The sequence below is a fragment of the Lepidochelys kempii genome, chromosome 7, assembly GCF_965140285.1.
Source record: "Lepidochelys kempii isolate rLepKem1 chromosome 7, rLepKem1.hap1, whole genome shotgun sequence".
Lineage (NCBI taxonomy): Eukaryota > Metazoa > Chordata > Testudines > Cheloniidae > Lepidochelys > Lepidochelys kempii.
Genome location: NC_136386.1, coordinates 52,313,382 through 52,457,560, shown reverse-complemented (window position 1 = coordinate 52,457,560; position 144,179 = coordinate 52,313,382). Strand labels below are relative to the sequence as shown.

Genomic DNA, 144,179 nt, shown 5'->3' with positions numbered 1-144,179 from the left:
CTCCTTCCTCTCTTCCAAGTGCTTCAAAATGGATTCCCTGAGGACCTACTCCATGATTTTTGCCAGGGACTTTCCTGGGCACAGGGCAGGGAATGAGAGCAGCCAGGGTGGAACTGGGAGGCACTGCTTGGGGTGGGGGGGGCATGGGAAGGTCTCTCTTACCTTCCCTCCAAGCGGTGTCTTCCCTGAAAGCAGGGGCTGGGGCCTGGGAAGGGGAGTCCTGGCCAGGCTTGGGTCTCTGCACTGGGAGAGGCTCCTGGGGAGCGGCAGAACTGTTACTGCTCAAGATTCACCCACTCCTGGCTGGAGCCAGGGCTCCAGGGTCCCCAGCAGCTGGGGCTTGGGGAATCTTGTAAGGCGCATAGGTCCCCCACAGCACCCCAGCGTAACTGCAGCAAATGCGATTCCCTACCAGAACTGAGTGACCCCAGTGATCCTCCCAGAGCTGCATCCCAGCTACTCCTGCGTCCTAGTGGTCAAGGGATTGCACTGCAGCCCCCCTGCCCCAGACCCTGCCTCCTGGGGCCCCACATCCCATGGGCACAGGCAGCTTCCCTTAGTATTAAGGGGGCATCGTGCATAGAAGCCACCACGTCAATGAAGAAAGCATACATCCAGATCCCAGCCAGAGGGGAAAAGAGGTCTTCTATGGAGACTGGGGATTGTTCCATAGAGTCTCCAGTATCAACAGGGACACTGAGGTAATGGGTCCTTGTCCTAGAGACGCCGCCCAGAACTGGGAGCAGCAGGAGACACATTTCTCGGTGACACTGGCTCTGTGTGTGATTCCCTCTGGTGAGAGATTGGCACAGGGAGCAATTTGTCAGAGATGGTCTCTTGTCTCCACACCAGACTCCCTGGATACTAGACCTGGGCTGGAGCTACAAGTTCTGCTCCCCTAACTCAGGCCATGTAGCTGTCAGTGCTTTGCCACCAGATTCCTCTGGTTATTTGTAAGGCTGGATTAACCCACCACTGGGCTCTAAGCAAATCTCTCTCATGTCTGCCCCCCAGTCCAGTTTCCCTCTTTCCCTCTCCTGGCTGGCTCCCCCATGTGGGCACTGACAGCAGCAACCCCCCATGCCAAGTCTGGATGTAAATGGTGAAGCACTAACTGGTCTGGTTCTGGGACTGGAACTCTGCCCACTCAGGATAGGCCCCAGTGTCCCACCCCCACTATGACAGTGGGGGTTGGTGGGCCCTCTGGGGCCAAAATTGAATGAGTAGCATTGTGCCATGTGGGTCACAGCACCAATTTTGGCCTTGCGCCCCTTCCAAAATGGGGCATGGGCCAAGGACAAACCTGAGTAGACAGTGGGGCTGCCACATGTGAGATAAGGAAGGGAAAACTTAGTTTGAGGTGCATGCTGGGGCAGTCAAACTAGATGATCATGATGGTCCCTCTGCCCTTAAAGTCTATGAGTCTGAGACATGGGATGGTGACATTTGAGTTTTCACTGTTATTAAGCTTTGACATTTAGAATCTCGGTGTCTAATGACATGAAATAATGTATGTGGGGGTGAGAATTGTCTGACAACCCCCCAGAATTTTCCACAACTGTGAAAATTTAAATAGATTAAAACCCACTCAAAATCCATATTTATGGGCAATGGTGAAGATTTACATTGACAAAAAATTATAAAAACCCTCTTAAAAATAAACATCAATATTATCCATCAAAACTATTTAAAAAGTAACAATTGACTTTTACCAAGCCTATTCCTAGCTCAGTGGTTAGAGCTCTCCTGAGATATGTGAGACTTTTGTTCAGATTCTTCTCCCCATGAGAGAGAGAGGGGGAAATTGAATCCTGGTCTCCCACCTCCTGGTTGAGTACTTTAAATGTTATAAGTAGAACATATAGGGTACGCTGCCTATACCCTACTGAGAGCTCAAGGCATGACCCAATCAATTTAGGCACCCCCACACTTTCCCTTCTGAGGGCTCAGGGTGTAAGGCACCTATCCTTACCCAGTGAAAGAGCCTTACACAGTTGTGCGCAAAACATCTATTTATTAGCACCACACACAGAATACATATACCAAGCAAATCTCTTTTGCTCACCACTCTCAATATACAGACAAATTTCACCCAATGGCCAGTCAGGATTCATTCATCTGGGGGTTCCTAGCAATGCCTCTGCACATCATGGTCGTGCAGAGGGGTCAGAGTTCCAGCAGCTTGATGATGAACTGAAGTCCGGAAATGGTTCCCAGAGAGCTTTGTTTTTCATTTACATTATATAGGTAAAACTAGCTCCCTCCTTCAAATTTACTAAACCTATCACATTATCTCACACTCCTAAATCACAAAAATTGTAACCAATTACACACTGGCACCTATGTGTCCTCCTTCCTTCCCAAGGTCTTTACATTTTATCTTTATGCCCAAATTGTAACTAAGTTGTGACCTTTTCTGTTTATGCAGATAGTCAGCATAAAATGCTGGTCAGAGCTTACCTTACCATTTGTTGAGTCTCCTTCTGTATCCTCCCTAATTTCCCAGCGTCTTTACAGCCTCGGTGGTTATAACTCGTTAGGGACATTCCTGAGGTGGGGGTGCTTTATCAGCAGCAGAACATTCCTTTTTTCAATTTTAGTGATGAACTCCCTGAGTTTCATCCAAGGCTGGTTTAATGGGGGGAAAGGGGGCTGTCAGGATTCCTTCCCCACTCTGAACTGTAGGGTACAGATATGGGTACCCATATGAAAGACCCCCAAGCTTATTCTTACCAGCTTAGGTTAAAAACTTCCCCAGGGTACAAACTTTGCCTTGGTCTTGAACAGTCTGCTGCCACCACCAAGCGTGTTAAACAAAGAAGAGGGAAAGAGACCCCCAAGCCCTACACCCCCTTTCCTGGGGAAGGCTTGATGATAATCCTCACCAATTTGTACAGGTGAACACAGACCCAAACCCTTGGATCTTAAGAACAATGAAAAATCAATCAAGTTCTTAAAAGAAGGTAATTAAAGAAAAGGTAAAAGAATCACCTTTGTAACATCAGGATGGAAAATACTTTACAGGGTATTCAGATTCAAAACACAGAGGATCCCCCTCTGGGCAAAACCTTAAAGTTACAGAAAACAGGAATAAACCTCCCTCTTAACACAGGGAAAATTCACACAAAACAAAAGATAAACTAATCGGCCTTGCCTAGCTTACCTATACTGGTTGCAATATTGGAGACTTGGATTAGGATGGGTTGGAGAAGATGGATTTCTGACTGGCCTCTCTCAGTCCCAAGAGAGAACAAACACGTAAACAAAAAGTGCAAACAAAAGCCTTTCCCCCCCAAGATTTGAAAGTATCTTGTTCCCTTATTAGTCCTTTGGGTCAGGTGCCAGCCAGGTTAGCTGAGCTTCTTAACTCTTTACTGGTAACAGGATGTTGCCTCTGGCCAGGAGGGATTTTATAGCACTGTATACAGAAAGGTGGTTACCCTTCACTTTATATTTATGACAGGGGGTTTGATCAGGTCTCAGGCCTACACTTTGACCAGCACCCTGTCACACTCCCAAAAGAAGGAAAATAAATTAATCCATTTTCTTCTGAACTGGCTAAATCTACTGTGCTCAGTACTCTTTCCTTCCCTAAACCTCCTCGGGTGCTGGGTTCCACGGGATCAAATGTGCAGAGACCAGGAGGGATGGGTTTTGGAGAGGAAACTGGGGGATTGAGTGGTTGGGTCTGGTAGACGTGGGAAAAGGAGGGTACTGGGGAAATCAAATATTGGGGATCATGGGATAAGGGAGGAGAGTACAGGAGAGAGAAGTGCTGCCTCTTATCACTTACCCCCTTCTGTCCCTTTTCCCTGCCAATTCTGCATTCAGAAAGCACCACTGAGAGGGACTGATTTTCACAGGGTCTTCTGTGGGAGGTCTAAAGGCCTCTGGATCCCACCTCTGCCTCTACAGCATCAGCCTCTGAGGGTCTGTCTGTGGTGGGAAAAGTGACTGGGATTAGCTAGCAAATCTCCTCTGACCCTCCCCCACTTTTCCTAATCTAGACTGACCCCAAACATTTTATATATTCTGATCCTCCCATTAGCAGAGTGATTGCTAGAATCACTGAGTTCCCCCTTTGGGAAGAGAGTGTCTCGTTCCCACATAGTCTCACGTTGCTCCAGGTTAAGCCAAAAAACATTTATTTTTTGTACTTTGACTCCCTTAGAGACCAGAATTAAATAGATTCTAAAAGTGCTGGAGCACAGATAGTAAAACGAGGTGTTTGGGGTTCTGTGTTATTTGAGGGCGATGGAGTGAGATGGAGGGATTCCCTCCCCCCCCCACTCCACCGTCACACTCCACCCCAACACAGCAGCCTATGTCTGAGGCTTGGAGAGTTTATCATCTCCCCATTCTACCCCCTCCTCCCAGCATGGCACTTGCCACAATATTTCTTGCTGTCCATGCTTAGGAATCACACTTTGATTTCTTTGACCCTGACTCAGACTCCTGAGGGACAGAGATGACTTATGAGGAGAGGCTGAAGGCAGCAGGTTTAAAACAAATAAAAGGAAGTTCTTCTTCACACAGTCAACTTGTGGAACTCCTTGCCTGAGGAGGTTGTGAAGGCTAGGACTATAACAAGGTTTAAAAGAGAACTAGATAAATTCATGGAGGTTAAGTCCATTAATGGCTATTAGCCAGGATGGGTAAGGAATGGTGTCCCTAGCCTCTGTTTGTCAGAGGGTGGAGATGGATGGCAGGAGAGAGATCACTTGATCATTACCTGTTAGGTTCACTCCCTCTGGGGCACCTGACATTGGCCACTGCCAGCAGACAGGATACTGGGCTGGATGGACCTTTGGTCTGACCCAGTATGGAAATTCTTATGTTCTTAACTGGGGTTATTTAGTCTGCAGAAGAGAAGCATGAGGGCGGGATTTGACAGCAGCCTTCAGTTACCTGAAGTGGGGGTCCAAAGAGGATGGAGCTAGGCTGTTCTCGGTGGTGGCAGATGACAGAACAAGAAGCAATGGTCTCAAGTTGCAGTGGGGGGGCATAGGCTGGATATTAGGAAACACTATTTCACTAGGAGGGTGGTGAAGCACTGGAATGGGTTACCCTGGGAGGTGGTGGAAACCCTAATATTCTATTATTCTAAGATGAAAGTGTCCCAGATCTGGAGGGGGAATTAAATGAACCCCAAAGCTCTGTTTGAGCTTTCTGAATTTAAATCCCTATTTCCATCTATTGGTAAAATGGCTTCTAGACTTTTTCCAGCCAAGTCCAGAACATTTGGACATGGGCATATTTTGGCTTTGGTTTGTTTTTGTCTGTTTTTTTCTTTCTTGCATTATGACGCTGCTAAAACTTTTGTAAATGACACAACCAAGTAATGAGGACACTGAGAGAATTTCTCTCCTGCGTGAAGGAGTCTCTGATGTCCAATGTGGTGTTAGCTCCAACTGAAGCATTTTCCATTTTCCATGAGAGCACCAAATGAAGATACCCCACATTCAAGCTCTTTCTTCTGTGAATTATCCAGTGGGGAATAATGTATGAGTTCAGACTGAATTTTTCAGTTATTGAAGCTTTTCCCACAATCCAAGCATTTATGGGTTCTCTCTCTTGTGTGGACTGTCTAATGCAGAGGTGGGCAAACTACGGCCCACGGGCCACGTCCGGCCCGTGGGACCGTCCTGCCTGGCCCTAGAGCTCCCGGCCAGGGCGGCTAGCCCCCAGCCCCTCCCACACAGCCTCAGTTCGCCGTGCCGTCAGTGCTCTGGGAAGTGGGGCTGCAACCTCCTGCCGGGCAGCACGGGTGCAAGAGCCACCAGGTATAGTGTATTAAATTGTTCCCTGTAGGAATGTGCTACTTACGGAGCACCAGGACTGGCAGCCATAAATAGTACACTATAAGTAGCACATTCCTACAGGGAGCAATTTAATACACAACACCCAAGTAGGAAAAAAGCTGTGCCTCCCCAAACAGCCTGGCCCCTGCCCCCTATCCACTGCCTCCCACTTCCCGCTCCCCTCAGACCCATCCAACCCCCCCCCCCAACTTCCCTCTTGGGACTCCACCATCTATCCAATCTCCCCTGGCCCCTGACTGCCCCCTGGGACTCCGTGCCCCTTATCCAACCCCGCTGCTCCCCACGCTCTTACCATGCCACTCAGAGCACTGGGACTGGCAGCTGTAAGTAGCACATTCCTATGGGGAGCAATTTAATAAACTACACCTGCCCTCCATACAGTTTCAGAACCCCGATGTGGCCCTCCGGGCCAAAAAGTTACCCACCCCTGGTCTAATGTGAAGCAAGGTTTGATCTTCAAATGAAACTTTTTCCACTGTTGAGGTATTTATAGATTCCGTACCATGTCAATTCTCTGATGACCTGGGATTAAAGCTTTTTTCCCACCATCCAAGCATTTATGGGGTTTCTCTCTTGTGTGAATTGTCTGATGTCTAATGAGATGTGAGTTCTGACTGACACTTTTCCCACAGTGGATGCATTTTCACAGTTTCTCCCCCTTGTGGGTTCTCCCATGCTTAATAAGGTCTGTGCGCTGACTGAAGCTTTCGCACAGTCCAAACATTTACAGGGTTTCTCTCCCATGTGGGTTCTCCGATATACAATAAGGGTTGATGAGTCAGTGAAACTTTTCCCACACTGAAGGCATTTATATGGTCTGTGTCCAGTGTGGATTCTCTCATGGCTAATAAGGACTGAGCACTGACTGAAGCTTTTCCCGCTGTCCAAGCATTTATATGGTTTCTTTCCTTTGTGATTTGTCTGCTGGGATGTGGTTTCCTTGGGATCCTTGCCTCCATCCCAACATTCAATGGATTCATCCACTTTCTTTCTTAGGAAGCTTCCCAGCTTTCTCTCTGACCTGTGCCAATTACTCCTGATTTTTCTCTGTTCCAAGCACTGGGGAAAAATTCCCTTCAGCTCTTCTCAGAATGGTGCTATGCAATTCCACTTGCTCAGGACCTTGCTGCTGTGGATTCCCCTCCTTGTTCTCACTCACTGTCTCATTATCTACTGGGGGAGAGAGAGAGAATCGAGGCAGGAGTCATTGCCTAGGCTGGTGGAAAGGACAGAAAGGGGAATAGCGCAGAGGAAAAACACAACACAATAACTGTTAGAAGACTGAGAAATTGGATTCTGCCTCCACATCCCATCCTAATGCTCACAGGGAAGGTGCATCAGGGAGAAAACTCCTGAAAGCCATGAGCGATATCTGCCATGGTGACATGACACCTGTTGACCACAGCCTGACCTGGGTGGGATGAGGCAGAACTGAGGGTGCTCACACCACATTTTGGGGATTTTCAGTTTTTTCCGTCATTTGCCATATAGTTTGTGTCAGTGTCACTGACTCCTCACCTGTGCGGGTGCTTTTTGGGATCTTCCTTTCCTCAGAGGCCTGGAGATCCTGTGTGACAGATTTTTGCTACCAGTCTGCCTGGGGCCACAGTTGATCAGGCTGGGGCCACAGGATCTTTTTTTGGGGAGGAGATGACAAGGCACACCTAGTGTCTAAATTTTAAAGTTTTATTGATAAAATAATAAAATAACAGCAGAAAGCAATAATGCCCCAAGCCCTAACCTACTTTCATACTCGCCCACATACAATGCAGACTGGCCAAGTCTGAGTGTGAAGTCAAAAGAAGTGGTGGAGAAAGGTGGACGGGAGTGCTGTCCTGGGCCCAGTCCGTCCAAGGATCTGCTGTGCTCTCCAAATTGTTCCAGCTCTCAGGAGGGTTTTAAGTCCTGGGCTCCTTTGGGGGTGTTCCATTCCGCGCCCTCTGTTCCTAGTGCTCTTTGTGCCAGTCCAAACTGGCTTTCTGTGGTCTCCTTGACTTTCTCCAAAACACACCAGCTAGACTTTGTTGTGGCAACAAAAATGATTAGGGGACTGGAACACATGACTTATGAGGAGAGGCTGAGGGAACTGTGGATGTTTAGTCTGCGGAACAGAAGAATGAGGGGGGATTTGATAGCTGCTTTCAACTACCTAAAAGGGGGTTCCAAAGAGGATGGCTCTAGACTGTTTTCAGTGGTAGCAGATGACAGAACAAGGAGTAATTTAAGGAGTAATGATCTCAAGTTGCAGTGGGGGAGATTTAGGTTGGATATTAGGAAAAACTTTTTCACTAGGAGGGTGGTGAAACACTGGAATGCGTTACCTAGGGAAGTGGTGGAATCTCCTTCCTTAGATATTTTAAGGTCAGTCTTGACAAAGCCCTGGCTGGGATGATTTAGTTGGTGTTGGTCCTGCTTTGAGCAGGGGGTTGGACTAGATGACCTCCTGAGGTCCCTTCCAACCCTGATATTCTATGATTCTATTCTATGATTCTATGATTCCTCTGCGCTGGCCTTCACTTGCCTTGCTTGTTATGGGCTGGCTTTACAGGTCTGTGTCTGTTCAGTTGAATCTTCCTTTCTCACAATTGGTCTGTGGATTCCAGGCCCCCCTCTTTCTTGTCCGGCAGCAGAGAGTCAGATGTGTGCTGTGGCCTTGAGCTAGCTGGAGTTAGCATCTTATCTTTGGACTGAGCTTGCTAGTTGCACTCTTGAGTTAACCTGTTATCTGCTTTCTTCTTTCTTCTCCACCTCTCTCGGCCTCTCGTACTCCTGCAAAGGAATCTTCCGTTCCCCACTCACACATCTTTGACCCTCCCCAAAATGCTTTGCAATGGTAGCAACAGCATTAGCAATATACAATGCTGATCTGCTTTCCCAGGGGACTCCCTGAGGGAGGGGACCTTGCGGTGTAACACCAGGATCCACAGCTCTTCCCCTCCTTCCAGCCGGGAGGTCAGGTCAGGTTTTGGAATGGGGAGTACTGCTCAGGGGTGAAATCGGGCATGATCAGAGTGCACTGAGGATTGGTGGAGTATTTGTCACAATGGGCACATCTTGAGTTTAAACTGACCCAGATGGGAACAGGGTCACTGAGCCCCCTTGGGAGAGGCCAATGACTGGACAGGGGGAGTTGTCACACCCTCACTAGGAGTTTCCAGGATCTGTGGGCTCTGGGGGACTTGCTGAAGCACACACAGCTTTGGTGTTAAACCCCTGCCTATGTCTAAACCTCCAGAGCCCTCCTCACAGATGGCGCTAGTCCCATGAGGGGAGGCGCACAAAGATCCTGTGTGAGTGAGAATTAATGCAGATAGGATAATACACTGCTACACTGCCCTGGTGAAAGCTGGAGGGATGGGGATGAATTAGCATGTCCATTCGGTCCATGACTCCCCTATCCCATTGAACAATGTATGGAGGTGAACGGCTCTCACACTGGAGCTGTGGAAAATGAGACCCATTTCCCCTCTAATCTAACTGACCAGGGAAGAACCTGACCACATGCAGAAATGAAGGCCCTATGGCTTCAAATAGCTGAGGGGGCAGGAATCTTTACCCAGAGAGGTCACTGTCTCATAATTCTCCTGCATGATGTCCCTGTAGAGGGCTCTCTGACTGGGGTTCAGCAGAGCCTCCTGCCCCTCAGTGAAATACATAGCCACCTCCTCAAAGGTCACTGGCATCTGAACCGGGTGTTCCCCACTCAGTGACTGCTGCCCCAGCCACAATCCCACTATTCATGGGGGGAGGAAGCACAAAAATAGGACAGCTCTGGGAGGGCCAGAGGAACAGAATCCCATCCTGCTCTGTTCCAGGGAACAGAGAGAAGACGGAGGAGGGCAGGGTCTTCTCATGTACCACCCAACTAGTAGGCACAGGCTGATATGGGAAGCAGAGCTCTGCAAAAGGAAACAAGGACAGGAATCCCAGCACCTTCCCTTTGTATTTCACTGCAGTCTCTGCCTAGTGGGTTCAGGCTCCAGCAGTCTGGTCTGTTTTCCCAGCCCTGTCCAGGGGGGTTGTTTCCTCTTTCAGAAATGGGGGAATGTTCACCTCCCTCCTCAATGAGCCTGTTCATAAATCAGGCCCTCGGCATGTCCCAGCGGGTTAATCACACTCTGTCCCCCTCCATGCATCACCCTGTGTATTTCCTGCCCCTCCTCTTCTACAGCAACCTTCTCCGGCAGCTCCAACCAAAATCCTTTACCTGAGCTGGATCCACCACAGCCATTTCCCTTGCCCGTCCCCTAGGAAGATGGGATGATCTGGAGGAAAACGTGGTTGTTATTCTGTAGCCTGTCAGAGCGAGAAGGGCAATCGGGGAAGTTTCTGAATTAGCGTTAGTCCATTTCACACCCTGATTCCCTCCAGGCTCTTTCCCTGCAGACAGACACTCCAGAGTCCGCCATGCCGGGAAAACCCTCAGTGATGTTATTACAACACAGACCTGACCCCTCCCATCGGGACACTTTTATTGCTCCTCCTGCCTCTTCCAGTCTCCCCTCTCTCCCTTCTGCATGGAAGAACTGGTTACTGTCCTGCTATTCCTGTGAACATTTCCTCTCCAATAGCTACTGCCACTGCTAACAGGAGTGTGAGTCTGGGCCCTGGTCTACACTACAGGGTTAGGGCGAATTTAGCCCCGTTATGTCAATTTTATAATGAATGCGTCTACACAAGCAACCCCGTTCCGTTGACCTAAAGGGCTCTTAAAATCGACTTCTGTACTCGTCCCTGGCGAGGGGAGTAGCGCTAAAATTGACCTTGCTGGGTCGAATGTGGGATAGTGTGGATGCAAATCAATGTTATTGGCCTCCGGGAGTTATCCCAGAGTGCTCGAATGTGACTGCTCTGGACAGCACTTTGTACACAGGAAAAGCCCCGGGAACTTTTGAATTTCATTTCCTGTTTGGTCAGCGAGGCGAGCTCAGCAGCACAGCTGACCATGCAGTCCCCCCAGAATCACAAATGAGCTCCAGCATGGAGTGAACGGGAGACACTGGATCTGATTGCTGTATGGGGAGAAGAATCTGTGCAGGCAGAACTCCGATCAGAAAGAAGAAATGCTGATATATATGCCAAAATCTCACAGGGCATGTTGGAGAGAGGCTATAACAGGGACACGCAGCAGTGCCACGTGAAAGCCAAGGAGCTCAGGCAAGCCTACCAAAAGACAAAGGAGGCAAATGGTTGCTCTGGGTCAGAGCCACATACATGCCACTTCTATGATCAGCTGCATGGCATTCTAGGGGGGGGCCCTACCACTACCCCACCACTGTCCATGGAAGGGTAGTGGGGGGAGTCTCACACAACATGGAGGAGGATTTTGAGGAGGAGGAGGATGCGCAGCAGGCAAGTGGTGAATCCGTTCTCCCCGGCAGCCAGGACCTTTTCATCACCCTGGAGCCAACACCCTCCCAAGGCGGGATCCCCGACCTTGAAGGTGGAGAAGTCACCTCTGGTGAGTGCACATTTGTAACTACAGTACAGGAATTAAAAGCAATTGTGTTTAATGTTTGATTTGCCCTGAAGAATTGGGATGCATTTGCGGTCAGAACAGCTACTGGAAAAGTCTGTTAACGTGTTTGGGGATGGAGCGGGAATCCTCTAGGGACATCTCCATGAAGCTCTCCTGGAGGTACTCTGAAAGCCTTTGCAGAAGGTTTCTGGGGAGGGCTACTTTATTTCCTACTCCACGGTAGGACACTTTACCACGCTAAGCCAGTAGCAAGTAGTCTGGAATCATTGCAGCACAAAGCACGGCAGCGAATGGTCCTGGGTTTTGGTCACATTCAAGCAACATTCAGTCTTTATCTTTCTGTGTTAGCCTCAGTAGAGTGATATCATTCATGGTCACCTGCTTGAAATAGGGGATTTTTTGTAAGGGAACAATAAAAGGACCCCATTCATGCTGGGCTGTTTGCACTTGGCTAAAAGGGATCATCCCATAGCCACGTGGCGGGGGGGAAGGGGTGAAGGGATCATCCCAAATAGCCACGTGGAGGGGTGGGCGGAGGGGTGTGCTGCACATCCACCTGAAAACCGCAGCCCCTCCTTTTAAATGGCAAATCCAACCAGCATTGCTTGCTATGGGAAAGGAGGATGCTGCAGTTTGAAAACATTCCCACATGTTATGAAGGCATTAGAAGCCCAACCCACGTATCCCTTGGCTTACCATGGCTGCCTGGAAACCGAATTCTGTTGCCCAGCCATGTGTGATGTGTCACCATACTGGCAGGCGCTCAATATAAAAGGCAAAATGCGACCTTATACCTAAAGCACATGTGCTGTCTACTGTGAATTGCTTGATTCACTGTGAAAGAGTCTCCCTTTTGTTCTCAGAAATGTATCATCTTAAATTTTATTCTCCCTTTTTATCCCCCTGCAGGTGCAAATGTTTCTATGCTCCTCCTACCATCTCCGTCCCTGAGGTTATCGCAGATTAGAAGGCAAAAAAATGCACTCACAATGACATGTTTTCCAACCTCATGCAGTCCTCCTGCACTGATAGGGCACAGCTGAATGCATGGAGGCATTCAGTGGCAGAGTCCAGGAAAGCATTAAGTGAGCGCGATGAGAAGAGGCAGGGTGCAATGCTGAGGCTAATGGGGGCGTAAACGGACATGCTCAGGCATCTGGTGGAACTGCAGGAAAACCAACAAGAGCACAGACCGCTGCTGCATCCACTGTACAACTGCCTGCCCTCCTCCTCACCCAGATGCCCAAGAACACGGGGGGGGGGGGGGCTCTAGGCACCCAGCCACTCCACTCCAGAGGATGGCCCAAGCAACAGAAGGCTGTCATTCAAACAGTTTTGATTTGTAGTATGGCTACAATAAGCAATGTGCCTTTGTCCTTCCCTCCTCTCCCACCCCACCCAGGCTACCTTATCAGTTATCTCCCTTTTTTTTTTAATTAATAAAGATAGATGGCATGGTTAAAATGCCAACTGGAAATATCAAAATTCTCTTCTCCCTTTATTATACAAGTTCACTGCCCAGTACTGTATATGAACTTGGTAAAGTTGTTGCTAGTGTACTAGGCACTAGAAATTGATGTGAATATATTCCAGCTATTACAGAGCATAGATGCCAAGTTTCTAATCTGCTGGAGGGTGCTCCCCCCGGCTCTGTCCAGGCCTCGTCCCACTCCACCCATTCCCCCAATGCCCCATCCCCACCCTGCATCTTCCCTCCCGCTCTGCCCCATCTCTTCCCCGCAGAGTTCCGCCCCCTCCCTCGAGCACGCTGCACTCTCGCTCCTCCCTTCTTCCCCCCAACGCCTCCTGACACCATGAAACAGTTGCTACGCAGCAGGCAAGAGACAAGGGAAGGAGGGGGAGGTGCTGATTGGTGGGGCCCGGGGGCAGGCAGGAGGCACTGAGAGGAGGGAGAGGCATCCACCATTTTTTTCCTATGGGTTCTCCAGCCCTGGACCACCCACGCTGTCGGCACCCATGTTACAGATACATCCCAATCTAGTACATAGAATCATAGCATCATAGAATATTAGGGTTGGAAGAGACCTCAGGAGGTCATCTAGTCCAATCCCCTGCTCAGAGCAGGACCAACCCCAACTAAATCATCCCAGCCAAGGCTTTATCAAGCCAGGCCTTAAAAACTTCGAAGGATGGAGATTCCACCACCTCCCGAAGGAACCCATTCCAGTGCTTCACCACCCTCCTAGTGAAATAATGTTTCCTAATATCCAGCTTAGACCTCCCCCACTGCAACTTGAGACCATTGCTCATTGTTCTGTCATCTGCCACCACTGAGAACAGCTGAGATCCACACTCTTTGGAACCCCACTTCAGGTAGTTGAAGGCTGCTATCAAATCCCCCCTCACTCATCTCTTCTGCAGACTAAATAAGCCCAGCTCCCTCATCCTCTCCTCATAAGTCATGTGCCCCAGCCCCCGAATCATTTTTGTTGCTGTCCGCTGGACTCTCTCCAATTTGTCCACATTCTTTCTGTAGTGGGGGGCCCAAAACTGGAAACAATACTCCAGATGTGGCATCACCAGTGCTGAACAGAGGGGAATAATCACTTCCCTCGATCTGCTGGTAATGCTCCCACTAATGCAGCCCAATATGCCGTTAGCCTTGGCACACTGTTGACTCATATCCAGTTTTTCGTCCACTGTTATCCGCAGGTCCTTTTCTGCAGAACTGCCTCTTAGCCAGTCAGTCCCCAGCCTGTAGCAGTGCATGGGATTCTTCCATCCTAAGTGCAGGACTCTGCACTTGTCCTTGTTGAACCTCATCAGATTTCTTTTAGCCCAGTCCTCCAATTTGTCTAGGTTGCTCTGGACCTTCCAGCATATCTACCTCTCCCCCCAGCTTAGTGTAATCCACAAACTTTCTGAGTTGCAATCCATCCAATCACTGAGATCATTAATGAAGATGTTGAACAAAATTGGCCCCAGGACCGACCCCTGAGGCCCTCTGCTTGATACTGGCTGCCAACTAGACATCGAGCCATTGATCACTACCCATTAAGCCCGACGATCTAGCCATCTTTCTATCCATTCATCCAATCCATACTTTTTTAACTTGCTGGCAAGAATACTGTGGGAGTCCATATCAAAAGCTTTGCTAAAGTCAAGATATATCATACCCACAGCTTTCGCCATATCCACAGAGCCAGTTATCTCATCATAGAAGGCAGTCAGGTTGGTCAGGCATGACTTACCCTTGGTGAATCCATGTTGACTGTTCCTGATCACCTTCCTCTCCTCCAAGTGCTTCAAAATGGATTCCTTGAGGACCTGCTCCATGATTTTTCCAGGGACTGAGGTGAGGCTGACCAGTCAGTAGTTCCCCCAAATCTCCTTCTTCCCTTTTTTAAAGATGGGCACTCTGTTTGCCTTTTTCCAATTGTCAGGGACCTCTCCTGCTCATCACGGGTTTTCAAAGATAATGGCCAATAGCTCTGCAATCACATCAGCCAAATTCTCTCAGCACCCTAGGATGCATTAGATCTGGACCCATGGACTTGTGCATATCCAGCTTTTCTAAATAGCCTGTTCTTTCACCACAGAGGGCTGCTCAGCTCCTCCCCATACTGTGCTGCCCATTGCAGTAGTCTGGGAGCTGACCTTGTCTGTGAAGGCTGAGGCAAAAAAAACTTCAGCTATTTCCACATCATCTGTCAATAGGTTGTCTCCCCCATTCAGTAAGGGTCCCACACTTTCCCTGACCTTCTTGTTGTTGCTAACATATGTGTACAAACCCTTCTAAATATTATGGTACATACAGGCAGAGTTGAGCTACATAGGCATGGTTTTCTTTCAAGTCACAAAGAGTATTCATTAGCTAATCAGTATGTTTACATCTCATGCCACTGTAGCTCCATAAGCAGCTGTTGGCCAATGTCAGTCGACAAGATCACTGAGTGGTGTTTGGGTAAGTTTAGATTGTTCATGGCAGAAAGTGAAAGAGTTAAAAGTGCAAATGGATATCTGAAATTTTTTTAAAAAATCAGTGCCAGAAAATGACCCTGAATGTGATACAGAAATGGTTCTGGAGGAGCCACTTGCTGCTAAGAAAAGCAGAACATGGAAGAGAGAAAAACAAACTTTGCAGGATCAGTGGGAAACTCAGTTTCTTGTGTTTCTGAAGCCATCTGATTCCGTTTCTGAGCAAGTTGCAGTGTGCCCTCTGTGTAAGAAAGAAATTCATCAAATTAAAATTTACGTAACACAACATCACTATAGCACTCATGCAGGGGAAGTGGAACAGAATTCCCATGGTGAGTTTCAGAGGCAAAAACTGTTACGTGATGCAAAAAACGAACTCGAAAGACAACAGTGATGACTCAGAGATTTTTGGAATAAAGCAGATCAGATGATACTATTATCATTGTTATTACTTCTTTGGACTGATTTTTTTTGTCTATGTTTGTGAATGAGAAATAAATTTTGAATATATTTCCATATATGTTTTTTCATTATTATTTGGACATTTATTATGAAAAAGCATTTTTAAATTAATTCAGAATTGTTGTACAGACATCCACCTTTTACCACAAAAACAAAAGAAACAACAATAAAAAAGACAAGAATATGTGTAACCCTTCTGCCTGTTGGAATTGGCAGCAACAAGGGCCGAGTTCAATATCTAGGGGTTTCTCTTCAACAATACAACACAAAACCAGCTCGAACCTCCACCCAGTAACCTGGGACAATTACATACCACCCTTTGGACACCTCTAAGAGGCAATACTTCCCCTCTCGCAAGCACTGAGTCTGAATGTAGAAAAGAAACTTTTAATAAAAAGAGGGAAGTAACTCGGCATTAATTTGGGAAAACACCACAAACAGGGTTCATAACATAAATGATGAGCAAAAGACCCACTTCCAGGTAAGTTGGGTAGTGTCCTTTTTCCTCAGGTTCTTAAGGCCAGCAACCAAAAGTACTTTTAACATGCCCATCCCTTCTCTGCACCCCACTCACAGTTGTTGTCCTTGGTCACTGCAGACTCAGAGTCCAGAATGGCATCTGCAGAGTTCACCTCCCACCCTGGGTGGAGCGGGGTTGGGGAGCGGGGGGGGGGAAGGCAACCCTTTACTCGCTTCACTGCCCAGGCACTCACTTGCCGCTACCCTTTTCCAGCTGCCCTGCTCAGCACTCCACTCCTCTTCACCAGCCAATCAGAGCTCCACTCCTCTTCACCACCTGCCTTGCTAGCCAAGCACTGCACTATGCCTCCCTGCTGGCCAGTTACTGCCAATGTCAACTGTTAGTGAGGGAGCCTCACTGCTGGTGCACAATGGGCAGTCTCTTATATTAGACACACTTCCCAAAGCAGGTCTAACACTGAGACTTAGGTAACACTGATGGGTCAGCTCTGTGGTAAGTAACAAGACTCTCAGTTGAGTCTAAATTAGCTCTGTTATTACACATTGGAAAAAGGACCAAACAGTATCTAAAACCCACACCTCCAAATACCTATTCCCTACCTTTCCTGCCTCACTGGGCTTGTCTCCTGCCTAGTGAGTGTTGTTTAGTTGAAAGTGAGTCCCTCAATTGAGATATGCCAAGTACAGTTCTGCTGCCCTTGATTCACACAACAAGAATAACAACACTTTATTACTCCTTCCCCAATAACAAGGAGACTGGGGATCCAGCACCAGCTAAAAGTGATCATTTGGGCAAGCAATCCCAACATGCTGAGCCCCTAGGCAGGGTGGGCGTGACCATGCAAATGAGATCAGCTCCTGAAGTCCTCTTCCACTGCTCATCACTAGACATCAGGGGAGAGCTCATTCAAACTCTGATTACACATGCAAAACATTTTATTTGTGTTTCTATTGTGTTTACATTCAGTAAAGAATAGAGACATCACATTACATTACTTTTACATTATAATAATGTACTTTTGTACATTATTTTTATTATTACGTCTGCAAAAAAAACCCACCCCATAAATAAATGACAATGATTTGGACACGTATATGTGCATATTTATTGGTTTTCCCGAAAGGTAATTAAATATTTTAAGAAAAATTGTCAGAGTGGCCACCAACAAGAGCTGGTGGCTGCATTCTGAGGCCACCAAAATATTTGTTGTTAGAACCGCTGCACTAGGCCATGCTCCTTCCCCAGCAGCACCTTGCCCTGATGAAGTAAGGACATTAGGAGGGAAAGACTCCGTGGTAAGGATCCCAGACCCAGCAGGAAGATGAGGTTTCCCATGGGATTCTGAATTCCCATGTTGCTCCACGAGGGATTAAAATCTGATGCCGGCCTGCACTAGAGGAGATCACTGCAAGACATCTTGAGTCACACATAAAAGGGCTCCAGACAGCACAGGTCCATGCCAAAGACATGAGGGATTAGACTGGATTGCAGCAAAACTAACCTCTGGACAGTGCTGACCTGTGTAAATGTGAACTGTTCTAGTGTGTATGTGGGCAAGGACCAGCCAACGTGGATCTATTAGTCCTACCATGCAGCCTTTGGAAGCTCCCCAAATTCACTGCTCCTGGAAGCTTTGCTAGGAACTGTGGGGTAGCTACACAGAGGCATTGCCACTGAAAGAGTTTAGGACAGCACATGGTCAAACCTTAATCATTCCGAACACAAATCAGCACCTCTAATGGAGTTTTCCCCAGGGTTTAATCCAGTTCAGAAAACTACCTAAGGCTAAAGTTCAATGGGAGATGGACCCCTTTGAGATTCCCAGCCCATATTTCCAGGCCTGGTGGCTTCAGGGATTTGTATCACTTTGTAAATTAAACTTTCACAAAAATAGGTTAATTGATTCCCCACTCTCACCCTTAAATCAAACCACTCAAATCATTTCTGTTTCTTCAGGAAAAGATCTAGGCCTATTTGACGATGTGATGAAGTGGGAGATTTTCTTGTTTTTTTTCCTTGTTGTTTTAAATGGTTTGCATGTTGAGGGGGTGGGACTCAGTTTCCCTGAGTATTACTGGTTTAACAAGCTGATGGGAGAGGGAGTTTGTTATTACAGAGGACTTGGGACCCCAGCCAATGGCTGGAAGAATGGATACCCCAGCGACTGGTGACCTGGTGACCAAGAGGCCCAGCTCAGGAATCATAGCCAGTTCTGGCCAGCGGGAGGGCAATGGACTGTGGAGAGAGGACCTCGGTGACCTGATCAGCCTGTTTGTTGGGAACAAAGGACAGCTGGGAGGAAAGGAGGCCCAGGCGACCCTTTTTGTCTGGACAGAAGACAAAGGAGAGAGGGGCTTGGGCGCCGGTGATATCGGATGGCCATCTGGAAAGCACAGGGTCTCTGGACTGGAGAGAGAGAGCAGGCAGAGCCCACCTGGATGCAGGGGAGACTTAGATGGACTGTGCTGAAGGAGGCCAGGCCTGAGGGCCCTGAGAGTTTTCTATGCTGTGTTCAGATGCTCAATAAACTCTCCTGTTTTACGCTGGCTGAGAGTCGCTCTGGCCTAGAGAACAGGGTTGCATTATTCCCTCTGGGAGTGGAAGCCCCGGGGGTCCAAAGCGAGTGGACTCCCTGAGGGGACCCACGGCAAGAAACAGGTGTGCTAAAGGCTCAGAGAGGTGCTGTTCTAGGAGGCGGAGGGGCTTACCCCCCCAAGAGAGAGTGGACCCCCAAGAAGGGCTGTCAGACTGAAGGGGGTTCCCCCCAGGGACTGTAGGGGGCCAAGAGTGGGCACGACCTGTGAGTCCGTGACAACATGGTAGCAGAGGATGGCTCGTGGATGTACCCTGTAGACAGTTGGCTACGAGTGCAGGTGCTTTGCAGTGAGTGGCTGCCAGCGATAAAATGAGGGGATTGAAGGAACCAACATAGAAATGGCCTATAAGCAGCTCCATAAGAGGGAGGGAGGGAGGGAAGGCTGTGTGTCAGGAGGCTCACTAAGTAGCAGCTGATGGCTCAGCTTGTAGAGAATGACCAGTCTGAGGAACAGGCGGCAGATCCCAGGGGGGCTCCCAGGATGCCCAGAGAGCCGGGGAGTAACCATGGGGGCAGTCTGTGAAGCAGCTGGGAGTCTATCAGACCCGACTCCCAAGTCAGCAGTGGGGGCCCCCAGTCAGGTTTCTCCTTGGAGGAGTTGCAGAGACTGGAGCTGGAGCTGAAAGCGAAGGAGCTGGAGAACAGTGAAAGCACAAATTGGAGTTGGAAGAGAGGCAGTTCAAGAGGGCCTGCCGTGGGGGTGAGTGGGGAAGGGCCCCGAGATGCCCGTTCTGTGGGGAATCTAGACACCAAACTGCTGCCCCAGTTTAAGGAGGGGGGAGGGATTTTGATGCCTACCTCACAGCCTTTGAGAAGGCTTGTGATCTGAACCAGATTGATACCACAGACAGACTCTGCTGTCTAATCCCCCTGCTGGGTCCCAAGGCCATAGAGCAGGGGTGGGCAAACTTTTTGGCCTGAGGGCCACATCTGGGTGGGGAAATTGCATGCAGGGCTATGAAAGTAAGGCTGGAGCAGGAGGTTGGGGTGCAGGAGGGAGTGTGAGTGTGGGAGGGGGTGCGGTGTGCAGGAAGGGGCTCAGGGCAAGGGGTTGGGGTGCAGGAGGAGTGCAGGGTGCAGCAGGGGGCTCAGGGCAGGGGGTGCAGTGCAGGAGGGGTGCGGTAGAGGGCTCAGAGCAGGGGGTTGGGGTGCAGGACAGGTTCAGGGTGTGGGCTGTGGCCTGGTGCTGCTTACCTGGAGCAGCTCTGGGGTGGCAGCAGAGCGCAGCAGGGCTAAGGTGTGCTCCCTGCCTGCCCTGGCCCAGTGCCACTCCCGGAAGCGGCCGGCACTGTGTCCCTGTGGCCCCTGGGGGAGGGGGAGGGCAGAGGGCTTCACGCGCTGCCCTCGCCTGCAACTACATAAGAACATAAGAATGGCCATACTGGGTCAGACCGAAGGTCCATCCAGCCCAGTATCCTGTCTACTGACAGTGGCCAATGTCAGGTGCCCCAGAGGGAGTGAACATAACAGGTAAGCTAGTGATCTCTCTCCTGCCATCCAGCTCCACCCTCTGACAAACAGAGGCTAGGGACACCATTCCTTACCCATCCTGGCTAATAGCCATTAATGGACTTAAACTCCATGAATTTATCCAGTTCTCTTTTAAACCCTGTTATAGTCCTAGCCTTCACAACCTCCTCAGGCAAGGAGTTCCACAGGTTGCCTGTGCTCTGAGTGAAGAACTTCCTTTTATTTGTTTTAAACCTGCTACCCATTAATTTCATTTGGTGGCCCCTAGTTCTTATATTATGTACCTAGTACCTCCCCTGAAGCTCCCATTGGCTGCGGTTCCCCGTTCCCAGGGAGCTGTGGGGTGAGCTGTGGGGGGCGATGCCTATAGGCGAGGGCAGCATGTGGAGCCTTCGCCCCCCCACCACCCCTAGGGGCCACAAGGACATGGTGCTGGCTGCTTCCGGGAGTGGCGCGGGGCACGTGGCGCCACGGGGGTGTCAATCCCATGGGCTGGATCCAAAACCCTGACGGGCCGGATCTGGCCTGCGATCTGTAGTTTGCCCACCCCTGCCATAGAGGCATTCACCCAAATGGATGGTATTGAGATGGGGGACTATGACCTGGTCAAACAGGGTTTGCTGCTGAAGTTTGAACTGATCCCCGAGGTGTACAGGAAACGATTCTGGGGTATACGCAAGACCTCAGGTCATCTACAAGGAGGTCACCAGCCTTCTGGGGGAATATCTCCGTAAGTGGGGGAAGGGTGCAGGGGCCACTACTGTCAAGGACGTGTATCACCTGGTGGGGTTGGAGCAGCTGTATGACATCTGCCCTCCAGACCTTATGATGTGGTTAGTGGACCCGAAGCCTAAAGATCTGCCCCGTGCGGGGGCACTGGCAGATGAGTTTGTGGACAGCAGATCGGGGGAAGGAGGGAGACCCACACTGGGGACTCAGAAGGACTCAGAGATCTCTCAAAGGTGGGACTCCAAGGAAGCCCAACTCAGGGGTTCCTGTGAAGGCCGGGGTGGAACCTAAAATGCAATTACTGTAGCCAAAAAGGACACAAGGTGGCACAATGCCTGAAGATGAAGGAAATGGCAGCCAAGCAGAACCTGCAGAGTATCAACTGGGTAGGAGCCCACCCTGAGGAGCCACCAACAGTCCATAGGGGTTCAGTTGACCCAGCTGTGCCAGCGGGAGGGGACCGCCAGACCAGGCCAGCAGGGAAAGGTGGAGCTCCAGGTCCAGAGCACCAGTACTCAATCCACCAGGTGAGCGTGTGACAGACCATTGAGGTGGTGGGGCGGGGGAAGGAGCGTCCAGGGGTTCTGGAACATGGGCGCAGAGGTGACACTGATGCGGCCTGAGGTGGTGGACCCAGACCAGCTAGTGCCCAGTGCATACATGACCCTGAGGGGAATGTTTGGGCCACCCGTCAAGGTGCCTGTAGTGAGGACACACCTGAAATAGGGGGCTAAAGAGGGACCCAAAGAGGTTGGGATGCACGACCACCCATTTACCAAGGTGCTAATGGGTAATGACTTGGAGGACTGGCCAGATGGCACTCAGAGCACCCTGGTCCTTACCCGGAGCCAGAGCCAGTGGGAGATGTGGGACCTCCTGAAGTGGGGGGGACCAAAGCACCGAGGGTAGGGCTGGACAGGACTGGGTCGGAGCCTCTGTCCCAAGGTGGGAAAACTGAGGCACCACCAACCAGGGCTGTACCCTCAAACTTAGCAGCTGAATTCCAGCTCCTTAGAGAAGCTGAGAGTCCTTGCTGCCCACAGCGGTACAAGATCCCAGGAGAGAGATCTCAGCCAGGAGAGATTCCTGTGGGAGAAGGGATTCCTGTACCGGGAAAGGGCTGGTTCGGGGCAAACTGAACCATGGAAAGTCAGGAGGCAGTTGGTGATTCACCAGAGGTACTGCCACAGACTGTTGTACTCGGCCCTTGATTTTCCCTCTTCAGGGCATCAGGGCATCCGGCGCACCAGGCAGAGGTTGCTGCAGAACTTTTACTGATCCGGGGTCTTTGATGGAAGAAAGGTAAGTAGCAGAATACGGACCCTGGACTTCAGGAAAGCAGACTTCGACTCCCTCAGGGAACTGATGGGTAGGATCCCCTGGGGGAATAACATGAGGGGGAAAGGAGTCCAGGAGAGCTGGCTGTATTTGAAGGAATCCCTATTGAGGTTACAGGGACAAACCATCCTGATGTGTAGAAAGAATAGTAAATATGGCAGGAGACCAGCTTGGCTTAACGGTGAAATCCTTGCGGATCTTAAACATAAAAAAGAAGCTTACAAGAAGTGGAAGATTGGACAGATGACCAGGGAAGAGTATAAAAATGTTGTTCGGGCATGTAGGAATGAAATCAGGAGGGCCAAATCACACCTGGAGCTGCAGTTAGCAAGAGATGTTAAGAGTAACAAGAAGGGTTTTTTCAGGTATGCTGGCAACAAGAAGAAAGCCAAGGAAAGTGTGGGCCCCTTACTGAATGAGGGAGGCAACCTAGTGACAGAGGATGTGGAAAAAGCTAATGTACTCAATGCTTTCTTTGCCTCTGTCTTCACGAACAAGATCAGCTCCCAGACTGCTGCGCTGGGCAACACAACATGGGGAGTAGGTGGCCAGCCCACTGTGGAGAAAGACGTAGTTAGGGACTATTTAGAAAAGCTGGACGTGCACAAGTCCATGGGGCCGGATGCGTTGCATCCGAGAGTGCTAAAGGAATTGGCGGCTGTGATTGCAGAGCCATTGGCCATTATCTTTGAAAACTCGTGGCGAACGGGGGAAGTCCTGGATGACTGGAAAAAGGCTAATGTAGTGCCAATCTTTAAAAAAGGGAAGAAGGAGGATCCTGGGAACTACAGGCCAGTCAGCCTCACCTCAGTCCCTGGAAAAATCATGGAGCAGGTCCTCAAGGAATCTATCCTGAAGCACTTACATGAGAGGAAAGTTATCAGGAACAGTCAGCATGGATTCACCAAGGGAAGGTCATGCCTGACTAATCTAATTGCCTTCTATGATGAGATTACTGGTTCTGTGGATGGAGGGAAAGCAGTGGATGTATTGTTTCTTGACTTTAGCAAAGCTTTTGACATGGTCTCCCACAGTATTCTTGTTAGCAAGTTAAAGAAGTATGGGCTGGATGAATGCACTATAAGGTGGGTAGAAAGTTGGCTAGATTGTCGGGCTCAACGGGTAGTGATCAATGGCTCCATGTCTAGTTTGCAGCCGGTATCAAGTGGAGTGCCCCAAGGGTCGGTCCTGGGGCCGGTTTTGTTCAATATCTTCATAAATGATCTGGAGGATGGTTTGGATTGCACTCTCAGCAAATTTGCAGATGATACTAAACTAGGAGGAGTGGTAGATACGGTGGCAGGTAGGGATCGGATACAGAGGGACCTAGACAAATTGGAGGATTGGGCCAAAAGAAATCTGATGAGGTTCAACAAGGACAAGTGCAGGGTCCTGCACTTAGGACAGAAGAATCCAATGCACCGCTACAGACTAGGGACCGAATGGCTCGGCAGCAGTTCTGCGGAAAAGGACCTAGGGGTTACAGTGGATGAGAAGTTGGATATGAGTCAACAGTGTGCCCTTGTTGCCAAGAAGGCCAATGGCATTTTGGGATGTATAAGTAGGGGCATTGCCAGCAGATCAAGGGACGTGATCGTTCCCCTCTATTCGGCACTGGTGAGACCTCATCTGGAGTACTGTGTCCAGTTTTGGGCCCCACACTACAAGAAGGATGTGGAAAAATTGGAAAGAGTCCAGCAGAGGGCAACAAAAATGATTAGGGGACTGGAACACATGACTTATGAGGAGAGGCTGAGGGAACTGGGGATGTTTAGTCTACGGAAGAGAAGAATGAGGGGGGATTTGATAGATGCTTTCAACTACCTGAAAGAGGGTTCCAAAGAGGATGGATCTAGACTGTTCTCAGTGGTAGCAGATGACAGAACAAGGAGTAATGGTATCAAGTTGCGGTGGGGGAGATTTAGGTTGGATATTAGGAAAAACTTTTTCACTAGGAGGGTGGTGAAACACTGGAATGTGTTACCTAGGGAGGTGGTGGAATCTCCTTCCTTAGAAGTTTTTAAGGTCAGGCTAGACAAAGCCCTGGCTGGGATGATTTAATTGGGGATCGGTCCTGCTTTGAGCAGGGGGTTGGACTAGATGACCTCCTGAGGTCCCTTCCAACCCTGATATTCTATGATTCTATGATTCCATTTGCCTTCGCTGTTTGGTTTGGAGGGAGATGGAGGAGGAAAGTTTTCTTGTTTCTCTTCTCAGGGGTGCTGTCCAGTCTGAAATACTGGGCTAAGGAAGAAGAAAGAGCTTGAGATGTGCTGCTGATGGGTAACTTGAGCAATTTATTGAACCCAAACTGAGTGCAGCAGGGGAGGTAGCTCCGGATGTGCATTTCCCCTCTGTCTATCTCCAGGATCATAAGATCTCAGTTATACAAAAATCTTTGATGTATTTATCCTTGCACCAGCTGTGTGAGATAAGGAAGTGCTATCACCCCTTTGTACAGAGGAGGACTGAGATACAGAGTGATTTGCACAAGGGAACACAAGTCTGGCAGAACAGAAAATATAACCCTGGTCTCCAGTCTCAGGTTCGACCCCTAACCATCCACTAATCCTTCCTCTGAAGTTATAGCTCCTTCTTACGCAGTTCTAGCCCTTCTGCTTGACTGAGCTTATGTAGTTCTGTTGGGGAAGAGGCGACGTTAAATGCACGGGAAGCTTGATGGGGTAGACCTCAGCAGCACTGTGGAGCTATGAAAATTTACACCGAGGATCTGCCCAGAACTGTCTTACCAGAGATAAATAAATAAACAAAATGTAGAACAGAGAGCACTTTAAATTTAGGATCTTTCCCACCACAATGATAATGGGTCTGTAGTTGTTCTCAACCTATTTACCATTGTGGGACACATATGCAGCTCTGTGTGTGTTAGGTGGGCCACATCCACACAATATATATGCTACCTCTACATATACAAAAACAATAAGGTTTAGTATTTGTTACATTCTTTTCTGAATCCAGTTAATTCTTTTTGCAACAGTTATACTTTTGGCTTTCATAAGAAGTTCCACAGGTTGATTGTGCGTTCTGTGAAGAAGTATTCCTTTTGTTTGTTTTAAACCAGTTGTCTATTTATTTTATTTGGTGACCCCCGGGTTCTTGTGTTATGTGGAAAACAGCCGAGATCCATACTCTTTGGAACCCCACTTCAGGTAATTGAAGGCTACTATCAAATCCCTCTTCTCTTCTGCAGACTAAATAATCCCAGTTCCCTCAGCCTCTCCTTGTAAGTCATGTGCCCCAGCCCCCTGATCATTTTCATTGCCCTCTGCTGGACTCTCTCCAATTTGTCCACATCCCTTCTGTAGTGGGGGGATCAAAACTGGACACAATACTTCAGGTGTGCCCTCACCAGTGCTGAATATAGGGGAATAGTCACTTCCCTCAATCTGCTGGTAATGCGCCTACTAATGCAGCCCAATATACCTTTAACCTTCTTGGCAACAAGGGCACACTGCTGACTCATATCCAGTTTTTCATCCACTGTTATCCCCAGGTCCTTTTCTGCAGAACTGCTGCTTAGCCAGTCGGTCCCCAGCCTGGAGCGGTACATGGGATTCTTCCTTCCTAAGTGCAGGACTCTGCACTTGTCCTTGTTGAACCTCATCAGATTTCTTTTGGCCCAATCCTCCAATTTGTCTAGGTCACTCTGGACCATAACCCTACCCTCCAGTGTATCTACCTCTCCCCACAGCTTAGTGTCATCTGCGAACTTGCTGAGGGTGCAATTAATCCCATCATCCAGATCATTAATAAAGATATTGAACAAAACCAGCCCCAGGACCGACCCCTGGGGCCCTCCTCTTGATACTGGCTGCCAACTAGACATCAAGCCGTTGATCACTAACCATTGAGCCTGACAATCTAGCCAGTTTTCTATCCACCTTATCGTCCATTCATCCAGCCCATATTTTTTTAACTTGCTGGCAAGAATACTGTGGGAGACTGTATCAAAAACTTTGCTAAAGTCAAGGTATATCACATCTACCGCTTTCCCTATATCCACAGAGCCAGTTATCTCATCATAGAAGGCAATCAGGTTGGTGAAGCATGACTTGCCCTTGGTGAATCCATGTTGACTATTCCTGATCACCGTCCTCTCCTCCAAGTGCTTCAAAATTGATTCCTTGATGACCTGCTACATGATTCTGATGGGGACTGAGGTGAGGCTGACTGGTCTGTTCTCTTTTTTCCCCTTTTTTAAAGATGGGCACTATATTTGCCTTTTTCCAATCGTCTGTGACCTCCCCCGATCACCACAAATTTTCAAACATAATGGCCAATGGCTCTGCAATCACATCAGCCAACTTCCTCAGCACCCTTGGATGCATTAGATCTGGATCCATGGACTTGTGCATGTCTAGCTTTTCTAAATAGTCCTTAACCTGTTCTTTCACCACTGAGGGCGGCTCACCTACTCCCTATGCTGTGTTGTAAATTATACCAACTGGATCACTCTTGTCCACATGCTTGTTGACACCCTCAAAGAATTAGATTGGTGAGGCATGATTTCCCTTTCCAACCAGTTTGTCTGGTTCCAAATTTAGGCTTACCTCCAGTCATCTGGTACATACCATAGTGAATAGTTCTGTAATTTTGTATTTGAGTTCCTTCAGAACTCATCTGATCCTGGTGACTTATTACCGTTTAATTTAACACCTCAGTCTGGGGCAGTTCCTTAGATTGTCACCTAAAAAGAATGGCTTGGGTGTGAGGCTCTCCCCCACATCCACTGCACTGAAGCCCATCTCCCCCTATTCCCTCCACTCCTCTGCACCCTAATCATCTTCTCCCTGGAAGCATTCACATTTTAATTTTCTGAAATAACCTGAGCACCTTCTGAATTTTCTTCTGTATTCAGATTACATTTCTCCAACATAAAAAGTCCCTTTGGACAGAGACAGATTGTGGCAACAGGCCAACAACTCATTTCCAGATTTCTGCCTAGAATGGGTTCGCAATTTACAATGCCTGGGTGTTGTTCTGGTTTAATGGCCACAGCACGTTCCTTGAGCCAGGCAGGTCACAGCAAAGCAGGGTGGCTAGCAACCCTCTTGGGTACTCTGCACATGTGCAGTGTAATCCATTCAGTGCATGAGCATTAGGCTCCAGCCAGTCTAGAGAGTTTAACTCTTTATTGACTAGAACATTTAAAATGTTGCTCCTCCTAAGACAGAGGTCCCCAAACTAGGGGGGCATGGAGAAATGTTCGGGGAGTGCGGCGGGCCTGGGTCAGCCCCCACAGGGGGTTGGGAGGAGCACCACCCAACCCCGCAGCACCCCCAGCTCTGCTCCGACCCCAGTTGCAGCCCCATCTCCTGGCCCCATCCCCAGCCTCAGTGTGGCTCCACACCCGGCCATGGACCCAGCTGCTGACCCCCACCGCGGCCGGCTGCAGCTCCGTTCCCACCTGTGCCCCCAGTCGCAGCCAATAGACACGGTCCATTCCCAGTCCCAGCCCCAGCCCTGCTCCTGACCCCAGACCCACCCTCAGCTGTGGCCGCAGCCTCAGCCCCCTTACTCCTGCCCACACATTTTACCCCCTCAGGAACCACAGCCCGGCTCTGAGCCCCAGCTCAGGGGACAGCTGGGCAGAGGAGAGCAGACAGGATTAAGGGGAAGGCACAACCATCAAAAGTTTGGGGCCACTGTCCTAAGAGGTAATGGGTGTCAGGCACTGGGGGGGAAATATTCTAGTGAGATCCTTTGGGGTCTGATCAGAGCCATGACTTGATTCCCCAAGTGTACACAAAAATTTGTCAGAAAATCCATCAATTTTAAGAAAAATGTTTGGGGGGGGCTATATTTTAGGAACCCCTTTGTCAAATGACCCGTAATTTGGCCATTAACCCTATTCCTTGCTCCCACGAGGCACAGCAAATTACAAGGCAATCCAAGTATCTGAGCAGATTTGAGAGCACCAAGAAATGTCATCCTTAAAACAGAAAGGGCTTCTCAATTTTAACTACAGTGGAACTGGTGCTACCCCAGAATTTGCCAGCTCTCTGGCTGGCCTGAGGTTTCTCTTTTGCACAGCCTGTCTGCACTGAAGGCAGGAGACATCTGTATTCGATCCCTCTCAACAGGGGGAGATGCAGGCTAGACAGAAATTGTGCCCACACAGTCTAGACTCTAGAGTGACAGGTTCTGATGTCGCAAGTAGCTTCACTCTGGAGACTTTTCCTAGGCTGCCCTGAGGCACTGGCTCCCTTTGGACAGTGGAATAGGGTAAATCTCACTTTCCTGTGCTCAGAGATACGCCCCACCTGCGCAGCAACTGGGAGTTTCCCTTCCTGAAACTGATTCATGGTGTTTGCTGAGATGCTAGGAACCCATTCGGAGAGTCACAGCCCTGGAGTCTTGTGAAAATGTAGCATTGCCAACCTGCACGAGTCAGCCCCCGCCCCCCCTCCCAAATGAAATTAACCCCAAAATCTTGTGTGTTTTTTTAAAGATTATATCAGGGTTTTGGTCTCTTTAGATGTCTGGACTCCCCCCCGCCAGTGTGTGTGAGACAATTAGCTGCCCCCTCACCCATATCTACTGAGTGAAGGATTTCTGCCACACTGCACAAGCTCTCATCCCCTCATCTGCCCTGACCTCAGTCCAGAAATTAATCTGCCTCCCCAACCCTCAAATCAATCCACGCCCCCACAGCCCCCGCATCAGTTCTGCCCCCCAGATCTGACTGACCCTTCAATCCTGCCCAGCCCCCCACATCCATCCCCCACTCCCCCAGACCCCACATCAGTTCCACTCTCATACCCTCCCCCCAGCTTCACCTCTGCTCCTCCGGCAGCTCCTGAGGCTCTTCATGTCCCTCTCTCCCCTTCCAGGCCGGGTGGTGCGGGGAAAAGCAGAGGAGATGAGCTGGCTGCTACTCACAGGAAGGAGGAGGAGGAGACAGCGCTGAGCTCGCTACCCTCGCATGGAATCAGAGAATCCGCTTCCCATCACGATTTGCTATTTTGCTGTTACTGAGCAGGCTGGAGGGACTGGAACATGCTCAGCCCCATTTGCTGAAGTCATTGCCCTCACTTACATCCCAATCACCTCCCTGCATTCAAAGGGGGCAAGTCGTTGGTGGGTGGAATTTGTGCAGGGGCCCAATAGGGTTGCCAGGTATCTGGTTTTCCACCAGAACTCACGGTCAAAAAGGGACCCTGGTGGCTCTGGTCGGCACCGTTGACAGGGCGGTTAAAAGTCCAGTTGGCGGCACAGCAGGGTGCTGGGTCTAAGGCAGGCTCCCTGCCTGCCCTGGCTCCGCACTGCTCCCAGAAGCGGCCGCCAGGTCCCTGCAGCCCCCAAGTGCTAGGGCGGCCAGAGACTGGGAAGCTCCCGGCGCTACCCCCGCCCAGAGTACCGGCTCCACAGCTCCCATTGGCAGGGAACCTCAACGAATGGGAGCTGGGGGGGCAGTGCCTGTGGGCGCGAAGGCACCGCGCACTACCGCCTGGCTGCACATGCACCTAGAGGCCGCAGGGACCTCATGGCCACTTCCTCAGAGCCACAGTAAGCACCACTGGGACCTTGCACATACACCACTGCACTCAATCCCCTGGGCCAGCCTGGAGTCCCCTCCTGCACTCCAAACCCCTCACCCCAGCTCCACCCCCGAGCCAGAGCCCTCACCCCCCAGCATCCCAACCCCCTGGGTCAGCCCAGAGCCCCCTCCTGCATCCCAAACACCTCATCCCCTGCCCTACCGCCAGCTGGAGCCCTCACCCCCTGACACACGCTAACCCCTGCCCCAGCCCAGAGTCCCCTCCCACACCCCAAACCCCTCATCCCCGGTACGACTCCAGAGCCCACCCCCCAACCGGAGCCCACCCCCCACACACACCCTAACCCCTGCCCCAGCCCCGAGTCCCCTCCTGCACCCCAAACACCTCACCCCCAGCCCTACCCCCAGCTGGAGTCCTCATCCCCCACACCCCCTGCCCCCGCCCGGAGCTCCCTCCTGCACCCCAAACCACTCAACCTCTGGCCCACCCCAGAGCCTGCATCCCCAGCCCAGAACCATACCCCCTCCGCACCCCAACCTCCTGCCCCAGCCCAGTGAAAATGAGTAAGGGTGGGGAAGAGTGAGCGATGGAAGGGGCGGGGCCTCAGAGAAGGGGTTGGGCAGGGGTGTTCGGTTTTGTGTGATTAGAAAATTGGCAACACTAGAGCCAAAGTGTGTCCAGAGGAGGGTAAAACAGGGGAAGGAGATGAACAGATGGAGAAAATTGGAACAGAGTGCAGGAGCTGGAGTTCAGAAAAGGGGAGATGCGCTTCCAGACAGTGGGAGAGGGGGAAACCCCAGGACAGGGAGAGGCAGTTGGGATAAAAGTTACCATAAATGGGGTGAGCCATCTGCTGTGGTTGCCAAAATAGGGTGTGGGTGGCTTTGTGTTCCTGGCTTGTCCATCTCAGCACCCCCACTCCCAGCACCCCACGCCTACCTTCAGCAGCTTCTCTGTCTGCAGTGATGGATTGAGCTCCCAATGACTTGATTCAGGGAGATATTTCACACAGACACACACACTCTGCCATAAAACAGATACTTTTTGTGTGAGTTTCTGTTGCTTCAAAGAATTCCTGCTCTGTTTCCGTAGGTGTCAAACTTCTGCACAGGGCCTCACAGCAGCTCACCAAATGCCTTATTTTGTCCCAGATTGCCTGTTTTGGACTCCCTTTCCTGTCATCCACTGGAAATGCAGTTTCACTCCTTTTAATTTCTTTTAAAAATACAATTTTTAATACGATGTTTGCTACCATACAAAGAAGAGGGCAATGTGATAGCTACTCTCAGGATATTGCAGGCTAAATCCAGCTGGGATTTCTCTGTTCATTTATCCATCCATCTGTAATATACGTTTTTCTCTCCATCCTCTGTCTATAACATGGCTAGGAGTTATAGTCAGTCCAAATCCGTACAGGGTCTATTTCTGTAGAACATAGAGGCTCTTCCTCTATGTTTTATGGGCTAGATTCTGCTCTCCTACATCAGAGCAAATCTGGAATAAGGAGGATAAACTTCAGATATGGATTTACTTCAGATTTACAACATTGTAAATGAGAGTAAAACTTGATTTTTTCAGCAAATCTCCTCAGCAGTGGTGGTCAGCATGCTGTCTACAGAATTATCTAGCAGAGAGAGCAGTGTATGTGGGGTGAGAACTTTTGGGTTTGATTCCTGGTTCTGCTACTGTGTATGGAGAGCAAGTTGCTTACCTCAGTTTCCCCATCTTTAAAACACCCTGACTACTGGACTATAGCATGTTTTGGACCGTACAATGATTTGTGCTTGTTCTCTGACCCAATTAATGGTTAATTATTTAAATGAAGTGGAATGGCTTCTTAAAGAGATATTGAGAGACACCCCTGTGAGAGTATCCTACAGGTCAGTGCACACTCCTAAGGCCTGGGAGCTCCTGTTAAATCCTGTCTCTGTGTCAGTTGGAGGCCAGATTCTCAGGTGGGGTAAATTAGCCTAGACCCATTGAAGTCAATGAAGCTTTGCTAATTTAAGTCCAGCCCAAAATTACTATTTAAGCCCATGTTGTTAGATACAGTACACAGTTACAGCTGTGTAGCAAGAACTGGCTATTTACTGCATAATTTGCTTTCCCAGACCTTGATATGCCTTAGCAGCTAGGGCTGTGACCTAATCACTTAAATAGGAAGCCATAGAAAACAAAGTCACAGCCCTGGAGTGGGTGTGTGAGTGTCTCAAGCTTTTTCACCCTTGAGCTCCCATCTTTTAGGCCTTGTCCATGCTGGAGATAGAGTGTGTTTTTTACAATGTGTAGCCCAAGGTCCAGTGTGCTTCAACAGCGGCCCTGGGAACTACAATTTGTGGACTACAAACTGCAGCATGTGGCAAAAGAAAAGGAGTACTTGTGGCACCTTAGAGACTAACAAATTTATTTGAGTATAAGCTTTCGTGAGCCTCACTTCATCTCACCTCACTTCATCGGATGCATTCAGTGGAAAATACAGTGGGGAGATTTATATACGTATATTTTCCACTGAATGCATCCGATAAAGTGAGCTGTAGCTCACGAAAGCTTATGCTCAAATAAATTGGTTAGTCTCTAAGGTGCCACAAGTACTCCTTTTCTTTTTGCAAATACAGACTAACACGGCTGCTACTCTCCCAACATGCTGCATGTTTCAGAATGGGAGATCTTCCTGGTTCCTGCCAGGATGTACTCTCTACCCCCCAGCAGGAGGTCGTAGCACTGACTGAGCTGGGAGCAGGTAGCAGGCAAGCAGAGAGGAGGCTGGTGGACTGTAATCCTGTTCTATGTTCTTTACAGAATAAAGCCTTGTTCTGGTCTGAGGTGAACGTACACTGACACACAATGCAGAGCATACAGAGGAGCCTCAGGCTCAGTTTCCCAAAGTTGTGTAAAAAGTCACAACGCAGGCTTTCCCTATCTTGAACAACCTCCTACTGAGCCACTGAACAGGAAGGGGGGGCTACAATTTTTTAGTTATTGGTGCCTTGACTCAGATAGGGGAAATTTAATTTTTTGCACAGTAGGGAAGCTGCCACACAAGAGAACCAGAACAGCATTGATTAACAGTTTGGAGCCCAGGGGGGTTGGCCTGACCCTGATTTGGTGTCAGTGAGAATAGAGACCCCCAATGAGTATTGTAGCCAGGAAACTCCTGCTACTAAGGGTGAAGCTATTGGTTGGGCTGGGGGGGGAGGGGAAATCTTGGGGAGGAACATAGTAATGCCATACCTCCCTGCACAGCACCAAATCCGTGGGGTTCCTGTGTTCAGTTGTGGTGCAGATTGCAGGGTAGACACAGAGGACTGGATAAAAGATATATAGTACCTGCTAGCAGCCACTGGCATTCCTGAGCCTTTGAAGTTCCCCACCCTTGTCAGATACCTGGGGGGGATGGGATGTTAATTAGTTCTTAACCTGCCACCTCAGGAGCAGTTTCCAACCTGAGCTATTGAAGAGCTTAGAGCAGAGTACAGTGACTGCCATTTATCACTCGGACCCCATGGCAGACTTTTATGAGAGATGCCAATGCTCTAGAGCATGGGTGGGCAAACGTGTTGGCCCAAGGGCCACATCTGGGAATAGAAATTGAATGGTGGGCCATGAAGGCTTGCAAAATTGGGGTTGGGGTGTGGGAGGGGGTGAGGGCTTTGGTTGGGGGTGTGGGCTCTGTGGTGGGGCCAGAAATGAGGAGTTCAGGGCATAGGTGCCGACTTCTGCTCCCGCCGGTGGGTGCTCTACCCCCCTCTGTCCCCGTCCCGACTCCACCCCTGCCCAGCTCCCTCCCGCCCCCATTACAACCCCTTCCCCAAAGTCCCCGACCCAACTCCGGCCCCTCCCTGCCCCTATTCTGACTCCTTCCCCAAATCCCCGCCCTAGCCCCGCCTCTTTCCCGCCTCCTCCCCAGAGCGCGCCATGTTCCCGCTCCTCCCCCTCCCTCCAATCACACCGCCAAACAGCTGTTTGGTGGCGGCAAGGCAGGAAGCACTGGGAGGTAGGCAGAGGAGCAGGGATGAAGTGCGCTCAGGGAAGGAGGTGGAGGAGGAGGTGGGGTGCAGGGGGGGATCTTGGCTACCGGTGGGTGCAGAGCACCCACTAATTTTTCCCCCTGGGTGCTCCAGCCCCGGAGCACCTATGGAGTCACCACCTATGGTTCAGGGTGTGGGAGGGGGCTCCAGGCTGCGGGGGGGGGGTGTTGAGGGCTCCGGCTGGGTGTGTGGGCTCTGGGGTAGGGCTGGGGATGAGACATTTGGGGTGCTCCAGGCTGGGATCGAGGGGTTCGGAGTGCAGGAGGGGGATCAGGGCAGGGGCATGGGGAGAGGCGCAGGGGTGCAGGCTCTGGGCAGCGCTTACCTCAAGCAGCTCCCAGAAGCAGCAGCATGTCCCTTCTCCGGCTCCTACATGAAGGCATGGCCAGGAGGCTCTGCATGCTGCCCTGTCTGCAGGCACCGCTCCTGCAGCTCGAATTGGCTGAGGTTCCTGGCCAATGGGACCTTCAGGAGCAGTGTTTGGGGTGGCGGCAGCATGCAGAGTGGAGCTCCCTGGCTGCCCCTACACATAGGAGCCAGAGGGGGGCTATACTACTGCTTCTGGGAGCTGTGTGGAGTGGCCCCCAACCCTGCGCCCCAGCTGGAGCACCAGGGCGGGTCAAGCCCACACCCCACTCCACAGCGGAAGCTCAAGGGTGAGCTCTAGAGAGACAGCTTCATCCTGTGCCATCGAGTTAGAGGCCCTACTGCGGGTAGTAGAGGAGAAGCTCTGAGGGGGCCATCCTTTCCCTGATAGGGATTATAAGTTGACACATCAGTTCATGCGGGGCATCAGGGAGTGAGAAGTGCAGGACAGGTTGGCACTTATGCAGCCTCGCTACATGACATGCTGACAGCTACAAGGAGAACTGCATCAGCTGGCCTAGGAGAGGAACATAAAGGGTAGAATGGAACCCCAAACATCACAGGGGTCCAATAATCATCATAATGAACATAGAGGGTAGAATGGAATTGCCAGCCCAGAGGATAAACCACATTTGCAGTTACACCTAGCTTACCACAAGACTCCCCAACACACGCCCTTCTGAGGGAAACAAGGAGTCAGGTCCTGCCTCCCACTGTTTGAAGGGATCCTGCGAGAGAAATCTGTTCCACACATGGAACTGCATAAATCCTGGCAGCTGTGCAGGGGTGGGGGATGACTAATGAGGAAAAGCAAAGAGAAGGAATTCCTCAAAGGTAGGAACAACAATAAGAGATTGGAAGGGGGAAAGAGAGGGCACTTGATGAACGAGGGTGCAAGGAATTTTCCTCCAGGCACAGGGTAGGGGACATGAAGCTGACAATTGGGGAAGGAGGAGTGATGGGAGAGGACAGAGAAGCTAATAGGAAGGGAGGTTCTAACCTATCTCCCAAGGGTGATGTATGTATGAGGCCCCATGGTGTAAGGGTCTCTAAACGTAGGGTAAAGCACATAGGTTCCGACTTCTGCTCGGACCTGCGAGTGCTCGACCCCGCTCTGTCCCCGGCCCCGCCCCGACTCCACTCCCGCCTCGCCCCCTCCCACCCTGCCCCACCACCATTCCAACCCCTTCCCCAAAGTCCCACCTCAACTGCGCTCCCTCCCTTCCCCTATTCCGACTCCTTCCCCAAATCCCCACCCCGGCCCCGCCTCCTACCCTGAGCGTGCCACATTCCTGCTTCTCCCCCCTCTCTCCCAGAGCTGCGAATCCTCCTTGTAACAACTCAAAATAATGCTAATTAAATACCTTAAATACCTCGTGATTGACAGCTCTGGTGTGACACAGCAAGGTCCATAGACTTCTATGGGAACTTATCGTTATAAAAGAAGGGTGTATTGCTATGGGACTCTGGGTTCGTTCTGCATCAACACCAGAGCTTCGAATGCATTTGACAGAGCCCCAGCTCCCCTCCCTTGTGTGCAGTGTCAGCTGGCCACTGGATCTGACTGAGCAACACTAAGGACTGGTAACTATAAGATCCAACTGCAGAACCTTTCGAGGTGTGTGTGTGTGTGTGTGAATGAAAACACGTGCTGATTTCAATGTTTAAATTGTACTCTCAATAAAGGCAGCATATTGCCTTATCCCCTTTTTAAAAGATTCCATATGCTTCTTATAAGCCAGTGGTTCCCAAACTTGTTCCGCCACTTGTGCAGGGAAAGCCCCTGGTGGGCCAGGCCGGTTTGTTTACCTGCCATATCGGCAGGGGCTTTCCCTGCACAAGCAGCGGAACAAGTTTGGGAGCCACTGTTATAAGCATAAAGAAAAGGAGTACTTGTGGCACCTTAGAGAATACAGACTAACACGGCTGCTACTCTGAAACCTGTTATAAGCATAACATCTCCAGCTCTTAACAAGATGGGCCGCTTGCCAGTGTATCTCAAGGATGGCCTCTCTTGGCCAGAGATCATTTACTAAGAGGCTACGTACCAGACTGGTGACTTCCCTTTCAGGCAGGCTGGGAATTGGTTCCCCCACTGGTGCTAAATCCTGCCAACTGGAACAGATGACATTTGTCTCTAACAACATGGGGATTCCCTAGCAGTACTTTGTCCCAGGCACCACAAGGGCAGGGACTCCCTTGTAGGATTGGCCAAGAAAAGATACATCTAATTTGATTGTTCCTTGATGGGAGACTCCTTGGCCACTGGCTCCCTCTATTAGGATAACTACAGGCATGGGATGCAACTTGCTCAGAGTAGGGTGGTTTCTCCAGAAATCCTCTGTGATGGTTGTGACCTGAGACCCTGAATCAATTACAGCCTTGCACAGGATACCATTCACTTCCACAATTTCCTCATTCAAGGGCTCCACCAGGCCGGGATGCCAGGTTGCAACTGGTAGAGAATGCTGGGAAGCTGTGAACACTAATGCTACTGGAGGACTTTTCACCATCTCTACTCCCTTCACCTGCCCCTCAGTGCCAGGCTTTAAAGGGGCAGTTTAAAGAAGAGGGAGCCTCACCTTGCCCTGGCCCCATGAAGTGATGCTGAAGGGGTTGGTGGCAGCCCGGGCTATGTGGCCTTCTTGTGCACAACGGTGGCATATGAAACGGCCTCTGGCACCATGAACACTAACATCAGGGGAATCTTGACCTTTCCCCATCTGGAATTTTGAGGTGTCATCCTTACTGCTGCACCCTGCTGCAGTACTTGTGCCTCCAGTTGTCCCATTCTCTCATGGCTCTGTCTCTGGAGGACAGTCAATTCTTGGACTAGCCCAGTTAGGCCCTTTACTGCCTCCAGCATCACATGATCTGGGGTACTGCTGGGTGGAGGCACCTTGGGATCAACCTGCACAGCACCATCTGCCAGGGCAGCTTGTTTCATGCTGTTTATCCTCTGGGCTGGCAATTCCATTCTACCCTCTATGTTCATTATGATGATTATTGGACCCCTGTGATGTTTGGGGTGGGCGTGGCTATGGGTTCGGAGGAATGCTGGGGGAGGTGTAAGGATAAGGCCTTTGTTTGCAGCCATATTGTAAGGCCTAAAGCCTAAGGCCTTTGTCTTCAGATTAAAAAGAGCAGCCAAGCATCAGCCATTAACTGAGAAGCAGGAAGTCACATCCTCACATTCCATCTAAATTACATTAAAACAATATAATATCAGGCTGTTAAGGAGGAGACCCCGTCCTAATGGCGCCCACTATCACCAGATAAAGAAACAGATCTTAAGATGTGTGGTGTTTAGATGTTGCTTGTAATTATTAGAATTGGGAGCACTGGCTGTTGGGAGTCTGAAAGGACAGGAAACAGGAAGGAGGGGGGAGGAGTTGAAGAGGCTGAGGAAGAGCTACTGAGGGTGCAGCAGCAGCTTGGAAAAGAGATTTCCACTTTAAAAAATAAAGTCCTGTTGAAGTTTGTTAGCACCTTGCCTGGCTACTACAACATTTTGGCGACGAGGGTAGGATCTTCTGCCTCTGAACCCACCTGCAGCCTTTCTACAAAGCCCAGGTGAGCCTCCAATTGCTTTTACTGCCTGGATCCATATGTTTGAGACTTATCTGCTTGCAATCAGTGCTACAGAGATTTCTGAAGTAAGAAAGCATGCTCTGCTAATCCACTGCCTTGGAGCAGAAGGGCAGCATATATTTTACACTTTTCCCCTTGCAGATGATAAACATGAGACTGCACTCACTGCCTTAAAGAACTTTTTTGTACCAAAAGTGAATGTAGTAGCTAATCGCTACAGATTTTGCCAGCGTGAGCAGAAACCAGGGGAGACTATAATGCAGTATATTGCTTCCCTGAGGAGTCTGATTGTAATTTGTGACTTTGGGAATATGGCAGATGAGATGATTAGAGACCAGCTCATTGAGAAAACAACCATGCTTCGTGTAAGAGAATGTTTACTTCTAGAACCACAACTTATACTTGAAGAAGCAATAACCATTGCTACCCAGATTGAGTCAGCTACAACTGAAGCCAAAATAATGAGCATGGATACAGGAGGAACAGTCCAGGCTGTGACTCCTTTACAGAAAAGTTCACTATCACTGCAGACAAACAATTACAAGAGGAAAACTAATGAAAAACCACCAAATCAGCAAATTCAAAATACAGAAAAAGCATGCTTTCGCTGTGGATCCCCACAACACCTTGCAAGCTACACAGGATGTCCGGCAAAAGTAGTTCAATGCAATCATTGCAAAAAGATTAGGCATTTTGCTAAAGTATGTTGCAGGAGCCAGTTCATCTGTATTGGTAGCCAATACAGAGCCCTATGTATTGGGAAAGGGTGTGTGTACTTAAATTGACCAGGTTAGTTACACCCTGAGCCCTACGAATTGGGTAGGGGTGGCCCTGAGCCCTACAGATTGGGTAAGGGTAGGTGCTTTTCACCTGGAGCCCTATGAATTGGGAAAAGGTGGGGGTGCCTAAATTAACCGGGTTACTCCTGAGCCCTACAAACTGGAAAAAGGTGGGGTGCCCTAATGTGTGCAGGTAACAGAGTTTGCTCAGGACCAGGCCTGGGTGTTTTGCCAATCAAGGCAGAAAAAAGTTTTCAACGCTCTCCTCGGAGCTGGGGTGACCAGATAGCAGAGGTGTGGGGGGTAATAGGGTCCTATAGAAGTCAAAGCCCGTAATATTGGGACAGTCCTGATGAAATCAGGACATCTGGTCACCCTACTCAGCAGCTGTGGTGGGAAAAAAAACCCAGCTGAGCAGCAAAGCAGTATGTTGCCACCACCTCCCCAGAAATTGGTGCCCAGGGTGACCACTTTGTTCACCTGCCCTAAAACTGACCTAGGGAAGCCTGGAGGTGATTGGGGTTTGGTGGAGTCTCCCTCATTGTTCTGCTCCCTGTTAGCCTCCCCCAATCAGCCCCTATAGAGTGGGTCTGCCCCCTCCAGCACCTCAACCCTCTAAGTTCAGTCTCTGGCCCAAGCCTAACCCCACATTTCAACTTCTGCTTTCCCAAGAGCCCCTCCTGTCCCCATTAACCCCTCATTCTCTCCCCAAGAGCCCCTGCTGCCCCCACTCAACAGCTCTTGTCCCTTTTAGCTTGTGCCTGCTCCTTCCAGTCTATGGGACGCTGACACCAACACCCCCACCTTGTGTAAACTGTCCTCTCAGAGTAGGTTTATTGTGTTATAGTTTGAAATACATCCAAGGGGCACCCTATCCCCAAACCACTGACCAAGAATTAGCAATGGTCCATCACAGCGGTGGTATAATTTACTCAGCAGGCGAGAACTGGGGGTGGGGGTGGTACACTGTGATAAAAGATTGTTTAATGGTAGGCAAGATAATGGAACTGGTTGTAAAAAAGAATAATATAACAGGGATTTTATTTAAACCGGAACAAAGAGAACTGGATTCCACCTACCTAAAATAACATTTTAACCGTTCTGCCAGGTGAAGCCAGCAGCAACCAGGGCCAGGTTCAATATCTAGGGGTTCCTCTTCAACAATACAACACAAAACCGGCCCAAGCCCCCACCCAGTAACCTGGGAAAATTACACACTACCCCTGGGTGCCAATGACAGGCAATACTTCCCCACTCGCAAACACAGAGTCTGAGTGTAGAAAATAAACTTTTAATGAAAGGAGGGAAGTCAACCGACATTAATTAGGGAAAATGCCACAAGCAGCATTCATAAACATAGAACTGTGAGCAGGACACTCATCCCAGAGTGCATGGGGCAGTGCTTTCTGCCTGATGTTCTTGAGTTCTACAACCAAAAGTTCCTTTTCTGTGCCCCTCTCTGCTCCCTCACAGTGGGTTGTTCTGGGTCAATGAGGACCCAGAGTTCAGACGTGCATCTGTGTGAGTTCACCTCCCACCCAGGGAAGAAGGCACCTTGCTTGCTCTGCCATCTGAGTGATTGCCCTGGCTGGCCACTCCTGCCAGCTCGCCACTCAGGTTCCCACCGGCTGCCGCTCCTGCCTGTCAGTCACCTTCTGCTACCACCTGCTTCTCTGCTGTGACCTCTGCAGGTCAGTCTGTTTGTGACTTTTAACTCTTAATAGACTGGGCAGAATCACCAGTGCACATAACAATCTATGAAGCAAGAGACTTAGGCCTTGTCTACATAGGCAGGATGCATTGGTTTAACTTAAATCTGTTTTTAAACTAGTGCAAAAAGTTTTGGGTGAACACTTGTATTCGAGTTCAAGGCTGGCTTATGTTGGTTTAATTATACCAACAGGAATGTGGAGGCATCTGTTATTCACAGAAGAGGCACAGCTCAGGCAATGGCAGGACATGCTTCCCCAGCAGAAACACACACACCAGGGTGCCTCATTTCTGATCTGGAGGGATTCCCGCTGGAGGTGAGTGAAAGTTCAGTCACAATTGCCAATTCAGTCCTTGGCCTCTCTGTTGACAGCGCCAATAAAAGAACAAACTAAGGCCATTTGTGATGGTGCTTTTTGTGATGTAGACACCTGTCTAGTGGGAAATGGGCTGAGATATCTCCCAACACCACTCTAGCTTATGCCACATAAACCAGTGCACAACCACCACATGGTGTAACATGGGTACCAGCCTAGAATAGATGAGATCTGGTGACTTAAAAGAGACAGACTGTATATCCTATTACCGATCTATACAGCCATGCAGTTCCACATCTCTCCAATAGTATGAGGGAGGGGCGTTTGGTACATTCTATCTCTGGGTATTTCAGGAGAATCAGGAGTCCATATTTCAGGGTGGTGCTGGTTGTGCCAGATCCTGCCAGGAATAAATCTAGCGTGCTTCTCACCAAACTATCAGTGTTAAATTCCAACTGGACATTTTGTTTCTCCTACAGAAAGGTTTGGAACAGTTGACTGAAAAGCATCGGAATTTATTCACACAGACCAAATAAGTCTCCCCTTACACACAATGTGTGGCTTTATATCAATCCCACAGCACCAGGCCTTGGGGCTGCCGATTGCAATAGCATTACTGCAGGGCTTTGGAGAATATTTTGCTCTTTGTAAAGAAGGGAGAATTGGACTATTATAGCAAAAAGATTTGTTTTCATTTGTCTTTCTAATTGTTAAGACTCAGCTGTGCAGTAGGTCCTTGTTTCCTAGATTCATATATTCCAAGGCCAGAAAGGACCATTGTGATCATCTAGTCTGACCTCCTGTGTAATACAAGAAATAGAATCCCCAAAATAATTCCTTTTGAACTAGAGCACGGCCTTTAAAAAATCTTTTAGAAAAACATGCAATCTTGATTTAAAAATTGCCAAGGAAGTAGAATACACCATGACTGCTGGTAAATTGTACCAATGGTTAACCATCCTCACTGAAAAATGTATGTCTTATTTCCAGTCTGAATTTGTCTAGATTCAATGTCCAGCCACTGGATCTTGTTATGCCTTTGTCTGCTAAATTGAAGAGCTCATTATCAAATATTTGTTTCCCTATGGTAGGTACTTATAAAATGTGGTTAAGTCTCCCCTTAACCTTCTCTTTGTTAAACTCAAATAGCTCAATCTGTTTAGTTTATCACTAGAAGGCAAGTTTTCTAATTCTTTAACCATTCTCATGACTTTTCTCTGAAACCTCAACAATATTTCAACATCCTTGAATTGTGGGCACCGAACTGGATGCAGTATTACAACCAGCAGTTGTACCAGTGCCAAATACAGAGGTAAAATAACTAGGGCTGTCAAACGATTAAAAAAAATAATCGTAATTAATCATGAAATGTAAAAAATTATTTTTATTACAAATATTTGCATTGTAAAAAAGATTTTAAAAAATCAATATACAAGTTGAAGCATGAAGGGGCATATAAATGTTTAACATATCTGGCATGTAAATACCTTGGAACGCCGGCTACCACAGTGCCAAGTTCTCACTTTCTCACATTCTCACGAATGCCTGTTCTCACTTTCGGGTGACATTGTAAATAAGAAGTGGGCAGTATTATCTCCCGTAAATGTAAACAAACTTGTTTGTCTTAGCAATTGGATGAACAAGAAGTAGGACTGAATGGACTTGTAGGCTCTAAAGTTTTACATTGTTTTGTTATGGAGTGCAGGTAGGTAAAAAAAATAATTCTACATTTGTAAGTTACACTTTCACGACAAAGATATTGCACAACAGCATTTGTATTAGGTGAATTGAAAAAATACTATTTCTTTTACCTTTTATGTTTTCTGCAAATATTTGTAATCAAAACTAATATAAAGTGAGCACTGTACACTTTGTATTCTGTGTTGTCAATGAAATCAATATAATTGAAAATGTAAAAAGAATAAAAAATATTTATAATAAATTTAAATTGGTATTCTATTATTGTTTAACAATGCAATTAAAACTGTGATTAATCATAATTTTTTTTATCTAGCTAATCTGTTTTGCATTGATCGCTTGAGTTAACCGCGATTAATTGACAGTCCTAAAAATAACATCTCTGCTCCTATTCAAGATCTCACTGTTTATGCATCCAAGCAGCGCATTAGTCCTTTTGGCCACAGCATCACACTGGGATCTTGTGTTTAGCTAATTACCTACCATGACTCCCAAGTCCTTTGCAGAGTGACTGCTTCCCAGAATAGAGTTTCCCACCTTGTAAGTAAGGCCAGCATTCTTTGTTCTTAGATGTATATATTTACATTGTGCCCAGCTTACCAAGAGATCCAGATCCCTCTGTATCAGTGGCCTCTCTTCTTCATTATTTGCCACCCCCACAATTTTTGGTTGTCTGCAAACTTCATCAGTGATGATTTTATGCTCTTTTCCAGATCATTGATAAAAATGTTAAATAGGGCTAAGAACAGATTCTTGCTAGAACCCACCAAAAACACACCTGTTTGATGATGATTCCCCATTTACAATTACATTTTGAGACCTACCCATTAGCCAGTTTTTAATCCATTTAATGTGTGTCATATTGATTTTTTCTCAGTCTAGTTTATTCAATTGCTTGATTTTTTTTACTTATGTATGCTATTTGTCTGGGAAGCAGCAGAATACGTACATTGTTTTTTACAAAAAGAAAAAAAGAAAATCAAACATTTAAAAACATTTTTAAAAAAGGAAGAAGATGGCTTAGTGTTGATTCTCCAGGAGAAGTGACTTCATCGAACGTTAATAATGAGAATACTTTAACCCAAACTCTAGTAAGCAAAAGGACTGCCACTCTCCCATACCTGTTCTATTTTGATAAGGAAAGCATTGATGAAATCTCAAGGGAATTGGGGTCCAGAGACTCTTTGTGCATCTTCACTGTCTCCAAAACAAAACTTGTGAATTCCTTCAAGTTTTTAAATCTCTTTTTGTGAGGCCCAGGTATGTAATCCATAAGAGTCGGGAAAAAAATCTACAGCTGTAATGATTGAAAGGAAATACACATTCTAGTTTATTTGGATACAACTTTGGTTTATCCGGGAAAAAAAAGTTAACTTCATAATGATTATTCAAGTTGCTTACTTCAATATGATATATTGATTACCTTATATGACAAGTTTATAATCCAACTTGGAACCCAAAACCCTTTGCAAACTATACCAAATCACAGGTTTCAGAATAGCAGCCATATTAGCCTGTATTCGCAAAAAGAAAAGGAGTACTTCTGGCACCTTAGAAACTAACAAATTTATTTGAGCATAAGCTTTCATGAGCTACAGCTCACTTCATCAGATGCATTCGGTGAAAAATACAGTGGGGAGATTTATATACACAGAGAACATGAAACAATGGGTGTTACCATACACACTGTAAGGAGAGTGATCACTTAAGATGAGCTAATACCAGCAGGAGAGCGGAGGGGGGGGAGAAAACCTTTTGTAATGATAATCAAGGTGGGCCATTTCCAGCAGTTGACAAGAACATGTGAGGAACAGTGGTGGTGGGAATAAACATGGGGAAATAGTTTTACTTTTTGTAATGACCCATCCTCTCCCAGTCTTTATTCAAGCCTAAGTTAATTGTATCCAGTTTGCAAATTAATTCCAATTCAGCAGTCTCTCCTTGGAGTCTGTTTTTGAAGTTTTTTTGTTGAAGAATTGTCACTTTTAGAACTAAATTTAGACCTGCTGAATTGGAATTAATTTGCAAACTGGATACAATTAACTTAGGCTTGAATAGACACTGGGAGTGGATGGGTCATTACACAAAGTAAAACTATTTCCCCATGTTTATTTCCCCTCCACCCCCACCCCCCACTGTTCCTCAGATGTTCTTGTCAACTGCTGGAAATGGCCCACCTTGATTATCATTACAAAAGGTTTTCTCCCCTCCCCCCCCCCACCCCGCTCTCCTGCTGGTATTAGCTCATCTTAAGTGATCACTCTCCTTACAGTGTGTATGGTAACACCCATTGTTTCATGTTCTCTGTGTATATAAATCTCCCCACTGTATTTTTCACTGAATGCATCCAATGAAGTGAGCTGTAGCTCACAAAAGTTTATGCTCAAATAAATTTGTTAGTCTCTAAGGTGCCACAAGTACTCCTTTTCTTTATACCAAATCACTCTCCAATATACATACTTTCTACACTAAAACTTTGGTGAGTTTGTTCACCAACTAACACAGTGGTTTTCAATCTGTGATCTTATGTTCTTATTGTCCGCAGACCATGTCTAACGGGTCCATGAAAGGTTGTCATTACCATAGAGCAGGGATTTCACCTGTGGTCCGCAGACCCTGGGAGTCCGCAGACTCTGTCTAAGATTTCCAAAGGGGTCTGCACCTCTATTTGAAATTTTGTAGGGGTCTGCAAATGAAAAAAGCTAAAATACTGAGCTAAAATACTCTGTATTATTTCCAAAATACAACTATCCTCAATACACAGATCCAGTTCTTGAAAAATCACACTCAAGTGCACAAACATTAACCCTGACCACAGATTTCTAGGCAGTAATAGCACATTATAGACTTTAAAAGGAAAAAAGCCCTTGTGCTAAGGTTGGAGTTCAGGGGTAAAATTCTCTCCTGATGAAACTCTACTGACTTCAGCTCAGTTATGCCAGCAATGGTTCTCAGGAAAGGGTGGGTGCGGTGGGTGGATGGGTGCTGGAAGTGAACAGGAGTTTGCTTTGGAGGTACGGAATGTGATCACATTCAGTTATCCCATTGTGAATATACTAAGGCATGTGAATTGCAATGGTTTGGAGGTTAATGTTTTAATTGGCAATTTCCTTTATTTTTACCAATTGTGTTGAAAGGGAATTTCCTTGAGCAAACTTAATTCTGATCTAATGAAGTGTTTTGTGTGAGAATTTAAATAATCCTGAGAAGCAAGCCTGAGGCTGGGTTTGGTTGAAGCTGCAGCCTAATGAGGAGAATAGGAACATGATGGGAATCTGAAACAACAACTGTCTGAGGAAAATGAACAGCCATTGGATTAAACCTCCCTGCCGTGAAATGGAGAAGAGTAGAATGATCTCTGCAATTCACCCTGCTGGGAGAGAGCAGAAGAGCTCATCATTTTCCTCTATCAGACCCATTAATGTCAAAAACGTCTTATCCTCGTGGTCAAACCGGTCCCTGAAGACAATGGAGCAGATGACGGAGACCGCATGGGTGAGGAAGAGGGTGAGATGAAAGGGCCGCTCGGGACCAAAACAAACACAGAGTCCAGTTTAAAAAAACATACGTGGCCTCAGCGTCACAGTCATTGGGGTTATGGGAAGTTCAGCGTCTCACAGCTCCAGCCCAAGATGGGGACTGTGGTGTGAGACAGGGCTTCCCCCACCCCCACTCTTATCTCTCCTACCTTAAGTTTAAAAAACCACCCAAACACACACACATCCCATTTTGCAGGGAATCAGTTTCACTCTGCCTCCTCGGCTGTTCTCTGCCAGACACGCTCTAGTCTGACCATCAGTCCCTGTCTGACCTGCTTGTCAGGCATGGGGCTGTTTTCATAGAAAGGATCCCACTCAGAATCAGATCCTGCTCAGAGAGTATTGCCTGAGCCATTGCTCTGCGTGGCTGTAGCGTCTTTTCAAGCTCTTATAATGCAGCACTTTCCCTTTTGATACTGCCAGCCTGGGCTGTGAGTAGTAAATACATTATTGTTGTGCTGCTGAAGGAGTACATGCTCCCAGCACAGCAGCCAAGTGGATGGGTCTGTTTTGCGTGTCTCTTCTTCAACACCAAATAGACCCCCACAACTGTCTGCTGAGCTTGAATTTCCCCCTTTCATCAGCAATATTTCAGCCTCCTTTTCACATTCTCCCTTCTGCACAAACATAAATAGCACACTGGTCTGCCATTCAGAGCAAACCAGTTGGTGCAATGTTAAGGAGACTTGTCTTCAAGAGTTCGCCCCACTGACCTGTACACCACATTACTCAGGGGGAAGAATGTTCAGAAACAGATTTAGTTCACCTTTCAGAAGGTTCAGTGGGTGCTTCCCCAGCACCAAACTCTAATCATGTCCTTTGATGCAGTCAGGATCATTTTTGTCACTCCTAACAGTAACAACTGCCCCATTGATTCATGGAGCAAAAATGGCAGCATCAATGTATCTGCCTCATATACATACACAGGGTTAATGAAGGATCTCCTGGCGTTCCCTCTTCACACAGACCATTCTTCCAGGCACAGACAGCTGAAAAGGTAGCCATTAATTTTGCACCAACACAGTTTTCTCTGTATAACCGAAACTGTTCCATGGAGTAGGTGAACCACGGTTGCTCAGATGAAAACCAGAAAACAATTACAAAATACATGAAGCTGATCCCCACCATGTGTATGTCTGAGCCTTTCCACCAGGAAATGGGCCTGTCATACATATAAAGGGAAGGATAAAACCCTTTAAAATCCCTCCTGGCCAGAGGAAAAATCCTCTTACCTGTAAAGGGTTAAGAAGCTAAAGGTAACCTCGCTGGCACCTGACCAAAATGACCAATGAGGAGACAAGATACTTTCAAAAGCTGGGAGGAGGGAGAAAAACAAAGGGTCTGTGTCTGTTTGTATGATGCTTTGGCTGGGGACAGAATAGGAATGGAGTCTTAGAACTTAGTAAGTAATCTAGCTAGGTATGTGTTAGATTATGATTTCTTTAAATGGCTGAGAAAATAGCTGTGATGAATAGAATGAATATTCCTGTCTGTGTGTCTTTTTTGTAACTTAAGGTTTTGCCTAGAGGGATTCTCTATGTTTTGAATCTAATTACCCTGTAAGGTATCTACCATCCTGATTTTACAGAGGTGATTCCTTTACTTCTTTTAAAAGTCTTCTTGTAAGAAAACTGAATGCTTTTTCATTGTTCTAAGATCCAAGGGTTTGGGTCTGTGGTCACCTATGCAAATTGGTGAGGATTTTTACCAAACCTTCTCCAGGAAGTGGGGTGCAAGGGTTGGGAGGATTTTGGGGGGAAAGACGTGTCCAAACTACGTTTCCCAGTAAACCCAGATAAAGTTTGGTGGTGGCAGTGGAAATCCAAGGGTAAAATAATTTTGTACCTTGAGGAAGTTTTATACTAAGCTGGTAAAAGTAAGCTTAGGAGGTTTTCATGCAGGTCCCCACATCTGTACCCTAGAGTTCAGAGTGGGGAAGGAAACTTGACAGGGTCTCCTCCTGGATCCACTCCTCAATGCTCTTCTTCTCCATCCCGAAATCCTTCAGGGTACTGACAGCAAATCAGTGGAGCTCCCGACTGCTTGAAATAATACTTGGGAAAAGGGAAGGAGAAGAGGAATAAAACTTAAATCAACTACTTTTGCCTAAGTATGGTTACATTGTAAGTACTCTGAAATTTAAACTACTTGCAGCTTAATGCAGAGAAAGGGAAGCTGGAATAACAGTATCCTATACCTTAACCTCATTGTACTTTCATTGCCATTACAATGAGTATGCAAACTAAGTTCACTGTAGTTCCATTGGTTATCATGCCAAATTGCACCAGCTTTAGTCTATAATAGAATGTGAGCTGTCATGTTAAGTGAGAAAACAGGCTGTTGGTATAGGAAAGTAGTTGTCTGAATGAGACTTTTTTCCCTTTTACTTCTGATTACAAAAATCTGAGTAAAGTACATGTTCTCACACATCATAAAACTAAGAAATACATTGGGACATAAATAGGTGGGTAAAGTTTGTATTGTTCTAATAAAAGAACTGTGTAATTGCATAGAATTTTCATTGTAACTAAGGTAACTAAAGGAAGGGATTTCCCCCCTCCCCCCATATGAATATTCTAGGTATAAGAACGATAGTGTAGTTAGTGCAAAGATATTGTGGCATATTCATCTATCAGAAAGATAACTCCAGTAGGGTTAACGTAACTGCAGAAGGTTCACAAACTCAATAGTTCTGTGAACTTTTCAAGCCCTTAGGATAGTTGGAATTTCATTGCAAATTCCACTGGGTTTGCCCACCACTTGATGCTCACAGAATCATAGAACCATAAGTTTAGAAGGGACCAAAAGGGTCATCTAGTCTAACTCCTGCCAAGATTCAGGATTCATTGTGTCTAAACCAGTGGTTCTCAAACTTCACATAGCATGCCTCTGAGTGTGACCCCCCCCCCCCCCGTATAAATTAAAAACATAGGTTTTTAATTTAATTCAATTTTAATTTAATTTCATTGTAATGGGGGCTCAGGCTGTCAGCCCCACCAGGCACAGACTGACAGCTTGCAACCCCCAGATAATAATCTCGCACCCCCTGCAGGCTCGTGACCCCTAATTTGAGAACCCCTGGTGTAAACCATCCAAGACAGATGGCTATCCAGCCTCCTTTTGAAAACCTCCATTGAAGGAGCTTCCACAACCTCCCTAGGCAGTTTGTTCCATTGTCCTACTGTTCTTACAGTTAGGAAGTTTTTCCTGAGATTTAATCTAAATCTGCTATGCTGTAGTTTGAACCCATTGCCTCTTGTTCTGCCCTCTGTGGTAAGAGAGAACAACTTTTCTCCATCTTTTTTATGGCAGCCTTTCAAGTATTTGAAGACAGCTATCACATCCCCCCTTAATTTCCTCTTTTCCAGACTAAACGTACCCAGTTCCTTCAGCCTTTGCTCACATGGATTGCATTCCATCCCTTTGATCATCTTTGTCAGTCACCTCTGGATCCTTTCCAGTTTCTCCAAATCCTTTCTATACATTGGTGACCAAAACTGGACACGGTACTCCAGCTGAGGCCTAGCCAGCACCATGCAGCACCACAGCCCAGTCTGAGCCTAAATATATTGTAAACACTGGATCATACTTTCCACTGAGCTGTCAAAGTATAACAAAAAAGGACCAACAAATTTTAACATTAGTCAATTAATTAGTTGGTTAATTAGTTAATTGAGAATATTAGTGGATTTCATAACAAAGGGATAAAGGAGGCTGTGTGCAGCTCTGCCAGTCCTAGTCAGGATTAGTACTGAGTAGCAACCTTGAATGCATTGTTTTCCCTTCAACATTTTGCATTTTGGATCTCATGGTTGGTCTTACTCTGTGAAGAGCAATAATGAAGCATAAAATCATAGATTTCAATGCCAGAAGGGACCACTGTGATCATTTAGTCTGACCTCCTATGTAACACAGACCAAAGAACTTTCCCAAAATAATTACTTCTTTTAAGAAAATATTCAATCTTGATTTAAAAATTGTCAGTGATGGAGAATCCACCATGACCCTTGGAAAGCTGTTCCCGTGGTTAATTTCCCTCACTGATAAAAAAAAATTATGCCTTAATTTCAATTTGAATTTGTCTAGATTCAACTTCCAGCTGCTGGCTCATTAGACCTTTCTCTGCTAGATTAAAGAGTCCATTATCAAATATTTGTTCCTCATGTATGTAGTTGTAGACTGTGATCAAGTCACCCCTTTACCTTATTTTTGTTAAGTTAACTAGACAGAGCTCCTTGGATCTATCACTATATGGCATGTTTGCTAATCCTTTAATCATTCTCGTGGCTCTTTTCTAAACTCTCTCCAATTTATCAACATCCTTCTTGAATTGGGGCACCAGAATTGGACATAGTATTCCAGCAGCAGTTACACCAGTGCCAAATACAGAGATAAAATAATCTCTTTATTCCTACTTGAGATTCCCTTGTTCATGTATCCAAGTATCACATTAGCCCTTTTGGCCACAATGTCATACTGGGAGCTCATGTTCAGCTGCTTATCCACAATGACTCCCAAAACTTTTTCAGAGTCACTGCTTCCCAGGATAAAGTCCCCCAGCCTGTAAGTATGGCCAACATTCTTTCTTCCTAGATGTATTAAATTTAGACGTATTAAAATGTTTATTGTTTGTGCCCAGCTTACTAAGTGATCCAGATGACTCTGTATCAGTGACCTGTCCTCTTTGTGATTTACAACTCCCCCAATTTTTATGTAATCTGCAAGATTTATTGTTAATAATCTAAATACTCTAATGCTGCAGAACAAATTTCTGCAACATCCCTGGTTTTTCAGTCCTTGAAATCATGAAACAAAAATGAATGTGAATAGATGAGAAGTTAATGTATATATTAGTATATACGTATATTATATCTGGAGCACCTCTGACACCTGTAGTTACAGTGTGCGTTTATGCTGAAAAATTATTTAGAATGGCACCTTTTACTCAATAACCCCACTCCCCGGGCATATTCAGTCAGATCTGCTGACTGTAATGACTAAGATAAATTGTTACTTCTTTTTGTCCATTTTTACCCAGCACAACCAAGACTGACTGAGCAATAGTCTGTTCCAACCTGCATATTATTAACAAAATTGTTTACTTTTAAATTGCAATGAGTGACACTTGAGCATACTTACCAATGGCAATGGGGTTACACAGATGTTATAAGGGCATAATTAGAAGATCACGAGGTTGTACAGAAGAAGCCTGTACCTTTACCTTGAGCATTACCTGACCTTTAAGTGGTGTATTATTTATTATTTGTATTGTGGTAGCATCTAGGAATCCCATTCATGGACCAGAGTCTACTGTGGTCGGCACGGTACAAAGAAAGATCAGAAAGATGGTCTCTGCCTCAAATGTTCTTATAATATCATTGCGGGGGGGGGGGGGGTATTGTTTTTGTCTAGGAAATGTAGCTGTTTGAACCAAGGGTCTCATAATAATAACACTTTGCAGTCACACAGTCATTAAACAGTGAGCTCATGCATTTCCCACTGTTTAATTAACCACAGTTCAGTTCTATTTTGAGACCTGACTATGAAAAAATGACTCCTCCTTACTCCACAGATCAGCCCCTTGGTGTATTTATTCATAGTCATATCAGCTGATTTAATGAAAGCATTACACTCTTACCTCCTCTATAGTTTGGGGCAAGTTCTCAGTATTCAGCTGCATCATGTTCCCTATGATGGGAAAAGCAACAGGATCAGGTGGCAGGTTTCAGGGTGGAAGAAGTGTTAGTCTGTATCAGCAGAAACAACGAGGAGTCCTTTATTTGGGCATAAGCTTTCATGGGCTAGAACCCACTTCATCAGATGCATGGAGTGGAAAATACAGTAGCAGGTATATATATACACAGTACATGAAAAGATGAGAGTTGCCTTACCAAGTGGAGGGGTCAGGACTAACGAGACAATTCAATTAATAGTAGAATACCAAGGGAGGAAAAATCACTTTTGTAGTGGTAAGAGGTTGGCCCATTTCAAACTTTTGACAAGAAGGTGTGAGTAACGGTAGGGGGAAATGAGTATGGGGAAATTAGTTTTTGTAATGATCCATCCACTCCCAGTTTTTATTCAGGCCTAATTTGATGGTGTCCAGCTGGCAGCTTCCCAGTTCCAGACATCTTTCTTCATGCTGAAAAGAAAAGAAGGCTAGAGATACAAATCACCAGGAAAATAGTTTCGGGTAGCTGTGTTAGTCTGTATCCACAAAAACAACAAGGAGTCCGGTGGCACCTTAAAGACTAACAGATTTATTTGGGCATAAGCTTTCGTGGGTAAAAAACCCCACTTCTTCAGATGCATGGAGGTATAAAATAGTTGTTGCTCCCAGAGGTTCCATTGCAGAATGTAGCAATTTTTCTGGGGTCTGACAGGGAATTGACTGGTGTTTCTGCAAAGGAGGCACAAGCCAACTAGCTAATAGGAGCTCTCATGTTGCCTTGGTAAACGAGATTAGCCCTTGACCAGCAAAGGAGACCTCACATACTGTACGGTGCAAAAGGGGGTGTATGCAATTAGCCAATAGCAGCTCTCAGGTCCTCTGGGTTAACAAGATTATTCATTAAGTAGCAAAGGATACCTAATATAACCAAACAAGAAATAAGCTTTTGAACTTTTATTTGTATAAGTACTGTTTTTTCCTCTCCAAACTTTTCCCCCTTATTTAACCAATCACTAAGGACAAAAGTAATCACGATATGAATCCATCTCATTCTGTCCAGACTTACATTCAATTATTATTAGAGTGGGTTGAAACTTGGAATTTCCATTCTGCAGGAAATTCCCATATATCAAAATGTCCGTTGTCCCAAATAAGAAGGAAAAGTCAAACTTTCCTGCAAAATGAAAATTCAAATATAATTTGTTTTGAAAATACAAATACTTTGTTCTGATAAGGTCGGAGCACTTCATTTCAACTTTATTATATACATTATTAATTATTATTATAATAGTCAAAATGATCAAGTTGCAACAAAGTGCTTTGACCTTATAATATCAGACACTTTGACCTTATCAGAACAAAACATTTTAATATTTTTTGTCAAAAAATTCAGTGTAATTGATATGTTCCCACACAAGTGCTCCATCTGAAAACTTTTAACCAGCTGGTATAGCTATGCCCACATAGGCCTGGTGGTGTAGACATTTAGATTGTAAATTCTTCTCGACCAGGCACCTAGCACAATGGGGCCCTGACCCATGACAGGTGCCTAGATACTACCAAAATAAGAAGAACTGACCTTGGGGATAACATATTGTCTGAACTGGGTGTTTCTCACTGCAGCACATCTAACGTTCACGGGGACAACAGAGAGGAACCTCGATCTCATGTAGCGTGAATGCAGGGTATCTGGCTTTGATTTGCTATGCAGGGAATTTGTGTTTGGCCAATCACATGGCCAACCTCTTAATGAATTTTCTCTGTCATTAAATGAATGACATTTAAGACAATTTGTAAAGAACATGCTTCCAAGCAAATTGCCCAATTTTTTGCCACTTTGTCTGTAAAATATCTGCTTAGGCAGATGCAGACAGGCAACAGTACAAACCTGACTAATTTTATGTTATAAAAGATACTATCTATGATACCTACAACAAAGTGCCAACAATGCAATTACGGGGCAGTGATATGACTCATGCCTGGCTATATTACACAGGGGCGGCGAGTTATATGGGCTCGTGGTGCCCATGCTCCAGCAATATTCAGGGCCCGGGGGCCTGGCTCCACCAATGTTTGGGGCCAGGTCTCTCTCTTGGCCCCACCTGCTACCCCCACGGGCCTCCCCCAAGCGTCCCTGCCTGCTCCCTGGGCAGCGGGCCCCCTGCAGCTCCATGCTGCGTTCTGCTGTGCCAGCTCCTGGCATCAACTGCTGCCACAGGGTCCTAGCACCCCCCAACCACTAGTGCCAGGGCAGGCTGACCCAGGCTGACCCTGATCCTGCCCTTCCACCTCAGATGGACCCTTCCTTTTTCTGGCAGGACCCTCCACCAGCACAGGGGGCCTCCCTGCCCGCAGTCACCACTCCTGCCCCACGCTGGGCAAGGGGCAGCTCCATCCCCCACCCTCAGTGAGGCTACAGTGAGGGGCAGCAGCACGGGAGGAGGCGCACATATGAGGGCAGAACACCCCCCATACCCACCACAGGTGAGGCAAGGGGGCTTCCTGGACCTGAGAAGGGCCCTAGGAGCAAATGCAGTGACAGTGGTGTGAGGTGAGTGTGCTGCCAGGGGGGAGAGGGAGAGGCCGGTGGGGGGAGGGCTGGGGAGAGTCCGCCTCTTTGGCCCTAGCCAGGGACAGCCTGCCTGCACCCCGAACTCCTAATCCCTAGCCCTGACCCACCCCAGAAACCACACCCCCAGCCAAAGCCCTCACCCCCCCCCACACACACCCGAACCTTCTGCCCCAGCCCTGAGCCCCCTCCTACACAGTAAACCCCTCATCCCTGGCCCCATCCCACAGCCCTCACTCCCGCACCCTAACCCTCTGCCCGAGCCCCTCCCACACCCCAAACCCTTCAAGTCCTCAGCCCCACCTCAGGGCCCTCACAATTTTACATTATTTTAAAATATATATATCAGCTTACAAGGCAGGTGTGCGTGTGTGGGAGGGGACTTGGACCTGTTCTGGGCACCACCAAAAATTATACAAACCTGCCGCCCCTGATTATTACAGAATAGAGCACAATGTGATGTCATTGCCCATGCACATAAACTGCTAAGCAAGAGAGTCGTGAAGCACCTTGCTCAAAGCCAAATATCAATGTGAGCTTGGAGGAAGCCCATGAGATGGGAATTTGCTGCAATTTGAATAGCTTACAGCGGGGATCTGTAACTCAAATCACCACAAGGGTCACATGAAGACTAGTATATTGGCCCGAGGGCTGCATCACTGAAAACTTTTCATACAATGATACAAAAGTATAGTCAAAAATGAAAAAAATGAAGAGTAATATAGTATGCTATTAAAAGTCAATGTATTAACTTTTTAAAAACTATAATGCGAAAAGTCAGTGCTAATTTTGACAGTCATTTAATTTTTGGCCACTTAGCTTGCAGTGCTTTGCCTCAACCAGAGCACCAATATTAGGATTCAGAGTGGTAGCCATGTTAGTCTGTATCAGCAAAAAGAATGAGGAGTACTTGTGGCACCTTAGAGACTAATAAATTTATTTGGGATATATATATGAACATGAAAAAATGGGGGTTGCCATACCAACTCTAACGAGACTAGTAAATTAAGGTGGGCTATTATCAGCAGGAGAAAAAAAACTTTTGTAGTGATAATCAGGGTGGCCCATTTCAAACAGTTGACAGGAAGGTGTGAGTAACAGTAGGGGAAAAATTAGCATGAGGAAATATTTTTTAGTCTGTAATGACCCATCCACTCCCAGTCTTTATTCAAGCCTAATTTAATGGCGTCCAGTTTGCAATTTAATTCCAGTTCTGCAGTTTCTCATTGGAGTCTGTGAAGATTTTTGTTGAATAATTGTGACTTTTAGGTCTGAAATTGAGTGTCCAAGGAGGTTAAAGTGTTCTGCGACTGGTTTTCGAATGTTATAATTCTTGATGTCTGATTTGTGTCCATTTATTCTTTTGCGTACAGACTGTCTGGTTTGGCCAAGGTACATGGCAGAGGGGCATTGCTGGCACATGATGACATATATCACATTGGTAGATGTGCAGGTGAATGAGCCCCTGATGGTGTGGCTGATGTGATTAGGTCCTATGATGGTGTCCACATTCCATACAAAAAACTAAAATAGGAGAATTTTAAGACTGCACAGTTAATCACACATGCCAAAACTGGGGTTACACACACAACTTTTTCTCTGGCCCTTTGAGACTATGTGTTATTTTGTAATCTTTTAATTACAGGGTCAAGTACTGTTTTTCATACAAGATATACCTTTTTTCTACACCCTTAAATTGTATAGCATCTCACAGTGATTTTTCAACTAACTTTTATTGCATTGTCACAGTAGCCCACTATATGCTTACTAGGAAAGGACTTGCCACTTAGCCACTCAAGTTTATGGTAAGTATGAGTGAGGGTGGGCAAATGTGTGTTGTGATGGGAAGCTGTGTTGATTTGTGCTTGAGTTATGTTGTGCTGGGAGATTTTGGTTGATTTGTGTTGGTGGCAAATAAGGGGTGTGTGCTGGGGTGAGGGGCTATCTGTATTTGGACTTGCTGGTTGTGTTGTTGTGTAGGTGGTTGTGCTGATATGTGAGGTGGCAGCTAGGCACAAAGGTGTGGCAGTTGGGCCAAGTAATCCACCATCTTTGAAGTCTCCCTCATACAACCAATGAAACTGTAGCATGCAAATTATCTATTGAGTAAGGGTGGTGATTGGTTGAGTTATCTCTGATATCACAATGGTCTAGTACTCCTGGCACAGCACAGATACACACCTTTCTGTAGTTGTACACCAATTGTCAAGTCAAAATAGCTGAGAACTTCAAAACTGGTTGGTAACAGACTGCAAAACCCCCACTCCACCCCTTCCATGAATCCCCGCCCCTGCCCCATCTCTTCCCACCCCTTCCCTGCCCCCATTCCAACCCCTTCCCCGAAGTCCCTGCCCCAACTCCGCCCCCTCCCTGCCCCTATTCCAACCCCTTCCCCAAATCCCCACCCCGGCCCCACCTCTTCTCTGCCTCCTCCCCTGAGCGTGCCACACCCCCGCTCCTCCCTCCTGGAAAGTCCTAAGCACCACCAAACAGCTGTTTGTTGGTGAGAAGCACTGGGAGGTAGGCAGAGGAGTGGGGATGCAGCATGCTGGGGGGTAGGAGGGGTGGGGGAGAAGGGGAGCTTGACTGCTGGTGGGTGCAGAACACCCACTAATTTTTCCCCGTGAGTGCTCCAGCCCCGGAGCACCCATGGAGTCGGTGCCTATGGCAGGCCTCAGGAAATAACTCTGCCGAGTGTTTGAGACCCCTGGCCTAAAGCATAGGCAGAGCTTTGAGTCAGACCTTTTCATGGTCCTGACACCTACAAGCTGATTAAATCCAAAGATGAAAGGACTTTGCCTTTATTTGAGGGGAAGATGCCCGCCTGCCAGCCCTGCAATGGGAAGGTACCTGTCATCTACAGAAGAGGAACAGCTCAGGTAGTGCCAGTGCAGGCTTCTCTTGCACAAACACACACATCCCTTCCCCCTGAACACTGCTCTGGGGATGATCCCTTGTGCCGTGCAATCCCCACAGCTCCACAACACTTACAATTAGCTGTGTGTGCCAGAGTGCCTGTGTGTGTTAACCTTCAGTCCCTGGGCATTTCAGCAGGATCAGGAGTCCATGTTTCAGGGTGGGGCTGGTTGTCCCTGTTCCCAAGAGGAGTAAGGCTAATGTGCTTCTTACCAAGTCACCGACATGAAACACCAGCTGGCTGTTCTGTGGAAATGCATGGGACAGCCTTGTGATTGTTGGCTTTAAACCTAGAGGAATTTATCCCCAAGAGCAAAAAAAAAGTCTTATTTTCTCAGCAATATGTAGCCCACTCTGACAGGGTGGCTTGCCCCTTGTGGACTAGATGTCTGGGGCCAGCCAACCCTGATTACTAAGGAAGCACACCTGAACAGGGTTCCCCCGGGTCCCACACAAAGAGCAACAGGAAGGGGTGGGGGGGTAGTTGAGAGAGATCAGAGACTACTAATAGTGAGTAGGCTCCAGCAGAGAGTCCTGGGGCTGAGACTGCAGGGAATTCCTGCAGAGAGCAGACTGGGGGCAGATGAGAAGCTCTGCAACTGTGTGTTTTGTTTTCTGTCAGTAAATTAGACCCTGGGAGAAGGGGCATTAACAGAGGGGAAAAGCCTGTGTGGAGTTTATCTCAGGAGCCCCTTGAAGGGGGAAATGGAACTGGTTTGCAGGGCTGCCCTGTGTTCGCTCAGGGATGCCATGGCATGGCAACTTGTTCAAACCCACCTAAATCTGGTGGATACTCTATCATTTCTGCAGTGCTTTGGAGCACTGCTCAGTGTCCCCATCCTTGTTTTTAAACAGGTGAAAATTGGAGCATGACTGTAACCAGGTTAGTTTTCATATTTTGCTGTAATTTTAACCTCACGCTGGGCAGCATGGTAATGTTTGGGCTACAAGCACTCCTTACTCTGTGTCTTGTATGCTATTTACCTGAAGCATTTAATGAAAATGAAAACTGAATGCTTACATATATATATTAGGGCTGTCAAGCGATTAAAAAAATAATTGCGATTAGTTGAGTGATTTAAAAAATTAATCGTGCAATTAATTGCACTGTTAAACAATAATAGAATACCATTTATTTAAATATTTTTGGATGTTTTCTACATTTTCAAATATATTGATTTTAATTACAACTCACTTTATTTTTGCAAGTATTTGCGCTGTAAAAAAACCAAAAGAAATAGTATTTTTCAATTCACCTAATACAAGTACTGTAGTGTAATCTCTTTAACATGAAAGTTGAACTTACAAATGTAGAATTATGTACAAAAAAATCTGCATTCAAAAATAAAGCACTGTAAAATTTTACAGCCTGCAAGTCCACTCAGTCCTACTTCTTATTCATCCAATTGCTCAGACAAACAAGTTTGTTTACATTTTCAGGAGATAATGCTGCCCGCTTCTTGTTTACAATGTCACCCAAAAGTGAGACCAGACATTGGCATGGCACTGTTGTAGCTGGCATTGCAAGATATTTAAGTGCCAGATGTGCTAAAGATTCATATGTCCCTTCATGCTTCAACCACCATTCCAGGGGATGTGCGTCCATGCTGATGTTGGGTTCTGCTCAATAACAATCCAAAGCAGTGCGGACTGATGCATGTTCATTTTCATTATCTGAGTCAGCAGCAGAAGGTTGATTTTCTTTTTTTTGTGGTTCGGGTTCTGTAGTTTCTCTTTTAAGACTTCTTTAAGACTTGCTCTTTTAAGACTTCTGATGGCATGCTCCACACCCCGATCAGATTTTGGAAGGCACTTCAGATTCTTAAACCTTGTGTCGAGTGCTGTATCCATCCTTAGAAATCTCACATTGGTACCTTCTTCGCATTTTGTCAAATCTGCAGTGAAAGTGTTCTTAAAATGAACATGTGCTAGGTCATAATCCAAGACTGCTATAATATGAAATATACAGCAGAATGCAGGTAAAACAGGGATGGGGACATACAATTCTTCCCCAAGGAGCTCAGTCACAAATTTAACTAATGCATTATTTATTTAACGAGCGTCATCAGCATGGAAGCATGTCCTCTGGAATGGTAGCCAAAGCATGAAGGGGCATATGAAATGTTTAGCATATCTGGCACATAAATACCTTTTAATGCCAGCTACAAAAGTGCCATGCAAATGCCTGTTCTCACTTTCAGATCATAGAATCATAGAATATCAGGGTTGGAAGGGACCTCAGGAGGTCATCTAGTCCAAACCCTGCTCAAAGCAGGACCAATCCCCAATTAAATCATCCCAGCCAGGGCTTTGTCAAGCCTGATCTTAAAAACTTCTAAGGAAGGAGATTCTACCACCTCCCTAGATAACGCATTCTAGTGTTTCACCACCCTCTTAGTGAAAAAGTTTTTCCTAATATCCAACCTAAACCTCACCCACTGCAACTTGAGACCATTACTCCTTGTCCTGTCCTCTTCTACCACTGAGAATAGTCTAGAACCATCCTCTCTGGAACCACCTCTCTGGTAGTTGAAAGCAGCTATCAAATCCCCCTTCATTCTTCTCTTCTGCAGACTAAACAATCCCAGTTCCCTCAGCCTCTCCTCATAAGTCATGTGTTCCAGACCCCTAATCATTTTTGTTGCCCTTCGCTGGACTCTCTCCAATTTATCCACATCCTTCTTGTAGTGTGAGGCCCAAAACTGGACACAGTACTCCAGATGAGGCCTCACCAATGTCAAATAGAGGGGGACGATCACGTCCCTCGATCTGCTCGCTATGCCTCTACTTATACATCCCAAAATCCCATTGGCCTTCTTGGCAACAAGGGCACACTGTTGACTCATATCCAGCTTCTCGTCCACTGTCACCCCTAGGTCCTTTTCCGCAGAACTGCTGCCTAGCCATTCGGTCCCTAGTCTGTAGCCGTGCATTGGGTTCTTCTGTCCTAAGTGCAGGACCCTGCACTTATCCTTATTGAACCTCATCAGATTTCTTTTGGCCCAATCCTCCAATTTGTCTAGGTCCCTCTGTATCCTATCCCTCCCCTCCAGCGTATCTATCACTCCTCCCAGTTTAGTATCATCTGCAAATTTGCTGAGAGTGCAATCCACACCATCCTCCAGATCATTTATGAAGATATTGAACAAAACCGGCCCCAGGACCGACCCCTGGGGCACTCCACTTGACACCGGCTGTCAACTAGACATGGAGCCATTGATCACTACCCGTTGAGCCCAACAATCTAGCCAGCTTTCTACCCACCTTATAGTGCATTCATCCAGCCCATACTTCCTTAACTTGCTGACAAGAATACTGTGGGAGACCGTGTCAAAAGCTTTGCTAAAGTCAAGAACCAATACATCCACTGCTTTCCCTTCATCCACAGAACCAGTAATCTCATCATAGAAGGCGATTAGATTAGTCAGGCATGACCTTCCCTTGGTGAATCCATGCTGACTGTTCCTGATCACTTTCCTCTCATGTAAGTGCTTCAGGATTGATTCTTTGAGGACCTGCTCCATGATTTTTCCAGGGACTGAGGTGAGGCTGACTGGCCTGTAGTTCCCAGGATCCTCCTTCTTCCCTTTTTTAAAGATTGGCACTACATTAGCCTTTTTCCAGTCATCCGGGACTTCCCCCGTTCGCCACGAGTTTTCAAAGATAATGGCCAATGGCTCTGCAATCACAGCCGCCAATTCCTTTAGCACTCTCGGATGCAACTCGTCCGGCCCCATGGACTTGTGCACGTCCAGCTTTTCTAAATAGTCCCTAACCACCTCTTTCTCCACAGAGGGCTGGCCATCTACTCCCCATGTTGTGATGCCCAGTGCAGCAGTCTGGGAGCTGACCTTGTTAGTGAAGACAGAGGCAAAAAAAGCATTGAGTACATTAGCTTTTTCCACATCCTCTGTCACTAGGTTGCCACCCTCATTCAGTAAGGGCCCACACTTTCCTTGGCTTTCTTCTTGTTGCCAACATACCTGAAGAAACCCTTCTTGTTACTCTTGACATCTCTTGCTAGCTGCAGCTCCAGGTGCGATTTGGCCTTCCTGATTTCTTTCCTACATGCCCGAGCAATATTTTTATACTCTTCCCTGGTCATATGTCCAACCTTCCACTTCTTGTAAGCTTCTTTTTTATGCTTAAGATCCGCTAGGATTTCACCGTTAAGAGAAGCTGGTCGCCTGCCATATTTACTATTCTTTCGACTCATCGGGATGGTTTGTCCCTGTAATCTCAACAGGGATTCCTTGAAATACATCCAGCTCTCCTGGACTCCTTTCCCCTTCATGTTAGTCCCCCAGGGGATCCTACCCATCCGTTCCCTGAGGGAGTCGAAGTCCGCTTTCCTGAAGTCCAGGGTCCGTATCCTGCTGCTTACTTTTCTTCCCTGTGTCAGGATCCTGAACTCAACCAACTCATGGTCACTGCCTCCCAGATTCCCATCCACTTTTGCTTCCCCCAATAATTCTTCCCAGTTTGTGAGCAGCAGGTCAAGAAAAGCTCCCCCCTAGTTGGCTCCTCTAGCACTTGCACCAGGAAATTGTTCCCTACGCTTTCCAAAAACTTCTTGGATTGTCTACGCACTGCTGTATTGCTCTCCCAGCAGATATGAGGAAAATTAAAGTCACCCATGAGAACCAGGGCATGCGATATAGTAGCTTCTGCGAGTTGTGTATGAATATGAGTATGTGTATGCATGTGTCACAAACAATGCAGCTGAAGCCTGCCACCTACCAGCAGTGACCCCAGCAAACGGCCCCTCCGGGCTGCTGCCTGCAGAGAGCCAGCAGGTGCCACTGGGCTGTGCCCGCCAAGGAGTAAGTAACCGAGGCAAAAACCACAGCCAGTCAGCCAGCCAGGTGGAGGGGGACAAGGGGCTGCACAGTGCCCTACCTGCCCTAGACCCTCCCTATTTCCTAGAAAGTCAGATATCAAGGATTGTTTAATCTCCCTTCCAGGCACATAAAAGGGTGCAGGGGGCACACCAATGGGTGACTAGTAGTAGGGAGAAGGCAGGGGTGAATGAAGGACAACTAGAACAGCCTTCATGAAATATAGAAGATACTTAGAGAAAGTTTTGTCAGTTTCAGTCTCTGCACTCTGCAGGACACTGACAAAACAAGAAGAGATCTGAAGTCGTGCCCCTATGTCCTAAGGATATTTCAGGTGTTTAATTCAATATATAAAGAGGGTGGAATGAAAACTATTATTTCTTTCAAAGGAGGCACAGTAATTTCCCTGACTATCCAGTTTTCCCCTCCTATCCCTTTGTGGTTTTGTCTATCGGGCTATTTGCTTTCCCTGTGAATCTTTCGTTGCTTTAGCAAAATTCCTTTGCCCAAAATAAACCCTGATCGTCATGACACATCTTCCCACCACGTTCTTTGTGGGTTTTTTTAAACAGTAACATTTCAAAGAGGATCTGCAAGCAGTTTGGGCATCACAACCATGATCCTCTGCTGGGGAGGGAATGGGATAGATTTGAACTTGGAAATGGTTCCCGATTTTGATTGTATTTTTTGTGTATTATACTATTGGAGATCCCCTCATCCAGGGGGCAGAAAAGAACTGCCCCTGCCTTCATCACACACACACCAACAACTGTGAGTGAAATTAACAAGGATGCCAGAAATGGCCCCTAATCCCACGGGCTGAACCGCGGAGGGAACAGCTGAGTTTAAACAGTCATTATGCAGGTGGAAGACGTCCTGGGCAGGCTTCTCCCTCAGCCAGTCCCCTTGCTCCCCACCACAAGCTAGAGGGGAGCCACTGCAGAGTGCCATGCACAGGAAGCACAGAACCTAGCTGCGGTCTGCAGCTGGGCCGGAGGAGGAGAGGGAGAGAAACAACAAACAAATGTGACAGTGCGTTTCCCCTTTCCAAGCTTTTATTAGCTATGAGTTTAAGCTGTTTGTTATGCAGCCAAAGGAGGTGAAAGTTTGCCAGTACTGAATATTCCACTTTCTTGCCGGTACGCTGCTGCACTTTCATCTCTGGATCTACTGAGTGTGTTCATCCTATTTGTATGTATGTATCATTCTTGTATCTGAAACTAGAAATATGAAGTATTACTCTGATGTCCTATCGTAATTATGCAAAGTGTGGGCAATTAATGGTGGCTTAGCATCTTGATGGCTCCCATTGACTAGGACAATTGGGTGTAAATGGTTTATTTACCTACAAGCCTTCTTGTGGACCTGAGGGCCAGCCTGTGGGTAATGAAGAATGAGGTCTTACAGTGACATGTGACAATGTCACCTCGTACTGGAATCCATCTTAAATCTGGTACTTTTCCATTTAGAAGGAGGGATGGGGACCCAGAGAGAGACAAAGGATTCCCGCCTTGTGCCAAAGCCATAAAATGGGGTGGAACAGAACAAAGGAGGCTGCAGTCATGAGAAATCCCCTACCTACCACCTGCGCTAGAACAAGAACTGTACTGGGGAGAGGACTGGGCCCAGACTAAGAAGGCACCTAGTCTGTGAAAGAAGCTTATTGAAACAACTCTGAGGGTGAGATTTACCTGTATTCAGTTTCTTAACATATTAGACTTAGACCTGCGTGCTTTTGCTTTATTTTACTTGGTGACTTACTTTGTTATGTCTGTTATTACTTGAAACCACTTAAATCCTACTTTTTATTCTTAATAAAATCACTTTTATTATTGAACCCAGAATAAGTGCTTAATACCTGGGGGAGCAAACAGCTGTGCATATCTCTCTATCAGTGTTATGGAGGGCGGACAATTTATGAGTTTACCTTGTATCAGCTTTATACAGAGTAAAACAGATTTATTTGGGGTTTGGATCCCATTGGGAACTGGGTGTCTGGGTGCTGGAGACAGGAGTACCTGCTGAGTGGTTTTCAGTTAAAACCTGCAGCTTTGGGGACGTGGTTCAGACCCTGGGTCTGTGTTGCAGCAGGATTGCATGTCTGGATCAACAAGACAGGGTTCTGGAGTCCCAAACTGACAGGGAAAACAGGCTCAGAGGTAGTTTCAGCATGTCAGGAGACAGTCCCTAGGGGGTCTCTGTGACCGAACCCATCAGACAAGCGAGATGATGTTTGTCCTAACTGTGATGTCCTGGAAGGCCATCCTCGAGGTGCAAGATCTCCCTGCAGCAGCGTCTCCACAGGTTTTCTTCAAGCTGCTTTTCCTATCAATGCTGTTCATCTGTGAGACCCTGAAAGCACTGAGGGTCTTCTTAGAGGCTGTTACCCGATGGGCATTCCATGGAGCAGCATCAGGTTTTTGTGGAATCGGCAAGAGAGCGATCATCTTCTCAGTCTCCCCTAGGGTCTCTGAAGCAGCATGAAGATTTTCTTTTGAAGTCGTGGCAGCAGATTCCATCTTCAAAGCGGTAGTCTTCCTCAAGATAGCAAGTCAAGTCTTCTAGAAGGTATACTTTCTGCCTCAGTAATTAAACTGATAAGAACAGATTTAAAATTTGTATTAAAACTAATGTTAAAAAAATTATATAATACATTGGTTGAGAAAAGAGTGTACATCTGAGTAGAGTGCTTAGATTATCCACAAATACAAAGTTTGTTTTTAAAAGTTTTATGATACATAGAGTACATAATCAGCTATAACTCAAATTTAGGTGAATAGATTTAACAATTCAGTTTACATAATAGAATCCGAATACTCGAGTACATCACTCATGAAAAGCTGTAGAAAGATTTGGTTGTGGAAAGCAAAATATATCAATGCATGGAGATTGTCCCTCAGTAATTGAGAATTAGGTTGGTTGTCCATTTAGAAAATATAATCCATGAGGAAAGTATTTGTTACTTTCCTGACTGCACTTCTCATCTGCACTCCAGCTCATTCCTCCTGGTATTGCCGATGTCTGGTGATATGTTCTATGTAGATGTCCCTCGACCCCCTGATGGTGTCTGACACCATGAGTCGCCGCATCAGCCAAGCGTAGTGTTGACCAATTCCACATTCTCTCAGCGCTCACTCATTACTGGGGTCCCATACACCTAAGACTCCGACGATCAGTGCGTGTCTGGACCTGGTAACAATGAGCTCTCAAGGTTTCGGCCAGAAGGGCATATTTCTCTACCTTTCGAGCTTGGGCATCGTGAAAGGCTGGGGTCCTGTTCTCAAACGGCACTGTGATGTCCACCATGATGATCTTCTTCCAGTCCTCATTGGTGATGATGATGTCCAGTCACAGTTGGTTGTTGGTTCTGGGGATGGTGGAGTTTACGGCAACCTTCCCCACAGGTGGCGGGATGGCTCTGGCCAGGCAATCTTGGATGGCATTGTGTCACAGCTGCCAAGCTCTCGAATGGGGCTTGCAGCTACACAGGACATGGGGTAGCGTCTTGTTGGCGTATCTGCACTTCCTGGATCACTAGTCCTGATTCCCGTGGCAGACGGCTCTGTTCAGTGGCACGCAGTTGAGCTGGGCCCTGTGGATGAACCTCCAGTCAGCAAATTGGGTGAAGCTGCCCTCGGGGAGGAAGTGGTTGCTGACATCACACTTGCACGTCACCTCAAATGCCTTGCCCTGGTCCAACTTCCTTTTCAGGTTTTCCACGTATTGGCAGCAGGTGGCATCCTTCAGGGTCCTCTCCAGCATGGGTCTAGCTCTTGGAGTGATGATAGTGTGATCTGTATTCTTCACCTGTGGCACCAGGTCTCCAAGCTCCTGGAGTTCATTGCACCACATCCAGTGGCAGCCACTCATGTAGTCCAGTCCAGTCGTGTAGCATTGCAGGCACGAGTCCAGAGTGAAGCAAAGTCTCCCGTCTCTTCCAAATTCACCTTCCAGCAAGCCGCTCAGGTAGGTGAGGACATATTGGTTGGAAGGGGTCCTGGTGATTCGCTTCTTGATGGCATCCTGCAGAGCACTCTCCGTGATGTTCCTCACCATGGCATCCGGGCACGTCAGAAGGTGGAAGGTGTGAGTGATCATGGTAACGTTGCACAGATCACCTGTTAGAGGGATGTTGGCGCCACCATGCATTTGCGAGATGTACACCAATACATTGCTGGCTCTCTGAGGAAGAAACATTCACTTCTTCACCAGCTGCCAGATGGTGCTGTCTGCCTTGTTCAGAGGTACCTTTGCCATGGCAGATAACCTTAGGATGAATGAGATACGGGGCATCAGGAAGGTATTCAAGGCATCAATCTTCTGCCACGGTGCCAGTAGAGAGGAGTCGCTCCTGGCCACATCTCATAGGATCTCCGTGATGGTATCCTCAGGTGTCTGCTGGACATGGAAACCCCTTGGCGTGCCAAGATGTTGGTATGCTTGCCCATCTTTGAGGAAAATCATGGGTTCACCCTGGATCTGAAATGGTTTCTCCTGGACCGAATCCCTTCTACTGCCATCGATATGCAGGGATGCACACTTCCTGGCATTGAAACGGAGTCCAATCCAATTGGCAGCCTGGCTGGTGATGTCAAGCATTTGTTGGAGCCTCTCAGGGTTGGCTGCAATCAGGACCAGATCGTCTGCATAGGCCAGGATATTCACTCTGTTGCCGTATAGCTCAAAACCGCCTATACCTCTGGAGATCGCTTGAATGGGCAGCTCCATGGCTAAGTTAAAAATGATTGGCTCAGGGTGCAGCTACGGATAGGAATTTCGGGTGTCTCTCCTTCCATGGAGCGGGTAGTGGTGGTGCAGCCTTCATACAGTTCCTGGACCACTTGGAGAAAGTTTTCAGGTATCCTGAACTCTCGCAGCATGTCAAAAATGTGCTGGTGGGGCATCGATCCAAAAGCATTAGCCAGGTCAAGCCATGCTATGGCAGTCTGAAGAACAAAGTTGTGTTCACAGCAGCCTTCGCATGACATGAAGCCTTTCTGGATGGAGCTGATGGATCCTCCGTTCACCAATCAGTCTGTGATCCTAGCCGCAAGGCAGCTGGCATACAGTTTATACATGATGGAACAGAGAGATGGGTCTCCAGTTGTTGGGGTCGTCTCACTCGCCTTTCTTGTAGACGAGCACTGTCATCAACTTCTTCCAGAAGCTGGCAGTATGGCGGAACCATTTGCATTTGTTGAAAATGGCAGTTAGTACCAGGCAACCAGGGTCTCATTTTTTCAGGAAGTTGTAATGAATGCCATCTTTTCCTGGGGCTGTGTTTTTGGTCTTTGTGAGTCTGGTCACTATTTCCTGTGATGTAAAGTCTTGTTCCAGGTCCTCTGCATAGTCAACCCGGGGTAAAGGATGAAGGCACTCTGGACACTTTGCGTCGTTCTGAGCTACATGGTCAAAAACCCCCTTAAAGTACAAGAATAGTCTCTTGGACAGGATTGCGCAGCAGGATGAGGGCCCCCTAAGGATCTCTCTCATAGCTTTAGGGTGGCTTGACTGCTAGAGCTCCGGAATGCTGCTGCTGGGTCACAGCGGCGACTGATGTTCTTCTCCTGGCTTCCCTCATGTTGTTGTGGGTCTGTCTGGATGCAGGAGCTCTGTGCGCAGTCGGTGTGTTCTCCTGAGTTCCCTACCTCCCAGATACAATTTCTGCAGACAGATCTTTAGTGAGTTTGTCTACAAGGCAGTCAAAGTCCTCGAAGGAGGCTGTCTTCACTAACTCCTCCATCCAAGCGGCTTGCCATGGTGTGGCGGCCCTCACCATGGGCTGTTGCTCTTCCGGCTGCTCAAATCTCCGCAGGCTCAAGATGGAAAACTGCTGTGGGATTAGCCTGTTGCTTTTTTCCCTCCTGGTGTTGAGAATTGCATTTGGCCGGATCTTCCAGAACAAGGGCAGCATCTTCCCTTATGGATTTTAGGGCAGCACTGGTCCTTTTAGGAAGGACAGTTTTAGAGGCAGCGGGTGGGTGGCCTGTGACGTAGTGCTAGCTCTTCCGACTACAGGATCCTGTGAAGTTACCTGTGGAGGGGTGCTGACCCTTCTGACGATAGCGTTGTGATGGACGTACTGCAAGGAAGCACCAAGCCGTCTGGAGATGGAGTTGCCTTGCATAAGCTGCAAGGGAGTGCTGATCCTCCTTTTGGCAGTATCCACCTTAGGGATTTTTGAGGAAGCACGTTCTCTTTCTTTTTCATGATGTGGCTCTATGGGAGTTGGCTGGGATGCAGTAGCCGGAGTGTTTGGGGAGTTGGAAGCCGGAGCTGGAGCAGGTAGTGTTTCTGCTTTCAGAGTAGAGATGGGGTGGCGGCAATATAGACTGGTAGAGCTGAACTCTTCCAGTTCAAGATGTCCTTTGAAGGTGACTTGATGAGACTTACACTTCTTCTGCATCTCGAAAGGCAGGTCACAGAGGGCACATCGAAAGGTGATCCGCTTGCTATGGATTCTCTTGAGGTGTCTGCTGAGATTGCCAATGTACTGAAATCCTCCGCCTGGATAGCAGAAGGGGCAGAGGAGCATGTCTGTAGGGAGGGGATACTGGAGATAGATGCAATCATTCTCCTTTCCTTCTCCCTCTGTTGGATTGGCTTCAGTCATATCAGCGGATTCACTAGATGGTTCTGGTTGCTCTGGGAGAGTAGTATGGAGAGGTTCGACTGGGCAGGCATCTAGTGAGATGTTGCAGTCCATCTGGGTGGTTTCTGAGGAGACGCTGGTCTTCCCAGTTGAGGTACCTTCCAGCACAGCAGGACAATGACCGGCATGAGGATCCTGGGCAGTGGAGGAGATGGGATAAGTTCTTGGGGCATCCTTGTCCTGAAGAGCAGGTGAGATGATGTTTGTCCTGGCTGTGATGTCCCGGAAGGCCGTCCTCGAGGTGCAAGATCTTCCTGCAGCAGTATCTCCACGGGTTTTCTTCAAGGAGATGCTGCTTTTTCAATCGATGCTGCTCATCTGCGATGTCCTGGAAGCGTTGAGGGTCTTCTTAGAGGCTGTTCCTGGATGGGCGTTCTGTGGAGCAGCAGCGGTCCAAGCGGCAGTTGAAGGTTTCTGTGGAATCGGCAAGGGAGCAATCATCTTTTCAGTCTGTCCTGGAGTCTCTGAAGCAGCATGAAGATTTTCTTTTGAAGCAGCAGCAGTAGAATCCATCTCCAAAGTGGTAGTCTTCCTCAAGATAGGGACACAGTGAGTCTTCTAGAATGTGTAGTTTCTGCCTCAGTAATTAAATTGATAAGAACAGATTTAAAAATTTTATTAAAGGTAATGTTTAAAATCAAAATTTACATTTGTTAAGAGGGAAGGTACTGGACACCTGGGGTCAGGCTTGAGTTATGAGAGATTACAAGTATCAGTTACAAGGTTCACAAGATACATACATAGTAAATAACCAGCATAGACCCAGATTGGGGTGTGGGAGTTTTTAAAGAGTCAGTGAATAAGTGATCTCAGGTATGCCACCCATTAAATATATTTAGAGTCCAAGTCAGGGTTGGTATAGTGAATAGGTACATGGGTGAGGTGCATCTCTTGGTTTGTCAGGGGAGGAAGTGAGTTATTTCCCTGACCGGCGGTCTTATTTACTCCTCCTAGTACTGACGGCGTCCCGTGATGTTCTCCGTGTAAATGTCTCTGGACCACCTGATGGTGTCGGACACCATGAGCCGTCTCATGAGCCGGGCATAGCGCTGACTGACTCTGCATGCTTTCAGCACTGGCTCATTGTGAGGGTCCCACACGCCCAAAACTCCCATGACCAGGGCGTGGATCTGGATTTCGTAGCCCTGGTTTCTTAGGGTGTCAGCCAGCGGGGTGTATTTCAACACCTTCTGAGCTCGGGCCTCATGGAAGGCCAGGGACCTGTTTTCAAATGGCACCGTGATGTCCACCATGAGGACCTTCTATTTTCCTCATCGGTCATGACGATGTCGGGTTGCAGTTGGCTGTCCGTTCCAGGGATGGTGGAGTCAATGGCGATCTTTCCCAGGGATGGCGAGATGTCTTTCACCAGCCAGTCCTGGATGGCACTGTGGCGGTGCCACCAGGCTCCGGAGTGGTGCTTACAACCACACGATTAATTTTTTTTAGCTAATCGCGTGAGTTAACTGGGATTAATTGACAGCCCTAGTATCAGGGTTTGTTTGCTTTGCTATCAGAATGAGCTGCTCTCCCAGCTTTCTCCCATGGGTAGCTCATTCTGACGGGTGGGATCGCTGCAAGGTGCTGGTTCTCAAACTTTTGTACTGGTGACCCCTGTCACATAGCAAGCCTCTGAGTGCAACCCCCCCCCTAAATTAAAAACACTTTTTTCTATATTTAACACCATTATAAATACTGGGGGCAAAGCAGGGTTTGGGGTGGAGGCTGACAGCTCATGCCCCCCCCCATGTAATAATTTTGCAACCCCCAGTTTGAGAACCCCTGCTGTAAGGTCTAACTCTGAAGTATGCTTACCCCTGACAGGCTTTTTAGAAGAATTTTATGATAAGATACAGTATAGATCAGGAGGGAGCAAACTTTTTGGCCCGAGGGCTGCATCGGGTTTCAGAAATTGTATGGAGGGCTGGTTAGGGGAGGGGGTCATGGCCCTCCCCCCCCGGACTCCTGCCTCATCCAACCCCCCCCCCCGTTCCCTGACGGACCCCCAGAGCACCCCATCCATACACCCCCGCTCCCTGTCCCCTGACCGCCCTGGACCTCCGCCCCAACTGCCCCATCCAACCCCCCTCTCCTTCCTGACTGCCCCCCTGGGACTCCTGCCCCATCCAATCACCCCTTCTCCCTGTCCCTTGACTGCCCCCGGAACCTCCGCCCCATCCAACCCCCCCCCCCTTCCTGACTGCCTCCCAGGACCCCTGCCCCTATTCAACCCCCTGTTCCCGCCCCAACCCCTATCCACATCCCCGCCCTCCGAGCACCCCTCCGAACTCCTCTGCCCTCTATCCAACCCCCCGTTCCCTGCCCCCTGCCCGCGCTGTCCGGAACACCAGTGGCCGGCGGCGCTAGAGCCGGCACCGCCGCGCAGCACAAAGCACAGGCCAGGATCTGCGGCTGCGCTGCCCCAGGAGCTCACAGCCCGCCGCCCAGAGCATTGCGCTGGGGGCGAAGTGAGGCTACCGGGAGTGGGGACAGCGCGGGAGGGGCAGGGGGCTAGCCTCCCCGGCCAGGAGCTCAGGGGCCGGGCCGGGCCGGATGTGGCCCGCGGGCCGTAGTTTGCCCACCTCTGGTATAGCGTATGACTGTATATTTCAACCTTAATTCACAACCGAGCATATACATTAATTTAAAGATAGGCACCTAGAGACGTAGTTTTATAGTTCATGGCTGCTTGCAGCTTAGACCCTCCTCCGTGGTCTCCTTAACGGTGCCCTTTTTCTTGTCTTGGGCCTCCAGCCGGAGAGAGCCCCCTGGCCCAGTCAGCGCTGCTACATCCGGGCTGGTGCTGAGGGCATAGGAAGGGGCTGCAGCAGCTGAGAGCAGGAGCCGGAGAGGACAAAGACAGCTCGATACTGCGTAGCTCTGCCCAGGACGCTGCTGCTTCCGTGTGATCTGGGAGCCTGGGCTAAGCCGCTGCTGCTTCCCCGGGTCGGGGACCTGCATTAAAGCCTCCTGTGCCCCAGCCTGGCGTTTCTCCAGCGGGAACTCGCCTCGGGCTCTGCCGACGCCAGCCCCTGAGCCGGAGACTCCAGCGGAGAGGCCTCGGGGACAGCGCTGGGAGTGGCAGGTGGGTGAGTGCCTGGCTCTGGGAGCTCGCGGCCCGGTAAGTGTTCGTGCCCCCGCGGGCAAGGTCGGAGCTGGGTTCGCCTCAGTGAAGCCACTGCCCTGGCTTTGCACCCAGCTCGGATCCGCAGGGCCCTTAAAGTGGGGCGGAGCGGGGCGGGGAAAGAGAGCGGGCCCCGCGGGGTGAGGGGAGAGGAAAATAAGCAGCGTTGAGGGGAAGGGGGAGAGAGGGCGCAACGGAGTGGACTGAGCTCTGGCCGCAGGCAGGCCGTGCCCGGGGAGAAGGGCAGGTGGTGGGGGAAGGGCTCCAGGCAGACCCCCTGCTCTCGCGCCTCTGACCTTTGGCCGATTTTGCCCCATTTTCTCTCTCCTCTTCAAACGTCCGTTTAAATTCTCATCCGAGTTGGGCCATATCCCCACCCATTTTATCTGCGGCCCTTTGCCCTCACTTAGGTGGGAAATTGTTGCCCTGAGTCATTCCCCGAATGGGAGTGGGGGTTGGTGGGTAGCGGTGGGAGAGCCTGAGACACGCTGCCTCAGGGGTGGGGAGAGGGTGGCCATTTTTTGCCATTAACAGGGCTTGGAAGGGACACAGCAATGGGAGGCAGGAGCAAGTTTCTCCACTGAAGTATCGGCTCCCAGCTGCTGCCCCTCCCCCTCATCCACCCAATGCACCTTCCCCTGTCTCTGCCCCCTCCCCAGGGCCAGGAGCCTGCCCGCTCCACATACATCTCCAAAGCAGCTTTGCAAAGGGCTCTCTGCTGCCCAGGTGAATGGTGGCGGGAAACTACTTTTTCTGTGAAAAGAAAAGGAGGACTTGTGGCACCTTAGAGACTAATAGATTTATTTGAGAATAAGCTTTCCTGAGCTACAGCTCACTTCATCGGATGCACTTTTTCTGTGGTTATTGAACTTCCATACACAGTCCTCTGAAACTTTCCCTCTAATTATTAAATATCCCCCAGAGCTTGGTGCTTTCCTCTTCTATTGTCAGATATTTTGTTTTTAACCCTTTTCCTTCCCAATTCTCAAGGACTGAGATAAAAAAGTACCCTAAACTCTGCCCCATTTTCTCTCTAATTCTCCATTGCTAATGTATTATGCTTGGAGATTATCCCTTGTTTCTAATTACAAAATGTTAACATAAAATCTCAGTTTTTGCCCTTTCTTCTCATTCTTGATTATTGATATAAAATCCCTTGAAATGTTTCCCCTGTTCTCTCTCTCTATCAAATATTGATAAGAAATTCACTCAGATTTTATCTCTATTATCAACTGTTGATATAAAAACCTCACATTCTCCTACTTTCCTCTCTAACTTATGAATATTGATCCAAAATTCCTCAGATTTCCACCCTTTCTCTTTAATTACTGAACACTGATATCAAATCTCAGAGTCAGCCATTTCCACTATTTGTCAATCAGGCTACGATTTAGTCACAGGTATTTTTAGTAAAAGTCTTGGACAGGTCTTGGGCTATACACACACATTAATGGGCCCCTGACCTGCCATGACTATTACTAAAAATACCTGTGACAAAATCTTAAGGAGGTTGCTGTTAGGCCTGGGGCTGCTGCTGGGTGGGGTGTCTGGAGGAGTGCTGGGGCTGCTGCTGGGAGACGGTCACCCTGGGGGAGGCATCCCAGGGGGCCGCTGCTGGGGGACAGTCACCCTGGGGGCTATTGCTGGTGGGGGCCAGGGCCAGCCATAGCACCTGCTGCCAGGGGCCACCGGCAGCAGCAGCTGCGCTGGCCATCCGGGGAAGTAGCTACTCCAGCCTCCTGGGCACCGCTGCTGGCAGCGGCTGCACCAGCCGCCTGGGCAAAGCTGCCGGGGGGGCTGCCTGGGGAAGTGCCTACTCCAGCCGCCTGGGGAATCGCCGCCGGCAGCAGCTGCACTGGCTACCTGGGGACCACTGCTCAGGTTGTCTTTGGGGCCAGCTCCACTGGCCGCTGCTCGGGTGGTCCCCAGGGCTACGTGCCTGGGGCCGTCTGAGCAGTGGCCAGTGCAGCTGGCTGCGGGGCTGCTGGATCGGCTGGCTGCAGAGCTGCTCCATGAGCAGCCAGTGTAGCTGTCCCCAGAGCCAGCTGACTGACTCTGTGACCAGAAGTATCCCCATCCCCCATGTGGGATTGCTTCCCCCAGCTCTGAGGTGCAGCCACCTCTGGGGTGGGTCAGTGGCCATTATTTTCCAGGGACAGGCCAAGGAAATGTCTTAAATATTTTGGCTCCTCCGTGCCATCCTTCTGTTAAGGAAGCATTACCCAGGGCTCCCAGCTGCATGTGTGAATGGCTGGCGGGCAGGGGCTGGTAACTTTCTATCCATTTACCAAACACTAATGTGAAATTACCACAGATTTTGCTTCTCTCCCTCTGTGAAAACTACAAGAACTTGTGGTTTTGGATGGAAAACTGTTGTTCAGAGTCCGATGCGGAGGGAGGAAGGTGGGAAAGGGGTTGCCCTGTGTCACAGGGCGCTCTGTTAGCTATGTGCTGTGCTGCACTGCCTGACCCATTTGGATTGTCTCTTGCAATATACACACAGGCTGTTTCTTTTCCCTATGGGGATCTTTAATCTTTATATTCCCAGCACTGCAGAACATAGTACCAGCATGTGCCAGGAGGAGCCTTCCACCCAGCCCACTCTATTACACCCCACTCTCACTGAGCTTCCTGGTACATCCTGTTCTTCCTAATTATATAGTCTTCCTTTTATTTTGCTAATCACCTCATTAGCCCAATCTTTGCCGCTATTTTAATGATCTCACTATAACAGGTTAATTGTCTCAGGGCAAGCCAGTAATTTTCTCTGTGAGGCAATTACCTGAAAGACAAGGGTACTATAGCTAGCCCTCCACAGGCCCCACACAGTGATCTGCCTAAAAGGGTTCTGGCCTCCTCCCTTCTGAGCTTTGTTTCTGGTCTCATTGAGACCAATATTAATCTAGAGTCACTGCAAGGAAGGACAAGGAGTAATTCCAGATTAACATGGAGGCAAATAAAATCTGCACCCTCCCTGTGGGCAGGGGCGGCAGGTTTGTATAATTTTTGGTGATGCCCAGAAAAGGTCCAAGTCCCCCCCCACGCGCGCACACACACCTGCTTGTAATATATATATATATTTTAAAATAATGTAAAAATGTGAGGGTTCTGGGGTGGGGCTGGTGATGAGAGGTTTGGGCTGTGGGAGGGGCTAGGGCAGATGGTTGGGATGCAGGGGGGAGGGCTCTGGCTGGGAATGAGTGGTTTGGGGGGGCTCAGGGCTAGGGCAGAGGGCAGGGATGTGGGGGGTGAGGGCTAGGGCAGAGGGTTGGGGTGCTGAGGGTGAGGGCTCTGGGGTGAGGCGGGGGATGAGGAGTTTGGGGTGCAGGCAGGCTGCCCCGAGGCTGGGGCAAGAGAGGAGGACTCCCCCTGCCAGCAGCAGCAAGCTCTGGGGGAGGGGCCCCCCTCTCCCACCCAGCAGCACGCTCACCTCACACCAGTGTTGCTGCACATGCACCTAGGGTCCCTCAGGTCCACGAAGCCCCCTAGCCTTCCCTGCAGTGGGTACTGGGGGGGTGGGTGGGCTGACATCACGTTTGGCCTCCTTCCCTCCTCACTGTAGCCTCACCAAGGGGTGGGAAATGGGCCCTTTCTCCAGCTTGGGGCAGGAGCCATGACTGCAGGCAGGGAGGCCCCCTCTGCTGGTGGAGGGTCCCACCGGAAAAGGGAAGGGTCAAGGCAGCCTGCCCTGGCACTAGTGGATGAGGGTCACTAGGACCCTGTGGCTGCAGTTGATGCCCGAAGTCAGCGGAGCAGAGGCAGGGTGGAGCGGCAGGGGGGAGGCGCATGGGAGCAGTGGGACACTTGGGGGTGGTGCACAGGGGCGGCAGGCAAGGCAAGGGGAGATACCCGGTCCCAAACATTGCCCTACTACTGGGGGCAACCCAAAGCCCTGACTACACCCCAAGAAAAACCCCAGACACCTTATCATCCCTCCACACCATTCTCCAGCAACCCACCTTGCCCCAGTGACCAGTCAGCTGGGTGATGTTTTTAATGTAACCAGCCGGGGCATGTAAAGGCCAACTGCCCCAAGAACCCCAATAGATTACAGTTCATTGCACCACAGTTACACCAGAGGTCCTCAGGCCCAGATGCCTCCCAGATACCCTCCGAGTGGAGGGAATCTGTGAGTGTGGGTAGGAAGAAGGTTACAGCATGGAGGGACAAGTATTCGCTATCCATGCTTCCTTAGTGGACCCCAATTTATTTGACCCAGAGGTCCAAGTGACAATTCAACCCTTCAAGTCAAACTCATTTGACTTGCTTACAGCCAAGTTGCTGGTCAGGAACATGGACTTTTGTAGTCTATGATGATTATCTCTTCCCCATGCTGTTGGGGGAAGACTTGGCCAACCATATAAAGCTAGCCAAGAGGGTGGGAATGGTCACCTGCAGCCAGGCTAAGCAAGCTGTGACACCTAGCTCTGTTCCGGAGACTTCTACCAGGACCCAGTCAGAGGTGATGGAACCGGACCCCAGGCCAACGTCTGCAACAGCAGTAGTGGATCCAGTCCCAGAGACCCAGACGGAGCCAGTCCCAGAACCGGAACTAGCGGAACAACCAGCACCAGACCCATTGCCAGCACTGAATCTAGTGCTTGCAACCCCAACACCAGAGGGCCCCACCGAATCTGCATCAGTAGCAACAGATAACCCTACACAAGAGGCTCAGCTGGAGCCTGAACCCCAACATAGTGCACCAGCGGAAAGTGGTTCACAGTCAACAGAAACAGCCCTGTCACCTGCATCGCTTCCAGAGGGACCAAGCCCAGGTCCACAATCCAATGAGGAACTGATGTCTCCAGCATCAAGGGAACAGTTCCAGACCGAACAGGAAGCAGATGAAAGCCTCCAGAGAGCTTGGACGGCGGCACTGAGCAACCCACTGCCTCTCAGCTCTTCTAATCAATCTAGGTTTGTTGTAGAAAGAGGGCTTTTATACAAGGAAACTCTTTTTGGTGGACACCAGGAAGACTGGCATCCTCAGAGACAGTTGGTAGTTCCAACTAAGTACTGGGTAAAGCTCTTGAGCTTAGCCCACGATCACCCTAGTGGCCATGCTGGGGTGAACAGGACCAAAGACCATTTGGGGGAGGTCATTCCACTGGGAGGGAATGGGCAAGGATGTTTCTACCTATGTCTGGTCTTGTGAGGTGTGCCCAAGAGTGGGAAAACCCCAAGACCAGGTCAAAGCCTCTCTCCAGCCACTCCCCATCATTGAGGTTCCATTTCAGTGAGTAGCTGTGGATCTTCTGGGTCCTTTTCCGAAAAAGACACCCAGAGGAAAGCAGTACATATAATGACTTTCATGGATTTTGCTACTAGATGGCCAGAAGTAGTAGCTCTAAGCAACACCAGGGCTAAAAGTGTGTGCCAGGCACTAACAGACATTTTTGCCATGGTAGGTTGGTCCTCCAACATCCTTGCAGATGCAGGAACTAATTTCCTGGCAGGAACCATGGAAAGCCTTTGGGAAGCTCATGGGATGAATCACTTGGCTGCCACCCCTTACTACCATCAAACAAATGGCCTGGTGGAGAAGTTTAATGGAACTCTGAGGGCCATGACATGTAAATTCATAAATGAGCACTCCAATGATTGGGACCTAGTGTTGCAGCAGTTGCTCTTTGCCTACAGAGCTGTACCACATCCCAGTTTACGGTTTTCACCATTTGAACTTGTATATGGCCATGAGGTTAAGGGGCCATTACAGTTGGTGAAGCAGCAATGGGAGGGTTTTACACCTTCTCCAGGAACTAACATTCTGGACTTTGTAACCAACCTATAAAACACCCTCCGAACCTCTCTAGCCCTTGCTAAAGAAAACCTAAAATATGCTCAAAAAGAGTAAAAAGCCTGATATGATAAACATGCCAGAGAGCGTTCCTTCAAAGTAGGGGACCAGGTCATGGTCTTAAAGGCGCTCCAGGCTCATAAAATGGAAGCATCGTGGGAAGGGCCATTCACAGTCCAACAGCGCCTGGGAGTTGTTAATTATCTCACAGCATTCCCCACCTCCAACCGAAAGCCTAAGGTGTACCATATTAATTCTTTAAAGCCCTTTTATTCCAGAGACTTAAAGGTTTGTCAGTTTACAGCCCAGGGAGGAGATGACGCTGAGTGGCCTGAAGGTGTCTACTACGAAGGGAAAAGTGCTGGTAATGTGGAAGAGGTGAACCTCTCCATGACCCTTGGGCGTATGCAGCGACAGCAGATCAAGGAGCTGTGCCCTAGCTACACGCCGATGTTCTCAGCCACCCCAGGACTGACTGAATGGGCATACCACTCCATTGATACAGGTAATGTTCACCCAATTAGAGCCCAACCTTACCGGGTGTCTCCTCAAGCTAAAACTGCTATAGAACGAGAGATCCAGGATATGCTACCGATGGGTGTAATCCGCCCCTCTGGCAGTGTGTGGGCATCTCCAGTGATTCTAGTTCCCAAACCAGATGGGGAGATACTTTTTTGCATGGACTACCGTAATCTAAATGCTGTAACTTGCCCCAACAACTATCCAATACCACGCACAGATGAACTATTGGAGAAACTGGGACGGGCCCAGTTCATCTCTACCTTGGACTTAACCAAGGGGTACTGGCAGGTACCGCTAGATGAATCTGCCAAGGAAAGGTCAGCCTTCATCACATATGTCGGGCTGTATGAATTTAATGTGCTCGCTTTTGGGCTGCGGAATGCACCTACCACCTTCCAAAAACTTGTAGATGGTCTCCTAGAAGGATTGGGAGAATATGCAGTTGCCTACCTTGACGATGTGGCCATATTTTCGGATTCCTGGGCAGAACACCTGGAACATCTACAAAAAGTCTTCGAGCGCATAAGGGAGGTAGGACTAACTGTTAAGGCTAAGAAGTGTCAAATAGGCCTAAACAGAGTGACTTACCTTGGACACCAGGTGGGTCAAGGAACTATCAACCCACTACAGGCCAAAGTGGATGCTATCCAAAAGTGGCCTGTCCCAAAGTCAAAGAAACAGGTCCAATCCTTCTTAGGCTTGGCCGGATATTACAAGCTTTTTGTACCGCAATACAGCCAAATCGCCACCCCACTGACAGACCTAACTAAAAAGAAATAGCCAAATGCAGTTCAGTAGACTGAAGAGTGTCAGAAGGCCTTTAACTAGCTTAAAGCGACACTCATGTCTGACCCTGTGCTAAGGGCCACAGACTTTGACAAACCGTTCCTAGTAACCACAGATGCGTCCCAGCATGGTGTGGGAGCAGTTTTAATGCAGGAGGGACCGAATCAAGAATTCCGTCCTGTCGTGTTTCTCAGCAAGAAGCTGTCTGAGAGGGAAAGCCACTGGTCAATCAGTGAAAAGGAATATTAAGCCATTGTCTGCACTCTGGAAAAGCTACGCCTATACGTTTGGGGACGGTGTTTCCACCTGCAAACCGACCATGCTGTGCTATGGTGGTCCTTTCCCTATTTTTTCTCTAAATCACTTGGTGGTGGCAGCATACTGTTCAAGAACAAGGCAAAGTTTGTACCTTGGAAAAGTTTTTAACCTAAGCTGGTAAAAATAAGCTTGGGGGTATTTCATGTGGGTCCCCACATCTGTACCCTAGAGTTCAGAGTGGGGAGGGAACCTTGAGAATCACCATCCTCTTTAAAGCAGAATAACAGGCTGATCTGGTCCTGCAATAGCCCAGGGGAGATGAGAGAAAGAGGGAGCAGCTGCCTCTGCCCCAGAGAGAAGGCCAACAGACAGGTGCTGGGCATCTGCTGACAAAGCTGACCAGCACCTCATGATTGTCTCTCACTCTCAGATGGAATATAAAGGTGAGCTCAGCTCTGTGGAGAGGGGGGCAGCCAAGGGAGAGGATACACTGTGATAATCAAAGTGGCTGGCCGATCAGCCAGCCCTGTGAAGACCCCTCCTCTCCTGGATCAGAAAGCTATGGGGGCCAGAGGGCCCCAGTCTAAGCCTCTGACCAGATTATTGTTGGTGTTTCTTTTTGTACACTTTTTTCCTTGGGGAAGACAATAAACAGCCATAACCTGGGTGTGAGTGACTGTCTATATCCAGTTGGTGACTAGAGCCACCAATGCAGAAGCAGCCACTTAGATATTTGAAGACTATTTCATCCCATTTCAGCTGTCTTTTCTCAAGACTAAACATGCCCAGTTAATTAACCTTTCCCCATAAGTCAGGTTTTCTAAAACTTTGAACATTTTTGTTGTTCTCCTTTGGACTCTCTCCAGTTTGTTCATAACATTTGTATGTGTGGCACCCATAATTGGACACAGTACTCTAGCTGAAGTCTCACCAGTGCTGAATGAACTGGGACATTACCTCTGGTGTCTTACACATGAGACTCCATCCAGTAGGCACACTACAGAATATTAGCCTTTTTTGCAACTTCATCACATTGACTCATTCAGTTTATGATCCATTATGACTTTCAAATCCTTTTCAGCAGGACTACTGTCTAGCCAGTTGTTATTACTTGATTTTTCCTTCCTAAAAGTAGTACTTTGCGTGAGTCTTTACTGAAATTCGTGTTGTTAATTTTAAAAAAATTCAATAATTTGTAAAGGTCATTTTGAATTGTAATCCCATCCTCTGAATTGCTTGCAACCCCTCCCAGCTTGGTGTCATCCACAAATTTTATAATAAGACTCACCACTCCCTTATCTAAGTCTTCAATGAAAATACTGAATAGTTCCACACCCAGGACAGATGCCTGTGGGGGACCCCACTAGATATGAACTTCTAATTTGGCAGCAAACCATTGATAATAACTCGAGTACGGTCTTTCAACTAGTTATGCACCCACCTTATAGTAATTTCACATTTCCCTCATTTTCTTCTAAGAATGTCACATGAGACTGTCAAAAGCCACTTGTGCATGGCAGAGTCTAGAACATCTGTCTACAAGGAGAGAGCCTGGGGGATGGAGGAGAACTTGATGTGAAATTAACTAAAGCTGGTTCTGGATCTCCCTAGTTGCCCTTCTTTGCCTGACAGGCTGCAGAGTAACATCTATGTTTTCCTCCAGATCGTCTCATCCTCCCATGGAACAGGGAAAAGAAATGGCTGCTGTCGAGCCAGTCCAGGTAGGGATTGTCAGGGAGATACTGGAGGAAGAGAGACAGTAAATATTTAGGAGGTGGGAAATTCTTGGGGGTTTGATGTAGAGGTTGCAGGGGCCAGGAAATTCCCCGGGTATAGAAAGGAATGGGGATAAGGTGTGACAAACCTGCTGGGACTAGTTTACCCTGGGCCTATATTCTAGAAACAGACCCATGGGGGCCAGGGGTGGAAATTACCTCTTTTGTGAAACAGGAAACAACCCCCTGGACAGGGCTGGGAAAACTTACCAGATTTCCAGTGCTGGAGCATGAACCTACCAGCCATAGGCTGTTAAAAGAGATGAAGTCAGCACCCACCAGTGAGGCTAAGGGGAGATGCCCCATCCCCCATATCCAGCTGCTGCCAATGGGGAGGATGTTGGGATTCTTACCATAGGGCTGTCCTTAGAGCCTCCAGCAGGATCCATCTCCTGATGCTATGGCTAGTAGGTATGTGATGAATGTGAAGATCCTACCCCCTCTGTGTGCTGGGAGGGATGAGGGGCTCTCTCTTTCTCTCCTCACTCTGATGCCTTCTGGCTTCTCTGAGCAGGTTGGGGGTGGGGACTGTGGTGTCTGTACCACCCAGAGCTTCCATTTTCCTGGCCCTGCTCCCCCATAACTAGTAGGACTGCCTCTGGGGCAGCAGGTACTGAGTGGGGGGCTCTTGCTCTTTCAGGGGTCGGTGACATTCGAGGAGGTTGCTGTGTATTTCACCAAGGAGGAGTGGTCTCTGCTGGACCCTGCTCAGAGAGCCCTCCACAGAGACGTCATGCAGGAGAACTATGAGAACGTGACCTCACTGGGTAAGGATTCCTGTCCCCTCAGATATTAGAAGGGGAAAAGAAGAGTTAAGGTTCACATCGTCCCCACAATGCAACCTCAACTCCGCCCTGTTTCAGCAACAGCCCGACATGCCAGTGACACACATGCTAATGCTCTGCCCTCCCCACTACAGAACACTTTGGGAACAGAGCACATGACAGGATAGCACAAAGTCTAACATCTTCTCTTTGCTAAGGGAAAACTTGGGTTTATTTCCATTGTAGCAGACAGAAGCTACCTACCCCAGGCTACAGTTAAACACTGAGCCTACTGCACACAAAGCATCTCAGACTAGCAAAAAGTTACCACCACTTTGCCCTTGCACTCAGGATTCCTTCTGAGTCATTGTCTTCACTTATTCCTCACTAAGCCTGGGTGACAGTTAACATGTATGGTACCAGACTGCTGACAATCCCCATGGCAAGAACACAGTTTGTGTGCCTTTACTGACACAACCTACAATATTCAGCAAACTTGTCTGTCAAGATTCACATGCACCTCTCTTCATATCACAGTCACAGCTCTGCCAAGGGCTCCAGCTAATCCCTCATTTAATTACAGCTACAGCTGACACAGTGCACACAGCTGGAGTACATACAGATAAATGCTGGTGTTCAACTCTCTGGAGCACAACACAAACAATGACGTTCTCTCAGTCCTTTCTCGTATCTATTGTAGATTAATGGACTTTAAGGACAGAGGGTCCTTATTAGGTTATATAGTCTGACCTCCTGTGTAACACAGACCATAGAATTTCATCCAGTTACTATGGTATTGAGCTGAATACCTTGTGTCTGACTAAATGATCTTCCTGAAAGGCAGCCAGTCTTGGCCTGAAGACTTCGAGACAGAGGGTCCTCTACTTCCCTTTGTAGTTTATTAAGATTTGTACCACCCTTCCTGAACTATTCTCAGTGGCTCTTGAAGCTCTAGGCTTAGGGGTAGGGGCAGAGTTAAAGTTGTGTTACAGGGGTGACGTACTTTAACTCTTCGTTTCCTGGTTTTCAGAGGTTTAAGTTTAGCCATCATCCACGTTCTGGGAGGGCATGAGACAGCACTGGACAACCTTAACTCTGCATTCGTGTAGTTTATGGGTTTTTAATTTTCTTGATTTATTTTAATGGACTTTTTTGCCACTATAACTGTGTCTACACAGAGCTTTTTTTTTTGCCATAGCTATGTTGGCTGGGGATGTGATTTTTCACTCCCATAACCAACAGAACCATGCTGGCAAATCTTTTACATGCAGACCAGGCCAAATTTGGCATGTGGATTTTAGCGCACTTTGAAATATTGTTCTTAACCCAGAAATGTTCGTATCAGGGCAGAACCCAAGAAAGATGCACAATACATGTTGTCTGCAAGATGTCTCTGGTAGGGCTCATACTCAAATGCATGGGTGTAGCTTATTTTCAGTGGCAACAGCATACTGCCTCTAGCCAAACAATTACTATGATAGCTGATTGTTGGAAACACTCTGGCTCTTAAAGAGCTTTAGTCTTGGTGTCCATGTGCATTTCAGTCTCTTTAACTCTACAGTTTGGCTCTTGCTTATCTGAAATTCCAAACTCTAGTTATTAAACTTTTTCAGTACTGCTTGCCCAAAGAGGCAGTGCTAGCTGAGATAAAGACCAAGTGCCTGAGATCAGTTGGAGGACAATGAGAACCACAGTTTTAGCCCCAGGTTGGTGCAAGGAAATGTTATAAGAGCATGGTGAGTTTGTAAAAAGCTGCTTTTGGGGGTGGGGGAGTATCTCGGGAACCTCTTGATCAAATAACCCCACATTTGTTTGTGGTTGCTGCTGGAGCACAAGTACTGTTCTTGGAGCGCCAATGTTAGCTGCAATAGCAGACAGTGCTGCATGTTCATTCAGCAGACCTCGATGTTGTTCAGAAGACCACAGGCTTGATTCAGTGGTGAAGGAGCTACAGGAACACTAACCTATGTAAGCCTGTAACAATGGTACTAGCTCAGTCAGTGGACCAGGACATTGCCCCCTAGGCTGGCCAAAGGTGCCCCTCCTATGACTTCTACTTTTATACATTGATAGAAACAAGTTGCGTATCACACTCCTGACGTGGTTAGTTATCAGCGCTACACCTGGTATCTGCTAGTTGGAACAAAACATCCCCATCCATTATCCTGTCATCCCATCCTTATCTTACAAGGGGTTGGTGTGTTCTTGCACCATCTCTCAAGAATGTGTTTATGTGGTTACTTGGGAACTCTGGGTGTTCTTGTACCATCCTCTCCAGTCAGGAATGTGCTTACTTGGTCAGCCAATACCTAGTGTGTTACTTTGCCAAGGCTAGACCTGCTCTGGTTTCCCAGCCTTTGGTTCACTGTTTGTAATTGAGGTAGGCCTTGCTGGAGGATAACTAACTCTGCCCTTCTCCCTCATGATAAGGAACATAATTCTAGGCAATTGGAGTAGGCGTGTGGAGTTTAGAGCAATTAGAATAGTAGATCTCTAAACAGAAAGAAATGTTGAACCTTAACTATAGCAGAGCTGGCACGTTACTATAATTACTTCCCAAGTGTGTTGAGCTTGTGACAGTCAGATGGGCCCATCTGTTGAAAGAGACAATGCAAAGTTCCTGTTTAGGAATCCTTGGGAGGAGATCAGGCAGAGAGCAGTGGGAGAGGCGATGATAGGGAGCTGGTGCAGGGAGGGAGAGAGTAGTGGAAGGAAGGTAAGGGAGAATTAAGGAGGGTTGGGTGAGGAAGAGGGGAGATTGGGACTGGAGCTTCTGGGGAGTGGCCATGGAATGGGCTGGGGGAATGAGAGACTCGGAATGAGGAAAAGGGAGTGTTAGGGGGCTTATTCCTTCACCCACTTACTTCCCTGGTCCTTCTCGCATGAACAGAGAGCAACAATACCCGAAGTCCAAAGGTGCAAACAATTCGATGTTTATTGGGGTGAACTTCCAGCAAGCATGATTCCAGTTTCCTTCCTTAGTATCCTCCTTCCCAGCTCTGACACCACAGAGCCTTACACCTGTGTCCCTGTTCCCATTCCTACCCTTAGCCAAACATGATCCCAACTTCCTTACTCCCATTCCCTGTTCCCATTTCCCCCTTTAGCAAAACATGATTCCAATTTTCTTACCCCCATTCCCTGTTCCCATCTCACACACCCACATGCCCACCCCCACCCACACCCCCGTCACTTCCTCATTGACTACAGATTATATAGTAAAACTTGAGTTCTGCTTAGCTATACCTTAACCAATCATTTTCCTGAAATTTAACTAACCAATCCTAACATATTGTAACATGATTATGTAACCAATTATATCCCACCACCTCAATTAGTTTACACCCAGAAAAATTAATTATACAGCAGACAGGAACAATCACAGAACCAGACAGAGATTATACAGACAAACAACAGCAAAGTGGGAACTATAATGACAAAACAATACAGAAGTGAGGATTTCACATCCCAGCTATTGATAAGTGAGTTCTTGCCAGACAGGATGCTATCAAACTAAGTTTCCTTTTACATTTTCTAGGCACTTCCCTTTCTCTGGAGGTGATAGGAATACAATCCTGTCCTGATAGTGCCTAACAGCCCAATAGCACCTTATTTCAATGTGACTAGTTTGGAATGTGAGGATGTGACCCTTGGCTTCCCAGCTTATGGCTGCCTCTGCTGCTTAGCCAAAGGCCTGAGCCTAAGCACAGGGCCACAAACTGTCACAATAAGAGAAGGCCCTTACACTGGCAGACAGTGGTTTTGATTCTTTCTTTTATACCTCTATCACTAGCCAAGTGATAAGAATACACCTAAATTCTTAGAGTATAGGCCTTTACAGACAGGCCTGAATATCTATATCCTAACAGGGAGTGGAACTGTGTTGCTGTTGGTTGGGCAGGATTGGGTAGGCAAGCCAGGTTATGGGGGACTGGGGGAACACTGCGGTAGTTGTAGGGGGAAGCGGTTGGGGAATGGTTGCTCTAGTGAGTGGGGAGAGTCTGGTGGGAGAGGGACGACGGGAAGGTTTCATTGAAAGTTTTGGGGCAGTCCACTGAGATTGCTTTTGGTGCAGTCTCCAATGACCGATTGTGGTGCTTTGGAGTTCCACCCACATCAGGGATGAGTTGTCACTGCCTGCCCTGTAACCCTAGGTGTCTGCTGTGTTGCTTTGCCTCAGAGCCCTGGTACAAGCAGGATACTTACAGTGCAACAGCTCACTCTGGCTTCCACCAGCCTGGGTTACTCCTTGCAATGTGACCCCAACACCACCACCCCCAGTCCTGAACATCTCCTTCACTGTCCCCCTGTAGACAGGTTTCAGAGGGGTAGCCATGTTATTCCTTGACTTTTAAGTCTGTTGTTGAGTGTCCAGGGAGATTGAAGTCCAAGAGATCCACTTCCTGGACACTACAGTGCAAATAAGCGATGGTCACATAAACACCACCCTATACCGAAACCTACTGACTGCTATACTTGCCTACATGCCTCCAGTTTTCATCCAGACCACATCACATGATCCATTGTCTACAGCCAAGCCCTAAGATACAACCGCATTTTCTACAATCCATCAGACAGAGACAAACACCTACAGGATCTCTGTCAAGTGTTCTTAAAACTACAATACCCATCTGGGGAAGTAAAGAAACAGATTGACAGAGCCAGAAGGGTACCCAGAAGTCACCTACTACAGGGCAGGCCCAACAAAGAAAGTAACAGAATGCCACTAGCAATCACCTACAGCCCCCAACTAGCGCAGACTCCAGCGCATCGTCAAGGATCTACAACCTATCCTGAAGGACGATCCCTCAGTCTCACAGACCTTGGGAGACAGGCCAGTCCTCGCTTACAGGCAGCCCCCATCCTGAAGCAAATACTCACCAGCAACTACACACCACACAACAAAAATACTAACCCAGGAGCCAATCTTTGCAACAAACCCCGTTGCCAACTCTGTCTGCATATCTATTCAAGGGACACCATTGTAGGACCTAACCACATCAGCCACACCCTCAGGGGCTAGTTCACCTGCACATCTACCAATGTGGTATATGCCCTCATGTGCCCCTCTTCCATGTACATTGGCCAAACCAGACAGTTTCTATGCAAAAGAATAAATGGATACAAATCAAACATCAAGAATTGTAACATTCAAAAACCAGTAGGAGAGCACTTCAATCTCCCTGGACATTCTATAACAGATTTAAAAGTGGCCATTCTTCAACAAAAAAAACTTCAAAAACAGACTTCAACGGGAAACTGCAGAACTGGAATTAATTTGGAAACTTGACACCATCAAATTAGGCCTGAATAAAGACTGGGAGAGGCTGCGTCGCTACAAAAAGTAATTTCCCTCTGTTGATATTCACCCCTTCTTGTCAGCTGTTGGGAATAGGCCACTTCCACCTTGATTGAATTGGCCCCGTTAACTCTGACACCCCCCCCTCCACACACACACACACACACACTTGGGTAAGGCAACTCCCATCTTTTCATGTGCTTAAATATATATACCTGCCTAATATATATACCACTTTTATTTCAATCACAGCGCTGTGTTAGTTTATATTAAAAGTAAAGCAAGTTTGTTAATCAAAAAGGCATAGATTTAAGTGATATCAAGTATAATAAAGATAGGGTGACAGGGAAACAAACGTAAATATACCCTCTTAAGACTAAAACCTGATCTAACAAACTAGAGTCATTTGGTCAAAAAGGAGTCTCTCAGCAAGTCTCTTCTCCAGCAAGGGCTGACCAACTCCTGTGGCTTTGATCCTTTACAGAGTTCAAAGTGCTTGGTTTCGATGTCTCTAACTAAAAGGATCACTCAGGGGTTCTCTGACCATCTCTTTATAATTCAGTAAAGCTTTTTGTATTCTTCTAAAATGTATGCCTGCATACCCCCTTTTCTCCTGCAGGGAAGAGATATGATGTGGTCTGGCAAAGATTTCATGCTGGTTCCTCCCTCCGGTGATATTGAGTGGTTATCTCCTCCCCTTAGTAGCCTGGTGGCTTTGTTTACCTTTTCTGTAAATGGATTTCTAGTGTCTCTCAAGTTACCTTGGAGATGCATGCAAGCAGGTGGAACCACATTCCTTTGTCTTGGGTCGGTACTTTAAGTTCTGCCTGGCACACAATTGAGAACATAATTCCATCACGTTTGTAATTTTGCATGTCACCCATGTGGTTAGACGTTGATAGATGTTTGGCCGTGTGTGTGTTCCCTCTGTGTGCCACCCCAGCCTTGCACAGACAGCTGGCACTGCAGACCTCGAGGGAACCACCCAATGACCACAAGATCCGTTAAGGGACGAAGGCATCAGGCCAGGTTTCTTGTCAACGAAGCACTGTAGTAGTATGCCGCAGACTCTACTGGGCCACTAATCCATGAATGCCCATAACAATGGACCGGCTCAGTGAACGGCGGGACTTTCCGTTCCTCCCTAGGCCAGACAAAGATACTCCCTCTGAGATACATCTTTATACCACGATACAAGCAAGTAAGTACTGCTCCTCTGACATAGTTACTGTGGTTACTGCCCCCTGACGTGGCTAGTTATCACTTATTACCTCAGGGGTCTCAAACACGTGGCCTGCGTAGGGGACAATTTCCTGGTGCAAGTGCTAGAGGAGCCAACTAGGGGGGGAATCATAGAATCATAGAATATCAGGGTTGGAAGGGACCCCAGAAGGTCATCTAGTCCAACCCCCTGCTCGAAGCAGGACCAATTCCCACTTAAATCATCCCAGCCAGGGCTTTGTCAAGCCTGACCTTAAAAACCTCTAAGGAAGGAGATTCTACCACCTCCCTAGGTAACGCATTCCAGTGTTTCACCACCCTCTTAGTGAAAAAGTTTTTCCTAATATCCAATCTAAACCTCCCGCACTGCAACTTGAGACCATTACTCCTCGTTCTGTCATCTGCTACCATTGAGAACAGTCTAGAGCCATCCTCTTTGGAACCCCCTTTCAGGTAGTTGAAAGCAGCTATCAAATCCCCCCTCATTCTTCTCTTCTGCAGGCTAAACAATCCCAGCTCCCTCAGCCTCTCCTCACAACTCATGTGTTCTAGACCCCTAATCATTTTTGTTGCCCTTCGCTGGACTCTCTCCAATTTATCCACATCCTTCTTGTAGTGTGGGGCCCAAAGCTGGACACAGTACTCCAGATGAGGCCTCACCAATGTCGAATAGAGGGGAACGATCACGTCCCTTGATCTGCTCGCTATGCCCATACTTATACAGCCCAAAATGCCATTGGCCTTCTTGGCAACAAGGGCACACTGCTGACTCATATCCAGCTTCTCGTCCACTGTCACCCCTAGGTCCTTTTCTGCAGAACTGCTGCCTAGCCATTAGGTCCCTAGTCTGTAGCTCTGCATTGGGTTCTTCCGTCCTAAGTGCAGGACCCTGCACTTATCCTTATTGAACCTCATCAGATTTATTTTGGCCCAATCCTCCAATTTGTCTAGGTCCTTCTGTATCCTATCCCTCCCCTCCAGCGTATCTACCACTCCTCCCAGTTTAGTATCATCCGCAAATTTGCTGAGACTGCAATCCACACCATCCTCCAGATCATTTATGAAGATATTGAACAAAACCGGCCCCAGGACCGACCCTTGGGGTACTCCACTTGATACCGGCTGCCAACTAGACATGGAGCCATTGATCACTACCCGTTGAGCCCGACAATCTAGCCAGCTTTCTACCCACCTTATAGTGCATTCATCCAGCCCATACTTCCTTAACTTGCTGACAAGAATACTGTGGGAGACCATGTCAAAAGCTTTGCTAAAGTCAAGAAACAATACATCCACTACTTTCCCTTCATCCACAGAACCAGTAATCTCATCATAAAAGGCAATTAGATTAGTCAGGCATGACCTTCCCTTGGTGAATCCATGCTGGCTGTTCCTGATCACTTTCCTCTCATGCAAGTGCTTCAGGATTGATTCTTTGAGGACCTGCTCCATGATTTTTCCAGGGACTGAGGTGAGGCTGACTGGCCTGTAGTTCCCAGGATCCTCCTTCTTCCCTTTTCTAAAGATTGGCACTACATTAGCCTTTTTCCAGTCATCCGGGACTTCCCCGGTTCGCCACGAGTTTTCAAAGATAATGGCCAATGGCTCTGCAATCACAGCCGCCAATTCCTTCAGCACTCTCGGATGCAACTCGTCCGGCCCCATGGACTTGTGCACGTCCAGCTTTTCTAAATAGTCCCTAACCACCTCTATCTCCACAGAGGGTTGGCCATCTCTTCCCCATTTTGTGATGCCCAGCGCAGCAGTCTGGGAGCTGACCTTGTTAGTGAAAACAGAGGCAAAAAAAGCATTGAGTACATTAGCTTTTTCCACATCCTCTGTCACTAGGTTGCCTCCCTCATTCAGTAAGGGGCCCACACTTTCCTTGGCTTTCTTCTTGTTGCCAACATACCTGAAGAAACCCTTCTTGTTACTCTTGACATCTCTGGCTAGCTGCAGCTCCAGGTGCGATTTGGCCCTCCTGATATCATTCCTACATGCCCGAGCAATATTTTTATACTCTTCCCTGGTCATAAGTCCAACCTTCCACTTCTTGTAAGCTTCTTTTTTATGTTTAAGATCCGCTAGGATTTCACCATTAAGCCAAGCTGGTCGCCTGCCATATTTACTATTCTTTCGACTCATCGGGATGGTTTGTCCCTGTAACCTCAACAGGGATTCCTTGAAATACAGCCAGCTCTCCTGGACTCCTTTCCCCTTCAAGTTAGTCCCCCAGGGGATCCTGGCCATCCATTCCCTGAGGGAGTAGATCAGGGCATGCGATCTAGTAGCTTCCATGAGATGCCGGAAGAAAGCCTCATCCCCCTGGTCCGGTGGTCTATAGCAGACTCCCACCACTACATCACTCTTGTTGCACACACTTCTAAACTTAATCCAGAGATACTCAGGTTTTTCTGCAGTTTCGTACCGGAGCTCTGAGCAGTCATACTGCTCCCTTACATACAGTGCTACTCCCCCACCTTTTCTGCCCTGCCTGTCCTTCCTGAACAGTTTATAACCATCCATGACAGTACTCCAGTCATGTGAGTTATCCCACCAAGTCTCTGTTATTCCGATCACGTCATAGTTCCTTGACATCACCAGGACCTCCAGTTCTCCCTGCTTGTTTCCAAGGATTTGTGCATTTGTATATAAGCACTTGAGATAACCTGTTGATTGCCCCTCATTCCCAGTATGAGGCAGGAGCCCTCCCCTCACAGACATTCCTGCCTGTGCTTCCTCCCGGTATCCCGCTTTCCCACTTACCTCAGGGCTTTGGTCTCCTTCCCCCGGTGAACCTAGTTTAAAGCCCTCCTCACTAGGTTAGCCAGCCTGCTGGCAAAGATGCTCTTCCCTCTCTTCGTGAGATGGAGCCCGTCTCTGCCCAGCACTCCTCCTTCATGGAACACCATCCCATGGTCAAAGAATCCAAAGCCTTCTCTCCGACACCACCTGCGTAGCCATTCATTGACTTCCACGATTCGACGGTCCCTACCTAGGCCTTTTCCTTCTACGGGGAGGATGGACGAGAACACCACTTGCGCCTCCAACTCCTTTATCCTTCTTCCTAGAGCCACATAGTCCGCAGTGATCCGCTCAAGGTCATTCTTGGCAGTATCATTGGTGCCCACGTGGAGAAGCAGGAAGGGGTAGCGATCCGAGGGCTTGATGAGTCTCGGCAGTCTCTCCGTCATATCGCGAATCTTAGCCCCTGGCAAGCAGCAGACTTCTCGGTTTTCCCAGTCAGGGCGGCAGATAGATGACTCAGTCCCCCGAAGGAGAGAGTCCCCAACCACCACCACCCGCCTTCTCCTCTTGGGAGTGGTGGTCGTGGAACCCCCAACCTCAGGACATAGCATCTCATGCCTTCCAACCAGCGGAGTCTCCTTCTGCTTTCTCGCCCCAGACATATCATCTGGTCCACTCTCCGCAACGATACCTGTGGAGAGAACATGAAAGCTTTTCTTGGGAGCTTTTCTTGACCTGCTGCTCACAAACCGGGAAGAATTAGTAGGGGAAGCAAAAGTGGATGGGAATCTGGGAGGCAGTGACCATGAGTTGGTTGAGTTCAGGATCCTGACACAGGGAAGAAAGGTAAGCAGCAGGATACGGACCCTGGACTTCAGAAAAGCAGACTTCGACTCCCTCAAGGAACGGATGGGTAGGATCCCCTGGGGGACTAACATGAAGGGGAAAGGAGTCCAGGAGAGCTGGATGTATTTCAAGGAATCCCTGTTGAGGTTACAGGGACAAACCATCCCGATGAGTCGAAAGAATAGTAAATATGGCAGGCGACCAGCTTGGCTTAACGGTGAAATCCTAGCGGATCTTAAGCATAAAAAAGAAGCTTACAAGAAGTGGAAGTTTGGACATATGACCAGGGAAGAGTATAAAAATATTGCTCGGGCATGTAGGAATGAAATTAGGAGGGCCAAATTGCACCTGGAGCTGCAGCTAGCGAGAGATGTCAAGAGTAACAAGAAGGGTTTCTTCAGGTATGTTGGCAACAAGAAGAAAGCCAAGGAAAGTGTGGGCCCCTTACTGAATGAGGGAGGCAACCTAGTGACAGAGGATGTGGAAAAAGCTAATGTACTCAATGCTTTTTTTGCCTCTGTCTTCACGAACAAGGTCAGCTCCCAGACTACTGCGCTGGGCATCACAACATTGGGAATAGATGGCCAGCCCTCTGTGGAGAAAGAAGTGGTTAGGGACTATTTAGAAAAGCTGGACGTGCACAAGTCCATGGGGCCGGACGAGTTGCATCCGAGAGTGCTAAAGGAACTGGTGGCTGTGATTGCAGAGCCATTGGCCATTATCTTTGAAAACTCGTGGCGAACGGGGGAAGTCCCGGATGACTGGAAAAAGGCTAATGTAGTACCAATCTTTAGAAAAGAGAAGAAGGAGGATCCTGGGAACTACAGGCCAGTGAGCCTCACTTCAGTCCCCGGAAAAATCATGGAGCAGGTCCTCAAAGAATCAATCCTGAAGCACTTGCATGAGAGGAAAGTGATCAGGAACGGTCAGCATGGATTCACCAAGGGAAGGTCATGCCTGACTAATCTAATCGCATTCTATGATGAGATTACTGGTTCTGTGGATGAAGAGAAAGCAGTGGATGTATTGTTTCTTGACTTTAGCAAAGCTTTTGACACTGTCTCCCACAGTATTCTTGCCATTAAGTTAAAGAAGTATGGGCTGGATGAATGCACTATGAGGTGGGTTGAAAGTTGGCTAGATTGTCGGGCTCAACGGGTAGTGATCAATGGCTCCATGTCTAGTTGGCAGCCGGTGTCAAGTGGAGTGCCCCAGGGGTCGGTCCTGGGGCCGGTTTTGTTCAATATCTTCATAAATGATCTGGAGGATGGTGTGGATTGCACTCTCAGCAAATTTGCGGATGATACTAAACTGGGAGGAGTGGTAGATACGCTGGAGGGGAGGGATAGGATACAGAAGGACCTAGACAAATTGGAGGATTGGGCCAAAAGAAATCTGATGAGGTTCAATAAGGATAAGTGCAGGGTCCTGCACCTAGGACGGAAGAACCCAATGCATGGCTACAGACTAGGGACCGAATGGCTAGGCAGCAGTTCTGCGGAAAAGGACCTAGGGGTGACAGTGGATGAGAAGCTGGATCTGAGTCAGCAGTGTGCCCTTGTTGCCAAGAAGGCCAATGGCATTTTGGGCTGTATAAGTAGGGGCATAGCGAGCAGCTCGAGGGACATGATCGTTCCCCTCTATTGGACATTGGTGAGGCCTCATCTGGAGTACTGTGTCCAGTTTTGGGCCCCACACTACCAGTAGGATGTGGATAAATTGGAGAGAGTCCAGCAAAGGGCAACAGAAATGATTAGGGTTCTGGAACACATGACTTATGAGGAGAGGCTGAGGGAACTGGGATTGTTTAGCCTGCAGAAGAGAAGAATGAGGGGGGATTTGATAGCTGCTTTCAACTACCTGAGAGGTAGTTCCAGAGAGGATGGTTCTAGACTATTCTCAGTGGTGGAAGAGGACAGGACAAGGAGTAATGGTCTCAAGTTGCAGTGGGGGAGGTTTAGGTTGGATATTAGGAAAAACTTTGTCACTAGGAGGGTGGTGAAACACTGGAATGTGTTGCCTAGGGAGGTGGTGGAATCTCCTTCCTTAGAAGTTTTTAAGGTCAGGCTTGACAAAGCCCTGGCTGGGATGATTTAATTGGGGATGGGTCCTGCTTTTGAGCAGGGGGTTGGACTAGATGATCTCCTGAGGTCCGTTCCAACCCTGATATTCTATGATTCTAGACGATGGCCTCTGCAGTGTGTATAGGAGAGACTAGGGTTACACTTCTCTGAGCAAAGCTTATGCTCCACCATGTCTTCCAGAGAAGTTTGCAGCTCCATCAAATGTACAAGCAGCCATTTGTTTGTGGTCCAAATTGACAAGCATGTAACTCTTCTAAGATGTGGATTGTCACAGATGCAACCAATCTAGAAATGCATGTACTGGCCTACCACTGACATCAAGATAATGTACACAATGACGTAATACTTGATGACCATTTGCATTGGTACATTCATCAGCCATATATGCACATTTTTTGAATATGGTGAGAGAGATCTTCACTTTTTCAACTGTTGAGTCTTTCACTCTTGCACCACATGCGTCTAGCCAGTCAGTTGAGTTTCTTGCGGAAAGATAGTGAGCATTTGCTGGTCTTGTTCGGAACCAGTGTTCAACTTCAGGATGAACAAGTGACAATGCACTTAACATTGGCCTCCAGTTTGTAATGTGTGGTATCTCTTGCCTAAATAGAAAGTATTAGCATTCTTAACAGCCTCATGAACACTCACCGGTGTTCTCTTTGGTCAATGGAGACTCAAAGTTCAGAGGTGCTTTCACATGAGTGCACTGCCCAGGTGGGGGCAAGAAGGCACCTTGCTCCTTCCTCCAGCTGCTCACTGTTCACTCTGTCCACTGTTGTTCGTTGTGCCACCATTCACTTCATCGCTTTTGTTACCAATGGCCATGTGCCATCACCTTCTGCTGCCAACTGCCACTGTGACCTCTGCGAGTTGGTCTCTTGAGGTTCCACCCAGCTCTCAGTGATTTCAGCTGAGCTCTCAGTGCGGGAACCTCGCTGCTAGTGCAGACTGGGCCGTCTCTTCCACAGAAACACTGTCCCACAGCGGGTCTAAGCACTTAAACCTGATTATCAGTGATTTCAGCTGTAGTAAGAAGAAAAGGAGGACTTGTGGCACCTTAGAGACTAACAAATTTATTTGAGCATAAGCTTTCATGAGCTACAGCTCACTACAAAGGATGCATCCGATGAAGTGAGCTGTAGCTCACAAAAGCTTATACCACAAGTCCTCCTTTCCTTTTTGCGGATACAGACTAACACGGCTGCTACTCTGAAACCTGTCATTCAGCTGTAATGGTCACTTAACAGAACAAAGACTATCTATGGAGCCTAATCAGCTCTGTCTTTAAACAGTGGAGAGGGGCAGGTCAAATAGTACTTGTGACTCAGGCAGACCATCAAGTAAAACACCTGTCCCCACTCTCTCTGGATGCCCTCAATCAGGAGAGGCTAAGTACAGTTCTCCTGCCCTTTACTCATACAATAAGAATAACAACATTTCTTTACCCCCTGCATTCAAGTGATTTGTAACCTAACCCCAGCCAAAATCTATCACTTGGGCAACACAGCTCTATTTGCTGGATACCTAGGTAGATTAGGTGTGAATGTAAATACAGTCTGGTCCTGAAGCCTTTCCCCCTAGCTCATCACTAGCTGTCAGGGACAGTGCATTTAGACTTTGCTTACAAATCATAATTTGAAATTATTAGGTTGGCCAATATCACCAAAATGAATGCACTGATATGGTCATAAAAACACCAGCTGCATAAGGAAGCTAGTCTATGTTTATACTTTTCAAATCTATTGTACTTTTTCAGATACACTTATTTTACCATACACTGTATATTGTGACAAAGCTCTGTCCTTGCCTCTGTGGGTCCCGCGTTTCCTGGCAGATTTCGCTAGCCTCAGAAGCTCACTGTGACCCCCCACATAACCCTTCTTTCTCTAGAGACAAGGGTCACAGTCTACTGAGCCATTATCATAAGCCAGCAAGGGAGGTGAGGAGAAGTTATCCTTCCTTGCACAGACTCTGTTGTCTCCCAGTCTCAGTGATTAATCAGGGGGCAAAGGTTGCGGGGGGGAGCCCAGGCCTAGCCTCTACTCCGGGCTCCAGCCCAGGGACCCTAATAGTATCAGCTATGGTAGCTGACCTTTTAGAAACATGACATGTACAATTCCCTGGGCTACTTTCCCCACAGCAGCCCTCACTTCCTCAAGCTCCACTTCACGCTTACCTCAGGGCCTCCTTCCTTGTGCCTGATATGGTGTGTACTACTCAGCCTCTCCTTCCACAACTTCCTTCCACAGCTCCTGACGTGCACACCCATCTGACTCACTGGGAGGCTTTTAACTAATTTCAGCCAGCCCCTGATTGGCTTCAGGTGTCCCAATCAACCTAGCATTCTCCCTGCCTTCTGGAAAGTTCTTAATTGGCCCCAGGTGTCTTAATTGACCTGGAGCAGCTTCCATTTCACCTAACCTGGTACCAGGGATTTGTTTAGCCTGGAGCTAATATATCTATCTCCCACTACTTTTCTATAGCCATCTGGCCTTGCCCCGTCACAATATGCTTTTAAATTGTGTATTAATGTTTCAATTTCAATTCAGATTTCCAAGCAAGCACTAAAGTGGCAACACTGCATGTAACTAGTTCATAAAACTGCGGGGGGGGGGTGTTGGGGAAATTCACGGTGGGTAAACACCCCCAAAGGGGGGGGGTGTAGGGAAATCCCTACAACACAATGCACCATGAAAACATGATGCATTCACCTGAAAAATCGGAGAGGAAAAAGTTCAGCAGCTTAAAGCAGCATTTGCCAAGCAAAGAAATTTCTTTTCAGAGATTAACAAGTCTAGCAAAGATTCAGTAAGAGCAAATTTTGTGATAAGCGAAATGATAGCTAATTCATTATGACTTTTTACAGAAGGCCCATTCATAAAAGAATGTCTTTTGAGGGCCAGCGAAATTTTATGTCCTGATAGGAAGAAAGTTTTTGAAGGCATAAGCATGTCTGCCAATACAGTTGCCTTCAGGATAATGGATTTGGCCGGTAATGTGCAAAAACAATTGATTCAAATGGCAAAAGTCTTCGAAGCATTTTCAGTTGCTCTTGATAAGAGTACAGATGTATCAGATACTACACTGTGTGCAGTGTTCATAGGAGGTGTGGATTGTAATTTGAATATAACTGAAGAATTGCTAGACTTAATGCCACTGAAGGGTACCACAGTGGGACGGGACATATTTAAAGTCTGGAAGAGTGCATTGAAAAAGCTGAGTTGCCATGGAACAAACTTGTATCTTTGGCTTTGGACGGTGCGCCATCAATGTGCTCTGAAAACATTGATGTGGTTGGATTATTGAAGACCAATCTGAACAGCCTCAATATACCAACAATTGGCTTCACCAGTATACATTGCATTTTGCACCAAAAAGCCCTGTGTAGTAAAAGTCAACAAATGGAGTTATGGATGTAGTTGTTAAAACCATTAATTTTATACGTGCACAAGGGCTGAATCACAGTTTTCTAGCAAGTAGGGACAGTGAATATGGGGAACTTCTGTATCACACTCAAGTTAGATGGGCTGAGTCGTGGAAATGTTTTGAAGTGTTTTTTTGGACTTAGAGAAGAGATTGATTCCTTCATGAAAATGAAAAACAAGGAGGTTCCTCAGCCTGCTGATTCCACTTTTATCTGCAACCTTGCTTTTCTAACAGATGTAACTGATCACCTGAATGCACTGAACTTGAAGCTTCAGGGTAGAAAACAGGTTATAACACAGATGTACGACAGTGTTACGACATTCAAAGTCAAGCTTACTTTATGCGGGAAACAGCTGACTGCTGGCAGTTTGATCCATTTCTCAACTCTGAATTCCTTAGGAAAAGTTGAATCCAAATCCTTGAAAGAATATACAGATATCCTTTCTAACTTACACAAACAGTTTGATGTGTGGTTTAAAGATTTCAACTTTTGTCCACAGCAAATGGTGTGGAAAATTGTCAATGTTGCAGAGGAAATACAGATGGAGTTACTGGAGCTTCAGTGTGATAAAGCATTTTGAAGCAGAAGTGTACAGATGTTGGAATTCCAGAATTCTACCAGTTTCTTTCACAAGAAAGATTTTCCATGTTATTCTCTGCTTCCGCAAGGGTAATGGCAATGTTTGGAAGTACATATATATATGAACAGTTTTGTTTCCTCTTCCATGAAGATTAAGGTCAAGGCTCACTGATGAACATTTGAAAGCAACACTGAGATTGGTTTCATCTTAGGATATCAAACTGAATATTGATGCTCTGGTTGATGCAAAACGCTGCCAACTAAGTGGCCAAAAATGAAATGATTGTCAAAATTGGCACTGACTTTTAGCATTACAGTTTTTAAAAAGTTAATACATTAACTTTTAATAGCATACTATATTACTCTTCATTTTTGACTATACTTTTGTATCATTGTATGAAAAGGTTTCAGTGATGCGGCCCTCGGGCCAATGTACGAGTCCTCATGTGGCCCTCATGGTGATTTGAGTTTGAGATCCCTGTATTACCTTATACATGTTGCTTTGATCAAAACATCTCTATTACGTACTGTCATCCTGACCTTATCTTTCAGGAGGGGTCAGTGTGTTCCTGTTATCCTTGGGGAATGTTTTTGTACCATCCTCGATATTGGGATGTTCTGGTGCCACTTGATATCAGGATGGGTTTTCATGAGTACTCTGTGCTTAGCACTTCTTAGGAATGTGTATTTCTGCAATATCAGCCCTGTTCTTGCCAGATTCTGTGAGCAGGTCCTGCCTTATACCAGGCCTCTGATACAAGGGCTTATGTCTCAGGCTCTCTTCCTACTACAACCCATACATGCGCCCACACAATTGTATTAATGATCAGTGAGTTCTGAGTTTGAGTGCTTGCTCATGTCCATTCAGCTTAGGTGCGTGTCCTCCCCACATGCACTGGTGCCAGAAGTTTTTCCCTCAGCAGTATCCATAGGGGACCAGCGCTGGCACCCCCTGGAGTGGCGCGCACATGCCGCAGTATATATGGCACCGCTAGCTCCCCCCACCCTCAGTTCCTTCTTGCTGCCAGTGACAGTGCTGGAACTGTTGCTGCTTTAGCTACTGCTGTTGCTGCTTGTTCATACAAACTAGTTAATTCGTGTATTCTAGTGTATATAGTTTTCTGTTAGTGTTTGTAAATCCCTTAGCTATAGTTAGGGACTTCGTAGGTCCCGAACGGGACTTTGCCTCGGGACGGGGCATGCCCCAGGCTTTAAGCCCTGTGATTGCTGCAAGAGGCCCATGCCCATTAGTGATCCACACAGCAGTTGTCTGAGTTGCTTGGGCAAAGGGCACATTAGTGAAAAGTGCAAAATGTGCAAGGCCTTCAAGCCAAGGACTAAGAAGGAGCGCAGTATTCATTTAAGAGTGCTCCTTATGGAGTCAGCCCTCAGCCGAGTCGGAGCGTTGCTCTGGTGCTGGGCACCGAGCACCATGATCTCAGTATGCAGGTCCCCACAGGGACCGTCCACTGGTTGGCACCGGTCCCCATCTGTGGCTCTGACCAAGAAGCCCAAGAAGACAGTGCTAGGTAGGTCTCCAACCTCCCACAAGGGGAAGGATAAGACTGGGTGTGAGCAAGATCCCATGCCTGGCAACTCTTCGCCCCCATCGGGATCTCAGGCACAAGCTCTGGTGGAGCGGTGGAGCCCAGCTTGCTCCCTGCCAGCTACCCTGGATAGCGACAGAGGCTTCCGTCAGGTCCAGGTACCGTCCATGCAAGAAGCCCTGTAGGCAGCAAAGGAGATCACGTCCCTCCTGGTGCTGCCCACACTGGATCCTGCTGTTCCCCAGTCACAGGGTAAACTCGCGTTCAGACTGCTTCAGTCCCCACCTCAGCCGCACCATTCCCTCTTGTGGGGGATGTCTCGCCAGTGCTCGCCCTCCCGTAGCCGCCACACCTCTGACCGCAAAAGGCAGACGCGGTGCAGCCACATTTGGTCCCCAGACCTTGTGCATGAGCAGAGAGGCGCAAGAGGCAGCTCGCTGGCTATCTCTTCTCTCCTTTCCTCCCCCCACCCCCACCCCGGCAGGAGTACTGGTCCCAGCACCCGGTATCTCCGAGGCCACGGTTCCGCTCCAGGGACCCGTTGAGAGATCGACATTACCATTCCTCGGACCATCATTGATTCCCTAGAAGGTCATCACTGTGTGCGGGCACTTCCCGGCACCAGGCCCATTGTGACTCCAGGTCCCACTCCTCATCCTGGTAAGATTAGTCAAGTGCAAGACATAGATCACTGGCTCCAAGCTGGTGCAGATGCATCAAGCACCACCAGTCCCTAAGACCCTGCTCCAAATCAAACTCTAGGAGGAATGACTGGCACCAGTCAGGACAGAGCCACCGTTCCACTCTGTCCTGGGAGCAACCGCTCAGGATCCAGCCCTGGTTCAGAGCGAGGTTCCCTGACGGCAGGACAAGCTCCAGGACAAGCTACGCTGTTGGCACTGAAATCGGCCCCATGGCCTCAGGCACAGTGGCCGGCGCCGTGGTACCCATGGAACCTTTGGGAGTTCACCCAGCCCTTCAAGGCCACCCGGTCAGTGTCTGGAACCTCAGAGAGACCAGCTGTCCTGTCTTCCACCTGTGCACAAAGACTCGCACGCAAGGACCCCGTAGGTCCAAGAGGGAGTAAGCCGCTGGGCCACCAATGGTTATGGAGAACCCTACAGCACCAGCATCTTCCTTTTTATTGCCAGACAAGGCTATAACGGAGCCCCCTCCCCCAGTTCCTCTAGATGATGTTAAAGCGCACCAGGAACTACTGAAGAGGGTCACTGCCAACCTGGATCTTCAGGTAGAGGAGCCTTCAGACTCTCTTTGATGTGCTCTGCTCCACAGCACTGGGCAGGGTGACTTTGCCCCTTCATGAAGAGGTCTCTAAAATCACTGATGCCCTGTGGTAAACTTTCTCCTCCCTGCCACCCATCTCCAATGGGGTGGAGCACAAGTACTTTGTGCCATCCAAAGGCCACAAGTACCTGTACACCCACCCTACTCCTAACTCCCTAGTGATTAGAAGCAGCTAACCACAGGGTGAACCCGGGTCTACCCCTAAGAACAAAGACTCCCAATAGACTAGACTTGTTTGGGTGTAAGGTTTATTTGTTCTATAGTCTCCAGTTGAGGGTGGCCAACCATCAAGCCCTCCTGAGATGCTGTGACTTTAACATGTGGCAAGCCATGGCCAAGTTCGAGGGCTCTCTTCCTGAGGCTTCTAGGAAGGAGTTCAGAGCAATTATGGAGGAGGGCATAATTGTGGCCAGGGCGACACTCCAGGTGGCATTGGATGTGGCGGACACTGCTGTCCAAACCACAGCCATCGCCATGCACCAGGCATCTTGGCTGCTCCTTTCTGGTTTGTCCATGGAGGCTCAGCAGTCAATGCAGGACCTTCCCTTTGATGGGCAAGCCCTGTTTGCAGAACAGATGGACAATAAGCTCCATGGCCTAAAGGACTCCCGTACAACACTTAAAATGCTGGGCCTGTATGTTCCCAGCCCTGCCCACAAGCAGTTCAAGCCACAGCAGCCTCTGGGCCAGGGGAGCCACCCTTGCCAGGAGCCTCCCCATAAGAAATCCAGAGGCTACCAGTGGCGTACTAGCCAACAGCCTTCACAGGCTTCTCAATCAATCTTGACCCACAATAAGCAGGCGGGCAAGCGCTCGTTTTGAGAGTATGCCCAAAGGCAACATACGGGACTGTTCCCAGAATCCTCCCTCCCCTATTTTAACCAACCGGCTTTCTCCTTTGCTCCCTGCATGGGCATCTATAACATCAGACCAATGGGTCCTCAATACGGTGGTGTGGGGTTACACTCTTCAGTTGTTTTCTACCCCTCCTTCCCACCCCACCTCCCCGTCCCTCTTCAGGTACCCTTCTCACAAGGGGTTACTGCAGCTAGGTGCAGTGGAGGTCGTTCCTCCGGAGTACAAGTACAAGGGGTTCTAGTCACATTACTTTTTAATCCCAAAGGCCAAGGGCAGTCTGCGGCATATCCTGGACCTGCGAGACTTGAACCGCTTCCTAATGAAGCTGAGGTTCCATATGGTCTCCCTGGCATCCGTCATCCCCTCCCTGGATCCAGGAGACTGGTATGCTGCCCTCGATCTGAAAAGTGCATACTTCCACATCGCCATTTTCGAGGGACACAGACACTTCCTCTGGTTTATGGTAGGTCCCAACCGCTATCAGTTCATGGTACTCCCATTTGGGAGGTATTTACCCAAGTGCATGTCGGTAGTGGCAGCTTACCTCAGATGTTGGGGTGTCCAGCTCTACCCTTCCATCGATGACTGGCTGGTCCAAGGCAGCTCCAGGTCCAAAGGCATGTCACGATGCTATTAGCCACTTGTCATCGCCTCGGCCTGTTGTAGATTTTTTTTTTTTTTGTCATTTACCATTAGTTCTGGTACAGAGGATAGAGTTCATCGGAGCAGTCCTCAACTCATCCTCTGCCATAGTGTTCCTGCCATTGGAGAGATTCAGGGCATTGCTGGACCTCATCATGGAAGTCTCTGCATTTCCCCTGACTACAGCCAGGGTTTGCCTGCACCTCCTAGGTCACGTGGCAGCATGCACATATGTGGTGTGCCACGCCAAGCTCCGGATGTGACCCCTGCAGCAGTGGCTGGTGATGGTCTTCTCCTAGTCCAGGGACCACCTGGAAAAGGTCGTTACCATCCCTGCGACGATACTTACCTCACTGTGATGGTGGACTGATCCCAGGTAAGTCCTAGAAGAAGTTCCCTTTGTCAGCACTCCTCATTAGCTGAGTTGATTTCAGATGCCTCGGATGGGGGGGTGCACCTCTGCACCCTCCAGACCCAAAGTATGTGGTCCCCAGAGGAGTCGACGCTACACATCAATGTCAAAAAGCTCAGAGCGGTGCGTGGTCTTCCTACCTCACTTGTCGGGCAGAGTGATTAGTCTTGACGGACGACACAGCCTTGATGTTCTACATCAACAGGCAAGGCGGTGTGCGATCCTTGGCCCTCTGCCAAGAGGCACTCCATCTCTGGGACTTCTGCATTGACCACGGAATCCATCTAGAAGCGTGTCACCTTCTGGGGGCCAGGAACACGCTAGCAGATCACCTAAGCAGGGACTTCTCCTCTCACCACAAGTGGTTGCTCCACCCGGAGGTAGCTGGCACGATCTTCCAGAGGTGGGGAACTCCCCAAGTGTATTCGTTTGCCACCAGGCAGAACAGGAGGTTTCACAAGTTTTGCTCCAGACAGGGTCTGGGCAAGGGCTTCCTCTCCGATGCCTTCCTCCTGGCATGGGCAGGAAGCCTGATGTACGCATTCCCTCCAATTCCACTCATCAAAGTCCTAGCAAAAATCAAGAGAGACAAGGCTCAGGTTATCATGCTTGCCCCAGTGTGGCCTTGCCAGCACCGGTTTGGGACGTTATCAAGTTTCCCAGCAATCCGTCCCCGGCCCCAGAAGGTCCTCCTCAAGAGTAGAAAGCCTTCGACTAGGCAGACCTACCTGGCAAAGTGGACCAGGTTCTCCCGCTGGGCGGCTGAACGGGGCATCTCCCCTTTGCATTCTTCGGTGCAGTTGATCTTAGACTACCTGCTTCATTTGAGAAACCAGAGACTGGTGCACTCCTCTATCAAGGTGTACGTGGCGGCCTTTTCCACCTTTTATCCACCAATCCAGTGGCAGATGGTGTACTTCCATGACGTGACAGTCAGGTTCCTTAGAGGCCCCGAGAGACTTTTTCCTCAAGTTTGGTCCCCGGCCCCTCAGTGGGATCTCAACTTGGTTCTGTCCTCGCTCACAGGTCTGCCCTTTGAGCCTTTGGCTTCGTGCTTCCTGTCTCACCTGCCATGGAAGGTAGCTTTCCTGGTGGCAGTGACATCGGTGAGGCAAGTCTCCGAGCCCTGACCTCAACCGCCATACACGGTCTTCGATGAGGACAAGGTTCAGCTCCAGCCCCACCTGGCCTTCCTTCCCAAGGTGGTGTCTACTTTCCACATGGGCCAGGATATCTTCCTTCCAGTTTTCTGCCCTAAGCTCCATGAGACTAGTGAAGAGCGGTGCCTTCATGCTCTGGACGTAAGAAGGGCCCTGGATTTCTACCTAGATCGGACAAAGCCTTTCCATAAATTGACTCAGCTTTTAATCTCTGCAGCTGATTGGATGAAGGGCCTCCTGGTGTTCACGCAGAGGATTTCTAACTGGATCACCTCTTGCATTCGGACCTGCTACGAGTTAGCGGGAGTCCCTCCACTGCCGATCGTCAGAGAGCAGGCATCTTCAGCAGCCTTCCTGGCACACTTCCCGATCTAGGACATCTGTGGAGCCATGACGTGGTCCTCCAGGCACATGTTCACGGCCCACTACGCTATCACTCAGCAGGTCAGGGATGACACTGGGTTTGGCAGAGCTGTGTTGCAATCTACACATCTGTGAACTCCTACCCACCTCTGAAGGGTACTGCTGGGAGTCACCTAAGTTGAATGGTCGTGAGCAAGCACTCAAAGAAGACGGATACCTTTCTGTAACTGGTGTTCTTCGAGATGTGTTGCTCATGTCCATTCCACAACCTGCTGGAAACTCCAACAGTGGAGAAGGAGGGCAAGAAGGAACTGAGGATGGGGGAAGCCAGCAGCGCCGGAGCCAGTCCCCTATGGATACCACTGAGGAAAAAACTTCCAGCACCGGTGCATGTGGTGAGCACACACACCTAAGTTGAATGGACATGAGCAACACATCTTGAAGAACACCAGTTACGGAAAAAGGTAACTGTCTTTCTTTCAGGGATACATTACATGACCCCCATTGGGTAAATATCACACCAACAGTGTGCCAGATGGCACTGTGATGTTTTTAAGGTCACAGCTCTCCCTAGGCGAAGCTCAGAACCAGCACTCTAGCCTCATCCTCCTTGACCTGTCATCTGCATTTGACACCACTGACCAGGCTCCTCTTTTTGAAACCTTGTCTTCCCTTGTTGTCACCTGGTTCCCTTCCTACCTCTCTAATCACCCTTCAGCATGCTCTAGGAGGATCCTCCTCACCCCCACTCATATGCATTCAGAATGGTGCTAGAGAAGAAATGTCCATAAAGCTACCTCATTATCTTCAAACATGAATTGTGAGGAAAGATTGAAAGAACTGGACATGTTTAGTTTTGAGAAAAGAAGACAGAGAGGATCTGATAACAGTCTTCAAAGATGTTAAGGGCTGTTACAAAGAGGATGGTGGTCAATTGTTCTCTGTGCCCACTGAAGGTAGAACAATAGGACAGTTTACTATGCAGCAAGGGAGATTTAGGGGAAAAAATTCCAATCTGGGAAGGAGGGAGGGAGAGGAAAAAAAAAGTCCCATGAATTTCCCTTGTTGTCTTTCCCTAGAGCAGTATTTCCCATTCCAAAGCTGGTCGATCGCCAAGCTGGAATGAAGGGGAAGAGCTATGGCCGATATACAGTGCTCAGAGGAAAGAGGAATTCTGAGAGGTGCCTGCACAGGGGAGGAATCAATAAAGCAATTCAGAATCTGCCTGTGTCTGAAGGGAATAGCTGGGATCTGGCAGTGGTTTCCTCCCCATCCTGACTGATGTCTGGCAGTGGCTCCTTTCCTGACCTCCCTTTCTCCTGAGTATTTGGATAGCAGTTCTGGTATCCTTCTCTCTCCCCTAGGGGGAGAAGTGTAGGGGAATGTAGTTCCTGATATTTTTCTGCCTTCACAGCACTTAGTTTGGTTTCCTGTCCCCTTTTCTATCCCTGTTTCTGACGTTTCTCTCTCCCCCAGCAGGTGACTGGATGGTGAATGAGAATCAGGAGCAGAATTCTCAACAGGCAGATGCTAAGCAAGTGGAACTGCACAAAGCATTATCACAAAGATCTAAAGGAACTGTGTCCAGGAGTCATGAGCAGGGAAAAGTTTGTAAGAGTCAGCACAGGCCAAAAAGGCAGCAGGGAAACCAGCCAGAGGAGAAACTGGGTAAATCTACAAATAGTCCAGGAACTCACAAACACCTCAAGGAAACCAGAGCCCAGCAAAGAATCTCCCCAGGAGAGAAAAACAACACGTGCACTGAATGTGGGAAAAGCTTCAGTAGCCCCTCAAAGCTTATTAGGCATGAGAGAATCCACACAGGAGAGAGACCCTATACCTGTTCTGAGTGTGGGAAAAGCTTCAATGATATGTCCCCCCTTATTAGACATGAGAGGGTCCATATAGGAGAGAGACCTTACGAATGCTGTGAGTGCAGGAAAAGCTTCACTCAGAGTTCAGCACTTATTAGACATCATAGAATCCACACAGGAGAAAGACCATATGAATGCTCAGAGTGTGGGAAAAACTTCAATGACAACTCACACCTTCTCAGACATGAGAGAATTCACTCAGGAAAAAGAGCCTATAAATGTTCGGTGTGTGGAAAAACCTTCACTTACCGCTCAGGCCTTATTACACATCAAAGGAAACAGACCCTATGCATGCTGGGAGTGTAGGAAAATCTTCACTGACTCACCAGGGCTTATTTGTCTTCAGAGATTCCACACAGGAGAGAAACCCTATAAATGCTCAGGGTTTGGGAAGAGCTTTTATGTGTGCTCACACCATGTTGCGCATCTGAGGATCCACAAGAGTGATAAATACCATAAAAACTTGCCTAGGGCTGACAAAATATGTTTTCTTTAATACTTTGGCTAATTCCCACATAGTGAACTCTAAGGCTATTTGCACCATTTGCTTCACCATGGTCTGTCAGGTCCCCCAGATGAGTTACCTGCTTTTGCCCACATACAGTGGTTGAAGTTTTCAAACACGTTTCTGCACAAAGTAACCTGACCTCCACCATTTTTCTTAGTTTAAAGAAACCTGGAGTATCACTTTTATACTATTCCTCACACTGCAAAGTGATTGTTACAGTCACCGAGTTCCCCCTTTGGGGACAGATTGTTTCATTCCTAGTTGTTCTCATGTTACCCCCTGGGTTGTGCGGAGCAACACTCATTTTTTCTCATTTAAAATATATTTAAATATAACCAAGAGCAGGGACAGGCAAAAGAATATTGTTTCAGCTTCTGTTAGACTGGAAGGTGAAGGGTGAGTTGGAGGGATTCTCTCCTTCCCCAACACTCGAGTTATGTCAGCTTCTGTCTGAGCCATGCAATATTTAGAATGTGGAGAAGAATATCCTCCACCTACTAACGTGTCACATAATGCCGTATTCTCAACTCTGTGATTCAGAATTGTGCTTTGAAATCAGACTCAATAGTGCTACAGATGAATGTGTCACAGTCCTGGAAGGGAAATTTGAATGGATCCCAAACAGAATGTGATCATAGAACGTTAGAGTTGGAAGAGACCTAAGGAGGTCATCTAGTCCAATCCCCTGCTCAAAGCAGGACAACACCAACTAAATCATCCCAGCCACAGCTTTGTCAAGCTGGGGCTAAAAACCTCTAAGGATGGAGATTCCACCACCTCCGTAGGTAACCCATTCCAGTGCTTCACTACCCTCCCAGTGAAATAGTGTTTCCTAATATCCAACCTAGAACTTCCCCACTGCAACTTGAGACCATTGCTTCTTGTTCTGTCATCTGCCACTACTGAGAACAGCATAGCTCCATCTTCTTTGGAACTTCGCTTCAGGTAATTGAAGGTTGCTATCAAATCCCCCCTCACTTTTCTCTTCTGCAGACTAAATAACCCCAGTTCCCTCAGCCTCTCCTCATAAGTCATGTGCCTCAGCACCCCCCCCCCGATCATTTTTGTTGCCCTCTGCTGGACTCTCTCCAATTTGTCCACATCCCTTCTGTAGTGGGGAGACCAAAACTGGACGCAGTACTCCAGGTGCAGCCTCATTAGTGCCAAATAGAAGGGAATAATCACTTCCTTCAATCTGCTGGCAATGCTCCTACTAATACAGCACAATATTCCATTGGCCTTCTTGACAACAAGGGCACACTGTTGACTCATATCCAGCTTCTGCCCAGTTATTATCAATTCTCCCTTGCACCCTTAGTAAGCTTGAAAATTATAAAGGTTTGTGGCAGGTCCACGATTGTAAGGTTTTATATCCCTTCGTGGTATTTGATAATTAGCTAAATGAATTTATGGTCTGATCCAGGAGTCATCTCCGCCTGGATTTTTGCTGGCCTTTGTTTTTTGATTACTGTTGGAGTGGTTTGTTGTCTTCTTAAACAGTATTTTTATTCCCGGGCCCGTGAATATCCTCATAGGCGACTTGACAATTCGGTTCTTCCATTAGTAGAACTAACTTCAGGAGCTCAAGCTCCTGCCATTGATACTATGCTGCTATATTCAGAGATAAAGGAAGAAGGGGGCAAGTGTCAGGACTCTAATTGGGCCCTGGGTGATCGCTACTTCCCGCCACCCAACACAGATGTAATGAGGTTGAGTAGCGTCCGTATAAGATAAACAAGAACTACTAGTTATTCCTCAGAAAAGGTTTTTAATTATTTTCTACTATAAAGATAACACAGGAAAAATAAGAAAAGCAAAAACAAAGACCAGCATTGAATAAGAATTAATATAAATGGCAGGTTATTATGAAGATAAGCGCAAGTACATGTAATATTGTGGACCATTTGGGAGTTACTGAACAGTGACTCTACATATGCTGGTCCTGGCAGGTTATAATAGAAGCCCTGAAGACAAGCATAAGTAAAGCTATTATTCAGCAATTATATATTCCTGGTGGCAGGATATACCGAAGACAAGCACAACTACACGTACAAGGAGCTAGTGGACGACAGCCTTACATGCATCCGCTCGGGCTATTCGAAAGACAAGCACAAATACATGCAAAGCTATTATCCACCAACCACTTACAATTGTTTTTATACTACAGTATTGATACAACTAAGATCAAATCAGCTTGAGCAACCAGACTTTTTTACTCCATAATCTTACCCTGCATTTGTCCCAAAAATACTTTACCCTTTAGTCAGCCATTTTCCGCACTGGCCAGGTACAGACAGTTGAGAAGTGCATGTCCCTTCGGTTCAGGGGGTGTGGGTCAGGTTTCTCTTATGACCAACAACACACTTGTTTCTGTGCCTTCGTAGTTTTTATTTGGTCTGACGGCCGTGTTTTAAAACAGACCAACCAATTAGGATGGGCCACATTGTTAGTGTGGTTGCCCTAATTGTATATAGCCAATTGTTAGTTAGTTGTATAATTTAGGCCTATTTATCTTTTGTAGCCAATTGAGTCTTTAATGTGGGTTTGGTACGTACATAGGAGTTAGCATAAAATGTTATCTGGTTGCAGCGCGTCCTGACCCCGAGCTTAAGCTTAATTTTGCAAGCCTTGCTTTTTGAAACATACGGAAGTTTGAGGCCTAACATTGGCAATACTTTTACTTGACAATACTTTTTGTACAATTTAATCACAGTATAGATGTCAGTAGATCATTACCAGTATTACGATATAATGTTATCAAGCAAACAATTAAGAGCAGGAGACTATAGTCCCAAACTAATTTATATCACAGGGTATTGCTGGGAGCTACCCCCCCCCACCCCCAGGACCCGAAAGGGATCAAATTCAGAGGTACATAGGTTCCCCTGATCCAGTACCCTTATTGCGTGTTAGGGAGCTATTTGCCCACAAGCTCAGGGCTTTGTATGACACAAAAATTGCCCAATTCCATCAAAGAGATACAGTAATGTTTTTTCAGTAAAGATGGCTAAACCCCAGGAAGGAGATGTAATGTTGGTCCAGGCAGGCCCTATCAGGGAATGCCTGTATATGGGTAGGACTGGTATGAATATGGTGAACACCCCGATTGGGCATTTAGTCGAACAAATCGCTTTCCAATATAATGAAAATTATGGAAATATACAAATGAATATTCAGATTGATTATAATTTTGAACTTAAAGAAATGCCTCCAGAGATTGTAGCAGTGGAGGGCCGAACTTCCAATAGGGGGTTTAATTGCTTGCATAATACAGGAATCTTGGCTCACCGAGCGGTGGTCACCTTTAATTCCTGGGAAATTCGTTCTACCGCTTCTGTTAATTTTAACGAACAAGGTAAAATTCCTGTTGATAGTCCCTCCCACATGTTATTGGAAGGATTAGGGAAGGTCTGCAAAGTAAAAGCCACTGTCCCTGAAAATTTTCAATGCATGGACCAGCTTCTCCAGCCTTTGGTCTTAAAAGAATTGCTTTGGGACAGAGATAAAATCAATAAGAAGGGAATTTGTCAGTCTGTGTTGGAATGCTTGGCGTGTTTAAGTTCTACTATAATTAAACAGCAAAAAACCATCCACTTGCTGCTTCAGCCTCATTGTGCCCCTTCCTCCCCTCCTGTCAGAATGGAGGAAGAAAGTCCACCACCTCCCTATAATTTGCAGGAGGCAGTTCCTTCTGTTCCAGCAGTGCCTCTATACGCTGTAGTTACCATCAAATCCAAAAGTGATGGTGATCAGACCACTGTGGTCACTGAATATAGATCCTACACCACTGCTGAGCTCTGGCATTTGTGAGCCAGGGTGTCTAGGAAAGACGGTGAACCTATTTGGAAGTGGGTGATGCGATTATATAAGGAACATAGTGATGATTTTCTTAATGGTCTGGATGGACCCCTGGTGTTGAGTTATCAGTCAACCGGGGGACTAACTGGAGGGGACTGGAGAACAAAAATAGTTGGCAGATTAACCCTGGTTCCCATCATGGCATTGGCAATGGCTGTAACTAATACCCAGGGAAGGAGAACTAAGCCAGGCCCTGATGACATCCAGAACTGGGAGTCACTGTATGCATACATTTTTTTAATACGATTCTCAGCGTAAGAGATAATGATAATGGCACCGCCAGATGGTGAGATGACACCATGGTAGAAACACAAGCCAGAGTAGTAAGTCCAGCTACTGTTCCAACGTGTAGCGAGCTATGTTTCAGACGATATTGGTTGGAATCTGTTGTTTTAGGGTTGGGTGGACTGACCTTAGAAGCTCTGTCTTCCCGACAAATTCAGTGGGACCAAGGAAATGTAATTGATAACCCAAAACTGTTAAAATCAAATCCCTCTATGAACCCTAAACAGGAGCACTCTGGGGTTGCACGTGCAGCCTTCACCTTTTTACGAAATCAGAATACACTTCCAGAGGCCTGGCTCTCTGATCCTGAGTTAGTAAAATTGGCTGAACACCATGAATTTGTTGCACGGGGTAAAAATAAAAATGATTAAGGAAACGGCGGCTCGAGCAGGGAGATGAGCAAAGTCATTTTAATAAATCTTAGCAAAAGTCTCCCTCTTTTGAAATTAGTTACCAATGGAAAGCAGGAAAATTGGTTACTTGATACGGATGCTGAAAAATCTGTTTACTTTGTCAAAACAGTTGATAAAAGGGATCTTTCCGAAGTTTGGTTAAAAGGAATCAGGGGAACTAAAAAGGGATTTGCCTCAGTTTTTTCAATAGAATGTGTTAGTTCTATAATCTTCTATAATTCCTATGGAATGTAACTCCTTTCATATTTTTGGAAATGATAATATTGGGAAAATTCCTCGTGCTAAATCTTTTTTGACTACCTTTGCTAGGACAGACTCCTTTCATAGTCCAGTTGAAACCAAATGTGCAGGTGGGACCTCAAAAGCAGTATCCATTGTCTTGTGAGCAAATCACGTTGGGTAACGAATTAGTTAACCAAGCATTAACTAATGGATGGATTGAGGAGAATCTCACCATATTCATCACCTGTTTGGATTGTAGCAAAAAAGGGCAAAGGGCAATTGGTAATAGATTACTGACGAATTAATGCTGCTGTCCAAACAGAAAAAGGGATTATTGCTAATCCAACTGAAATTCAATATAACCTTCTTGCCAAATTAAAGAACAACCCCTGGAAAGCAGTTATTGACGTTAAAGATATGTTTTTTCAAATTCCAATTCTAGATCCTCGAGGGTTGACTGCTTTCATGTGGAATAAGAAAAAGTATAAATTCTGAGTCACCCCCCAGGGATTTTGTAATTCCCCCTCATGGGCTACTCAAATGATGGCACAATCAATGGCCTCCTTCGATTATGATAATTGGGTTAGGTATTTGGATGATATTTTGATTTTTGATTCCACCCAAGAGAGTTGCAGTATTATCTTAAACGCCTTAATGCAACACCTTACAAACCAGGGTTGGGAAATCAAAAAGGAAAAGTGAAAAGAACCCACCCTTAGGCAAACATTTTTGGGATGGATATGGGTTGCCATAGATATTACCTTGAATTCAGATGTGATAGAAGCGATAAACAAACTCACTTCTATCCATTCCTTAAAGGATTTCCAAAGGGCTGCTGGATTAGCGGTCCAAACTAGTTTTTTGTCTTCCTCCTGGAATGCCTTTTTCAAACAGGCCTACCTTCTGAGTAGGGGAAAAAATCCTGATTGGCCACTTATACAGACAATATGGCAAAAATGGAAAACCCACTTCCTTAAGGAACCCTCTCTTACCTACCCCGATTCCTCTAAAAGGGTGGATGTGTATGTAAATACTGGTTATGAACATTGGTGGGTGGAATTCAAACAAGAGAATCACTCTTCCTTTCCCAGTGGCATTTTTCATTCTTATCAGTCCTCCACGGATAAAACGTTAACTATTCTTAATCAAATGTATCCCATTCTTCAGAGGATTGCAGGAAACCTGTTCATTTGGTCTGTGTTTTCATATAATCCATTTTCGGTTGGTTCGGAGTTTCGGTGGATGCATCAGGACATGCCTGAAGCAGTTATAAAAATGGCATTGGCCCTAAAGACCCAGTTTCATCCACTGCATGTAAGATGGATTCAAAATAATCACCGGTTCTTACAAAAACAATGGTGTATTCTAGAACATAACACGGAAAAAGTGTGGTTATGGATTGATGGCGCACCACAGCATGAAGGGGCAGTTGGGTATAATTGCCTAAAATGTGCCTCCAATGGGACTTATAGACTACGGACTAATCCTTCGGCTCAATTAGCCGAGGTCGAGGCACTGACCTTCTCCTTAACTCGTGTCCCACTAAATCATGGAGAGGAAAATTGGTACATTGGTGTGGACAGTTCCTACCTTTATAAGGGAAGATTAGGAGTCCAAAGCTCTGATCTCACCAATCCTGAAAGGGCCCATAATATACATTGGGTTTCTATAGTAAAATTCTTAAAAAATCATTGGGAGCTTGGAAAAATTTCTGCTGTCATAAAAATTGCTAGTCATAAATCCTGGACTCCTCCCGCTCATGCTGTCATTGTTGAGGCCCTCCAATTCTGACATATAGCAAAAAGGCCGGAACCGTCTCGTGAAGCCATTCGCTATGCAAAGGCTGTTCATGAGAATCATAGAATCATAGAATATCAGGGTTGGAAGGGACCCCAGAAGGTCATCTAGTCCAACCCCCTGCTCAAAAGCAGGACCAATCCCCAATTAAATCATCCCAGCCAGGGCTTTGTCAAGCCTGACCTTAAAAACTTCTAAGGAAGGAGATTCCACCACCTCCCTAGATAACGCATTCCAGTGTTTCACCACCCTCCTAGTGAAAAAGTTTTTCCTAATATCCAACCTAAACCTCCCCCACTGCAACTTGAGACCATTACTCCTTGTCCTGTCCTCTTCTACCACTGAGAATAGTCTAGAACCATCCTCTCTGGAACCACCTCTCAGGTAGTTGAAAGCAGCTATCAAATCCCCCCTCATTCTTCTCTTCTGCAGACTAAACAATCCCAGTTCCCTCAGCCTCTCTTCATAAGTCATGTGTTCCAGACCCCTAATCATTTTTGTTGCCCTTCGCTGGACTCTCTCCAATTTATCCACATCCTTCTTGTAGTGTGGGGCCCAAAACTGGACACAGTACTCCAGATGAGGCCTTACCAATGTCGAATAGAGGGGAACGATCACGTCTCTCAATCTGCTCTCTATGCCCTTACTTATACATCCCAAAATGCCATTGGCCTTCTTGGCAACAAGGGCACACTGCTGACTCATATCCAGCTTCTCATCCACTGTCACCCCTAGGTCCTTTTCCGCAGAACTGCTGCCTAGCCATTCGGTCCCTAGTCTGTAGCTGTGCCAGGGTCATTGCAATAAATCTGATCTTTATTTTATGTGATTTAGGGTTTTCAGAGATTCGCAAAATCATTGCAACTGTTACTGGTAACTGTAAGTTTTGCCTCAGCCATCGAAAATATTTTAATGTTTATATGTGAGGCGCTTACAGAAAAGAAAAGTGGCAGGTAAATTACCATTGGCAGATGGACCTAATGTGCTTGCTTGCAGGATCAAAAAGAAACCCCGTGGGCTTGGTTGTTGTAGATTTAGGATCCCGGAAGTCCGCTGTGTTCCCATTAAGTTTCTATCAGGCGTCCAATAATATTAAGTGTTGTGAGGAGTTAATGACAGTCTGGGGTCCTCCTGGTATCATTTTTACTGACGGAGGTCCTCCTTGGAATAGCTGAGAATGGGAGTGTTGGTGTTCAGGCCAGTTGATAGCTCCCATTTTACACCTGCCTTACCACCCACAAAGCAATGGGGTGGTGGAAAAAAAATCCGAGATCTTAAACCTAGATTAAAAAATGAGCAGGGTGATTGGAAAGGGTGGAAAAATAAATTATCCGGGGAATAAATTCTGAAAAATGGCAATATAGTTATCAACGGAAGCCACTCCTTGAGGCTGACCCTTGGAAGCCTTTGTACCAAAAAGATCAGTTGGTCTGGCTTGTATTGCCTCAGATTCATGAACCCTTAGAGGAAAAATAACAGAGATACTATCCTATCCATTTATGTACCTAATTTCTACTGCTAGCGGTAATATCCATGCTAATCAAGCTTGGATAACCCCTCTGGCCACTGAACCCGTACAGTGAGCTGCATTGTGTTCCTTGTTACAGGAATGTGGCTCTTCTTCATTTGGGTGTCTTCAGTATTGAAATCAGAGGCAGCTGATTTGTGCTTAGGAAATGGTACCTATTTCACCCCCGTGAACTCATCCTTTCCTGAGTGCACATTCAATGGGAATGTTTGCAATGCCAGCGATCCTTGGTGCCCGGTAAAGGCTGTCAACTTAACTGTTATTGAAAAACCTTCGCTGGGAAACCGCTCCATCATTACCTATATTTATTTTCTTCAGCCACCTTTTGGATGTATACTCCCTATTAATGATACGCTCTGGTTCTTTGGTTGTGTGTATTATAACTCTTCATGTTTCACGTACAGTGAAGGGCCTGTGTATGCTTGTCAAACGGAAGTAAAATGGGATGTGGGTGTTTTGGAGAAACTGTTGGGGACCAAACTATTAAAAATATATTATCCCATTGGACCTCAAAGCAATAATTGGACATTTGAACAAAATCTCCAGTATGTTACATCTGTTACAACTTACACCCTATGCAACAGAAGTTCTGTTTGAGATCGACGCAGTCTCCAAGCAGTAGTCCAGCAGCAAAACCAAATAAATCGCCACTTACTGATCTTGTTTTGTCAATTGCTGTTAGTAAGTCAGACCGCTGTAAAAATGCTTCTGCTTGGGAAGAAGGTTATAGGAAAGCGCCTTTATTTGGTGCCATTTGTGGCCCTGTGAGTGTTAGAAAACATTGTACCGCTCAAGCAAAGTGTATGATGTGCAAGTGATGGTTCCATCTTAAAAAATCCTTAATCAATAACACATATTCTGAGGAAGCAATGACAGGAAGCCGGTGTGTAGGCATTCCTCAAAAATTCACTGAAACATCATTCTTATTGTTATCAACTATATGCTCCATATCGTATTTCGGCCAACTAAAAGTATAGCTTGCGTCAATTGGTCTTATTATCATTTCCAATTAGGCACTATCATCAATTCTACATGGGTTCATGGTGCACATGACACAGTGAAGCTCCAGGTGCACCTGCCTACACCTCTATGGGTGTCCAAATTAGAGGAGATTGTCCAAAAATTCTCTGAAATTGACTTAGCAATAATTCAGCTAGGCAATGTTATTTCCGCGATTTTTAATGTCTCACAGGAACGTTACCAGGAGCTAACCCTGGTGATTCCTCCCTCTACTCAATCTGAGGATGCGATAATAATCCCATGGTTAGAAGGAATAGGAAGATTTGTCTTCACGATCAGTCAAGATATTAAAGAAACAGCTCACCAGGTGATTGGAATCCCTGAAAGATTGTTACATATTGTGGAGCAGTAGGGCCCACACATTCTTCTGGGATTGTTAGTCTGTTTTACCATAATTATTGCTGGGGCTTTAATATTTGCCTGCATTCGCTATTTGCCCCTGTTATAAAGCGATATACTCAAATAAATGTTGTTTTTCCTAAGTCAGAAGTTTAGGCCTCGGGGGGATGTGATTAATATGAACAAAAGTATTGTACAAAGGTATTGTCAGTGTTAGGCCTCAAACTTCCAGAAGCTTCAGAAAGCAAGCTTTGCAGAATTAAACTAAACCTTGTGGTCAGGATGCGCTGCAACCAGATAACACTTTAGGCTGACTCATATGAATTGAGATAATCTATGTGCTCGTGCATGGATTATCAACACACATTGACCACATTTAAGATAATTGGCTACATGGAGATAAGCTATGCACCCGCGCATAGCTTATAATATTAAAGCAACCACACTAAGAATTTGGCCCACTCTGATTGATTGGTCTGTTTTAAAACATGGCTGACAGATAAGATAACGAAGGCACAGGACTAAGTGTGTGTGTTTTGATCATAAGGGGACCCCTCTTTGATCAGGAAACCAGACGCACACCCCCTGAACCGAAGGGATGTGCGCTTCTCGACTAACTATACATGGCCAGTGTGGGAAACAGCCAACTGAAGGATAATGTATTTTTGGACAAATGCAGGGTAAGATTATGTTGCTCAAGCTGAATTGATCTCAAGTTTGTATCGATACTATAGCGTTAAGAATAGTAGTAGGTAGTTGATGAATAATTTTACATGTACTTGTACTTGACTTCAGTATAACTTGCCAGTTATATTAATCCTTATTCAGTGCTGGTCTTTAATCTATCTTTTCTTATTTTGTCTGTGTTGCCTTTACAGCTGGAGGTCATTAAAATCCTTTTTTGAGGAATAATTAGTAGTTTTATTTTCTCTTATACCGGCACTACTCAACCTCATTACTTCTGTGTTGGGTGGTGGGAAGTAGTGATCACCCAGGGCACAATTAGGGCCCTGATGCATGTCCCCTTCTTCCTTCATCTCCGCACCCCAACATTTAAAGACTGAGACAAACAACTGGGATAAACAACTTACATACCATCTTACAAGTTTCATTACATTGTTTTGTTACCTCCCCTTGTTTCTGATATCTTGTACAAAACATCCCCATTCGTTATTTTGTCAAACCATCTTATCTTGTATTTGAATGGCCTGTATCTGTACTAGCTGGAATATATTTACATAAATATCAAGTATGTTATGCTGCCAAGGCCAGGCTTCCTCTGGTTCACAGCCTTTGGTTGAGGCCTCAGATCTTGCACCAGGCCCAGTGCTCTGGGCGCGCTCGCTCTACTACCCCATGTACTGGCGAGGCCACTTCTGGACTTTTTCCTGCTTGGTTGGAATTGTTTGCAGATGGGAAGGTTGGCTGCTTTTCCCCCTTTATGATTATGTTAATACTTTTGCAAATTACACAACTTAATAATAATGAGATAGTGCTCAGTGAAGGAGGTATCAGAGGAGAAGACAATGGAAGAATCACGTAACCTGCTCTGGAATTTTACTTTGTATGAAACTGGAAGTGTCTTACACCTCTCTGAGATGTTTTTCCCCCTCTTTCCTGAAGGCCATTTGGTCACATAACTAGGTAGTAGTTGTATTTGACAGATTGTAGCTCAGATTTATTGGGAATTTTGAGACAAATAAAATTAGTCATTTCTAAAATATCCATTTCTTATTTTGTTTTTCTTTCTCCCAGTCCTTCCTTGATGGCATGGAGAAAGGTGAAGTGCAGTTCAGTAAAGAGAATACTCCAATCTATTGGACCTGCTACCCAGGACTCATTCATATTTTTTAATCTCCAATCTGAAATGATGAACAACAGCAGACTCCAATAGTACAACTAACTGAAGTAACTGCATATGTTGACAGTGTTGTTCAATTGTTTAGGTCAATATTGTCTCAGATCCTCCAGGGACTGACTGAATTACACAATAAGTGACGTGAAACTAGGCAAAATGCCTGTCTTTGGTTCCCAAAACAGTTATGATTCAGGTCTCACAGCAGGTTACCCATGAAGATAATCTCCTAACTAATCTTGTTATTTGGGAAAGGATATCCCTAACTATGCAGATGTAAATAGAAATGGTGTGTTTGCTGAACTCATTCTTTGTATGTGCTGCAAATGTGGATAAAATGACGTCTTTGTTGAAGCAGAAAAATAACTATTTTGATAGAGAAATCACACCTCTGGTAGTTTACAGAGATTCTGATCCAGGCCTGTACCTAGTTCCTAATTTTTGACATGTGGCATCACACTAAAGAAAGAAATTAGGTATATGGCTGGGGAATCCATTCTTCACTAGCACTGCTGAAATTGTGGGTGGTTTGGTAAGGAATTCTAGTAGAGAAGTGTAAATTTATCCTGTCCTAGGCCAAGAACTTGACAAGAACCTAGGGAGAAATATCAGCCGCCTAGTTGTTTGTTTTCACCCCAGAGGAGGAAGCTGTGGTTTAGTGTGGCACCGGTAAAACTGTTTACAATGTTACTGTGTAGTTGAGTGCCACTGATTACAGCCCCAAAGGATGCCATGGTGAGATTCGGAACAATTGTCCTTTATCATTTGGATCCAATGTTTCATGAGGCAAAGTGAGAAAGAGTTGATGCCTTCAGAAGACCTTCCTTCCCCATGGATCCCAATCTGGCTGCCTTGCTGGATAAGAAACACTTCCATGCCATGCAAGTGGTGGTAGCCAATGAGGGAATGAATGTGTCAGACTGCAGGATATGTGAATTTTGACTCCTGATTCTATGTGTTGGTTTCTTAGGCTATGTCTACACTACAGAGTTTTGTTGTCAAAAGTTATGCCACTTTAAGTAAAGCACTTTAATTAAAGCACTGTTGAGTGTCCACACTACGCTCCTTGTTTTGCTGAAGCGCATCTACACTAGCAGCTCTTGCATCAACACAGAGCAGTGCACTGTGGGTAGTTATCCTACTGTGCAACTGGCCACAGGGTGCTTTGGGATGGGTTTGCAGTGCCTCATGGGGCAGGTACAGTGTCACATGATGCAGGTTTCTCAATCCCATCATTTCATGGGCATCCTTCTTGCCAGCTGCTTTTCAACTGAAGTGGGGGGTGGGGCAGAGGGAGGAATGTGTAACAGGGAGTGTGTGGTGGGAAGAGAGACAGAGTGTGTGTTGTGGAAGTGGGGGGAGAGTATGTATGTGAGAGACGGAGTGTGTGTTGGGGGAGAGTGTGTCGGCATGCTGTCTCTTTAAATTTAGATAGCAGCTTGAGCAACCAATCCTGAGGCAGGGGGAGGGAGACTGCACAGCAGTCTCTCTACACACACCTCACAGCAGCAGCCTGCTCTGCCTGCCTGCCAGGGAGAGCAACATTCCACATTAATGGTTCTGATTCCCTCCTGAGTTCTCCCACAGCCTCCCCAGTTACTGGGAGCGGTATCCTCAGCATCTCTGTGAGCTCTCCAGGCTCAGGAATGTCAAAGCTTCCCTGAGCTTTGAAAGGGGAGGGGCGAGTGCCTGGAGGGCAGCTGAGTTCAAAACAGTGAGCAGAGTGGTCACAATGAGCATTGTGGGATACTGAAGGAGACCAGTTATGTCAACATAACTAGGGCCCTACCAAATTCACAGCTGTGAAAAACGCGTCTCCCCTGTGAAATCTGGTCTCCCCCATGAAATCTGGTCTTTTGTGTGCTTTTACCCTATACTATACAGATTTCAGGGTGGAGACCAGCATTTCTCAAACTGGGGGTCCTGACCCAAAAGGGAGTTGCAGGAAGGTCACAGGATTATATTGGGGGCGGGGGGTTGCTGTATTGCCACCCTTACTTTTGTGCTGTTTTCAGAGCTGGGCAGCTGGAGAGTGGCGGCGGTTGGCCAGGTGCCCAGCTCTGAAGGCAGTACCCTGCCAGCAGCAGCGCAGAAGTAAGGGTGGCAATACCATACCATGCCATTCCTCCTTCTGCTTTGCTGCCTTCAGAACTGGGTGGCTGGAGAGTGGTGACTGCTACAGGCAGAGGGCAGAAGTAAGGGTGGCAATACCACACCATGCCATCACCATCATTACTTCTGCGCTGCTGCTGGCAGCTTTCTGCCTTCAGAGCTGAGATCGTGGACAGCAGCCACTGCTCTCCAGCTGCCCAGCTCTGGGAGCAGCACTGCCACCAGAAGCAGTGCAGAAGTAAGGATAGCAGTACTGCAACTGCCCCTACAGTATCCTTTCGACCTCCCCTCAACTCCTTTTTGGATCAGAACGCCTACAATTACAACACCATGAAATTTCAGGTTTCAATAACTGAAATCATGACATTTACGATTTTAAAAATCTTATGACCATGAAATTGACCAAAATGGACCATGAATTTGATAGGGCCCTAGACATAATGAATGGCAGTGTCTACACTAATGCTTTGTTGCTTTAACTTTGCTGCAGAAAGCTCTATACCTCTAATTGAGGTGGTTTTATTTTGTCGGCAAAACAGCAGAGTTTTGCCTCCAAAAGTAGCTTTGTGGTGTACGCCTCCCTGTTTTGTCGGCACAGGCAGCTTTTGCCAACAAAACTGCGTAGTGTAAACAAGGGTTTAGTTTTGCTTTTGTGTCTTATGTATTTGAATCACTTCTCCATCGCCTCTGCTTTGAAAGATTACAAAGTGTGAAAATAGACTAGAGGTGCTGTCATAAATAAAGTGAAGAGTAACCACCTTTCTGTATACAGTGCTATAAAATCCCTCCTGGACCGAGGCAACATCCTGTTACCTGTAAAGAGTTAAGAAGCTCAGCTAACCTGGATGACACCTGACCCAAAGGACCAATAAGGGAACAAGATACTTTAAAACCTGGGGCTGGGGGGAGGCTTTTGTTTCTGCTCTTTGTTTTACGTGGTTTTTCTCTCTTGGGACTGAAAGAGGCCAGACAGAAATCCATCTTCTCCAACCCATCCTAATCCAAGTCTCCAATATTGCAACCAGTATAGGTAAGCCAGGCAAGGTGGATTAGTTTATCTTTTGTTTTATGTGAATTTTCCCTGTGTTAAGAGGGAGGTTTATTCCTGTTTTCTGTAACTTTAAGGTTTTGCCCAGAGGGGGATCCTGTGTTGTTTGAATCTGAATACCCTGTAAAGTATATTCCATCCTGATTTTACAGAGGTGATTCTTTTACCTTTCTTTAATTAAAATTCTTCTTTTAAGAACCTGATTGATTTTTCATTGTTCTTAAGATCCAAGGGAATGGGTCTGTGTTCACCTGTACAAATTGGTGAGGATTATCATCAAGCCTTCCCCAGGAAAGGGGGTGTAGAGCTTGGGGGGATATTTTGGGGGAAGACGTCTCCAAGTGATCTCTTTCCCTGTTCTTTGTTTAAAACGCTTGGTGGTGGCAGCATACTGTTCAAGGCCAAGGCAAAGTTTGTACCTTGGGGAAGTTTTTAACCTGAGCTGGTAAGAATAAGCTTAGGGGGTCTTTCATGCAGGTCCCCACGTCTGTACCCTAGAGATCAGAGTGGGGAAGGAACCCTGACAGGTGCTTTTCCTCATGATGCAAACCTTCCCACAAGATGTGAGATCCCTTCTACCAACACTTATGACAGAAAACCCAGAGATAAATGAATTCTGAGAAGGGGAAATCCACTAAATTGGTGTAAACCACAACTTTGCAGAAGAGTTCAGTAGATGGAAATGGGTGTTAAATGGGATTAAAAGAACACTAACAAATGATAAGATTAAGTAATTTTTCTTATTTCTTAAAATGTAGAGAATAACTATGTGATAACTTGAATAGTGGAAAACTGAAACTTACGTTGTTTTTCTTTTTTACAAATTAATATAGAAAATGGTGGCAAATCCTGAAAAGCTTATTTTATGTAATTTACAGTCTAAGGAGCTCTGAAGTGAAACCTCAATCCAAAGGTTGAGGTGGGAGAATATGTGAGAGAAATAACATTTATGAGACTACAGAACCAGTATAGGTTTTAATTATTTCTATTTCATATGGAATTTGTTTTGATAAGCTCTAACTTAAATTTCTGTTACGAGGAAAACTACTTCATTTTGGCTAATAACCATTGATGGACCTGTCCTCCGGGAACTTATCTAATTCTCTTTTGAACCCAGTTATATTTTTGACTTTCACAAAATCCCCTGGCAACAAGTTCCACAGGTTGACTGTGCATTGTGTGAAGAAGTACTTCCCTTTGTTTTAAACCTTCTGCCTATTAATTTAATTGGGCGAGCCCTGCTTCATGTGTTATGAGAAGGAGTAAATAACACTTCCTTATTCAAAAAAAGAACAGGACTACTTGTGGCACCTTAGCGACTAGCACATTTATTTAAGCATAAGCTTTTGTGGGCTACAGCCCACTTCGTCGGATCCATGCAGTGGAAAATACAGTAGGAAGATTTTATATACGCAGAGAACATGAAACAATGGGTTTTACCATGCACACTATAACAAGAGTGATCAGTTAAGGTGAGCTATTATCAGCAGGAGAGAAAAAAAAAACCTTTTGTAGTGATAATCAAGATGGGCCATTTCCAGCAGTTGACAAGAATGTGTGAAGAACAGTGCGGGGGAGGGGGGATAAGCATGAGAAAATAGTTTAACTTTGTGTAATGACACATCCACTCCCAGTCTTTATTCAAGCCTAATTTAATGGTGTCCAGTTTGCAAATTAATTCCAATTCAGCAGTCTCTCATTAGAGTCTGTTTTTGAAGTTTTTTTGTTGTAATATTGCAATTTTTAGGTCTGTCATCGAGTGTAATAGGGAGGCAACCTAGTGACAGAGGATGTGGAAAAAGCTAATGTACTCAATGCTTTTTGTGCCTCTGTCTTCACTAACAAGGTCAGCTCCCAGACTGCTGCGCTGGGCATCACAGCATGGGGAGTAGGTGGCCAGCCCTCTGTGGAGATAGAGGTGGTTAGGGACTATTTAGAAAAGCTGGACGTGCACAAGTCCATGGAGCCGGACACGTTGCATCCAAGAGTGCTAAAGGCATTCGCATCTGTGATTGCAGAGCCATTGGCCATTATCTTTGAAAACTCGTGGCGAACGGGGGAAGTCCCGGATGACTGGAAAAAGGCTAATGTAGTGCCAATCTTTAAAAAAGGGAAGAAGGAGGATCCTGGGAACTACAGGCCAGTCAGCCTCACCTCAGTCCCTGGAAAAATCGTGGAGCAGGTCCTCAAGGAATCAATCCTGAAGCACTTAAACGAGAGGAAAGTGATCAGGAACAGTCAGCATGGATTCACCAAGGGAAGGTCATGCCTGGCTAATCTAATCGCCTTCTATGATGAGATTACTGGTTCTGTGGATGAAGGGAAAGCAGTGGATGTATTGTTTCTTGACTTTAGCAAAGCTTTTGACACGGTCTCCCACAGTATTCTTGTCAGCAAGTTAAAGAAGTATGGGCTGGATGAATGCACTATAAGGTGGGTAGAAAGTTGGCTAGATTGTCGGGCTCAACGGGTAGTGATCAATGGCTCCATGTCTAGTTTGCAGCCGGTATCAAGTGGAGTGCCCCAGGGGTCGGTCCTGGGGCCGGTTTTGTTCAATATCTTCATAAATGATCTGGAGGATGGTTTGGATTGCACTCTCAGCAAATTTGCGGATGATACTAAATTAGGAGGAGTTGTAGATACGCTGGAGGGGAGGGATAGGATACAGAGGGACCTAGACAAATTGGAGGATTGGGCCAAAAGAAATCTGATGAGGTTCAACAAGGATAAGTGCAGGGTCCTGCACTTAGGACGGAAGAACCCAATGCACGGCTACAGACTAGGGACCGAATGGCTAGGCAGCAGTTCTGCGGAAAAGGACCTAGGGGTGACAGTGGACGAGAAGCTGGATATGAGTCAACAGTGTGCCCTTGTTGCCAAGAAGGCCAATGGCATTTTGGAATGTATAAGTAGGGGCATAGCCAGCAGATCGAGGGACGTGATCGTTCCCCTCTATTCGACATTCGTGAGGCCTCATCTGGAGTACTGTGTCCAGTTTTGGGCCCTGCACTACAAGAAGGATGTGGATAAATTGGAGAGAGTCCAGCGAAGGGCAACAAAAATGATTAGGGGTCTGGAACACATGACTTATGAGGTGAGGCTGAGGGAACTGGGATTGTTTAGTCTGCAGAAGAGAAGAATGAGGGGGGATTTGATAGCTGCTTTCAACTACCTGAAAGGGGGTTCCAAAGAGGATGGTTCTAGACTATTCTCAGTGGTAGAAGAGGACAGGACAAGGAGTAATGGTCTCAAGTTGCAGTGGGGGAGGTTTAGGTTGGATATTAGGAAAAATGTTTTCACTAGGAGGGTGGTGAAACACTGGAATGTGTTACCTAGGGAGGTGGTAGAATCTCCTTCCTTAGAAGTTTTTAAGGTCAGGCTTGACAAAGCCCTGGCTGGGATGATTTAATTGGGGATTGGTCCTGCTTTGAGCAGGGGATTGGACTAGATGACCTCCTGAGGTCCCTTCCAACCCTGATATTCTATGATTCTATGACCAGAGAGATTGAAGTGTTCTCTGACTAACATGGCTGCTACTCTGAAACTTCCTTATTCACTTTCTCTACACCTCTGTCATATTCCCCCTTAGTTGTCTCTTTTCTAAGATGACCAGTCCCAGTCTTTTTAATCTGTCCTCATACAGAAGCTGTTCCATGCCCCCTTTTGTTGTCCTTCTCTGTATTTTTTCCAATTCTAATTAGGTCTGTCAAGTGATTAAAAAAATGAATGGCGATTAATCGTGCTGTTAAATAACAATAGAATACCATTTATTTTAAATATTTTTGGATGTTTACTACATTTTAAAATATATTAATTTCAATTACAACACAAAATACAAAGTGTACAGTGCTCACTTTATATTTATTTTTATTACAAATATTTGCACTGTAAAAAACACATTGTATTTTTCAGCTCACCCCATACAAGTACTATCGTGCTATCTCTTTATCATGAAAGTTGAACTTACAAATGTAGAATTTTGTACCAAAAAACTGCATTCAAAAATAAAACACTGTAAAACTTTACAGCCTACAAGTCCACTCAGTCCTACTTCTTGGTCAGCTAATCACTCAGACAAACAATGTTGGTTACAATTTTCAGGAGATAATGCTGCCTAAATCATAGAATCATAGAATATCAGGGTTGGAAGGGACCCCAGAAGGTCATCTAGTCCAACCCCCTGCTCGAAGCAGGACCAATTCCCAGTTAAATCATCCCAGTCAGGGCTTTGTCAAGCCTGACCTTAAAAACCTCTAAGGAAGGAGATTCTACCACCTCCCCAGGTAACGCATTCCAGTGTTTCACCACCCTCTTAGTGAAAAAGTTTTTCCTAATATCCAATCTAAACCTCCCCCACTGCAACTTGAGACCATTACTCCTCGTTCTGTCATCTGCTACCATTGAGAACAGTCTAGAGCCATCCTCTTTGGAACCCCCTTTCAGGTAGTTGAAAGCAGCTATCAAATCCCCCCTCATTCTTCTCTTCTGCAGACTAAACAATCCCAGCTCCCTCAGCCTCTCCTCATAAGTCATGTGTTCTAGACCCCTAATCATTTTTGTTGCCCTTCGCTGGACTCTCTCCAATTTATCCACATCCTTCTTGTAGTGTGGGGCCCAAAACTGGACACAGTACTCCAGATGAGGCCTCACCAATGTCGAATAGAGGGGAACGATCACGTCCCTCGATCTGCTGGCTATGCCCCTACTTATACATCCCAAAATGCCATTGGCCTTCTTGGCAACAAGGGCACATTGCTGACTCATATCCAGCTTCTCATCCACTGTCACCCCTAGGTCCTTTTCCGCAGAACTGCTGCCTAGCCATTCGGCCCCTAGTCTGTAGCGGTGCATTGGATTCTTCCGTCCTAAGTGCAGGACCCTGCACTTATCCTTATTGAACCTCATCAGATTTCTTTTGGCCCAATCCTCCAATTTGTCTAGGTCCTTCTGTATCCTATCCCTCCCCTCCAGCGTATCTACCACTCCTCCCAGTTTAGTATCATCCGCAAATTTGCTGAGAGTGCAATCTACACCATCCTCCAGATCATTTATGAAGATATTGAACAAAACCGGCCCCAGGACCGACCCCTGGGGCACTCCACTTGACACCGGCTGCCAACTAGACATGGAGCCATTGATCACTACCCGTTGAGCCCGACAATCTAGCCAGCTTTCTACCCACCTTATAGTGCATTCATCCAGCCCATACTTCTTTAACTTGCTGACAAGAATACTGTGGGAGACAGTGTCAAAAGCTTTGCTAAAGTCAAGAAACAATACATCCACTGCTTTCCCTTCATCCACAGAACCAGTAATCTCATCATAAAAGGCGATTAGATTAGTCAGGCATGACCTTCCCTTGGTGAATTCATGCTGGCTGTTCCTGATCACTTTCCTCTCATGCAAGTGCTTCAGGATTGATTCTTTGAGGACCTGCTCCATGATTTTTCCAGGGACTGAGGTGAGGCTGACTGGCCTGTAGTTCCCAGGATCCTCCTTCTTCCCTTTTTTAAAGATTGGCACTACATTAGCCTTTTTCCAGTCATCCGGGACTTCCCCCGTTCGCCATGAGTTTTCAAAGATAATGGCCAATGGCTCTGCAATCACAGCTGCCAATTCCTTCACCACTCTCGGATGCAACTCGTCCGGCCCCATGGACTTATGCACGTCCAGCTTTTCTAAATAGTCCCTAACCATCTCTATCTCCACAGAGGGCTGGCCATCTCTTCCCCATTTTGTGATGCCCAGCGCAGCAGTCTGGGAGCTGACCTTGTTAGTGAAAACAGAGGCAAAAAAAGCATTGAGTACATTAGCTTTTTCCACATCCTCTGTCACTAGGTTGCCTCCCTCATTCAGTAAGGGGCCCACACTTTCCTTGGCTTTCTTCTTGTTGCCAACATACCTGAAGAAACCCTTCTTGTTACTCTTGACATCTCTGGCTAGCTGCAGCTCCAGGTGCGATTTGGCCCTCCTGATATCATTCCTACATGCCCGAGCAATATTTTTATACTCTTCCCTGGTCATATGTCCAACCTTCCACTTCTTGTAAGCTTCTTTTTTATGTTTAAGATCTGCTAGGGTTTCACCATTAAGCCAAGCTGGTCGCCTGCCATATTTACTATTCTTTCGACTCATCGGGATGGTTTGTCCCTGTAACCTCAACAGGGATTCCTTGAAATACATCCAGCTCTCCTGGACTCCTTTCCCCTTCATGTTAGTCCCCCAGGGGATCCTACCCATCCGTTCCCTGAGGGAGTCGAAGTCTGCTTTCCTGAAGTCCAGGGTCCGTATCCTGCTGCTTACCTTTCTTCCCTGCGTCAGGATCCTGAACTCAACCAACTCATGGTCACTGCCTCCCAGATTCCCATCCACTTTTGCTTCCCCCACTAATTCTACCCAGTTTGTGAGCAGCAGGTCAAGAAAAGCGCCCCCCTTAGTTGGCTCCTCTAGCACTTGCGCCAGGAAATTGTCCCCTACGCTTTCCAAAAACTTCCTGGATTGTCTATGCACTGCTGTATTGCTCTCCCAGCAGATATCAAGAAAATTAAAATCACCCATGAGAATCAGGGCATGCGATCTAGTCGCTTCCGTGTGCTGCCGGAAGAAAGCCTCATCTACCTCATCCCCCTGGTCCGGTGGTCTATAGCAGACTCCCACCACTACATCACTCTTGTTGCACACACTTCTAAACTTAATCCAGAGACACTCAGGTTTTTCTACAGTTTCGTACCGGAGCTCTGAGCAGTCATACTGCTCCCTTACATACAGTGCTACTCCCCCACCTTTTCTGCCCTGCCTGTCCTTCCTGAACAGTTTATAACCATCCATGACAGTACTCCAGTCATGTGAGTTATCCCACCAAGTCTCTGTTATTCCAATCAAGCCTGCTTCTTGTTTACACTGTCATCTGAAAGTGGTAACAGGCGTTCACATGGCACTGTTGTAGCTGGTGTTGCAAGATATTTATGTGCCAGATGCACTCAGGATTCATATATCCTTTCATGCTTCAACCACCATTCCAGAGGACATGCTTCCATGCTGATGTTGGGTTCTGCTTGAGAACAATCCAAAGCAGTGCGGACTGACACATGTTCATTTTCATCCTCTGAGTCAGATGCCACCAGCAGAAAGTTCATTTTCTTTTTTGGTGGTTTGGGTTCTGTAGTTTCTGCGTCAGAGCTCTTTTAAGACTTCTAAAAGGATGCTCCACACGTTGTCCCTCTCTGATTTTGGATAGCACTTCAGATTCTTAAACCTTGGGTCGAGTGCTGTAGTTATTTTTAGAAATCTCACATCAGTACCTTCTTTGCGTTTTGTCCAATGTGCTGTGAAAGTGTTCTTAAAATGTACATGTGGTGGGTCATCATCTGAGACTGCTATAACAAGAAATATATGCAGAATGCTGGTAAAACAGAGCAGGAGACATACAAGTCTCCCCCCAAGGAGTACAGTCACAAATTTAATTTACACATTTTTTTAACAAGCATCATCAGCATGGAAGCATGTCTTCTGGAATGGTGGCAGAAGCATGGAAGGGGCATACGAATGTTTAGCATATCTGGCATGTTAATACCTTGCAATGCCGGCTACAAAAGTGCCATGTGAACACCTGCTCTCACTTTCAGGTGACATTTTAAATAAGAAACAGGCAGCAGTATTGCCTGTCAATGTAAACAAACTTGTTTGTCTTAGCGATTGGCAGAATAAGAAGTAGGACTGAGTGGACTTGTAGGATCTACAGTTTTATACTGTTTTGTTTTTGAGTGCAGTTATGTAACCAAAAAAAAAATCTGCGTTTGTACATTACATTTCCACGATAAAGAGATTGCACTTCAGTACTTGTATGAGGTGAATTGAAAAATACTATTTCTTTTGTTTATCATTTTTACAGGTCATATATTTGTAACAAAAAATAATATAAAATGAGCACTGTGCACTTTGTATTCTGTGTTGCAATTGAAATAAATATTGAAAATGTAGAAAAACATCCAAAAATATTTAATAAATTTCAATTGTTATAAGTGCGATTAATCACAATTAATTTTTTTGAGTTAATCATGTGAGTAAACTGTCATTAATTGACAGCCCTAATTCTAATATACCTTTTTTGAGATGGAACAAGCAGAACTTCACTCAGCATCTAAGGTGAGGGCATACCTTTGATTTATATAGTAGTATTATGATATTTATTATTATCTATCCCTTTCCTAATGGTTCCTAACATTCTTAGCTGCTGCACATTGAGCAGATGTTTTCAGAGAACTATCCACAATGACTCCAAGATCATCTTAGAATCATAGAATCATAGAATATCAGGGTTGGAAGGGACCCCAGAAGGTCATCTAGTCCAACCCCCTGCTCAAAGCAGGACCAATTCCCAGTTAAATCATCCCAGCCAGGGCTTTGTCAAGCCTGACCTTAAAAACCTCTAAGGAAGGAGATTCTACCACCTCCCTAGGTAACTCATTCCAGTGTTTCACCACCCTCTTAGTGAAAAAGTTTTTCCTAATATCCAATCTAAACCTCCCCCACTGCAACTTGAGACCATTACTCCTCGTTCTGTCATCTGCTACCATTGAGAACAGTCTAGAGCCATCCTCTTTGGAACCCCCTTTCAGGTAGTTGAAAGCAGCTATCAAATCCCCCCTCATTCTTCTCTTCTGCAGGCTAAACAATCCCAGCTCCCTCAGCCTCTCCTCATAAGTCATGTGTTCCAGTCCCCTAATCATTTTCGTTGCCCTTCGCTGGACTCTCTCCAATTTATCCACATCCTTCTTGAAGTGTGGGGCCCAAAACTGGACACAGTACTCCAGATGAGGCCTCACCAATGTCGAATAGAGGGGAACGATCACGTCCCTCGATCTGCTGGCTATGCCCCTACTTATACATCCCAAAATGCCATTGGCCTTCTTGGCAACAAGGGCACATTGCTGACTCATATCCAGCTTCTCATCCACTGTCACCCCTAGGTCCTTTTCCGAAGAACTGCTGCCTAGCCATTCGGCCCCTAGTCTGTAGCGGTGCATTGGATTCTTCCGTCCTAAGTGCAGGACCCTGCACTTATCCTTATTGAACCTCATCAGATTTCTTTTGGCCCAATCCTCCAATTTGTCTAGGTCCTTCTGTATCCTATCCCTCCCCTCCAGCGTATCTACCACTCCTCCCAGTTTAGTATCATCCGCAAATTTGCTGAGAGTGCAATCTACACCATCCTCCAGATCATTTATGAAGATATTGAACAAAACCGGCCCCAGGACCGACCCCTGGGGCACTCCACTTGACACCGGCTGCCAACTAGACATGGAGCCATTGATCACTACCCGTTGAGCCCGACAATCTAGCCAGCTTTCTACCCACCTTATAGTGCATTCATCCAGCCCATACTTCTTTAACTTGCTGACAAGAATACTGTGGGAGACCGTGTCAAAAGCTTTGCTAAAGTCAAGAAACAATACATCCACTGCTTTCCCTTCATCCACAGAACCAGTAATCTCATCATAAAAGGCGATTAGATTAGTCAGGCATGACCTTCCCTTGGTGAATTCATGCTGGCTGTTCCTGATCACTTTCCTCTCATGCAAGTGCTTCAGGATTGATTCTTTGAGGACCTGCTCCATGATTTTTCCAGGGACTGAGGTGAGGCTGACTGGCCTGTAGTTCCCAGGATCCTCCTTCTTCCCTTTTTTAAAGATTGGCACTACATTAGCCTTTTTCCAGTCATCCGGGACTTCCCCCGTTCGCCATGAGTTTTCAAAGATAATGGCCAATGGCTCTGCAATCACAGCTGCCAATTCCTTCACCACTCTCGGATGCAACTCGTCCGGCCCCATGGACTTGTGCACGTCCAGCTTTTCTAAATAGTCCCTAACCACCTCTATCTCCACAGAGGGCTGGCCATCTCTTCCCCATTTTGTGATGCCCAGCGCAGCAGTCTGGGAGCTGACCTTGTTAGTGAAAACAGAGGCAAAAAAAGCATTGAGTACATTAGCTTTTTCCACATCCTCTGTCACTAGGTTGCCTCCCTCATTCAGTAAGGGGCCCACACTTTCCTTGGCTTTCTTCTTGTTGCCAACATACCTGAAGAAACCCTTCTTGTTACTCTTGACATCTCTGGCTAGCTGCAGCTCCAGGTGCGATTTGGCCCTCCTGATATCATTCCTACATGCCCGAGCAATATTTTTATACTCTTCCCTGGTCATATGTCCAACCTTCCACTTCTTGTAAGCTTCTTTTTTATGTTTAAGATCTGCTAGGGTTTCACCATTAAGCCAAGCTGGTCGCCTGCCATATTTACTATTCTTTCGACTCATCGGGATGGTTTGTCCCTGTAACCTCAACAGGGATTCCTTGAAATACATCCAGCTCTCCTGGACTCCTTTCCCCTTCATGTTAGTCCCCCAGGGGATCCTACCCATCCGTTCCCTGAGGGAGTCGAAGTCTGCTTTCCTGAAGTCCAGGGTCCGTATCCTGCTGCTTACCTTTCTTCCCTGCGTCAGGATCCTGAACTCAACCAACTCATGGTCACTGCCTCCCAGATTCCCATCCACTTTTGCTTCCCCCACTAATTCTACCCAGTTTGTGAGCAGCAGGTCAAGAAAAGCGCCCCCCTTAGTTGGCTCCTCTAGCACTTGCGCCAGGAAATTGTCCCCTACGCTTTCCAAAAACTTCCTGGATTGTCTATGCACTGCTGTATTGCTCTCCCAGCAGATATCAGGAAAATTAAAATCACCCATGAGAATCAGGGCATGCGATCTAGTAGCTTCCGTGTGCTGCCGGAAGAAAGCCTCATCTACCTCATCCCCCTGGTCCGGTGGTCTATAGCAGACTCCCACCACTACATCACTCTTGTTGCACACACTTCTAAACTTAATCCAGAGACACTCAGGTTTTTCTACAGTTTCGTACCGGAGCTCTGAGCAGTCATACTGCTCCCTTACATACAGTGCTACTCCCCCACCTTTTCTGCCCTGCCTGTCCTTCCTGAACAGTTTATAACCATCCATGACAGTACTCCAGTCATGTGAGTTATCCCACCAAGTCTCTGTTATTCCAATCAAGCCTGCTTCTTGTTTACACTGTCATCTGAAAGTGGTAACAGGCGTTCACATGGCACTGTTGTAGCTGGTGTTGCAAGATATTTATGTGCCAGATGCACTCAGGATTCATATATCCTTTCATGCTTCAACCACCATTCCAGAGGACATGCTTCCATGCTGATGTTGGGTTCTGCTTGAGAACAATCCAAAGCAGTGCGGACTGACACATGTTCATTTTCATCCTCTGAGTCAGATGCCACCAGCAGAAAGTTCATTTTCTTTTTTGGTGGTTTGGGTTCTGTAGTTTCTGCGTCAGAGCTCTTTTAAGACTTCTAAAAGGATGCTCCACACGTTGTCCCTCTCTGATTTTGGATAGCACTTCAGATTCTTAAACCTTGGGTCGAGTGCTGTAGTTATTTTTAGAAATCTCACATCAGTACCTTCTTTGCGTTTTGTCCAATGTGCTGTGAAAGTGTTCTTAAAATGTACATGTGGTGGGTCATCATCTGAGACTGCTATAACAAGAAATATATGCAGAATGCTGGTAAAACAGAGCAGGAGACATACAAGTCTCCCCCCAAGGAGTACAGTCACAAATTTAATTTACACATTTTTTTAACAAGCATCATCAGCATGGAAGCATGTCTTCTGGAATGGTGGCAGAAGCATGGAAGGGGCATACGAATGTTTAGCATATCTGGCATGTTAATACCTTGCAATGCCGGCTACAAAAGTGCCATGTGAACACCTGCTCTCACTTTCAGGTGACATTTTAAATAAGAAACAGGCAGCAGTATTGCCTGTCAATGTAAACAAACTTGTTTGTCTTAGCGATTGGCAGAATAAGAAGTAGGACTGAGTGGACTTGTAGGATCTACAGTTTTATACTGTTTTGTTTTTGAGTGCAGTTATGTAACCAAAAAAAAAATCTGCGTTTGTACATTACATTTCCACGATAAAGAGATTGCACTTCAGTACTTGTATGAGGTGAATTGAAAAATACTATTTCTTTTGTTTATCATTTTTACAGGTCATATATTTGTAACAAAAAATAATATAAAATGAGCACTGTGCACTTTGTATTCTGTGTTGCAATTGAAATAAATATTGAAAATGTAGAAAAACATCCAAAAATATTTAATAAATTTCAATTGTTATAAGTGCGATTAATCACAATTAATTTTTTTGAGTTAATCATGTGAGTAAACTGTCATTAATTGACAGCCCTAATTCTAATATACCTTTTTTGAGATGGAACAAGCAGAACTTCACTCAGCATCTAAGGTGAGGGCATACCTTTGATTTATATAGTAGTATTATGATATTTATTATTATCTATCCCTTTCCTAATGGTTCCTAACATTCTTAGCTGCTGCACATTGAGCAGATGTTTTCAGAGAACTATCCACAATGACTCCAAGATCATCTTAGAATCATAGAATCATAGAATATCAGGGTTGGAAGGGACCCCAGAAGGTCATCTAGTCCAACCCCCTGCTCAAAGCAGGACCAATTCCCAGTTAAATCATCCCAGCCAGGGCTTTGTCAAGCCTGACCTTAAAAACCTCTAAGGAAGGAGATTCTACCACCTCCCTAGGTAACTCATTCCAGTGTTTCACCACCCTCTTAGTGAAAAAGTTTTTCCTAATATCCAATCTAAACCTCCCCCACTGCAACTTGAGACCATTACTCCTCGTTCTGTCATCTGCTACCATTGAGAACAGTCTAGAGCCATCCTCTTTGGAACCCCCTTTCAGGTAGTTGAAAGCAGCTATCAAATCCCCCCTCATTCTTCTCTTCTGCAGGCTAAACAATCCCAGCTCCCTCAGCCTCTCCTCATAAGTCATGTGTTCCAGTCCCCTAATCATTTTCGTTGCCCTTCGCTGGACTCTCTCCAATTTATCCACATCCTTCTTGAAGTGTGGGGCCCAAAACTGGACACAGTACTCCAGATGAGGCCTCACCAATGTCGAATAGAGGGGAACGATCACGTCCCTCGATCTGCTCGCTATGCCCCTACTTATACATCCCAAAATGCCATTGGCCTTCTTGGCAACAAGGGCACACTGCTGACTCATATCCAGCTTCTCATCCACTGTCACCCCTAGGTCCTTTTCCGAAGAACTGCTGCCTAGCCATTCGGTCCCTAGTCTGTAGCGGTGCATTGGATTCTTCCGTCCTAAGTGCAGGACCCTGCACTTATCCTTATTGAACCTCATCAGATTTCTTTTGGCCCAATCCTCCAATTTGTCTAGGTCCTTCTGTATCCTATCCCTCCCCTCCAGCGTATCTACCACTCCTCCCAGTTTAGTATCATCCGCAAATTTGCTGAGAGTGCAATCTACACCATCCTCCAGATCATTTATGAAGATATTGAACAAAACCGGCCCCAGGACCGACCCCTGGGGCACTCCACTTGACACCGGCTGCCAACTAGACATGGAGCCATTGATCACTACCCGTTGAGCCCGACAATCTAGCCAGCTTTCTACCCACCTTATAGTGCATTCATCCAGCCCATACTTCTTTAACTTGCTGACAAGAATACTGTGGGAGACCGTGTCAAAAGCTTTGCTAAAGTCAAGAAACAATACATCCACTGCTTTCCCTTCATCCACAGAACCAGTAATCTCATCATAAAAGGCGATTAGATTAGTCAGGCATGACCTTCCCTTGGTGAATTCATGCTGGCTGTTCCTGATCACTTTCCTCTCATGCAAGTGCTTCAGGATTGATTCTTTGAGGACCTGCTCCATGATTTTTCCAGGGACTGAGGTGAGGCTGACTGGCCTGTAGTTCCCAGGATCCTCCTTCTTCCCTTTTTTAAAGATTGGCACTACATTAGCCTTTTTCCAGTCATCCGGGACTTCCCCCGTTCGCCATGAGTTTTCAAAGATAATGGCCAATGGCTCTGCAATCACAGCTGCCAATTCCTTCACCACTCTCGGATGCAACTCGTCCGGCCCCATGGACTTGTGCACGTCCAGCTTTTCTAAATAGTCCCTAACCACCTCTATCTCCACAGAGGGCTGGCCATCTCTTCCCCATTTTGTGATGCCCAGCGCAGCAGTCTGGGAGCTGACCTTGTTAGTGAAAACAGAGGCAAAAAAAGCATTGAGTACATTAGCTTTTTCCACATCCTCTGTCACTAGGTTGCCTCCCTCATTCAGTAAGGGGCCCACACTTTCCTTGGCTTTCTTCTTGTTGCCAACATACCTGAAGAAACCCTTCTTGTTACTCTTGACATCTCTGGCTAGCTGCAGCTCCAGGTGCGATTTGGCCCTCCTGATATCATTCCTACATGCCCGAGCAATATTTTTATACTCTTCCCTGGTCATATGTCCAACCTTCCACTTCTTGTAAGCTTCTTTTTTATGTTTAAGATCTGCTAGGGTTTCACCATTAAGCCAAGCTGGTCGCCTGCCATATTTACTATTCTTTCGACTCATCGGGATGGTTTGTCCCTGTAACCTCAACAGGGATTCCTTGAAATACATCCAGCTCTCCTGGACTCCTTTCCCCTTCATGTTAGTCCCCCAGGGGATCCTACCCATCCGTTCCCTGAGGGAGTCGAAGTCTGCTTTCCTGAAGTCCAGGGTCCGTATCCTGCTGCTTACCTTTCTTCCCTGCGTCAGGATCCTGAACTCAACCAACTCATGGTCACTGCCTCCCAGATTCCCATCCACTTTTGCTTCCCCCACTAATTCTACCCAGTTTGTGAGCAGCAGGTCAAGAAAAGCGCCCCCCTTAGTTGGCTCCTCTAGCACTTGCGCCAGGAAATTGTCCCCTACGCTTTCCAAAAACTTCCTGGATTGTCTATGCACTGCTGTATTGCTCTCCCAGCAGATATCAGGAAAATTAAAATCACCCATGAGAATCAGGGCATGCGATCTAGTAGCTTCCGTGTGCTGCCGGAAGAAAGCCTCATCTACCTCATCCCCCTGGTCCGGTGGTCTATAGCAGACTCCCACCACTACATCACTCTTGTTGCACACACTTCTAAACTTAATCCAGAGACACTCAGGTTTTTCTACAGTTTCGTACCGGAGCTCTGAGCAGTCATACTGCTCCCTTACATACAGTGCTACTCCCCCACCTTTTCTGCCCTGCCTGTCCTTCCTGAACAGTTTATAACCATCCATGACAGTACTCCAGTCATGTGAGTTATCCCACCAAGTCTCTGTTATTCCAATCAAGCCTGCTTCTTGTTTACACTGTCATCTGAAAGTGGTAACAGGCGTTCACATGGCACTGTTGTAGCTGGTGTTGCAAGATATTTATGTGCCAGATGCACTCAGGATTCATATATCCTTTCATGCTTCAACCACCATTCCAGAGGACATGCTTCCATGCTGATGTTGGGTTCTGCTTGAGAACAATCCAAAGCAGTGCGGACTGACACATGTTCATTTTCATCCTCTGAGTCAGATGCCACCAGCAGAAAGTTCATTTTCTTTTTTGGTGGTTTGGGTTCTGTAGTTTCTGCGTCAGAGCTCTTTTAAGACTTCTAAAAGGATGCTCCACACGTTGTCCCTCTCTGATTTTGGATAGCACTTCAGATTCTTAAACCTTGGGTCGAGTGCTGTAGTTATTTTTAGAAATCTCACATCAGTACCTTCTTTGCGTTTTGTCCAATGTGCTGTGAAAGTGTTCTTAAAATGTACATGTGGTGGGTCATCATCTGAGACTGCTATAACAAGAAATATATGCAGAATGCTGGTAAAACAGAGCAGGAGACATACAAGTCTCCCCCCAAGGAGTACAGTCACAAATTTAATTTACACATTTTTTTAACAAGCATCATCAGCATGGAAGCATGTCTTCTGGAATGGTGGCAGAAGCATGGAAGGGGCATACGAATGTTTAGCATATCTGGCATGTTAATACCTTGCAATGCCGGCTACAAAAGTGCCATGTGAACACCTGCTCTCACTTTCAGGTGACATTTTAAATAAGAAACAGGCAGCAGTATTGCCTGTCAATGTAAACAAACTTGTTTGTCTTAGCGATTGGCAGAATAAGAAGTAGGACTGAGTGGACTTGTAGGATCTACAGTTTTATACTGTTTTGTTTTTGAGTGCAGTTATGTAACCAAAAAAAAAATCTGCGTTTGTACATTACATTTCCACGATAAAGAGATTGCACTTCAGTACTTGTATGAGGTGAATTGAAAAATACTATTTCTTTTGTTTATCATTTTTACAGGTCATATATTTGTAACAAAAAATAATATAAAATGAGCACTGTGCACTTTGTATTCTGTGTTGCAATTGAAATAAATATTGAAAATGTAGAAAAACATCCAAAAATATTTAATAAATTTCAATTGTTATAAGTGCGATTAATCACAATTAATTTTTTTGAGTTAATCATGTGAGTAAACTGTCATTAATTGACAGCCCTAATTCTAATATACCTTTTTTGAGATGGAACAAGCAGAACTTCACTCAGCATCTAAGGTGAGGGCATACCTTTGATTTATATAGTAGTATTATGATATTTATTATTATCTATCCCTTTCCTAATGGTTCCTAACATTCTTAGCTGCTGCACATTGAGCAGATGTTTTCAGAGAACTATCCACAATGACTCCAAGATCATCTTAGAATCATAGAATCATAGAATATCAGGGTTGGAAGGGACCCCAGAAGGTCATCTAGTCCAACCCCCTGCTCAAAGCAGGACCAATTCCCAGTTAAATCATCCCAGCCAGGGCTTTGTCAAGCCTGACCTTAAAAACCTCTAAGGAAGGAGATTCTACCACCTCCCTAGGTAACTCATTCCAGTGTTTCACCACCCTCTTAGTGAAAAAGTTTTTCCTAATATCCAATCTAAACCTCCCCCACTGCAACTTGAGACCATTACTCCTCGTTCTGTCATCTGCTACCATTGAGAACAGTCTAGAGCCATCCTCTTTGGAACCCCCTTTCAGGTAGTTGAAAGCAGCTATCAAATCCCCCCTCATTCTTCTCTTCTGCAGGCTAAACAATCCCAGCTCCCTCAGCCTCTCCTCATAAGTCATGTGTTCCAGTCCCCTAATCATTTTCGTTGCCCTTCGCTGGACTCTCTCCAATTTATCCACATCCTTCTTGAAGTGTGGGGCCCAAAACTGGACACAGTACTCCAGATGAGGCCTCACCAATGTCGAATAGAGGGGAACGATCACGTCCCTCGATCTGCTCGCTATGCCCCTACTTATACATCCCAAAATGCCATTGGCCTTCTTGGCAACAAGGGCACACTGCTGACTCATATCCAGCTTCTCATCCACTGTCACCCCTAGGTCCTTTTCCGAAGAACTGCTGCCTAGCCATTCGGTCCCTAGTCTGTAGCGGTGCATTGGATTCTTCCGTCCTAAGTGCAGGACCCTGCACTTATCCTTATTGAACCTCATCAGATTTCTTTTGGCCCAATCCTCCAATTTGTCTAGGTCCTTCTGTATCCTATCCCTCCCCTCCAGCGTATCTACCACTCCTCCCAGTTTAGTATCATCCGCAAATTTGCTGAGAGTGCAATCTACACCATCCTCCAGATCATTTATGAAGATATTGAACAAAACCGGCCCCAGGACCGACCCCTGGGGCACTCCACTTGACACCGGCTGCCAACTAGACATGGAGCCATTGATCACTACCCGTTGAGCCCGACAATCTAGCCAGCTTTCTACCCACCTTATAGTGCATTCATCCAGCCCATACTTCTTTAACTTGCTGACAAGAATACTGTGGGAGACCGTGTCAAAAGCTTTGCTAAAGTCAAGAAACAATACATCCACTGCTTTCCCTTCATCCACAGAACCAGTAATCTCATCATAAAAGGCGATTAGATTAGTCAGGCATGACCTTCCCTTGGTGAATTCATGCTGGCTGTTCCTGATCACTTTCCTCTCATGCAAGTGCTTCAGGATTGATTCTTTGAGGACCTGCTCCATGATTTTTCCAGGGACTGAGGTGAGGCTGACTGGCCTGTAGTTCCCAGGATCCTCCTTCTTCCCTTTTTTAAAGATTGGCACTACATTAGCCTTTTTCCAGTCATCCGGGACTTCCCCCGTTCGCCATGAGTTTTCAAAGATAATGGCCAATGGCTCTGCAATCACAGCTGCCAATTCCTTCACCACTCTCGGATGCAACTCGTCCGGCCCCATGGACTTGTGCACGTCCAGCTTTTCTAAATAGTCCCTAACCACCTCTATCTCCACAGAGGGCTGGCCATCTCTTCCCCATTTTGTGATGCCCAGCGCAGCAGTCTGGGAGCTGACCTTGTTAGTGAAAACAGAGGCAAAAAAAGCATTGAGTACATTAGCTTTTTCCACATCCTCTGTCACTAGGTTGCCTCCCTCATTCAGTAAGGGGCCCACACTTTCCTTGGCTTTCTTCTTGTTGCCAACATACCTGAAGAAACCCTTCTTGTTACTCTTGACATCTCTGGCTAGCTGCAGCTCCAGGTGCGATTTGGCCCTCCTGATATCATTCCTACATGCCCGAGCAATATTTTTATACTCTTCCCTGGTCATATGTCCAACCTTCCACTTCTTGTAAGCTTCTTTTTTATGTTTAAGATCTGCTAGGGTTTCACCATTAAGCCAAGCTGGTCGCCTGCCATATTTACTATTCTTTCGACTCATCGGGATGGTTTGTCCCTGTAACCTCAACAGGGATTCCTTGAAATACATCCAGCTCTCCTGGACTCCTTTCCCCTTCATGTTAGTCCCCCAGGGGATCCTACCCATCCGTTCCCTGAGGGAGTCGAAGTCTGCTTTCCTGAAGTCCAGGGTCCGTATCCTGCTGCTTACCTTTCTTCCCTGCGTCAGGATCCTGAACTCAACCAACTCATGGTCACTGCCTCCCAGATTCCCATCCACTTTTGCTTCCCCCACTAATTCTACCCAGTTTGTGAGCAGCAGGTCAAGAAAAGCGCCCCCCTTAGTTGGCTCCTCTAGCACTTGCGCCAGGAAATTGTCCCCTACGCTTTCCAAAAACTTCCTGGATTGTCTATGCACTGCTGTATTGCTCTCCCAGCAGATATCAAGAAAATTAAAATCACCCATGAGAATCAGGGCATGCGATCTAGTCGCTTCCGTGTGCTGCCGGAAGAAAGCCTCATCTACCTCATCCCCCTGGTCCGGTGGTCTATAGCAGACTCCCACCACTACATCACTCTTGTTGCACACACTTCTAAACTTAATCCAGAGACACTCAGGTTTTTCTACAGTTTCGTACCGGAGCTCTGAGCAGTCATACTGCTCCCTTACATACAGTGCTACTCCCCCACCTTTTCTGCCCTGCCTGTCCTTCCTGAACAGTTTATAACCATCCATGACAGTACTCCAGTCATGTGAGTTATCCCACCAAGTCTCTGTTATTCCAATCAAGCCTGCTTCTTGTTTACACTGTCATCTGAAAGTGGTAACAGGCGTTCACATGGCACTGTTGTAGCTGGTGTTGCAAGATATTTATGTGCCAGATGCACTCAGGATTCATATATCCTTTCATGCTTCAACCACCATTCCAGAGGACATGCTTCCATGCTGATGTTGGGTTCTGCTTGAGAACAATCCAAAGCAGTGCGGACTGACACATGTTCATTTTCATCCTCTGAGTCAGATGCCACCAGCAGAAAGTTCATTTTCTTTTTTGGTGGTTTGGGTTCTGTAGTTTCTGCGTCAGAGCTCTTTTAAGACTTCTAAAAGGATGCTCCACACGTTGTCCCTCTCTGATTTTGGATAGCACTTCAGATTCTTAAGCCTTGGGTCGAGTGCTGTAGTTATTTTTAGAAATCTCACATCAGTACCTTCTTTGCGTTTTGTCCAATGTGCTGTGAAAGTGTTCTTAAAATGTACATGTGGTGGGTCATCATCTGAGACTGCTATAACAAGAAATATATGCAGAATGCTGGTAAAACAGAGCAGGAGACATACAAGTCTCCCCCCAAGGAGTACAGTCACAAATTTAATTTACACATTTTTTTAACAAGCATCATCAGCATGGAAGCATGTCTTCTGGAATGGTGGCAGAAGCATGGAAGGGGCATACGAATGTTTAGCATATCTGGCATGTTAATACCTTGCAATGCCGGCTACAAAAGTGCCATGTGAACACCTGCTCTCACTTTCAGGTGACATTTTAAATAAGAAACAGGCAGCAGTATTGCCTGTCAATGTAAACAAACTTGTTTGTCTTAGCGATTGGCAGAATAAGAAGTAGGACTGAGTGGACTTGTAGGATCTACAGTTTTATACTGTTTTGTTTTTGAGTGCAGTTATGTAACCAAAAAAAAAATCTGCGTTTGTACATTACATTTCCACGATAAAGAGATTGCACTTCAGTACTTGTATGAGGTGAATTGAAAAATACTATTTCTTTTGTTTATCATTTTTACAGGTCATATATTTGTAACAAAAAATAATATAAAATGAGCACTGTGCACTTTGTATTCTGTGTTGCAATTGAAATAAATATTGAAAATGTAGAAAAACATCCAAAAATATTTAATAAATTTCAATTGTTATAAGTGCGATTAATCACAATTAATTTTTTTGAGTTAATCATGTGAGTAAACTGTCATTAATTGACAGCCCTAATTCTAATATACCTTTTTTGAGATGGAACAAGCAGAACTTCACTCAGCATCTAAGGTGAGGGCATACCTTTGATTTATATAGTAGTATTATGATATTTATTATTATCTATCCCTTTCCTAATGGTTCCTAACATTCTTAGCTGCTGCACATTGAGCAGATGTTTTCAGAGAACTATCCACAATGACTCCAAGATCATCTTAGAATCATAGAATCATAGAATATCAGGGTTGGAAGGGACCCCAGAAGGTCATCTAGTCCAACCCCCTGCTCAAAGCAGGACCAATTCCCAGTTAAATCATCCCAGCCAGGGCTTTGTCAAGCCTGACCTTAAAAACCTCTAAGGAAGGAGATTCTACCACCTCCCTAGGTAACTCATTCCAGTGTTTCACCACCCTCTTAGTGAAAAAGTTTTTCCTAATATCCAATCTAAACCTCCCCCACTGCAACTTGAGACCATTACTCCTCGTTCTGTCATCTGCTACCATTGAGAACAGTCTAGAGCCATCCTCTTTGGAACCCCCTTTCAGGTAGTTGAAAGCAGCTATCAAATCCCCCCTCATTCTTCTCTTCTGCAGGCTAAACAATCCCAGCTCCCTCAGCCTCTCCTCATAAGTCATGTGTTCCAGTCCCCTAATCATTTTCGTTGCCCTTCGCTGGACTCTCTCCAATTTATCCACATCCTTCTTGAAGTGTGGGGCCCAAAACTGGACACAGTACTCCAGATGAGGCCTCACCAATGTCGAATAGAGGGGAACGATCACGTCCCTCGATCTGCTCGCTATGCCCCTACTTATACATCCCAAAATGCCATTGGCCTTCTTGGCAACAAGGGCACACTGCTGACTCATATCCAGCTTCTCATCCACTGTCACCCCTAGGTCCTTTTCCGAAGAACTGCTGCCTAGCCATTCGGTCCCTAGTCTGTAGCGGTGCATTGGATTCTTCCGTCCTAAGTGCAGGACCCTGCACTTATCCTTATTGAACCTCATCAGATTTCTTTTGGCCCAATCCTCCAATTTGTCTAGGTCCTTCTGTATCCTATCCCTCCCCTCCAGCGTATCTACCACTCCTCCCAGTTTAGTATCATCCGCAAATTTGCTGAGAGTGCAATCTACACCATCCTCCAGATCATTTATGAAGATATTGAACAAAACCGGCCCCAGGACCGACCCCTGGGGCACTCCACTTGACACCGGCTGCCAACTAGACATGGAGCCATTGATCACTACCCGTTGAGCCCGACAATCTAGCCAGCTTTCTACCCACCTTATAGTGCATTCATCCAGCCCATACTTCTTTAACTTGCTGACAAGAATACTGTGGGAGACCGTGTCAAAAGCTTTGCTAAAGTCAAGAAACAATACATCCACTGCTTTCCCTTCATCCACAGAACCAGTAATCTCATCATAAAAGGCGATTAGATTAGTCAGGCATGACCTTCCCTTGGTGAATTCATGCTGGCTGTTCCTGATCACTTTCCTCTCATGCAAGTGCTTCAGGATTGATTCTTTGAGGACCTGCTCCATGATTTTTCCAGGGACTGAGGTGAGGCTGACTGGCCTGTAGTTCCCAGGATCCTCCTTCTTCCCTTTTTTAAAGATTGGCACTACATTAGCCTTTTTCCAGTCATCCGGGACTTCCCCCGTTCGCCATGAGTTTTCAAAGATAATGGCCAATGGCTCTGCAATCACAGCTGCCAATTCCTTCACCACTCTCGGATGCAACTCGTCCGGCCCCATGGACTTGTGCACGTCCAGCTTTTCTAAATAGTCCCTAACCACCTCTATCTCCACAGAGGGCTGGCCATCTCTTCCCCATTTTGTGATGCCCAGCGCAGCAGTCTGGGAGCTGACCTTGTTAGTGAAAACAGAGGCAAAAAAAGCATTGAGTACATTAGCTTTTTCCACATCCTCTGTCACTAGGTTGCCTCCCTCATTCAGTAAGGGGCCCACACTTTCCTTGGCTTTCTTCTTGTTGCCAACATACCTGAAGAAACCCTTCTTGTTACTCTTGACATCTCTGGCTAGCTGCAGCTCCAGGTGCGATTTGGCCCTCCTGATATCATTCCTACATGCCCGAGCAATATTTTTATACTCTTCCCTGGTCATATGTCCAACCTTCCACTTCTTGTAAGCTTCTTTTTTATGTTTAAGATCTGCTAGGGTTTCACCATTAAGCCAAGCTGGTCGCCTGCCATATTTACTATTCTTTCGACTCATCGGGATGGTTTGTCCCTGTAACCTCAACAGGGATTCCTTGAAATACATCCAGCTCTCCTGGACTCCTTTCCCCTTCATGTTAGTCCCCCAGGGGATCCTACCCATCCGTTCCCTGAGGGAGTCGAAGTCTGCTTTCCTGAAGTCCAGGGTCCGTATCCTGCTGCTTACCTTTCTTCCCTGCGTCAGGATCCTGAACTCAACCAACTCATGGTCACTGCCTCCCAGATTCCCATCCACTTTTGCTTCCCCCACTAATTCTACCCAGTTTGTGAGCAGCAGGTCAAGAAAAGCGCCCCCCTTAGTTGGCTCCTCTAGCACTTGCGCCAGGAAATTGTCCCCTACGCTTTCCAAAAACTTCCTGGATTGTCTATGCACTGCTGTATTGCTCTCCCAGCAGATATCAAGAAAATTAAAATCACCCATGAGAATCAGGGCATGCGATCTAGTCGCTTCCG

General features: G+C 46.9%; 2 protein-coding genes across 3 annotated transcripts; one reads left to right on the top strand and one right to left on the bottom strand.

Moving 5' to 3' along the window:
- Positions 1–61,876: 61,876 nt before the first annotated feature.
- Positions 61,877–72,259, bottom strand: LOC140914590 (uncharacterized). 2 transcript variants are annotated; one of them, XR_012159913.1, is made up of 2 exons: positions 71,172–72,259; positions 61,877–63,081 (listed from the first exon to the last, which is right to left on the bottom strand). XR_012159913.1 is itself a non-coding variant. In XM_073352759.1 (2 exons), the coding sequence occupies exon 2, from the start codon at positions 66,056–66,058 to the stop codon at positions 65,396–65,398; it is 663 nt and encodes a 220-aa protein (XP_073208860.1). In that variant the 5' UTR covers positions 66,059–69,087; positions 71,172–72,259; the 3' UTR covers positions 64,575–65,395. The 2 variants fall into 2 exon arrangements, 1 of the variants encoding a protein (XP_073208860.1); XM_073352759.1 differs by lacking the exon at positions 61,877–63,081 and adding an exon at positions 64,575–69,087.
- Positions 72,260–77,955: 5,696 nt separating this feature from the next.
- Positions 77,956–106,308, top strand: LOC140914588 (zinc finger protein 2). Its single transcript, XM_073352749.2, has 3 exons — positions 77,956–80,721; positions 81,416–81,542; positions 105,507–106,308. Exons 1-3 carry the CDS (start codon positions 80,650–80,652, stop codon positions 106,208–106,210), a joined length of 903 nt encoding a protein of 300 aa, XP_073208850.1. The 5' UTR covers positions 77,956–80,649; the 3' UTR covers positions 106,211–106,308.
- Positions 106,309–144,179: the final 37,871 nt, after the last annotated feature.

Bases quoted from the DNA above. Each gene is read 5' to 3' on its own strand.
- LOC140914590 (XM_073352759.1), bottom strand. From the start codon at position 66,058: ATGTTTCTTCCTCAGAGAGCCAGCAATGTATTGGTGTACATCTCGCAA.
- LOC140914588 (XM_073352749.2), top strand. From the start codon at position 80,650: ATGTTTTCCTCCAGATCGTCTCATCCTCCCATGGAACAGGGAAAAGAA. The intron at 80,722-81,415 runs GTAGGGATTGTC...TTGCTCTTTCAG, and splicing joins CTGCTGTCGAGCCAGTCCAG to GGGTCGGTGACATTCGAGGA. The intron at 81,543-105,506 runs GTAAGGATTCCT...TCTCTCCCCCAG, and splicing joins TGAGAACGTGACCTCACTGG to CAGGTGACTGGATGGTGAAT.